The 144,179-nt window shown below is 39.8% G+C and overlaps 4 protein-coding genes across 5 annotated transcripts in view; 3 read left to right on the forward strand and 1 right to left on the reverse strand.

Moving 5' to 3' along the window:
* The first annotated feature begins 33,250 nt into the window (after window positions 1-33,250).
* Window positions 33,251-58,666, forward strand: LOC103175260 (guanine nucleotide-binding protein G(I)/G(S)/G(O) subunit gamma-2). The gene is made up of 3 exons (XM_007888179.2): window positions 33,251-33,724; window positions 53,864-53,979; window positions 56,687-58,666. The coding sequence occupies exons 2-3, from the start codon at window positions 53,893-53,895 to the stop codon at window positions 56,813-56,815; spliced, it is 216 nt and encodes a 71-aa protein (XP_007886370.1). The 5' UTR covers window positions 33,251-33,724; window positions 53,864-53,892; the 3' UTR covers window positions 56,816-58,666.
* Window positions 58,667-62,635: 3,969 nt separating this feature from the next.
* rtraf (RNA transcription, translation and transport factor) lies at window positions 62,636-69,926 on the forward strand. Its single transcript, XM_007888173.2, has 8 exons — window positions 62,636-62,762; window positions 64,415-64,539; window positions 65,193-65,292; window positions 66,442-66,519; window positions 67,050-67,138; window positions 68,180-68,248; window positions 68,580-68,628; window positions 69,543-69,926. The coding sequence occupies exons 1-8, from the start codon at window positions 62,702-62,704 to the stop codon at window positions 69,695-69,697; spliced, it is 726 nt and encodes a 241-aa protein (XP_007886364.1). The 5' UTR covers window positions 62,636-62,701; the 3' UTR covers window positions 69,698-69,926.
* On the reverse strand, window positions 69,921-100,904 carry nid2a (nidogen 2a (osteonidogen)). Its single transcript, XM_042337956.1, is given in 27 exon segments — window positions 69,921-72,886; window positions 73,372-73,484; window positions 74,117-74,240; window positions 74,456-74,613; window positions 75,090-75,261; window positions 76,804-76,933; window positions 77,852-78,021; window positions 79,067-79,276; window positions 79,955-80,191; window positions 80,929-80,964; window positions 80,967-81,164; window positions 81,755-81,991; window positions 82,577-82,822; window positions 84,246-84,491; window positions 84,768-85,013; window positions 85,689-85,934; window positions 87,344-87,463; window positions 89,241-89,372; window positions 90,235-90,378; window positions 92,316-92,543; window positions 93,009-93,209; window positions 95,639-95,890; window positions 96,012-96,161; window positions 96,658-97,763; window positions 98,387-98,625; window positions 99,359-99,661; window positions 100,649-100,904. Coding segments are annotated over 27 exon segments (5,856 nt in total). The 5' UTR covers window positions 100,850-100,904; the 3' UTR covers window positions 69,921-72,875.
* Window positions 100,905-125,209: 24,305 nt separating this feature from the next.
* Window positions 125,210-144,179, forward strand: part of LOC103175256 (prostaglandin D2 receptor) — a 24,698-nt gene continuing 5,728 nt past the window's right edge. The window contains exons 1-2 of one of the 2 annotated variants that reach the window (XM_007888172.2): window positions 125,210-126,015; window positions 133,323-134,818. In XM_007888172.2, the coding sequence (XP_007886363.1) occupies window positions 125,224-126,015; window positions 133,323-133,532 (1,002 nt within the window). In that variant the 5' untranslated portion in view covers window positions 125,210-125,223 and the 3' untranslated portion in view covers window positions 133,533-134,818. Of the gene's footprint in view, window positions 126,016-133,322; window positions 134,819-144,179 lie in introns of those variants that run through there. The other variant, XM_042338349.1, reaches the window with a different exon arrangement.

Consider the following 144,179-nt stretch of genomic DNA (forward strand, 5'->3'; position numbering starts at 1 on the left):
AAATCTTTTACATTTCGTTAACAACAGGTAATATTTTCATTGTCTCTGAAGCAGAAATGGACTTTTAGGAGAGATTAAATTTGCGAGACACACTTGCTTGATCATCACGTAATTAACATTTCCATTCTGATACACAGCCTTTTGCAATCCATTATCAATTGCCATATTTTAACATTTAGCAGCGTTTTCTGCAACTGGAATAGTTTCTTAAAATATTTTTTGATATGAAATATGTTTTTATTGGTATTTTTATATAACTGATATTTTTACATGAAATTATATTAAACAAGTAGATGTCAAAATGCAGTGCAACGTTGAGCAGTATTATGACAATCCTTAGCTATCATAAAACAGTATTATAAACTGATACATCAAAGATAGTTCAATGGGATTCTAATTGTAAGGGAAAACTGTTGTTGAGGAATGTGGGTTGACTCTATGGAGATTCAGGATTATTGACCTCCATTCTCTCGCCTCTGTGTGAAGATTTCTAACATCTCTGCAGGACTCGAGGGTGCAATTGTCACTTCACATAAAATTTCCGATGAGGTTCTTAACGTAATTCTGTCTGTTTCTGTAAGGCTAAACCTCTTCACTGATTCTGCCACTAATACATGAATCATTGGGCCACTGTTTACAGAGTGTTTGCCTCACTGGGTAGTTATGGATGGGATTTCAAACCTCTTCTCTGGATGACCTTAAGCCCTTCTGTTAAGGTCACTGACTAACCAGTGCGAGACTTCACAGCTGTGAATTGAAAATAACCAGTGACTGCTATCATCTTCTTGCTCAAAATGTCCAGATGTTAGATCAAACCTGTAGCTGCGGTTTAAATACTCACCTTATAATTTAAGGTTAACTTCCTGTTTGATCAGTTCTTCAAACTCCCCTAACATTCTCCTATCATCAATGAGCTTATGGTGTGATAACGCTGACAATAATAGCACAAAGGTATGGCAACTAACCGAGTGTCCTTTTAGACAGAGGCCATTAGCAGGCGCACTGGCAAAAATCCACATAACTTTACTTGGTTATGGAATCAATACAATGCTGCTCAGTGAATGTGTGGACTTGCCTTGTATGAAGAACGTTGGAGGCGCTTGTCATGAATCCAGATTTGAACCCGAATGGTGAACATTGCCATTCACAGTGGTGTGTTACCTTTTTGGAAATGTGGCACAGGTTCAACATGAACTGCGGGATTCTCGCTCAAGATACAGGCGAGGTGGGGGAAGGGGTCAAGATTGAAATTCAACCTGTTTTAATGGCGATGAGGTGGTTAATAGAAAATGCTGCGGCAGAAAAAATCCAGCATCTCCACAAGCTATCCAAGATTATAGTAAAAAATTGGCTTTAGTCTTTAGCGTGCATGTTAGAGAATACAGAATTATGTATATAGAGAACTGCCAAAATTCTGTACTAGTTCTGCATGTCGGAGGAATGCACCAGAATCAAGTAACAATTTGAAATAGAAGCTTAAACAGCTGTCATTAGGTATCACATAAGCAAATCCCCACCAGACCAGTTCTTGCTGTTTAGTTAACATGTACATTTTGTTTTCTGTGCGGGCATAAATCATATACAGTAAATGCCTAGCTCCATCTGACAGAATTCTACAAATGGGCATCGAGTGTAATGCAAGTTAATTGTTCGACAAAACAAACCCACATAACTGAACAGTCTGTACAGAATCTTAAACGGGAAGTATTATTGTTTCACTGTTCTCTTGTCTTAACTGATAATTACCAATGCATCCGAAACAAAATCGGATATAGCAACAACCGCTGTCATAAGATCCTTTGAAAGAACCTTTTTCAAAACGTATGGTTTCAGGACTGTTGGGTTTTGTCCTAGCTGCCAGTTGCTAATGATGTGTCACTTTGTCAGTGAAAGATGGGCCCTCGCACCATTTTGGGCGCTTCTTGTGCTCTTGGGAAAACTCTGGTAAAAAGATCAGAAATTGCAGTACTTGTGTGTTATCTATTGGCACTCCAGATCAATTAAGGCATCTGGGAGAATTCCATAAAACAAAGTCTGATCCCTTGCAGATTAACAAACAAAATTAAATAAAATTCGACGGATTGTTTCTGGTATAAATAGACTTGCATTTGGGATTTATGAGATGTGGAAAGTGCGCCAGTTATGACTCATTCCATGCTAATCCACAACTAATTGAAGCTGCAAGTAGGTTATGGCAATAGGATGGGCCACTGTAGGGAGAGGTTTTCTGTTACATCGGTCTCCAGGTGCATCCTCTTTAAATTCCTCCTGGGGAAGATTTATTATGTTTAGAACATGTTTTTTTTTAGCCAATAAGCTGGTTAGTCTTACAAAAAAAAAGCCACATCCCTTTCAGTTATATATTTAGTCTTGTTTTTTTGTTAATTATTTTCATGGGCTTTATATAAATTGGACCTAATAATTTGGATTTTGTTTTGTCCAGCAAATTTTATAACATTTGGACTGTAGTGAAACATTGAAATGGTTATTTATTCCAAAACTAGGATTTATTCATCAGTTTTTTATTAAAAAAATGGACAACAGTATATTAAACATTGTAACATTTTATATCCTTTAAAATGATGATTGCACAAACTGTAAATAATCCTTTCTGTGAAAGGAGCTTCTTTCTGCCAGGATATGTAAGATAAGAGAAGATTGTGCTTCCTGTAATTGAATTCTTTTGCAAAAATGAAGTCCAGTATGTGCCTTCAAGGTACAAATGCCAAAATATAATAAAAGTTAATTTTGTTTGCATTCGTCTTTATTCTCTGTGTTATTGGGTGGGCTCAATACAACCATTGGAGATGTATTTATGCCTGGACCTGAAAATCACAGCTGAGCCCTGAAGCTGCTTGATGCTTCAATCAGTTGTATTGACTTGATCAGTCCCCAAAGGAGCACTAAGGAAGAACTGCTATAGGGTGTTCCCTGCCCCAGTGTCACCTCTTGACAGCTTATCATCGAGTGATATTGATGGTGGTAGCCTAGAAGGCTGTAGTTCAGACTGTACCATCCATCTGCCCAATGTAAAAAAAGAATAAAACAAATGACCTAATATCAGGCAGACTTTTACACTTTAGAAATTCTTATAAGTGGAAGTTCTTGAAAGCTTCAGTGTTAGGACTAGATAAACGAGCTCTTGATCTGTATCCTCATTCATCAATCTTATAGATTTCTTCTTCCAACTAGCATTTTCAGTGAGAGAGAATGCAACGATGGGTGTATTCTAACAACGTTTTCTGGCCCACAGCTTTCCTAACATAACAAGCCAAACTGGTAATAACTTATTAATCCACAATGACTGATCATTCGAGTGACTCCAAACCTGCAGAGGAGGTATGTTTGAAGTTACAATTGAAAGCTCCCTGTGTAGAGTACATTGGAATGCTTGTGATCAGAGAACCTCATCAATAACACCCAGCAACATGTTTTAGCCGGCAATCTTTACCCTTGTTAGGTTTTAAAGGGAATGTTCCTTTTCTTAAAGAGAGCAAGATACCCTTTAATTGCTTTTGAATGTGAATTATTAAACTGTCTAATAATTAAAGTGTAAGTGATTTTTAATTCTGGTGTAAATAAAACAGCTCGAATGATGTCTTACAATAGTATCTATCAATACTTTACTATTTGTAACTGGAGCTGCTTCATCTCCAAGCACTTTCTAATCAAGGTTCATTCTATGCAGTTGCCTGGGACTAGCTGGCAGTTCTATTGTGCATTTTAAAACAGCTTCTCACTAAGGGAGCAGCACGTATAGTGCATACTCTTATGTGCACTTGTCAAATAAAATGAGCCCAAAATAGAAAATACAGTAAATCCTCACCTCGAGCTAAAATGTTGAGCAATTTCAGTTCTGGAAAATGACACTTTCAGCAATGAGTGTTACCATTGCATCAGGTGCTGCCCAGAGTATTTCAATGGAGAGTTAAAGATCCCTGTACACCATCCAACCCTAATGTGTATTAATCCCTAACTCAGAAGAGAAGACCTTCTATACCAGTAACAGCATTCTTACTTCCTGCTCCAGTCATCCCTGTGGCAAGAACAAGACTCATAATTAGCTTTATGCTGTGAGTCTGGGTTGAGACTGCTCAAGAGTTTGCTGAACAGCCATCCCATGAAATACCAGCTCGGATTTAATTGCAGGTTGCTGGAGTGACAAGCCAGAACATTGACCTTGTGTATCACTCTGAATCCTGATTTGCCTATTCAATTATTGAAAAGCAACAGCTGCCAGCTGTCACAATGTGAAATTAGTTCTTATACAGCAACCAAATAAAGAAAAAGGTGAAGAACATTCACCAGGCGATTTGAGGCAATGTTTCCGTAGTTACCCATGAAAATCAATTATTTGGGGGATTTAAAACGGTCGCAATTTGGAATGTTAACTAAGGGCAATTTTCACTGTTGCTGTATCCAAACAATGAACAGGACTTTTAACGAGATGGCTTGATATAAACAGAAGTTGTTTAATAATATGTTGATCACTAAATCCAAAGGTTGACCTCTCTGTGTGGTTTGGAATGTGTTGACAGTTGTACGTTAGTCAACATGTGGGGATGAACAAGACCTGACTTGCCTGAATGTGGCAATGATGCTGTTGTCATTTTTTTTAAAAAGTGCTTTCAAGTACTGTATGAGTTTTAACTTCCAGTTTGATGCTCAGATTTAATCGCAAATGGTGTTCACCTTGAAGCAAATAATTCGAAGAGAAAGCTCCTTGTTTCTTCCATCATTGGTGCGTGCCATTACTTGTAATTCTTTCACCAACAGTTTTCACTTATACTCTCAAGTGGCCTCTTGCCAGTTTGAGAGCTCAGGTGTATCAACATTCTTTTGGACTTCAGGGCCAGTTTCACTTCATGCTCAGTAAAGTGGACAGAATGGAAGCCATGGTTGAAAAAGCCAGTTAATGTTTCATATTTTCTACTCTTCGTGCAAGTGCAGAAGAAACCCTACTAAAGTCCTGGCCTGGATTCTGACCCAGGCTCCATTGAAAATTTTCCCCTTCAACCCATATGTGAAGGTTCCAAATCAACTGGGTTTGAACCAATCTCAAACAACGCCTTACTTAGCGTATCCTCAATTTGGCAGAAATCAGAATGGCAGCATAACTCGGAATGAAATGAATAATGTGGGAAATGAAAACATTCACACTTGTGTGGTAAAGATACGTACATCTCCAGAGGTTAAGATTGAGACGCATTGGATCTTAAGGCAAAGTGGGGAGAGATTTATTTTGCTTCTAGCTTGTGACCTGGGAGTGTTTGATGTTGAATGCTAGGTGTCAAAAACAGAAGAGCATTCCTCAACACTGACATCTCTCACCTCAATAAATACATAATTCAACAAAAATAACCTTTTTTCCTGCTTTTGAAATGGGAAAGAGTGCATTGTGTCTCAGATACAAAAACATAAAAAAAACAAGTACACATCATTTATTGGGTACAAGTTACACCAATAGATCTTGTATGCAAATATACACCTAGAAATACAAAAAAGAAAAGAACTTTGACTCTGTTGTAGAGAACTTTGAAAGACAATTGTAATATAATACTTTAATGAGAATAACATATATCATGTGTATGATATATGTGAATAACATGTGGAGTCCTGTAGCTCAGTGGTTAGAGCACTCGTCTTGCAAGCGAGATATCTAGGTTCAATTCCAGGCAGGGCGAAACCTTGGGCAAGTTTCCTTATTCCACACGCCTAATAATAATCCCTCCGAAAAACAATAATAAATGGGTCATTTTCTATCCACGACTGTTTGTGGGACACTGCTGTGCTAATTGGCTGCCGCGTTTCGCCAACAAATATACAATCAATTCACTTTACAGTCTATTCTGTGAAGCGCTTTGAGGATCGATAAGACGTGAAAAGCGCTATATCAAATGCAAGGATTATTATATTATTATTATATTATATCACAGCAATAAGAGAAGAGGAGTACAGAAGGTGGTCAGGGCTTTACAAATGAAAGCTGTCACTTTGATATTTGAGGAATGAGAAAAATCCAGCCCAGAACATGTCTGTCTTTTAACTTTTGCCAGTTGTCTGTGATCTCCTAAGGCCCACCATGCTGAGTCCTGTTTTTGTAATTCCATTCTCCCCTTTCCAGTACAAACTCTTTTTATTAACTCTTACTTCATGATTTGCGTCAACAACCCAGTGACATAATCCCACCACCAATTAAATCTCCACATCTCATTTAGAGTGTAAACTGGAGGATTGATCCGACATCAAGTTGTTATACTCTACATTAGAAAATATGGTTGGAGAAAAGGCCTATTTCCGCAGACCAAACTTAACCCTGTAATGCTCGACACTCCCATTCTGATTCCTGGGGAAACGTTCTACGTAACTGCTTACTTCAGAATCTCCAGAATCCATCTCCACAACTCTATTATTCAATCCCCGCCTGTTCCTTTCACAAACAATATGAAAGAAAAGTGGGGGGATACAATTTGTTCAAAAGTAGCACAGTTTAATCGCACCAAACCAATTCTTTGTCGGATAAACCCTGTGGTTTTCATCATCTTAGCCAGTTTACTGCATCATTCCAGTTACAATGTATCACAGGGAAGCACAATTCATAATATACTACAGCCATATTCAACAATATGAGACCATTTAATCTTGCACGTCACATTGCGTCTTTCTGGTGTCCATACATTGTGCTGCAGATCGGATTGTTTACATATGATCAGAATTAATTACAGTAATGACTAATTAGAGTCATTACAGACTTAAGTTAAAAATTGGAATAAACAGGCACTTTAATCACCAGTATATTACTGTTCAGATCAAAATGTATGGAAAAGTTGAATCTACCAGACCCAGTGGGTGGAATGAGTGTAGCCAATTCCAGTTTATAGCCTGTTTGAAGAATCCTAGAAGCAGCCACTGGGTGTGAATAGCAACTCTTCCGGCTATTTAGAAACAGACAATTGCGAAGGAAATTACTTCTTCAATTTATTCAAATTTCAACCTATTGAAATTACAAGTTAAAACAGGGACTGTTTCAATTTATAAGAGGTGGCATAGTTTTAACAGATTGTTCCAATTTCCTGGTTACTTTATTCCTATTACTGTATCCAGTTTGGGAATCCATAGGTTGCGATAACCTTTGTTTGTCTGTTCAAGTTAACAATAGGAACTTATCCAGCAATCTTCAGAACAGAGGGTGGCTTGCGTCATTCACATTCACTTATTTGGTTCAATACAAATCATCATATTATCATGATATGGAAAATGAATAGAAAGTACAATGCACCCTCACTTTAAATGGTTGAACGTTAATGAGAAGCAAAGGTACAAAACCTTATTCAGCGTTTCCATTGTTGCAAGATGTGCCTGTATAATGACCATAAGGGTCTTGTTAAAGAAAGTGCAACTTACAATAAATGAGACGGTTTTAAAACGAATGCTGACACAGCTTTTTGATTAAGGCCCAGGTAGTAAATTAATTTAAACATCAGTAATACCACAGCAATTGGCGGTCCTGGCACTCCCAAAAGCGTTCCATTTCAGTATTAACCTTGATATCCTTTAGATGCACAGAAATTTGAAAAGACTAGCAAATGCTGAGAGGCAATATTGATTTGATTCTTGTGATATGAACAGCCAGCTAGCGTGTGTAATTGAAGAGAAGATAGCACAATGGTAAAAGAGATTAAGATGTCTTTAATCCCATTAAACCCCCCCCCTAATCCAACACAGATTGATGGACGCCACAAATTAACTCCTTTTCAGAACTTGAACATAATGGCAGGAGGAATATTACTATCAGCTGTTATTCATTGCCCAGTATATAATAAGCATGAAATGAGAAAATTCTGCAATCATTTCATCACAGAAACCAACATAGTATATTCTGCTTTGAGATGTCTCAACGACATGATATGGCTCTACATCAAATGCAAGGATTATTCTTGTTATTACATCTATCTAGTAAAGGCAATTGACATTTGTAGGAGCAAAATGCCTATGGAGAAAGGAGACCAGGTTGGATCGTGAAAGAGGCGGGGTGGATGAAATAGTCTGGTGTTTCACTTGGTTACATGACTTCCTTCTGAAGACAACTGGGTGATAAGGGATCCACTAATAATAATAATTCTTGCATTTGATATAGCACGTTTCATGTCGGGAGGACGTCCCAAAGCGCTTCACAGAACACACTGTAAAGTGAATTGACTGTATATTTGTGGGCGAACCGGCAGCCAATTGCGCACAGCAATGTCCCACAAACAGTCATAGATTGAAAATGACCAATTTATTATTGTTTTTTTTGGAGGGATTATTATTAGGCGTGTGGAGTAAGGAAACTTGCCCAAGGTTTCGCCCTGTGCCTGGAATTGAACTCAGGTCTCTCGCTTGCAAAGCGAGTGCTCTAACCACTGAGCTACAGGACTCCACAAAAGGTGTGGTCTGCGAAAGCAGCAGGCTCAATAGGGCTTTTCTTGATCCCGTATTCTTAATTTCTGTTCTATTACTTGTCTTATTGAAACAACAACTTATATTTATATAGCGCCCCTCACACAAGGTAGAGTCCCAGAGAGTGTGAAACTATGATAGAACTAGCATTCAAAAAACTAATCAGCGTAGTGCAGTGATTTAGTCACACAGCAGTTCCAGTAAGATTGCAGGCAGAGAGCTGATGTAGCGCTTTTGTATAAGAGCATTTTAGGCTTGGCAGAAGGCCGTTATACTACCAGCTCCCATTTGCTCTCATCTGGAACTGAGTCCCACAAAGGAAAAGGCTGACAACCAACACTGATTGAGTTTGGAAGATTTTAAAGACTCTGGGGTACAGCTGGCTTTCTGGTAACATTAACTGTGATCCAATAGAGAGAGAATCTTTCAGTTTAAAAGCTGACTTTGCATCGAGACTGCCGTCAGATTGGAGTTATATTCCAACCAAGTGCTTTGATTGAAACCGCTTTCTCTTGGAGATGGTTTTTGTGGGCTTTGCTCAAAGCCAATTTTGTCTGTTTCAAATCTAGCTCCACTGTGGTACATTGTGGTTTAGAAACTGCTTTGAAGCAACATAAATTCTGCAGTGTAACTGCAATATTCACTCCAGTGCAGAATCTTCTACTAAAACTGGGCTTTCCTCGAAATGGGGCTGTCCTGTACCTGACCGGGGATTGCTTAATCCTGTCACTATTTGTTTAGACATTCCTTAACCTGCTAGAAGGGCGTAAAGGATCACTGCGGAAAAAAAAGCTTACTGCATGCTGTAACACATCAAATATATACCTTGCATTCCATGTGTAAACTCTTATATCATGACTTTGTGCCTGATAATTTATCAGTGATGAACTGTTTCTTTGAGATTGGTACATTTTTATGCTGATCAACTGTATTAAAAAAACGCTGTAAAAAATAATTAGTTTTCTATTTGCTTTTGTATATTCTGTAACTTAGCTGTCTTTAGTGCCTATGCACCAGGATCCTTGTTTGATGAAGGTTCAGTATGAAACAGCCAGTAAGTGTCTTGTAGGGAGTGGGTGGGGGGTGGAGTTCCAGTTGCAGATCATTTTGATTTTCTACACCTCTGTTTGCTGATACTGACAAACACTTTAAACTGTGAGTAATCAGCGCTGTTACATCGATTTGGTTGAATAAACAGTTTTGGGTTTAAAACTGGTGTAGCTGCCACTGTTAACCTTCACGGTCTCACCCCTTCCTACCCCTTCTAATCAACCTGTCCGCTCCCTCTGCTCAGCAGGCTCTGGTCCAGCCTGCCCCACGCTCAGCCTCTCTGCCTCCAACCTCTGAAACTCCATCCCACATTCCCTTTGCCTCACTCTTTCCCTTGCCTGCTTCAAGGTACATCTCAAGATCTTCATCTTTGACTGTGCCTTTGGCCACCCTCCTACACTCTCTGCCCTCCATCATCCCAAGCCCCCCACCACCGGCTCTGGTACAAATCTCTGACTGTCCAGAACCTTGAGACTTCCTCCCGACATGGAAGGCGCTGTGTAAATGTAATATTGTATTGTGAGAGTAGCAAACACCATACCATTGGAACTGACCCCTCATCGTTCTGGAGGCTGAGCTGGGAAATGCACAACACAATGTGTATTGATGTTTCATGAGTGAGATCTTCAGCAGCTTGATCTAGATTTAACAATTAGGCAGACACCTTGAAGGTAAAATCCCAGGTGGGCTGGATAGCCATTAGGAGTGTTCACATTATGCTAACAACATGTGAAAATGCATGCACGCAGGATGATTAAAGTCCTCTTTGATCAAAAGATAATTTCAACAAGAGCAGGTAGGTGCCAGGCTTTCAGCTTGTATTTTCTGGAGACTTCCAGTCTGATTCCTCCTCCTCCTCCTGGTTACAATGTCTGGCTAATCCTTTGCAGGTAGGTTTTCGTGGGAGATTTTGTCATCAGGTAGCAGTGATGCACATTGTCAGCTTCTCAGCTTCCTCCTCATCTGACTCCACAATGGCTTGCTGCTGTTTGCAGCTTGAGTGCTTTAAACCCACAAAGAGGTTTCACATGTTGTTGGCAAAAGTTGAACACTCTGAACTGGTGATCCTCTGGATGGAAATAAAGGCAACTGTTAACATACCAATGTGGAGATGCTTGCACTTTGGACTTTTTATTAATGTTCCTTTAATTTGAAGACCATTTTAAAGCTGCCCAGTGTGATTTAAGCACATCTTTATAGATAATTGGATGGGGTGATAATTGAAAGATTTGTATGTATACAATAGTGGCAATTTTGAAATGTTTCTGTTTATTTTTAATCAGAATTTTCTAGCTTTGCACGGCTTATACTCTCTAAGCCGTTTGCACAGACATGAAGATTTTGGTGAGAATCAGTGATTTTTGGAGCGGTATTTCGATTCCAGCCAAATTTGGAGATTTGTGACTGAAGCTAATCTTTGTCCTTGGCAGCCTTTCGTGGTACATCTCAGCTCTTTTCTGGAATCAGTCACTGGCATCTCGTTTGCTGTTTGAGACTTCATTAACTACTGACCTATTTCTGCTCATATACTTTTGTATGGGCGGAAATAGCTCAGTTAGTTAATGAAGTCTCAAAACAGACTACAAAGTGTATTAGGGAAAGAGGCATATTTCTTGAAGCCAAATCCAGCTTTGTGCTTTTACAACCAGATGCTGTTTCTATAAAGGATGCTTATCTCACTCAAGACGTACTGTGGTATTCCAGAGCTTACCACCAGCTGAAATAAAGCCAGATAAAACTTTGTAAGACTCCAGGGCCTGGCTTCAAGGTTACTGACACTTAATATGTGATGGTCAGAAACTGGATCTGTTGTGATAATTTGCGATGGAGATTGTGACCAGTGAATTGCAACTCTCAAATCAGCGCTCAGTCATCAATGAACCATTGTGCAAAAAAAATTACTTCTTAGTGGCTGTCTTAAAATTGCTTTTCTCAGCCCTGCACCTGTGTTTCTTATGCACCTTGCCTTGCACCTTGCACCTCTTTATCATGTTGCCTTGGCACATCTAACACTGGATCTTAGACTAGATGCAATTCTCTGCATTGCCTCTTGGCCTGGATATCGCCCTTATGACCAGAACTGTATACAATTTTTGCAAACATCACTACATGAGATTAAAAAATATATATTTTTCAGAAAGAACAAAACTGCTTATGCCCTCAGGGGCTAAACTAAAAACAGCCAGTGCATGTTGCTTTCAAGGCTTGTCTCAAGACCCTCCTCTTCGATCACCCTCCTACCCCTCGTCTCCCTGCCCTCCACCCTTCCTGATCCCATGCTCCAGCTGAAGTCCAAACCCATGACCGTCCAACACCTTGGGGTGTGCTCCCGATGCAAAAGGGGCTATATAAATGTAATTCGTTGTTAAATGTAAAATGGACAGTTATGAAAAGAAAACGAAACCAATAGATTGTCTGGACTAATTCTTTTTCCACTGAATCCATCTTCCCTAGGTTTAAAAATTAATCGTGTGGTCCATGGATCTGAAGTGACTCATCTTTTCCTTGTCACAGAAGGAACATAAATGTTTGAGTGTGTGAGTTTGAAACATTTCCAAGCAAAGCAGTCATGCTCTCAATCTGTATCCCTTTCTTTTACAATGAATTTCCTTAACTGTGCATGAGGACGCTAAAAGTGGTCTGTCACTCCAAATTTGTGTTATAAATGAACTTGGCTCTGAGAATCTAACTTTTAGAAGTACATTTATTCGAATTTACAACCTTAGCCTTTTTTGAGATAAGTGTAGGCAGCAACAGATAGAGTAGCCCTTTGTTTGAGTTGAACAGCACATTCTCATTTATTCCCATTATGCAAATATCCCAAGCACAACAGACTATTTGTCTGGAATACTCGGGGATTTATGAAAGAATTGGTTGGAAACTCTTAGTCCTTAGAAGTACAGTGGACAAAGAAAGCAGTGTGAACGCTCTAATTGAAACATTCTAAGAGTTGGTGTGCACACGGGAATAGTAAGAGTTTCTAATAACTGTAATAAATCTCTCCTGAAAGTTTCATGTAATCTACACTTATTCTACATGAACGTAAAACTCCTCAACAAGATTCCTTCATTCTCCCAACAACTGGTGGAAAATGATTTGTCGCTGTGTTTGCTGAGATGCACGGGGCCATGTATCAACTGCACAGCTGCAGTTCCTGCTTCTCTATTGTACATTCACCCCAAATTATATTTACTGTGTAATATCGATAAGCCATCAGAAATTAGTCACCAGAAAGGATATTTGGACCTAGTTCAATCTGAAATAATTGACCAAGCATGTAGTTTATACGATACTTAACAGAACACTTTACAGTCAGTTTCAAACCCACCAGTTAAGTATGACAGAGTAAGAGCGAATGGCAGAGTAAAGGTGCCTCTACTCTGCAAGTATACTGGGGTTCTTCTATTTGTGAGTAAACGCGGCAACCAATTTGTATACAACAATGTGTCACAAACTGCCATGAAGTGAACAGCCAATTTTATTTGAGGGATTGTTGGCCAGGACACTGGGAGAAATTCCCTTCTCTTTTCAAACTACCTGTTCAGGTAAATGTTAAAGATCCCATGGTACTCTTCGAAAAGAGAAAGGAAGCGAAACCTCAGTTTATTGTCCTATCTGAAGGATGGCACCTCCGACAACGCAACATACTGCCAGAACTGCATTGCACTGTCAGCTTAGACTATATGATTTCAAGTCCAGATGTGGGGCGTGAACCCACAACCTTCCTCTTCTGATTCCGAGGCTCTACTGAGCCAGGATGACATCCATTGCCATCCTTCTCAGTCCGGCATGACAAACAAACTGATCAAACCAACGTTAACTGAACGATTTCGTACTGGAAAGATGCACCAATCAGCTCTGAATGTTTCAGTTAGAGGACGAGAAAGCTCACTGAGAATTTGCATCAGATATATTGTCACCAAGGCTCTCACCATTAAGTCACCTTTTCATTGAAAATTAAGACTATCTTTGTGACAATTAGCTTTGACCACTTAGTTACTCGCTCCTGGGACTCGTTTACAGCATTGTGACGCTGTAACTATCGCACTTGTGAAGTCTGACTGGCTCCACCATCACCCACAAGGTCTTGACTGTTAACAGGTTTACAAGCAGGTGTTACCTATTATATCCAGGTGAATATATTTAAGCATACAGTTCAAAATGGAATGCAGATGAAATGACAGCAGGCTTCCATGATTTGATATGAAAGAGTAAGGTGAAGTAACAGCATGTCGGATCACTCCAGCAGATGCCTTTTATATGCTGCCAAGCACCTGAAAGTTTTTAAGTTAAATGGAATTGTTCTTTCTTCGGGTTCCTTGCCCTGCAGAAGATGCTGACCTAGCAAGGCAACCGTGCCGCATCGATCTGGAATCAATTATTCAGCGGTTGTCAATTCTGCTCAGCACAGCAACTTGTAACCCCGAATAACAGCAAGGTTCCATCGCAATATGTGAAAACTAAAATTTCTATAGCACTGCAGTCCACTTACAATGTTTCTAAAACAATTGTCTTCACCGCTTTGTGTGAGCCCCAGGAGCTGCACTATTCTTAAGGGCATACTGAGCACGGAGATGAGGAAAATTGAGATGATTTGTTGCTGGGTTGCTGCCTCTTTCTAGTTCAAGCGACTAGCTTCTGGGTGATGTGCAAGCGTGGCACAAGTTGACTCACCTTCAAATTCACTTGCAGCCTTACTAATCGCTTGACAGAGATTAGGACATCACAGTGCCAGGATTCATGGCTGATTCAATACTGTACAAATCTATTCGACAGGCAAATGAAGGCACCCAGAATACGATATGAAATATTGTAACAATGAAACTTTGTACAGTACAACAACAACAAGATTACATTTGTATAGCGCCTTTCACGTCGGGAGGACGTCCCAAGGCGCTGGACAGAGTACAGCATTTCAGACCCGAGCAGAGGTCGGGGGGGGGGAGAAGAGAGGGGAGGGGAAGGGGGGTGGCCGTTGGCATGGTCGAAGAGGAGGGTCTTGAGGCGGGACCTGAAAGAGGCTAAGGATGGGGTAAGGCGGAATGACTGGGGGATGGAATTCTAGAGGTTGGCTCTCCCGCCAATGGTGGGGCGGATGGGTTGGGGGATGTGGAGCAGGCCGGAGCCGGCTGAGCGGAGGGAGCGGGCGGGTTGGTAGGGGGTTAGGCGGTCGCAGAGGTAGGGTGGGGCGAGGCCATGGAGAGCTTTGTAGGTGAGGACCAGGATCTTGAACTGGATCCTCTGAAGGATAGGGAGCCAGTGGAGTCGGGCGAGAGTGGGAGAGATGGGATCACGGAGTTTGGTACGAGAGAGGACACGGGCTGCAGAGTTCTGGATTATCTGCAGCCTGTGGAGGGAGGAATTGGGAAGGCCGACAAGCAGGACGTTTTCATAGTTATACTAAAAGTGGGCCCGAATCTTCTTCCTATAAAAATCTGTTGACACAAAAGACCAATTATACATGGGCTAATACATCAGACCATTAAACCATTTGTATCCGGTTTAATCGACACAGTCAATTTGGTGTGTGATATGGTGTCCACAGGCACAGGCAGAAATTCAAGGTGGGGTTAAATCAGAAAAACTGAGAATAAATATTCTAGCTAGTGACTCCTAAGCCAAATTGGATTTTGGAACTAAATGAAAGCATTCCAGTCCCTTGGTGATATTAATCAATTTCATGCGGTGGAAAGTGAAAAAGAAGGCGAGCTTTGACATTGTTTCAATTAACGGCCCATATTTTTGAATTCGCTGCGAACAACAGCACTTTTGTTGTTAACAGGTGCCTTGTTGTTTTGAATCCGCATTCTTTTTGATTATTTTCATGTACAATGAATGAAGTTTCAGGATTGCACGTAAACATAACAGGATCAATCAGCAATCTCCATTGGGTATCTCACTGAAACCTCTCACATCCTTATTCTGTGAACAAGTGGAGGCTGTTAAAAATGGGCCCCATGAAGGGAACTCAGACAAACTAGATTTGGAAGGATCTTCCGTTCAAACAGCCAAACGCTGAATTGTGCAGTCTCCTCTTCCCAAGCCTCTTTTCAGGATTGCTCAGTTAAAGTCGCTTAAAGTGAAATTACATATAGAGACAGACTTCTCAGTCTCCATATCAGTTGACATGAAGAACATTTACAAGCAATCAGAGAAAACCAATACATGTATATAGGACTTTTGTTTAACTGCACATTGTTGGGTAAAATTGGCAGTGTTTCAAAACCTTTCGATGTGATAAATTTTGCCCCTGTATTTCACATGCTATCACAACCCTTATTTATTACAATGCACAGTAGAGGCAGCACAACCCAAGGATAAAATGCTTTATATAACCCCGGTCCAACATTAAAATCTGCTGGCTGGGCTGCCTGATATCAGACACACCTGTGATCTGCCCTGGGAATCACAAGGAATGCACGTCCTGGCTGTACTCATAAATTATTTGAGTCCGAGGCATTAAAACCAAAGTGAAGAAAGAAATCTTTAGGGGTATTTTTTGTTGTATAGTCAATGTAAGTTATTTCGCCCACAAAATACGTGCACACACCAAATTTATAGTATATCCTGTGAAGTGCTTTGAGACATCTTGATGATGTGATAAAGTACTCTATCAAATGCAAGGATTATAATTATTAGAAGGATCCTTGTGCCCTTCCTCCACTTGATGGTCTTCATCCATTTACACTGGAAAGGGAAAGGAAAAAAGGAGAGTGACTGTGTCACCAGTTACATTGCAAACTGCCAGTTGACTCTCTGGAGTTATACAAGATCTGGAATGATATCTATCAGTAGGAAATCCTGGAGGTTGAACATTATAAACAGTTATTATTTTTTATTATGGGTGGGTTGCAGCGAGTAGAGGTAAAGATGTAGAGATGAAATTAGCAGCAGTTTTATAATGAATTTGATGTGATTGCTATTGCATCAAATGGTTACGAAACGCCACGCAGTGTAAACTATTTCAACTGGTTGCAACATCTGGGAACTTGAGGAGTGTTCTTCCTACCAATGCCATGTAGCGACATGTGTGAATCCAGTACCATAAAAATTCCAATTCCAAGTATGGTTGCTTTAACATGTTTTTGTGAAACTAGTACAACAGTGAATACGTGAAAGTGACTCATTCTCTCGTGACTACTACATGACGACTAGTTACGCTGGTGGTTTTAGTCAACCTGCCGTCAGACTTGACCTATGCACTAGCTACACATGAAGCTGTTGATCCTTCAATGTATCGGTTTCACCGATAACATTTTCCTGTAACTAATGATCCAAAAACATTGCCTCAGCCTGAAATATATTGCGTCTGGAAACTCAAGTTTCCACACTCCTGGAGGCTGTACTGAATTAAAAGTTGGCAGCTTGTAAGGAAGTGTAATGAGTCTAGGATGGAATGCAGGTGGGCGTGGAGGGAAAGAGATCATATAAAGATTATGTCCAATCCTATTTTTCTAACTTGCTCCCCTCTAGCATGTATCTGCCTCTTTGCTCCTGGTCTGGCCTCCTCTTGCTGAGGTGCTTGCACTCAAGTGGCCCTTGTTCATGTGGAAGCTTTGTCAGTGACAGTTGGCAGGTCAGTGGACATCTCAGCCAAGCCTGACCTCTCCCCACAAACATACAATACAACCAGCAGTGGGTTCCAGGGAGGGTCAAGTGGCAGAACCTTGGGTCCCTAACCCTAGGAAGGGCAAGTCTAATTTAGCCTTCCCATGCAACCCCAGCTGAGAATAGCAAACTCAGCACAGTCAAGGATTTGAATGGGCGAACTCAAAGTCTGTAAACTACAGCTCTATCCACTACATCATTGGGGCTGTCTCCTCTCTTACTTGTCTTACGTCTGTCCTTGTAGCCATTAATTGGTTGTGGAGTAAACCACTGTACAAACTTGACACCTGGATAATTTACAAGTCAATATCTCATTTCCATTAGAATAAGTTATAATAAATTAGAATAAGTGATGAACTTATCTCAAGCACTATAATCTGTGAAGTGCTTTGAGACGTCTTGATGACATGATAAGGCGCTATGTCAAATGCAAGGATTATTATTATTATTTATTATAGCATAGCTTATCCACCAACCATTGTGTCACTGCAGCACCTCTGTACACCCTCCGAAAAGCTCCTGATACACAGTTATGCTTATGTTTTCATGGCACTTTGTTTTGCAATGTGATGGTAAAACAAAAGATTAATTGTTTACCCTACAGATAGTGTAAAAGTTTCTAAAACTCAGAATCCAAGGAACAATCCATTGTTGAGTATTCAGGCACATCTACTGAAATGAGTTACATGCTCCCATGTTGCAGTTTTTTTTAAATTGCGGCAATTTTTCCTATAATTATAAACTTGCTTTGACTAAAGCCATTTGTGATTTCTGTAGGGGCGGTGTGCAAACCACTGATCATTTAGAAAAAGAATTTGCTATCTGAGCTGTTTATATCGTAGACTAAACAAATAGGGGCTGGAATGAGCAGTGATCAGACAGTAAAATCGCATGTCTCAAAAGTAAATTCCACATTGACTTAAACTTTAAGATTAAGTGACACTCATATGGTTTCAGATGAAATCGTGTACACATTGGGCTTCGTCAGAATAGTCTTTTTGTGGTTATTTGCTGGGTGTGTAATTATAGGCAAAGACAGTCCTAACCCAGGGCCCATCAGCCTTTTAATTGTGTTCAGCCTCAGATGCCTGATCTCAGTTGGTGTTCTCTGGGGAAGCGGTAAGTGGTGCCTGTCCTGAGGGATGGAGAGACTTACATTGCTTTGACCTGTGGGCTGGACACAGCTGCACCGACAGGATCCGGAGAAGCTTACTTTATAATCTTGGGGAGTGTTATTTACAGAGTGTGGGGGGCAGGTGCCTTACATGTGGGCATGCGGAATGTAAGCACAGAGAAATGGATGAAACAGGAAAATGTTATCTGTTGAATCTAGGCCATTTGGAACCTAGCTGGGAAATGCATATTAAAATTCATAACTTCTCCAAAGAACTTTCTCGGTTGAAAAGAAATGAAGTTCCCTTCGACTGCGAAACCAAACGAGATGAAACACAATAAACTGAGGAAGACATTTTACAATATAATTTACATTTATATAGGCCCTTTCACATTTTGGCACCAAACTCGACTGCTCCCCTTACATTGTGTTCTTACCACATTAGCCTTATTCAGCTTCTAATGATTCATTGCAAATATACAAGTTTTGTGAGTGGCTTTCCATGGTGTTTGGCAATGAATGTCAGGTTGAGGTGTTCCAGGCCACTTGGTATGCTAGTGACTAGTTGCAACATGTACAGTGTTTGGGCCCTGAGCTCTTTAAAGGAACATTGTTTTCATGAAAATGAGTTTACCAAACCTTTCCCCTCCTATCCCCCACTTTGTTCATGAATGATGCAGTAGCACAAATAATGTTGAGGATCACCAAGGATTCATCAGTTGGAAATTGGTGCAATTGTACTGGAAATTGAACCAGCCCTTTCTGGTATTTATCAGCCTGTGGTAGGGAATAGTTTGCCAAATATTAGGCTCCTGAAGGTAATGTACCTTTAACCATCACTGTGGATTCCAATAAAAATGAAGAAACAGAGTTACAGCCTCTCTGCACAGCATCACTTTCTGCTAAGCTGTATCACAACTAGGGGGCGGTAAATTTCCTGCATCTGAATTGATATTGAGTAATAATTATTAACATCAAATCTGTTATGAAATGATGGAATTTCAGTTGACAATTTTCAGCTCTAAATTTTCACCTCTGCATCTTTGGGACGTTGCTTTGGTCTATGGAAGCCTCTTAAAAAGATTTTGTTTCCATCTCTGTTTCATAATGTTTGTTACAAGCTTCCAGCCAAGAAATATTTGCTCTCTCATTTGTCAAACTTTGGTCTTTATGTTTGCTTTTGAGTCTGGAAAGGTTTGAACGAGTTCTTCCGTGCAGTGAAGTGCTTTTACTTTTACAACAAAATTAATTGAAAACAAAGAACTGTGCCTAAGGACGTATGTAGGAATTTATGAGCCAGGCCCCAAAAGCATTGAACCCATTTGTTCTTGAGCAGAATGGCTGGCATCAGAGTGTAAATGTTTATGAAATGTTAAGTAACTCCAATCCATGCTGTCGGGGTACAGTAAATTCAAATTCAATTTCACCAGACTATGAAAAATAACAATTCTGTTTGATGAGCTGAAACCTGATGGCTTGATTTTTCAAAAAAAATTACAACAATCTTGTTATTTGGGATTATTGAGTGACCAAATTATTTTTATTTTTTAAAATATGCCTCCAGAGAGCAGTGGAGGGAAGCATTTATTTTGATGAATATTTTTGCTAAATATCGTTCCAAAGTAGTACAGGAATTAGTTAAAAAAAAGTTCATTGATGCCAATTGTGCTTTCTTCAAGATGGAAAAAAGAGTTCCGTTGTACAGTTACAAATCTACGGGGGAGGATTGAGTTGAATCTAATCTGAGTACTAGGAATGGAACATTTTCTCCCTTATTGTACTTATTAGTAGCAAACAGAGGTCATATTTATTCCAAAATCTGAATAAAATCTGACCTTCATTTGACAGTATATATAAGCTTACACATTCTTAGTTCAACAAATCTGCTGATGTAACTCACTTTGCAGGAAAAACAAACTCTTTTGCTGAACTGAGCTTCCCCTCCCAATGGCCTAGCCTGGCACAGGAGTCGGCTGCATAGTTCAGAGACTTTGAGCAACAACAACTTGCATTTATATAGTGCCCTTCACACCGGACCGCGTCTCGGAGCGCTTGACTCAGGTTCAAATCCCTGCTGATCTCAATTTGCTGATCTCACCCAGGGCAGCAGTTAGGACACTGCTATAGGCAACAGCTGCAGCAGCACTTGTGGAATAAGCTGTGCTATATTTGATGCCTGTGTAAATTCACAATATGAACCTATAATCGCATCCTATGCTAACTGATGTATTCCCCACCATCACTTTATCTCATACCTTGGCTTTCGCTGCCTTATTTCAATCCCTACCTCGCTTTATGTAAAAACGCATTGCTATGTGTGATTGAAAGTCTGTGCTGAGCGCATCCAGCACATGTGAATCTGCACAAATTGAATGGTTTATTAAACACAGTTGCACAGCTGCTTGGTGGTAATAAGTGGGACAGTTCTGTGGAATCTGCCCATGTGGATTTAATTACCAAACCTAGATTGTGTTGCTGAGTCTTGGTGTGAATAAAGCAAAACCACCAGATCAGATAGAGTTCTTGGTACATTGTCCTCACAAATTGTTTGAACACAATCTCAAATGATTATATTGGTGTTATAATTCCACTTTCCCACTAGTTATCTCTTCATGGCGAGGAATGGAGTTCTCTGAATGAGATGCCATCCACTGTCAATAGAGCTGGATTGAAGCTGCTAATTCTATATAGGCATTGTATGGCCATTATCGAGGAGACTTTCATCTCATAAACTGGGCTGGATTCATATGCAGATCACACAAGTGAAAGATCATGATTATGGTTTACTGTAATAGTCACTTTCACCTCTAGGATCATAAGAAAATGGCCATTAACACATTTTGATAAATACAGTTTTTTTTTGTGATACACTGATTCTTGCACAGATTACCCTTTATATTTCACAATCTTGTCGATGAGTTGATGGAGGTGTGGGAAACTTGGGCTCTTTGTAGCTGGATAGATGGTCTCGAAAACAAATGTACTTCCAAGGAAGCTTCACTGCAATGATAGTTTGGAATGTGCTGTAACGTTGTCACATCAATTCTGAAGGTTTTAGGAAGAAATGCTTAAAGAAGAAGTCTCATCAACAATCCTCCTTTTAAAATTGAATCTCTTAAATAATGTTAGTTTCTTATCTACTACTCTTGATGTTCTGCGGACTTTCAAAGCAGGGGATAGAGTAAAGATCCACTGAGCCAGGGAATGAATGAATATGTAGTTGAAGTAATGAGAAGACTTGGCAGGTCAGTTGGAAAACAAAACTGCGTCAGAGTCTGGGAGAAACGCAGACTGAAAATAATTGTGAAAGTAAAACTTTTCAATATTAAAAAGCTGTTTTCGTGGTACGGATTCAAAAAGCAAAACTTGTCATGACGTTTAAACACTGGACAAATTCACTTTTAAATATTTTCCAAACATCAGCGCAGTGGGGGAACCAGTACAGGAAAAATCAACCATATATTTTGTCCTTTGACAAATTATAACAACACCCACTGCATATTTCCCTGCTTTATTATACCTTAGTTTCCATTAAATGGCTCAACATACTGTCTATGATTCATTATGACAAATTACCCTGGGATAAGGTGGCAACTGTGTGGTATTGTCATATAGATACACCGCCCCAAATAGGCTTTGTACTCAATGACAGAACCCGAGGAATTGAAGACAATAATTAGAACAGTTTTAAACAAAATATTTGCTTTTGTGGTCTAATAAGGAATCTTATCACATGAACGTATCTCCTCCCTGACTCTAAATCTGTCAATGTTGACCTACAAGTGCTTTCTGCTCTAACATAAGCAGCTTCTGGAGGGCAGGTATTACTGGTCAATGGGAAATTCGAATAACTCCTTTCTTAAGCAATACCGTGAATTAGACCCCAGTCTTTTCTACACTACAAAGCACGACAAAGAACACTGTTGCAATATAAAGTAGGAAGAAATGTTTACAATTAAATATACAGGGTAAGGGTCTAGGTGAAAAAAAAATCTCTCATTGCGTGTTTGTGAGTCCCTAAAGCTTAATTGAGATTGAATTATGTGAACTTATGTGAGTTGTTTGAACTAAATTTACTCCGAAGAAGAAACGTTTTTTGTTTAACTGCATGTACTGTGTGTGTTTGTGCATGTGTGTGCATTATCAGAAGCTGCATACATGCATTTTAAACACAGTATACAAGCTTACTTCAAATATGTATGTATGTACATACATAGCCAGACAAAGGGTTTAGTGTACAATGGTCTGGATGATCAGCGAGGTGACGTTGCGGAGATGTGGGCAGGTAGAACTACAAGGAGCGCAGCCAGAAATCTGGTGAACATTTGGAGTAATGTGTCTTTGAATTGATTCCAGGCTAAAGCCAGAGGTGGATTTGTTTGAAGTTACAAGTGTCTGTACACAACCAGTTAGAGGTCGGAATTTACCAACATTTTAAGTCTGCCTTATAATAGCCCTATAAAAAATAAGAGACAGTTGCTGGTTAACACAGGTGAACAGCTTGATACTCAATACTCTCCCACACGCCAGTCTCATTGGAGCAGTTTTAATTTTGGAGTCGAGGAAATACAATAAGGATCAGGAAAAGAGAACCTAAGGTCTCAGGCATGACTTGGTAAAGGTTTATACCTGAAATAATATCTTGTTACTTTGTATTTCATGTAACATAACCCAACCTCTCTTGTCTAAATATGCCCAGTACTGTTTCACGTTGCTGCAAGTTGAACTTGCATGTTTCAGGTCAATGTCCAATTTCAACTAGAAAGTGCAACTACTAAATGTCAGTGTGCATTTGTTCTGGTACTGATCAAAGCAGTCTCTAATACAAAGCTTCCTCTCTCTCTTAATTGAAATGTTGGTCGGATGTTTAAGGCACAGGTAAAGTATTCATAAGAATCCTAAAATAATCCTTGCATTTTTTGATATTAAGGTTTTCACAAATGCAGATGGAGGAATCTAGGTAATATACATTTGTCTTTGTAAAATACAGACTCAGTATAGTCAGGAAATGAAACCACCTTAGATAGATATCCAAATAAGTGTTAGGGAGATGTGTCTGCTGCTTTCTATTATTCTTTACATTACATCAACTTGCATCTCAGAGGTGAGATTCTTTTTATCCTTGAACCTCGGGGAACCTACAAAGGAGATGAAAGGGCCTAGGTTGTTTTTAATGTGCAATGAAGCCAAAGAGTCAATCCCTCTATTACCAACTGCTCCATCGAATTTCTCCATTTCTTGGTCATGTGGATGTCTGTTAGGCCCATCCAAGTGTTCATGATTATCATTCTCACCATTAAGAGTTCTTCTTGAAGTCTGTTATGGTTGAGAATAAAGATAGGGAATTTTAGACTATACTCTCTCATCGGTGTTCCCAAGAGAAACCACAGCAATAATCCAAATCCAGAAGTCTCCAAGGTGCCTCAATAAGAGGAGGAGGGACTCAGTCCAGATTTTGTTATTAAAAGACAAAGCAACATAGTCTAAAAAATTGACAGGAAACATTTTGTTTTTTAAAAAAAAACTCTTGAACATATTTAGATAACCCGAATGAAGCAAAGTTCAAACCTGGTTTCAGTAAATAGAGATCAAGTTTAAAATATGCATATTTTCACATGTGCCACAATGCCTGAACATTAATGTGCTCCTAAAAGAGCTTAGCAAATTTAAGATGTATTTGGACATCAATATCATTTGATAAAGTATCATGCAGTAAACTTGTGGAAAAGATTGTGGCTTGTAAAGATCGCAAATTGCTAGGTAAATTGGCCGACATAATGAAAACCAAATGGAAGTTGTAAAAGACTTTATTTTCATGAAGAGAAGCAGTGGCTAGTGGGACTCAGCAGGCCTTTTACTTTTTGATCTTTGATAATGTCAAGGAAGAATGATCAATAAAAAGAGCTTCAAACAATGTAATAATTGCAACCAAAACATTAATTATAACTGCACAGTGGGGACAAATAGAGATGGTTTGCATCTCAACCCTAATGCAGATTCCTTACTGTAACTGTCAGTGATGTTATATCATTGTTTCTATTCCCTAAAATGACAATTTAAGGCATTTTTACAGGAGCATATGTTCAGTATCGGTTTGGGTGCTCCTCTCTGCTATTGCATTCGAGCACAACATCAAGTTTTTTTTATTATTTATGCAGCTGTTAGGCAGGAAGAAACCTGTGATGGACAAACAAAGCCCAAATGGTGTGATAATTTAACATTGAGAACATGTGTTCAATAAAAATGCCAAAGAAGCTGTATATAGAGTTGATAGTATTAAGGTTTCTCAGATAATTAACATTATAAACGACCTATAGTATTTCTATTCATCACTAACTGTCCTAGAAAACCTTTCACTGTAGTACAGCACAGTACAACAAAATACCTAGGAGGCAGAATACTTGACAGTAAAAACTTGAATAATAACTCAAATGGTACTGGCTCAGTTAAACAATTAATAAAACTACAGTAGTTTCATATTTAGATAGTCTTTGGCTTAGTACTCAAATTGTAAAACTGAAATGTCCAAAAAATCCCAAATACATAAAAAACACAACTCAACTTTAACAATTCCTCTTGTTTTGAATTTTCATAACTATAGAATGATCTTTGGACCTGGCTCCCCATGAAATACATAATGTATGTTTTTCATTTTTATTTGGAACAGCATTTTATTACACCATGCCTTTAGGGGTAAGAATTGGCTATTTAAGCGGATTTAATACACTGTGGGTTTTAAAAGGGCCTATTTAAAAGTAATGAAGAGTTTATGCTTCATTACTCTATTTCATCAAATTTCAGAAAATTGTTGCAGTCCAAAAGATACCTTTATTATAAAAAGTTTCCTGTGCAAAGCAGCCCAATAGGGCCCAGTAATGTTCCACAAACAGTCATGAAACAAAATGAAATGCAAAATACTGCAGATGCTGGAAATCTGACGAAGGGTCGTGGACCCGAAACGTTGACTCACTTTCCTTTCTCCGTAGATGTTGCCTGACCTGCTGAGTGTTCCCAGCGACTTCTGTTCATGAAACAAAATAACTTATTTTATACGGGAGACTATTGTCCAGGACAACTGTGAGAAACTCCCTTCTCTTTTTAACTAGTGTCGTACGATCTTTAATGTCCACCTGAACAGTGAAACATATCACCTGAAGGACAACCTATCCAACAATGCAGTATTCCCTCAGCACTGCGTTCGGAAGTCAGCTTAGACTACGTGGGGATTGAAACCTCAACCTTCTGGGTCAGAGGTGAGAATGCTACTGACTGACCGGCCTGACATTTATAGTTGTTTTATCTGAACAAATATATCTCATTTAATAAGTTAATCACAATATCTTGATCCATCAACAAAACATTGTAGTCACACAGTGAATGGTAGTTTGGTGGAGTTTCTCTCTCGGAACTCGGAGCCAACCACACATTGGAGGTTAGTTTGCTGCCTCCCAGCACTTGAAGATGATGTTGTCTCCCTCTTGTGGCAGAAGAGGAACACGACAAACATATTAATATTGCATTGCATCATTCTAAGGATAGTTTCCAAATAATGCATGAAGCATAAATTAGACAGAGTAGTAACAGCTGTGCTAGCTTTCAATTTACAGCCATTTTAACATGAATAGCCAATTATCTCCATCATTCCTCTTCTGAAGGTGTTACTGACCATTGCTGCAGGCCAGGTTCACGAGCACTGGCAGGGCACAGAACAAGGGTCCATTCTTTGCCCTTAGACCCTGAGGACTGCCAGACTATCCAACACTGGGCACCAAAACTGAGCCAGATGTTTTCACCCAAAGTGCACAGAGGCCCACTTTACAGCTGGCAATCACTGGGCCAGAGTGGTAACGTGGAACTGTAGTCCAAGTACAAGAAGACGAGTTAGAAAAGTACAGGGGTGACAAGATGTAGTCTTTATAAAATACTAATGGTAGCTGAAACGAGCAGAGCAAAAGTCAATTTAGAAACATTGATACAACCTCACTGACGGCAGGTTGTAGTACAGCAGTTGGAAACAAATAATTTACTATGGTGTTGAAAATCTTTGCAATAAAACTGAAGTTCTTAAAACCACTGTCGTACGATACATTTCAGGTGTAAGTCTCTTTCCCACTGCTTACACTTCTCAAACATTTGAACAGTCCTTCCATTTGACATAATGCTTTAATTGTATTAAAACGACTGAAAGCTCTTCACAGTATTTTCTGTAAAGGGGCCTTTGTTCTAACCTTGTTAAGTGCAGCATGCGGAAGACAAAGTGAATAGGTAGGTTAGGGTAAGAGTGCCTCATTTTCAGTGCATTGCAAAAGTGACCAATTTGCTTTGAACCAATAGTTTTTCCAGTGAGTTACAAAAGCCACTTTTCAGTCCAGTCAATTGCATATACATCTGGCATTGGATTGTCCATGGTGAGACTGTGCCACCCACTGGGATACCAAGGAACATACAGGAATGTAGGGGGGTACTTAAAAAGGTTCACAATGCAAATGATTTAATCTGATGTATTGTTGATTTGAAACTAGTTAGCAAAAACATCAAATTACATCTACATAAACTTGTGACAAGGTTTCAAATACAAGAATTGTTTTATTTATGCTATATTTTTGTTGTCATGTGCCGTATAAACAAACTTAAAAACAAAGATCTTGAAATAGAAACACCGTTTCAAGTCAACCAGTAAATCTATTTTATTAGTAAAAATAATTAGTAAAATATATTATTAATTAATGTTTTTAATCAAGGTCCTGTTTGTTTTGCTATTTTATGTAAACGAGCAGAACTACAAAATCTCTCCACATTAACTAAGTGTGTTATCATTTTTCAAATAGTGCTCTGATACGTCTTCCAGTATGTAAAGTAAATGATTGATAGCACTTTACATTTTAGGCCAAAAAAGCAGTAATGAAGAAGAATTTGTGCATGCATCATTTTTTTGGAAATATCTTGTCTTATCTTGAGATAATGCCAAGAACTAAAAAGGACCCTCATGTGCTATGACCTAGATTATCGACCATGTTTTCTCATGCAGTTTTTATTGAATTTTTTTTAGGAGATGGAAGAAAATCCCAGGTTGCATATGTCACTCTGAATGAAGCTCTACTCTGTAGAGCAGCGATGGAGCCTAACCAAGTATAGCGACAAGAGCTTACTCTGCCATTTTGTTCAATCATAACATTTTTAATCCGATCTTTCTGCTGTTCCTATTGCCTTAGTAACCTCACTTCTGAAGTATTTCTCTAGGTTTCTTTTACACGGCTTAATTGATTCTGAATGTATAAATGATCTATTGACATTGCATTCTTCATTCTCACCCAAAGGCATTTAACATTAATTCAAAGTAAAATGTGTCTCTTGAGGCTGGATGTTGAATTCAAATTATAGCATTAAAAGACAACTTGGCACTGCAATGAACCAGAAGAGGAGTGCTGGTGTTATCGTGAGGATGTCGTGTGGAACCTTGTTTTGCCTCCTCCTCTGAAATATTTGAAAACAATTTTACCCCACAGCACAGTGTATTTGTAAACCAAAGAAGAAAGGTTTGCCAATGTTTCTTGAAGAGCTATGCTTGACTTCCGTTCAGATACATCAGGGTATTATCAAATTGCTGTGTGTATATACAAATGTATTAATAAGGACGTGTGGGAATAGTTGTCAAGATTCATTTGCTTATTGTGTATCCTTTAGGTGAGATGAGATGTATTCAACGGTTTCATGTGGTTACCAGCTGTTGGGAACTCCACTATGATTAAACATAGAACATAATCTTAAAACATTATGTAGTCTGGGATAAAACAATGAAATCTTTGTGCTTGACATTACCAAGGTACTTAATAATACCGCTATATCAAAGTTGTATACTACATTTTATATTGCAACAATCTATATAGACTTCCATCTGAAGCAATAGATCCTTTTCCAGTGTGAGTGCATTGTTCCAGCAAAACATTTGCTCCTTTTGCTTTGGTGAATTTAACAAAACTAATGTGATTTCAAGACAAAATGCATCTACAGAGGCTAGTATTAATCCAGCATCATCCCCTAGAAAATATAACTTTTAAGTTCATGCACAGATTACATTTTGTCTAAATGAAATGGTTAGATTGATTTCTGGTTCTTGTGCAATTCTTTTGTTTTCCCTGAACTGGTTCCAATACACAACACTAAAACTGAATATATTGGGTAATAAATGCTTCAAACGTTGTTTATAAGTGGTGGGTTATATTGGATTGAAATGGGATTCAAGTTGTAAAGAACATTGACTGTTCAGATGCCACTGATGGAGAAGAGAGGGCATTAGAGCAAAGATCTGTGTGTCTGTGTGTTCCAATGTAAACACGAAGAGCAGTTCAGTTGGGGTGTGGTCGAATTAGAAGCCGAAATGAAAAAAGTGTAAATGCTAGACATTTCTTCCCCATCCCCCTATCTCCACTCCCCTCCTATGCTGCAGGGATCATCAAAAGCAGAGCTGCAGTGGAGCTTTTGGATGTAAAGGGGAAGAGAAGCATAGGGGAAGCAGGGTATTTAGAAATGAAGAGTTTTCAATATTTTTGTATGTTAATATTTATGATAATGAAGCCATTGGTGAGAAGAGTCATTACTTCATACATTAAACCTCACATAAGTTGTATTAATTGGGACCATACATTTAATATGACATGTGCAAAGTATGAGTTATTTGAAATGTATTAATAATAGGAAATTCAATGGGACTTGGGCAGATGTATGACTTGAGTGATTTTACGATATATACCAATTAAACTTGTGTGAGTTTTATTGTAATTAGTATTTGAGTTTTAGTATTTGTGAATTAGGAAATGAAAACATTACTAGGCCATAGGACATATTTCTCAGGGATAAGATTTAGGTTATGAGGAAACACTCACAGAATAGGGCATGTTTTCATTGAAGAAAAAGCAAGAGAAGGCACATAGGTGGAGAAATTTCGCCTAAGAGTAGATTTACTCTATGTATTTATTTTAAAAGTATTCCAAATTGGAAAATTGTTGAATTAAGTCTTAACATTGAAGTTACGTTTCTGTATTTCTTAAAAGCGGTTACAGAAAACCAGCTTCAAAATTCTGACCGTATTGAAGAATTTGTCAAATTCTGAATGCTCTGAAATACAGTACTACATAAAAGAGTAAAGCTAGATCAAGATAGAATTTCTCCTCAGAGCTATGCTTAGTGTTTAGGGTCCTTAAAACACTGAAAGATATAGATTGTACAGATGTAAATATGAGAGGTATAGATGTAAATGATTAAATGTTCCAGTGGGTGTTAGTTTTAGAGTTCTGGGAATGTAGAGTTGTTATCTGTGGAATGTAACTCGCTAGTTTTATGTGATGCGGGTTGTGATGTTGAATTGATATCTCACAGCTTTGAGACCTTTATCACACAGGAAGTTTGCTTGTGCGTTTTAAATCATCTAGTAAATAAATCAAATGGACAGAGAGTTGGTTCCATTATCTACGATAGGACATAGAGGATTGTACACATGTAGTCAATTGGAAGAAAGGAATGGGATTGATGGGATAAATGGGATTTTCTTGTTCCATTTTTATTCCGACGCATAAACTACTGTCAGCTGTAACTTTCTTCTCTCTGCCTCTATAGATATAATCTCACCGTTTTCATGTTTCAGTGCTATAACAGCTCATGGGAACACACTATGATTATTGTTGTTGTCTCATGTCTCTGAGTGCCAAGTACACAACGCAGGTTAAGCATTGGCCCATTTATCCAAGCTGTGTAGGCCTCATAAAAAAAAGTTTATATGCCCCAAAATAAACACAATATGCTCTCTGAGTGCCCTAATTTTCAGCTAAGAAAAAAACAAGAAACTGTAAAACGGAAGCATTATAGAGATGATTGTCAAATGTTTTCCAATGCTACTGAGCTATTTGTGGCTCTAATATGTTCCAAATTGGTCCTGATTCATATATTCTCCCTTGGTGAAACTAGAAATTGAGTAAAACCAAATCTACAAGAGGCCAGTGATATTTTAGAATGGGGGAAAATAGGATTAATAAGCACCATTTTCAATTCTCATGTGACCCCACTGCAAACTATTTTAGGATCCGTACCTTATAATAATTTTTAAACTTGTTGTGCAGGGCCATTTTGTGTGATGATAGATTTTTGTTTTAGCCTCACATAATAATCTTCCCGGGAGACATCCCTAGTGGGCCAGTGGGATAGGCTGAGGTACAAATAAAAGTTCTGCTCTATAATTGACTGTGTTTACTTGTGTGAGAGTGGTGCAGGTTTGCTCATCCCACAATAAGTCAGAGATATGGAACTCACTGAAAACTGTCACAACTACAGTATCTTGAATATAATGGCTTTATGACGTCTTAATTTTGATGTGCTTCTTAAGTGGATGTTAACCTTTTTTCAATGGTACGACATTGCGTTTTTGGTACAATTGCAGCTGAAAAAAAATTCATCGTTAGCAGTAATGCAGTTTAACCATCTTAAGTATCAGGAAATTATTCACTTAACCTTATGAGCTCAGTGTTGTTTCTACTGCCGATAGCTAATGGAAAATTGAGTCAAAGAAAGAAAAATAACTAAGAGACCATGCTTCAGGTGGGCACTGGGAGAAAAGTCTTAAAACAGTACCAATGCCACTTTTCTTCTACCAAGTCTTTGTGGATCTTAGGCAGCCAATGTGGACAGAGCTATCATTAGAAAAGGAAGGTTCATAATAAGTTGGCTCTCCAATTGCCGTTATTTGGCATCAGTGGGAAACCTCTGACCATTGGAGAATCACCTTCTGTGTCGAGATAGCTCTTGACCTCTTAGGGCGGAGTGCTGACCCTGTTTCACAAGGTGACTGTCAGGTTGGAGCTGCCGTGAGCTACAAGTGATTGTGTCAGGGTACTCCGCCACGCAAGGGGTATTGCTGACCATTCCACTAACCCCTTTGCCCATTTTTATGACACTCTTTCTTGTTCACACAGTGCCTCAGGGCTCTCTGTGTCTGTTGCTCTACTCCCTCTCCTCTTGGGGTCTATCCATCTCTGCTTCATTCTTCATCCTTCTGAGGATGATGAAAGTCTCTGGCTGGTCTGGGAGATCTCAGCCCTCCACAAGCAGGGCAACTCTTGTCACTGAAGCCTACACTGATAGACAGGCTACCAATTGCATCGTAGCTTGTGTCAGATCTGCCTACTTCAGCTAATGTGCCCAGAGCAGGGAAGTGCCACAAATTTTGAATGGAGACTGCCTGCTGCTTTATCTTAACGCAGTGAATCCATGTGATCCCTCTCAGTTAAGCTGCTCAACTTATCCATGACCTCCCAATCAGTTGGTTGGTCTTGTGCCAATAATAAAGATCCATTGAAATCTACAACACAGTAAGAGGCCGTTCAACTCATTACATCAGCGGCTGTGTTCAACGAAGGCAGATGTTCTATTCCCAACTCCCTGCTCTTTCCTAAACCAGTCAACACCCTCACTCCGTGATTTTAAAAAAATTAAAGATGGTCATTTTGTTGCTACAAATAGTGGTCTTACCACCATGTGAATGGCACTATATAAATGCAAATCGTTGTTGTTATCTTAAGCGTAAACACAGGTGTTCTAGTGAAAAAAACCTGGGTAGCAAATCTCTCTGAGTTACTGGATTTCATCTGGAGTCACACTGCGTAATACTATTGCCATCACTGGAGTAGACACGGCTAAAATGAGTCAGGGTTCCTGCTTCTTACTGTTATTCAGTGATCCCTGCTGGACACAGCATGTGTTGGATCTTGGGCGAGGACAGGATCAGGCTCACTGGTGATGCCCTCCTGTGGCTGAATAGCCTTCATGGCTCAATGTAAAGCATTCGCACATGAATAAAGATAGATCTGATCCAGCAGGAGGTATGACCTGCAGTGGAGAACGGGAGAAAGTTTTATATATAGAGAGAGAGAGAGAAAGAGAGAGAGAAAAAGAAAGTTTGTACTCTAGATGACTGTAGCAGAAATGGTTGAAGGGGCGCAATTATATACATGTGATGAACAAAAGGTCGAAAGATGGTTTAGGCAATGAATGATTTTGAAATTTGAATCGCGCTTGTAATACAATGAATCCTGATCACTTGAGCCTGGTTTTTACTTGTCACGATCACTTAAGTCACCATGCTATCAATATCCCAGCCGCATATAAATATGTATTTATACATACATATGCCTAACTCGCCACTCTGGATAACTCGTTCCTGAGACGTTTTCCTTTGGAGGGTTAAGTTGTCAGGAGATTATTGGAATTGTAGAAATGACTTAAGAGCAGAAAAGCGGATTAACGGAAACCCGAATAATCAACAACTTTAGTAATTCTTGTTCAGGACACTGCTGGAAAAAATCTGATGTGTTATTTCCATTCAAGTGGATTATACAGGTAAATAGAAAGAGCTTGTATCACCTGGAAGACAGCGGCAAGCAGAAACCAACACAAAAATCCTCTATTATTGTGTACTAAGTACTAAGATTGAGATGTCAATGAATGAAGTATCCAATAAATAGCAAAAATGTATTTAGTGAAAAGTCTTGCGAAATTGTGCCTTTCTGACTACCAGTCCTGCCTTGGCTTTCCCTGATGCACAAATCCATAACTGTGTGCACGGAGTACAGGCGAAAGGAATGAAATATTTTATTGAGGAGGATTAGGGTTTGATTACTGTCTTCCCTCTCTGCTGAGCAAAGTCAGTATTGCTGCATTTACATGAACAACACAGGAAATCAGTCATTCACAGTTGCTATGGCAGCACTGGGGAAATCCATTTTATTGCAGTCCAATGTGTCCCTCACAGGAACATTGCAAAAAAAAACCCTTTGTGATAATGGCCCCAGATTCTGTGCAAATGGGAGGGGAGTGGGGGAGACACAGCTCTGCTCATGGTCTTAAATGTAGCAGCATATGCTGTTCAGGCTGGACAAGGCAGCCCTGAGCAGGGAAACAGCCCCCTTTCTACCCCACAACAACTGGGAGGAATAAAGTCACACACAATCTTTGGGTTATGTTTGCAGAAGGGGGGTGAGGGTGGGGTGGGGGGGGGAGGAAGCATGCTCTCTGATATATTTTTTTTAATCTTTGGTTTAATATGCCAGGGAGGCAGTACAGCATAAGATTCAAACTCCCTGATTGATGAATTCCTGAATGCTTTTTGTGAGCAAGTGAGCTCAGAGCATTCATTGCTGGTGAAGCAAGTCAGTGGCTCTGCAGAGAGGGTGCAACAAAAAATAATCTGCCCAGGGCAAGGCTGGAGAGGAAAGGGGGAAACAAGAGATTGGTGGGGGTGGGGGTGGGTGAAAGACTCAGAGTAAGGGAAGTTGCAACAGCTAGAAAGAGGAGGAAGTGGGAGAGCTGCTGTTTCCTGTAGACAGAATGATGATTGAAGACAAAGCTGGGTGTGGACTGGTATCTCAGAGCTGCTGCTTATACAGCTGCTGAGCTTGGATTCTCCTGCACATTCAACCTATTTTAAGAAGAGAAGAGGGAATATCTGTCCTCAGCCCACTGAACAAGGTAAATTTGCCTCTTTTTTTTCTTTCCTCCTCTCCTATTTTTAATCTTCCAGTGAAGAATTTAATAGAGTGTAGTTTTTTTTTGGCCAAAACACACTTGGGTGTGCAGTCAGTGCTGTTATGGGGGTATACAGTGGTTAAGGCTGTGTACCTGGTATTTATTGGTCAGAACGTGCCAATGTGAACATTGTTAACATGTTCAGATTGCACTGTGATATGTTGATCATCACCTTTTGTGTGATGGTTGTTAGGAAGGGGCTGTGTTTTTAATCAGAAAGCTTGTAGAAGATGTGGAAATGTCTCTTAGCTTACCTTGAATGGGGGGGGGGGGGGACTAAAATACTATTTCATTCAATTAATTTTGTTTAGATTGGCAGTGTTTACAGTTGTTCTGAATCCTTTGTTTGTTTTAAAATAAAAAGCCCTCAAAAAACACATTGTAACAAGCTTTCTTTTCAGATAACCACAGAAACCACAAACAAACCCCGGTGACTTAAGCTGTAAAAAAAACCCCATCATATTCACTCACATTCTTGCAAAATTCATTGCGTCTTAAAAAAAATTGTTTTTAAAAGTTTTGCTAAATCAATAAAGAAACAAATGCCGTCGCAATAGCTTTGTGTGAAGGTACGGTGTAGCACTACATAGAATTTTTAAAAATGGATATCTCTTTCTTAAGCTGTTGAGACTACTACAAAGAGAGCAGTACAGAATCAGCACCTAAACACTGAGGGGGTGATTTTGTTTGTAATGTAAGAGCATCTGTGCAGAGCAATCCATCAGACAGATAAGGCGTTGATATTATTGCCAGTAATAGCATTTAATTGGTAATTATCAATGCTATTTTTGAATGTTGTGTTGTCACATGACTTATTTACAGAATAGTACCTCCATTTTACTGGAGAAAATGTTAAGAAGGAATTTCTGAATGAGACCATTTCAAAAATTTCAGGTTAAGCCCGTCAACGAAATTACTGAATGCTGCAATGGTACTTTTTGCATCGTGGAAGAATATAACGTGTAACACATTAACTTAATTTTGAGCTCCCTACAGTTTTTGATATCGAATAGGAAGATCAGATCACCTGCCTGGATATTCGCATCCAATCACAAGGATGTATCTTCATAGAGTATGGATTAGTTCTGTTGCACATCTAGTGTTTTGCATCTTACCCCAAAAAATCTTTTCAGCCAAACACTAAGTACCGTATCACAAGATGAAAACAATACTGTACTTAGTATGAAAACAGACCCGCTTTCTGTGCGTTCATTCACAAGTTGCATTAATTGTTGTGCAATTTGAGGTTTCATTAATCAATTCTATACCTGGCTTAATATGTCCAGGGGGATTGTAAGTGTCGCACAATTGGGAAATTCTACACAGCAGTCTCTGAAAGCTCACATCCCTATGGGGTTTCTGTCTGCCCCTCCCAACCAGAGAGCGAGAGCTGTTGTGCTCTCAGCCCCAGCAATGCAGACACTTGCGAGTCAAATTTCAGCTTGGCCTAAACATTACCTGCTAATATATCAGACTGTTATGTGAAAACATTACTGGAATCCAATAAGCGTTAATTTCGATATCATTTGTATCGGGCAGTAAGTTTTGACTGCTGTCAATAGTCATTTTTCTTGCGCGCAGAATTGTTAATAGGATTAGATTAGTGATATTCGACACTGGACATTGATTTAATCTTTTGTGCCATACTTGCCTGATTTATGAATCTGCAGTGTTAATTAAACTATAGTAAACTATAGTGTGCTCAATTGAAACAGCATATTGTGATAGAGGAAACAACTGTATTGTGGAATACAGTGTTTCATTATCACAAAGAGACTCAGTTTGCCAGAGGTACCGATTGCAAAGGCCCACAACAATAGACCTCAGTTTGCAACAATGGGTCATTTTGTATTGATAAATAAATCAACAACAGCAGCAGTTGAAGGGATCACAGTAGTCCATTGAGAGAAGGAGTGAAGATGTAGTGTGTGCATTGGGTGATGTGCAGAGACTGGCAGAGACAGGCGAAAGCAGCACCAATATTACTCATTCTTTCATTGCCAGTATTCTCAATTGTAATATTTAGTGGTAAGCAGGTTTGCAGACATTGCAGGGCGTAGGGTAGATCGACTACCATGTTACAGCATTGTTGCGACAGCATTACAAATCAAAACCAATTTGTGAACCCATTATGATATGAATAAAAAGTACTGTTTTACCTAGATGAAGAAACCTCTGTAGCACAAATACATATTTGTGGTGGCAAAATGACAAACTCTGTGCACTAATACCTATACGTGTAGGAACTGCATAATAGACTGAAAGGCTGCAAGTAAACAGCTGTATATGACATAGAGCCAATGAGTGGCAACTCCCTGAAATGCTGCTTGGCATATTTTCTTCTTTTCTATTCCAGGAGTTTCATTAATTGCTGTTATTGTGTTTACCGGATCACCTCTCAGAGACTGTTAACTTGTGGCATCTAATGCACAACATGATCTACTCAGAAAGCCAGTCTGATTTATTTTACAATACACTGACGGGAAACTAGAACAGTTTTCAATCTGCAGCTTTAGCTTTTATTCAAAGGTTCTCATTTGCATGAAAAGTGCCTGACCTTTTTGAAGGACAAATGTTACAGTTAACGTGGTTCCCCAATTTATGGTATTACTGATGTATTAAGATATAGTTTTAATGATCTGTGTGATAGAAAAATCAAAATGTAGGCTGCCAATACTGCGATTTCACTATCTTAAACAGATAGTGCAAGTCTGAAGGACTCAAGTGTACATAGAAACCCATTCATAGTATCTATGAAGATTTGTGCAAATTCTCTACTTTGAGGAGCTGGAAATTCTGTTTTATTGTGTTGTCTTGTCTTTAAAGTAAATCTATAGCAGTGAGTTGAAGGCCTTGTTGGAAAGGTTTCTAACTTTTGCAGTTGCTCTACAGAAACTTGCATATATGAGAGAGAAGGGAATAGAATAGTGTGTGTGTGTGGTGGGGGGGCGTGCGGGGGGGAGGAGGTTAGGATTGATGAAGCTCATGTGAAGTAAAAATACCAACATGAAGTAGTTGGGACGAGTAGCTTTTTTGGAGCTTTTCAATTCTAGGTAAACTGCTCGAAGAGGATCTGAGGAAATCTATTTGGGAAAATCTTAGTACTCATTACTAAATACCCATCAGTTATTGACTCACCACTAAACTGAGTGCTCTGAGTAATATGAGTTCTGAGACAATATCCTGTTTTATATTAGTTCATGCTTACCCAAATCAAGTGCAGATTTTATTGTAATCTGTTTTAATAATAATACTCCTTGCATTTGACATAGTGCCCTATCATGTCGTTGAGACATCTTGAAGCCTTGCACTTTATACCGTAAAATGAATTGACCATACTTTGTGGGCAAAACACTTTCTCGTCCCTTTGAGGCAAGAGGTTCTTTCAAAGTTGCTCCGTAGCCAAGTACACAAGTTCATAGTCTTAATTTTCCTCTCCATTCCCTGCGCAGAAAGCACCAAGTTTATAATTCTGCTGGCCGATAAAGTTATCTGATACGGCACTTTAGTGAGTTTCCAATAAATTGATCACCAGCTATAGATATAGGTAAAGATTTCACTCCCATCTCTACTTAGTTGCGCGATGCTGGTTACTGAGGTGAGATCATCAATTTGGTACCTGGCCATCATGAGTGTCATTAAATTACAAGCATCATCATGATGTTGGTGCAAGAACCATTTTAGATGCTGGAAAACAGCTTTTTTCCACACCAATTGTTTTGCACAAATTATTCCATATCCCATTCACACACACATGTACTGCTCCATCAGTGGTCTCTGGATAGAAGTGGTAACCCTGGCTTAGGTTCCTGACCTTGCCTGGGGTGCTGAGGCTAATTGTATGGACCCTAATGTATTTGATAGTAGAATTTATTAACAAGGAGAAAAATAACTTGCGTCAGGTGTCTATGTATTGAAGCCAATAGCTGTTTCATTGAGAATAGCTGAGCAGTTTTCTCATTATTTTATATTATCACTGCTGCTAAGAGTAATGTGGTTAGGCCGCACCTAGTAGAAGAAAGTAGTGTGCAAAAGCACACAACTTCAGATGAAATATAAGTTCTCAGTTACAGGGATAATGTACCTGACGAGGATATGAACCTTTTAACAACATTGGAATCAAATGCAGAGGAAAATACTCCAGTTCTAAGGTCACCTTTCTCTTCTGCATCTCTTCTTAATTTTTTTGTGTCACTGTACTTTGTAAGAATCATTTTTTCTCTTTTTATTGTACATTGCTATGTTTTACAAAAATTCTGCATTGTTGTTGTATATTGACTAGCTCGTGGCAATCATTTGTGAGCTTTACGTTTTATTCAATGTCATATTTTCCAGGCAAAAATCAGCCGAATCAATAAGTGCTGCTGTTGATAAATTGATCAATGATTTATTAGTCTCTAATGCACATACCTGTATATCTCAGCGTACAACACTGTGAAGGTTATCCTGGTATGTCACACTGTGACTTCACCAAGTGCACTTTGGTGAAATCACTGTTCAACACTGTGATATCTCCAAGTGTAGTATTCTGGTCAACTTCCAAGTACAACGTGCTGATGTCCCCATGTCCATCACAGAGATACATACACTTATCTATTTTAATGTAACAGAAGCATTGTCATCATTTTGCATGAGTGGCCCGTTTTGGTATTCTGCTGAAAACCTACAGGACTTTACATCAGAAGGTCACTTCCCTGGCAAATGAAAGGGTTGAATAATCTACAATAAACCTTAATAGATCTCATGAGTTCTCTGGAATGCGCTGTATCATGACTATGAGATGTTCAGCCGGGGTCCCGTCTTCCTTTTCAGGTGGACGTTAAAGATCCCATGGCACTATTCGAAAAGAGAAGCAGGTTTCTCTCAGTGTCCTGGCAAAACCCCCCACAAAACAATTGGTTCCTCACTCTATGGTTGTTTATGGGACATTGCTGTTAACGTAGGCTATGAGTCTCCAATCTCAATGCTGAGCTTGAACTGATAATCTTCCAAACTACAACTGCTAGCAGTAATCAGAACTTCAGGTGGTTACAAAGTAGTTTTGATAAAAAGTAACATCTGTTTTGATTAAATTACTATGAAAATTGTGATATTAGAATGGAACATATAGGGGAATTTTTCATTTTCTTATAATAGCTGAGAACATCCAGTGGAAATGTTATTTTTCAGCAAAACTGATCCTTGTCATTTAATGAAACTGTATGTTTTAGTTACTAAACTGCCTCTTCCTGCTACCTTTGAGTAAAGCTTAAGCAGCCATTATGTTGTTTGGTGATGCTCTGATGGGAAATGGTGGAGATGACATGCAACTGAAATGACAAAATGCAGGAAAGTTCATTATCTGCAAAAACAATCGAAATGCTGAATGTGTGCATAAGTTTTTAAGGAAAAATAAGCGACCGTAACTGCATAAATTATTCAAGTTTTACTTTTCCAGTTTCTGAAAACTGAGATCACAGTTTAGTTACAGAATTGTCTTGGAGCCACACACTCCCTTGCCAACTGAGTGCCTTTTTCTCTGATATATGGGAGGCAGTTATCGAGTCACGTGGAACAAAGTGTAAATATTATAAACCAGAGTAGGTAACCTGAATTAATGTTATCCTAATTCTTTGAGCATCATACCCAGGTAGATTGCACTATGACCTCAGCTGTAGTCTTGTGTTCTATTTCCATACAATATATCTAGATGACTTTGACAATGTTATGCATCATGGAACTCTGAAGAGTAATGGTCACACATTCGATGGTTTACTTAGCAAACAGAACCAAAGACAAATACTGTAAAATAGAGAAAGCATAATGTAAACTTTACATGTTTACTGATGTGAAATTAATACATTTATTATCAGTTTTTGGATGCCCATATTCAATGGGGATCATAAATACATATTGACTTGATTTTCCAACTTGTGGTTTGTAAACTGCACTTCCTGTCACTGATAGGAACAATAGGATTTCACCCCAATAATGCCTTTGTCAATTGGATAAACTATTCCGCAGTAAGGTTTACCATAAAGGATATTGATCACTTCTGATTTGATGGAGAATTTGATTGCCCTGTACACTGCCCTGACCCACAGCTATCTTGAAACACTTAGTTGTTGTAGCTAGTTTGTAATTTAGTGTATCTGCTCCTGCAAGTCTGATGTAAAGGTTATGACAAAGCACACAAATTAAAAATGCCATTGCTCTACTTACTATATGAATGAGATTTAATGGAATGAATTGGTCTTTAGTACAAGAATGATAAAACATATTAGTGACTGTAGTGCCTGGGTCTCTGAATGACTCAACTTAAATGTAAAACTATACCTTTTGCTTTTGAAGCAAATAAAATCGTGGGAAGTTTATTCCATCTTTTGTAATAACTCTTTTAATTATAAATTTGGTGTTCAAGCTGATGGATATTATTCCTGGGGAAAACGTATTTTCCAATCTTCCATCTGTAAGTAGCTTCCAGCACTTCCCAGATCAGGTGTGATATGAAATGTCTCCATTCTGCCCCCAATAACATAGCTCAACTTCATTTTTATATGAGTGTGTGCTGTGTTAAGGCGCTATCCCCAATGCAAGGATTGTATGATTATCTGTTCAGGGCCTGTCCCCTGCTGTTCATGCTTTTCAGAAATAATTTGGAGAGCATTTCTTATAACAGTAAAAAAAATCTGCTTAGTTGTAAGCTAGCTGTATGGCATCAGTCTGTCAAAACCATTCTATCAAAAAGTTCTCCAGAGGGTCTTTCTTAGTCATCCTCGATATAGTCCTTGTGACCATGGTTGAACCTAAGGTTACATAACACTACAAATTCTTGGAATCCGACTTCATACTTCCAGAAAATGTGCACAGGTTAGTTATCAGAAACGGGAAATCCCACACAATTTTTCACCTATCTCGGGATTCTGCTCCCAGTTGTAGTTCCAAACTTCTTAAAATGATATAAAAATCCATATATCCCAGTCACCCCACTCTCTAAGTTTGACTCTGGTGATACATAAGCCTGCAAGAAGGAGTACAAAAAGCTGTACTTTCCTTAGTATAATTGTCGTGCAGTGGAATACTGTCTTCTCTTACATATCGAAAGCTTTTGGAGAGAACTCCTAAAGTGTCTCCAGTTGGTAAGAGGTTGGAGGCTTCAGTAAATGCTATTTGACTTCCTTCTGTCAAGGGTCGTTCCAGACCTCACTTACATTCTTCAATTGTATTTGTTTCAAATGGCAATGTTCTGAATGTAATAATCTTCCAACAACTTACTTCTTACTGGCACCAGACAATCACCTTTGCTGTCTGAATGAATTGAGGATTTAACATTTCTACAAATATACTTATGCATTTCAGCTGCAGATCTCAAGCTGCATAAAACTTAGCGTATCTCAATTTCATGACAATAACCGATGAACGACCCTAAGTGAAGTTGCTATCTCGTCTCATAATTAACCAATAAAAGATCCACAATATTAATTCAGAAATAATAAAATGATGTTAACCAAATTTTAATTGAATGTGAGTAATTGATAGGAATATTGATGTACCTTGGAGTACTAACCCTAACCAGAGAATTTTCTTTCCAGGTCCTATGTTCACTGGGAAACAGTATAGATATATGAAGTTGAAATTTCCCTGCTATACAATCTACAACAAATTGATCACACAAACCATTGCTTATGTGCAAGGAAAAATCAGGGTTCTTATGAGATGAATCATATGAAGTGACAGCTAGCATAAATTGGTATCAGCAGGAATCAAATGCATGAAAAACCTCTTTGAATTGAAATGAACTTTAACTCCCAGAATTTTCTCTCGCTGCTGTCCAACTTTTCTTCCACTGCATGAAGCCATCCCTCTCTCTCTGCACCTACAGTCATGTCATGCGTGCTTAAGGTTATGGTGTTTTTAAAAATATGGATAAAATATGAGAATACTATTAATCATCAGTTTGAACTTTCAAACCATAACTTCTTCGAAAAAAATTAAGTTAACATCTGGCAAAACCCTGCAGCCTGAATGAAGACCTCTTACCATGGAGCTGATTACTCAACTTGTCCTACGTGAGGTGAATTTGTACTTTCTTTGGCGCTGCACAGGGGAGAGTTTTTGTTGGAATAGCCTGTCTAACTGCCCTCTCAGCTGAAAGAAGTTATTTGGCAGAGCGAGAGAGAGACAGACAGACAGAGAGAGAGAGAGAGAGCTCTTGAGGGAATATGAGAAAAATGCCTGTGAACTGTCTGGTGCAGATTACGAGTTGAATGTCATGATGTTGATGGATGACGCTAGGCTGAGTTCAAAGACAATTTTCTGGGTGAAAATCAAATAATTCCATTGCTGGTTTATTGCGTATCGTGTAAAAGTTTCTAAATGGGTCAAGATATTGAATTTCAACAACCTTTATAGATTTTACACTGTACCATAATCCTAATGAAACATGGAAAATTGCGTTTAATAGTAAAAGTGCAGACAGAATTTCCAAGTTTAGAATCCTAGCATAACTCCTGATACTCTAATTAATGGTTGGTATTATATATAAATAGAAAATAATCTGCTGCTTGCATTAGACATCAAGCAATTTAATTGTGGTTCACTTAATGATACATTTTATTCCTAAGTGACAGACTTAGTAGTGATCTCTGCATGAATTTAAAGGCAGACTTCATGCAAAAGATGATTACATAGATGGAATAATGCTGGAATAATGCCCAGTTTTTTCATATTTAATGATACTAATCATCGTTTATACATGAAATACTCCATCTATTCAGAATTGGAATTCCACCACATTGGTGGAAATCCAACTGCAATGTACCATCAGTTTGAATGGGTTAACCACTGTATTTGCCTATGGAAATCTGTGATGCATGAGCTATCCTTTGTACCCCTCTGCAACAAATTCAGGATACATTTTTCGAAAAGATGCGAAACATATCCCCCTGTTAAAATACCATTGTTAGTGAAGCAGAGTTGTATACATTCTTAGTTAGAAGATAAATTTCAAAGTATAGGTGAACTTGCTCCTTTTTTTAAAAACAAAATTCCTCTCAGAAGGCATATTTATTTATGATAGTGGACAGCCCCACAGGCACTGACAGACCGACCTTGGGTACCTCACTCGTGTGATCAATCTTCATGTGTGAGTCTAAACATTGCATATTGGCAGCACACTTATGTGGGAGCATTTCAGTTGTGTTGTGCAAGCATTTCAGCAAAGACCGATTTCTTTCCTAAACATAGACACATGATCTTCAACTTTTGTAACTCATTCTTTGCCAGAAACCTTGGGGCTATGGAGTTCGTAACTTGTCTCTTCTCTGTCCCCACCTTCCCTCTCACTCTCTGGTATTACATAGGCAGATGCAGGAAAACAGTGTGCGTATCAGCAGTGTCAATGAGTTCTTTTTCACTTGTGGAATGAGTCCTGGCCTATTCCCAGCCATACGTTTTTATGCATTATTGCTACAACAGTTGTGCAACCTTCAAGCTAACCAGGTCGAAAAGTTGAATCTGCCTCAATTCAGGTTGCTTAACTGAAGCAGTATCAGGGTAAGCTTTGAGACCAGTTATTGATTTACAGAGTTACAAAACAGGAGGCAACCCAAATGTACATAGCCAGTACTGATAGTGATAGCACTATACATACAATGAACAGATCAAGGCTGATCCTTCTTGACTCGATTGCTTAATGAAAAGGAACCTTCAGTAATTAATAAGTTAGTGGTTTTCAAATCCTCCTGGGGATTAGAAAAATGGAAACACAGAACAATTTAAGAAGTCAGGGTCTCACTGGAGGATAGGATTCAGGGATAATTAAAACGCTTGCTTTTTAACATATATTTTGATTTTAATCAGCAGCTTCTAGTTATATGTTATGAACATGACATTTGTAGCGTGGTAATTTGTATCACCAATTATGTCATCACAAATAAGTTTAAAAAATGTTTTTCTATATTTCTTCAAAGACTATTATTCATAAACTTTTAACCTCCGTTTAATGATGAAAAGGTTCAAGGGATCTCAGATTAGTGCAATAAGATGATAGGTAATATCATGGGGATCAACCTTCAAGGCGATAAACTCTTTATTAAATGGCTTTGGTGAGTGTGGATGAGTGTATAGTAAGTTCTATGAATATTGTAAGTACACCAACATTCGCGATTAGTTTAGCATTTGTGGTGTCCTTAGGAACAGAAGATAATTGCCTTTTTTTTAGAGAAGCCAGAGAGTCTTCTTGGTAGGATGGGGAATGGCATCAGGAATGTTATGACCATACTGAAAGGACCTTACAACTTTACAATATGCCTTCAATGAAGAAAAACATTTCGTCTGTAAGGCCTTGAGACGTCCTCCTGATGTGAAAGGCGCTATACAAATGTAATTTTGTTGTTGTTGCAATTTGCTGTGGTGACTTACCAGCCACTCAGTAACGTTAGTGTGGAAAGGAATCCTGGACATTATCCTAGAGTCACTGATCCCATTACGCCTTGGCCTTACTGAAACACAACTGAATGAGTTGAGCTCTAGGACAGGAGGAATGATGACTGAAGAGATAGGCCTTATGATGGACATTCCAATGGCTTTTTTAAAAGTTAGGTCTTAAGACGCATTAAATTGTTACTTCATATTTTTGTCGTTCAATCAATTTAATATATATGTTTCTTTACTTTCAAAATGATTGGGTGGATCTGGGGCTACATTCTACCTTGATATTAATGAAGTCCCAAAAGGAAGACTTGAAATTTCAGACTCTGGATTTATTTCCTCTTTTCTAGTTTCATTTTCCCTGTTTGTTTGAGGCTGATGTTCCAATGCACTCACCCTCCATTGGCCATGATGTGAATTCCTCTCTCTAAAACTGGTGAGCAGCATGTACGAAATGCTGCGTTACTTGAAACCCACTTCTCTATTTGAGTGCAAAAAACGTCAACCGCAGGGATTAATCGGAATATGAATAATTTATTTGCTCAGATTAAGCCAGTTTGTTTTGAGTAGATAATAAACTTTAAAATATCGATTATATTCCCTGCCATAACTACATTCAGTGGCTCCATTGGCTGCATGACAGCAGTGATTGCTCCCGTTGCCACGACTTAATACAAAATACCGGACAAAAAAGAATGATTGTTGCTATCCTGGAGGTTGGTACTGCACTATCGTATCGCCTGGGGTAGTTCATTACAGGTGGTATCCAAAGAGGGAACTAGAGTTATCTCTGAGACAGGATGAGAAATTGAATGTACAAAAATCTTCTTCAGCGCCTAATGGAAATGTATTTTTAAAGAAGTCATTGGGTTAGCAAATGTGAACAGTGGAAGTAGGCTCAGACAGTACTCAGTGTTGACGATAGACATCATATTCTGTTGGCGGGGGCGGGGGTAGAGGTGGACGGGAGGAGAGGGCAATTGTTTCTTCATGCCTCTTGGTGTGCAGTTCTTCCCTGATTCTACATTGACGTACACATGAAATTGTATTGTGTTACCTGGAGGCACTCGTTCTGTATTTCATCTAATAGATGTCAAACCTGTGCAACTAGTGATGGCTACCATTGAATGTCAGACAGTGTTTCAACCTAGGATCTTGAACAAGGGAGGTTAGCATTCTGTCACGGTAGCTGCCAGGCTGATATTAATAACCGTGTGATGTTTCAATTCCCTCCACTGGATTTTAGAAACCAAACCACCGATTGTTCTCCTCCAATTGTTTCCCTGCCCTCTTATTTCCTGAAAATGTTTAATTCCTCCAGGGTCGCCTTGCCAATAATAATAATAATCCTTGCATTTGATATTGCGCCTTATCATGTCTGAGGCGTTTCAAAGCGCTTCACAGACTGTAAAGTGCATTGACTGTATATTTTTGTGGGCGAAACGCGGCAGTCAATTGTGCACTGCAGTGTCCTACAAATAGTCGTGGACTGAAGTGACGAATGTATTATTTGTTTTTGAAGGAATTATTACCACCGGAAAAGCGATCCGCCAATCGACTAACAACCGGATTCCAACTTACTGCTAGGTAAACAGAGGCATGTGGAGTAAGGAAAATTGCCCAACATTTCGCCCTGCCGGGCATTGAACCCAGGTCTCTCGCTTGTGAGGCGAGTTCTCTAACCACTGAGCTACAGGACTCCACGATGTGACCATTGTTCACGTATAGATAACATTTTTATAGTGCCTTATCAGGCAAGAAAGTCTCAAAGTACATTACATACCTACTGTCAAGTTTACTGTCTGTTATGTTTAAGCAAACACAGCAGCCATTTGCATCATCCAGTTGCTACAAACAGCCACCATTTTGTCTGGAGAATTGTTGGCTGGTACAAAGAGAGAAACTCCCTTTTCATTTTGAATAATCTCACATGATCTTTATCATCCTCTGGAACATGCAAGGAAGGCCAGTCAAGTGGGGTGTTGGAAAATTTGAGTTTGGTCTGACAGAGGTGTGAATGAAGATTTCGTCTGCGTAGAGTGGGGCAGTGAGAGGCGGGCAATGTTGCACAGATGGAAGAAAGCAGATTAGGTCAGGCCCGGATGAAAGATTTGCAGAAGAGTTGAGGGTTGAACAAACACAGTTTCCGTATAGGCTCCATGAGTTGGAGCGATCATCCTCAGCGCCTGAGGAAATAGCCTCAGTTTTGCTGGCATTGAGTTGAAACAACTTATAACTCATCCAGGAGTTGCCCTCCATGATGGTCCTGGAGTAGGATAAGGATTTAGCCAAAGAGAGAGGGCAATAATGAAGACCTGGTGATCTAGATATGAGCTGCATGCATTCTGATAGAGGGGTTTTGGACTTCAATGATTGGAGGCGAGAATTTCAGAGATAGAAAGCAGTAACCCTACAAGTAATACACTTGTAGCATTGCAAACAATCAATCACCTATAATTGATTAATCCCTCCACCGATCGTCTTATTCTTTATGTTCTATTCATGATCTCACAGGCTTATGTGACATCCTGCTCGCATGGTGGGCTTGTGTGGCTCTCTGAAGTAACATTGTCATGAATAGATCTCAGTAGTTGCCTTCCTGAACATGCTGTTATTGTCAGCAGGATTCACTTGATGCAGTAGCCATGTACACAGGCTATTTAGTGCACTGTCCAACTAATGAAAATGACATAGTGCTTGAACACACATAAATAGCAGGGATAAGATTAGCTGCTATCATACAGGAATATGTGATGTGAGAGACACCGCAAGACAGTTTTAAACAACCACATTGATACATGGGATTCAAATTATTTTCTGTGTCTCGAGGCATCGTAATATGTGTCAAACTGCCTCACAAGACTGTCTGACACAACTTAAATTGTATAGCAGGTTTTGATAATTGGATTGGGAGGGGCTATTCTTATCTCTTTGCTTATTTGTCAAAAGGTCTGCATTTCGATTCACTTGTTCTCAGCAAAGCTTGTAAAAGAACCTTCAGGGAGAAAGATACTAATTACTCACAGAGACTGCATAAGATGCCAAATTATACATGTTGTTTTGTCGTTCCTTTTGTTTCTACCTGGAAATATTTTCCATTTTTTTCATACTAAACCACGACTCTTATCCTCTGTGTGCGCTTTTAACTGGTCGTTTCAGGCCCAAGCTCCCTTACCCCTCTCCCCCAACCTCGCTCTCCTCTCTCTATTCCTGAATCTCCCTCCTTCGTTAGCTATTATGCCCCTTCTCCTTAATTTCCCCACTTTTCACTATTCGTAGATCTGTCTGGACCTCACCGAAACATCATCGGTCCCTCCCTCTCCTCAGCCAAATACTCCTCATTTAGAATTAACCTGGAGAGCAAATATAACACCAAGCTCCTTTTCTCCACCAACCAACCATTTCCTCTGTCCACCCTCTCACTTACCCTCCATCCTCACCTCCAACTTATAATATGAAGAGGTCATGGACTTTTTGTTGTCCAGAATCAACAGTCGTCTCAGTTTCCTCCACTTCCCCAACTCCCCTCTGCCCATCCTTCCCTATTGCCTCCACACCTTTAACCCTATCTCCTCCTCATCTTTCTCCTCCTTCACGGCCCATGTGAAATCCACCACCTGCTCCCTTGACCAAATTCCAAAACCGCTCCTGTCCAACCCGCTTGTCACTCTGTAGCCAATGTCATCCACATCTTCCTATCCTGTGGCCTGGGTATCTCTTCCTTTCAAAATTCCTGTCATTACTTCCCTTCTCAAAATGCCTCCCAAGATCCGCCAGACTTTCTAGTTATCACCTCTTCATCACCTATCCCCCCTTCCTGCCCAAGGTGCTAGAACTATCGTCATCAGCATTGGCACCTCTCATGACTAATCAGCAGAAGATTTGCTTGTGTAAGACAGTATAGGGCAGAACTGATTCTGCCTGCATTCCTTCTACTGTAAAAGCCATTTGCTGCTTTCCCAGATAGAACTCCCAAGAACTGATGAAATATGATGATTGAGACCCGTTAGCTTGAATACTCAGGCAGTGATATCAATGGCAAGCCGCGTGATTTTAGCTTGTTAGCAGTTATCCCAGAACGCACTCTAGGGTCCCCAAGGCTCGGCTGTTGCCAACTTGTGCCTAATACTTTCCAGAATTAGGTAAGCAAGATGCTTCCCTCCAGGAAGAGAATGCACGTTTCGTTCCAGTAACCATCTCTGGCATTTCCATGTATCGGTGGAATGCATGGAATTCTCAGTTTGGTTTGGATTAAGCATGATGAAAGTCCACATGTATCAGACTCCTGGCTGACCAAATAAATGAGTGAAAAGGCAAGTGAGCCTGTATCATTTTGCACTGATCTCTCACACACCAGCAATGTAGTTGATACAACCATGGTTTTGTAATTGCATAACTGAACAATGTGTTGGCAAACAAAGAGACACATATTTTGTACTTGTGTCAATACCCTTATAAGCTTGCAACGACTGCAGGAAGTTGCTTAAGTTTAACAGAGACCTTAAACTGGAAAGGGTGCGCAGATTCTGAATGCTGCTCAGGAGATTCAGCACAGGGATAGGTAATTTCAATGTACATGCTTCGTAACGGAGATCGACTCATCTGTTATTTGGGCTCATATTCAATGTAAACAGCTCTGACTCCACGCAAACTCTCATTCCAGAAGTTTTAAAATGCTTTGCACAGAAGTCATGATTTACCACTTTGTAAACGTTTCCCATCTATATGTAGTTTCTATACCCTGCGAACAACACCCTTGTGAGCTGTACGACGATCAGACCAGCTGCATTATTGAAATACAACACATTTTGCGACCTATTGTTTTACAGTATGAAACCTACTTTTCCTGGACTGTGTCAGAAACTGCCAAGTATATGATCAGTGAATCCGCAGCCTTTGCTGGGTTATTTCTGTGTCCCTTAGGTTGCTTGTCAAGCTTCATCTGTATAGCTTCGCATTACATGCAGTCTTCTTCATCCGATCCACAGAATCGTAACCCAATAGTAAAATATTTTGGGGATTTTTGTATGAGTGAAAGATGGGCTGGAACACATCTACTGCACCAGAACTTAAAGCGTAGCATCCATTTTTTAAGCGCTCAGTAACTCAGAAACTGCAAGCACTGAGAAACAATAAAGTTGTGCAGTGTTTGTCAGTCTCTCTCTATCACCCTCACCCTCCCCCATTTCCCCAACAAAATCTAAGGCAGGTGTGGACTTCAACTGTACATGAGTAGAACCAGATGAAAAATAACATTTAAAAAGTCCCATTAACTTCCTTGAGAAATAGAAACTGACTTGGAGGTTTCCTGTATCTCTGTCCTCCATGGGTATAAGCCAGTCAGTCGCTTTAGTGTCAGTCTTATCAGGTTTCAACATATATAAAAAAATATTGGGAGTACTTTTTATTCTGCACCACTTCCATTGTCTGTGATTGAATACTGCACAAATATCTTTACCTAAAAAGGGGCACAACAGCTCCTTGGAATCCTGAGGTTGTGACAGCTCCACCAATGCGGGGTTGATTTGTGTACATAAAACCAGGCCAAGAGCTGCCTGGTGACATGGGCAAGGCTACAGTTCTCTTATTTCAAGTTGTCTGTGTTCAAACCAGATGCCAAGGATGTAATTTTGAAACGTCTAAATAAACAACAAAAGCCTTCAAATTACACCAACCAAATCACCCCTAGTATTTTGTCCTTTGTTTGAATATAGCACTAAGTAATGCTTTTTTAAAAAAAAAAATCAGATAATCTGTCTGGAATAGCCAAGGTTGAAAATGTACCAATTGGAAGGTATTTTATCTGCTAAAGATCAGGGGTGTGTATTACTGTTAATTAATGAGTATGGAAAGAATGGTGCAAAAAATTCATCAATATTGAAACCTGCAGGTAAACCCCTGTGAGTCACACTGACCCGCACCAAGGTCTGGGGAGGTGATCGGGTGGGTCAGAGCAGAGGTTTGACGTGCACCGAATTTTCCAGCGGGATTAAGATATTTGTGGATCCTGTGCACACATCCTGTTACAGTTCTCCTACACTTTAGACCCTAGTGTCTATAGGCACACATTTAAGACCCAAGGCCCATTCCCAAGGCCTATTGGGACTCTAGTCTTAAATGAAAGCTGCGGAGAAAGAGCAAGGCAAGTCAAAACACTGAAACTGAGCAATGATCCAGTCTCTGCTTAAAGTGGTGATGCTGCCACATTATTGGTAGTTTGTGGACTGGCTCATTTACTGCAAAAGCTATCTCTGAAAACCTTGTTAGGAAGCAATTAGTGCCAGAAGAGTCCTAAGTGTTTCATCATGACGTTGCACACAAGTGCAACAAGGCACCGTTATTTTTAGGGCTCCAAGACGCCACCCCAGGTAAATGCAAGTTGTTGTGGTGGTGAAGTTCACAGCATTGCATTGTGGTTTTTTTTAACAGGTGAAAGCAAAGATTGTCAGATCTATTTTTCTGAAGAGAGTTCCCCATTAAAAAACATTTAATTCAAGGAACTTGCAAGCTCTGGTTCAAATACAGTGTCTGTGCTGTTCACTGTCAGATCCTCCATTTGCACCTAGTTGCATAGAGCAGAATAAGCCATGGGAGGACAGAGAGAGGTGTTTTACACTGGGGCCAAATAAAACAAAAATGATCACCTAAATTTAACAATCCTGCATTTCATTGCCCTGCCTGCAGTTAACTGTTGCTTATTTTCTTCCCCCTTTTCACATGTTTTATGTCCCCCGGGCATTTGGCCTCTTGTCTGTTTGTGTAAGAAAGTTTCTCGAACCAGGATCACAGAGGAAAGCCTTCAAGCAGCAAGATGTGGCAGCAAAACTGGACACTTGGGTAGAAAAGTTTGCTTCTTTGTACAGCAAATGTGGCAGATATTTTGTAAAGAAAAAAAAGTCTGCTTCTGATTAATGGAACAGTTTAAAATATACCAACCAATAGAACAGATTGTGGTGTTATAATGTGTGGTTCGCAGATGCATTTCAGTTTGTACAAACTGGAATAACAGGATGAAATATTAACTGGAGATCAGTTCGTAAGTAATTGAGAATCTTAAGTCAATCCAATTCAGATCAGCCGGTTTTCTCTGAATTTCCCAGTTTGGATCAGTAACTTTGGGCTACACTGGCTGGTCAGTGCCAAGTTTTATGAATACAGATTAAAACTACGGAAACTGTGCTGCACAAAGTTGGAGAAAGAAGATTCAGAATTCTGGAAAGCAGAGCTCTTTTGAGTCCACTTTCCATTTCAGATTCGGTGAGGCATGCTCCAGATCTGATTGCAATTTGGAATGAGCTAACCGTGCTTCGAATCTACATTCTGATTGAGATTCACTCAGCTATGTGACTCTTGAGTGTTGATTCCATTTTAAATCTGGTCTTAAGTTTTTTTCTGAGTCCTTCTTCGATTCCTTTTTATTGTGAAAATAATGAACTTCACAACCAAAACTTTTAACAGCTTGTATACGTACATATTCATTTGTGGTAGAATTATTGCGAAAGTAGTAGTTGATTAAACTCAGAATTTTTTTTTAAAAAGATCTTTTCTCGGGGTTTCTAAAGGCATGTAGAACAAATGGGCAGATCATTACTGGGAAGTGGCTGAGCCCAGTGCTTTCAGTATTAACAAATCAGCAGGAAAATACCATACATGGAAATCCTTCTGCTTTAAACAGTTGAAGTAAACACAGGACTTGCAGGAGACTTGCAACATTTCCAGAAAGTTTGAACCAAAGGTACTGAAACTTTTGAGCTGAGCATGTGGAAACCTCACAGTGTGGATTAAGCACAGTAAAAGGCACAGTTGACTTTCATCAACTGTGTACTTTCATCAACTTGACAGTTTGTGTTTTTTTTACCAGTTCTTAAATATTTGAGACACTTAAGTGAAATGCTTATCGAATTTGGAATAAACCGTAAGGTCAGATTGTTGTCTTTAGTGCACTATTTTCCTTCAATGCATCTGTATATTTTTTTAAAATAATGGATCCCATTAATCTCATGGGCTAGTTTGTGGTGTGTCTGGGTGCTGGAGGCGGGTGTCAGTGTGGATGCTGATAACCAGTGTACTCCATGTCATTGAAGCGTGATGACCTTCACGTTGAAGGATTAACAGTGGTGTTGCCTTACCGCACGTTTTATTGAGAATAATTCATGTTTGAGTTAGTAAATGGAGGATTCGATGGTTGATATATATCTATTTAAACAGTAAGATTTCTAAGCGATATAGGAGAGTTGTTAAACCCTATAAAGGCCGCTTTTACCATAACAAGTTCTTGTAATAAGGAGGTTTTATGGCTACCGCCGCCAGCCCTAAACTATCAAACTGTTAGTATTTCTACGGCACCTGTGAGATAAACAGGAAAACCTCAACATCCTGTTCTCTGTAAATGTGCACATTGCTCTTGACAGGATAGCAGTTTCGCTGTGATGATTGTCAGTTTCCATTCAACCAGTCTTGTTTGTCTAATTTTATTTCTTCGCTTATTAGCAATTCACAGTCCTTGGTTCTTGTCTGTCTTGAGATGTCCCTTAACACAGTTGCAGTCTATCAAGCTTAATCTGTAAACGGCCTCGACCAAGGTTTTGTTGTTAAGCCAGCTGCTTTTAATGTTCTACAGCATTTCTAGAATAACCAGTAATTAAATACAAATGCTGAATGTGCTGATTTTGCAAAATATCCGCATTGAGATGCTGGAAATTGTAGATTTCAAGTTTTGCCTCTTTTAGTGCATCTAGTGTCAGCATCAAGCACTCCTAGGTTAGAGGAAAGGTAATATAATTCACCCGCTGTTGTACCCCACACTGACGGATGGAATGTTCTTATGGAATGTTGGTATCCATTTCATTGCGGTCTTATTCCAAATAGCCATCAGAATACGTCTTCTGTTTTACATTGGCAAATAATCTTAGTTAGAGATCATGGATTTCCAGAGCATGGTAATATCTGCCAGAATTTCATTGGGTTATTGGGAAGGAGATAGTGTGGTAAAAGTAACAATGCAATTGTTTCCCTGTGGTCAAAGAGTCAGAAGGGAACAAACACAAGAAAACAGTACTATGAATGCTCAGATCAGTTAAGGAGACTTAACTAAAAGCTTTCATACTCTGCCCATGGCTCAGATTGTTGTAAGCCACTACCTTGTGAGAAGCGGAGCCATATTGAGCTCAGGCAGACCCGAGGCTGCGTTGAGTTCGCTGATCTCTGGGACTTAGTTGGAACATTACAGTTGGACTTGGTTTCCCTGAACTCAGGAAGTAGAAAATCACCCAAAGTTCCCACTCCTGTTCGCTATCCAATGATGTCCCCCATAGTTTAATAGTCTGCCAACGTTCAGTCCCTGGCTCATACACTAGGGCACTTGGGCAAGGAATCAGAGGGCAGCTGATGTCTATGGAATCAACATGAACACCTTCAGGAAAGAAGGGAAGAGAATTTGAGAAAGGGAGGTGGATCTGAGGTAATTCAAGATAGATTTGGAGGTATAAATGTGTAAGACAATCAACATCAAATTACATTTGCATAGCACCTTTCACATCAGAAGAACGTCCCAAGGCGTCCCTAATGGGAAAGGTGGATTTGAATGGATGAGCATCGTGACCCTGTTTCATATTTATTGCATTAATGTGTATTGACATATTTATCAAGTAACCTTTGTGCTTTGATTTCTAGTGTAAACGAAAATCACAACTAGAAGTCCAATGGCAAGCAACAACACTGCAAGCATAGCACAAGCTAGGAAAATGGTTGAACAGCTGAAAATGGAAGCCAATATCGATAGAATAAAGGTGAGAAAACTACTGCTACAGCGCTGCCTTCCATTCATATAAATTTAGTTTTTAAACTGTCCTTCCCAGATCATTTAAAGAATTATTTTTTTCCATTTGCAAATTACAAAGGTCCAATTATGTACTGAGTGTATACTGTACAATAATGAGAACAATGACTAACTTTGCTGGTATTTCTGCTGATCTGCTGACAAAATTTGCAAATAATCCACCCACATCTTTCTCCGTATGAACTTTCCAGCAATGAACTTCTCCATTCAGTAGAATTGCTGACTGTTCAAAGGCATGAATTGACAAATGTCTGAATGATACCAGTGTCTGATAAAATCATGTGTATGAGGGATTTGAATTTTCAAAGCAAACATGAGCACAGATAGAAAATATAAATACGAGACAACATTGAACCACAATGAATCTCCCAAACTATTCCATAGCAAGTAGTGTAGGAATATAAAAATTATAGAGAAATATAAATTTTACTGTATTAATTGACGAGCACATAATTCACTGATTCAAGTGGACAAAAGTTACGGATCTTTTGCGCAAATGAAACAAATCCAGTAATAAATAGGTGAATGCCAGTATAGTAATGTCCTGTTTGTTATGAAAACAAATCATGAATCAGAAACATTTTAAGAATCTTGTCGCAACATTTTTAAATTTTTTGTTTATATTAAAAAAAGGTGGAGAAGCATGACCATTGGTGATTTACACTGTAATGATGAGGTTTGAGAAACAGTTCTGCTTTTTGTCTTTCTGATATTAGTGTGTAGCTGGCTATTCCATTCTATGAAATGGATTTGGCCTATGGGCAGTCACACTGCAATGTGCACGTGACATTAGAAGTGCTATTTATACATGTGTGAAGTAATTTTTTTTAGGTTTAAAAACATTGTAAATTATTCATATTTTCAGAGCTTGATGGTAAAAATTGGTTATTTTGGGGCAATGGTGATTTGCTCCCAGGAACACATGATAGGCTGTAGTCACCAGGCAAAATTATATATTTTTTTAAATACCCACATCAGGAAAGGTTGCCCAATGTAGTTTAAACTTATTTTTGGATGTTCAGTGCTCTGAGATGCTACCCTCCGTGAAAGGTTCTATATATATGTATATATATATATACTTGCAACTTGTGGTTCTAGCACATGACTCTTACACACATAATATTTGTGAAGCAAATTCTCCCTTCATACTGGTTAGCACACTGAAATTTTTTAAAAAGTTTGTGTGCAATTTTTAATGTCAATTCATTTTTTCTGTTAAGGCAAATCCACCTGATCTTAGCCTGCCAGTCCAATTTGTCTTAAAATCTTAAGATTGCACTGAATTGTGGAAAATTATTCAATTGAGTCTCAGTTTGGATGACAGTTTTCCATAGTTCTTAAAAAGAAGTGTGTTCAAATTGAGACATTTTTCTCAATTCTGTGCCATATGTATTTTTACAAAATTAACTAAAGTTACAACTGGAGAATCACCATTTTATTTTAGAAATACAGTATTGCCAAGGAAGGAAACCACTAGCTACAGCACAAGCAGAAAGAGGAAGCACAGCAATTTAAAGTGGTCTGGGTTGAGTTTTTATGTTTTTACTGTGAGGACGATGAGTTTGAAAAGAGAACTTGTTTTTCAAATGTTACATGTGTAAGAGGTAAGAGTCGCACGTTAGGCCAACCCATGCCACGTCAAGATGCGTCCTCCGCCCCCCCCCCCAGCCATTTGCTGAAGTCTTACGTAAGACTGTGTTTGACTGGTGGTGTTTTTCCAGATTTTTCACAAAATATTCAATCAAGAAAATTTATTTTGTTGGCCGACCAAAAAAGGTTGTCCACCACTGTATTAGGACATTCCCAAAAAAGTTTGAAACAACACTGTCCAATTTTTCCGGTTGTGAGTTTTTACAAAGTACTTACTTAATTGTAAAGTAATTCCCTCCCCCCCCCCACCCCTGAATTTGGCTTTCTGAGTTGCACATGGAGCATGGATAGGAACCTCCTAACTTCATATGTATATACAGCCTTCAGCAGGTGGATGAGAGCTTAAAACATCTTTGTCTCCCTGCAAGGAATCAACTAGACTCTGCCCTATGACGGCCTCAATACCACAGTGTATTCCAGGCACAACTGCAGGCACCATTTTTAAGCCTACTCAATTCATCTTCTATTGACCATAGCCTTAATAAATCTGATTCAGAAGCTGAACGGTGCTGATGGAGTGGACTGGAGAGATTTAATGTGGTTGTAGCAGTTCATGTGTCTAGTTACATTTAAATCCTTCCAAAATAAAGTAATCTAATAATAATTATGCATTTCCCAAGCTTATAACCAGTATATCTGGTTGATACAATGCAGATATTTTCTGAATAAGCAGGTGTCAAATATAACTTTTAGTAAGCTTAACTCCACATAAAATCAAGGGCTCTGAACCTGATCACTTCATGTGCTCCACAGTTAATATCTAGGTCTATTTTGAAGAGTCACAAGGAGATATGTTATATTTTAGGCTGAATTTTGGATGCATTCCAATTTAGTTAAATTTATATCCTTATTTCATATACTTGTAGCTTGTTGACATTTTCTGGGACAAAATTAGAATCTGATACTGCTTGACTACTCTTCCTTCTGCGGTGGCAAATTAAAATCGTCGCCTCCTAACGCAACTGCATGGAACAAACACTAACCAGACTTGTACCTTTGCATTTCAGGTGTCCAAAGCAGCTTCAGATTTGATGGTGTACTGTGAAGCTCACTCTAAGGAAGATCCTCTACTGACACCGGTTCCAGCATCAGAAAATCCCTTCAGAGAGAAGAAGTTCTTCTGTGCTATTCTGTAAAGGGCAGATGGGCCTGAAAAGCAGGCTGTTTCGAACAGTGATGTAGAATTTTACCAATGTGGACACATTCCTGTCTGCAGAATTTTTAACAAAGCCTGGAAGCTACAGGGATTGTGCATGTCTAAGGATCTTGTCACCTTATCGGGAATGGAAGCAGAAGAACTACATCATGAAAACAGAGATTTTAAAACAGCTTAGAACGAAACAGTGTAGAGATAATGTGTCACATTTTTGCTCTTGCAAAGGGCATAAGTTATGTTTGATAGTTTGATGTGTGAAGTATGACAGTTGTTCTAAGCAAGGTAAATAACTGAGGAGTTGTATAATTTTGTTGGAATGATAATCGTTGTTCTTCAATATAATTTTTATTTAAGTTAAATGGACAAGTATTGAAACAAGGTAGATTACTGTGGTGTTGTACCTTAACATTTGGTTATGTGCTTTTTGCATTAGAGTAGCACAATGAAATGCTGGACTTTGCTTTGAGAGCTGAACTGCGAGGAAAGGAAATGTTACTAATAAGCATCTGGCTAATGATACGTCATTTGCGAATCACAAAAAGCTGCCAGATTGTGTAATTTCTTAGATTCTTATTAGTGCTTGTCTAACATTTTGTGTTTAGTAGCTTACAATTTCAGCTAGTATTAGTAATTCATGTGCTGTGATTAGTGATACTCATACTTGTTACACAAGAAGCAAACTGCATGAAAACATTCCAACCCATTGTCCTTTTATGAGTTATTTTGAAATTGTGTGATGTAAATATACAAACGTTAAGATTTTCATTTCAGATCCTAACTGCTGATGAAGCACAGCCTATTTCTTGAAGGTCATGTTCTCTTACTAATGCTTGTGAACACTATAAGATATAATATCTGTCATTTATTAAATCATTCTTAAGATGTTTACATCACCTTAAATATTGTAAAAAAATAATGTTTTATTGGAAACAAAACCTGCATGCAAACAAGAGTACATAGACATACATGGCAGCGTTTGAAAAGCTTTGATCACCGGTTTTTGGCAAATATCTTTGTATACAAAGTACTGCAAATACAACACAACTGCTAAAGGCGTTTCTCTTAGTTCATTGGATTTTAGATGGAAAAAATAATCATTTAGGAACTCTTTAAAAAAAATCTCTTGATGCAATAGTTGTGTGTATCTTTTTTATCCAACTGAAACAGCAGAAAGGGTTATTAATTAGCCAGTGTAATACGCAGATGGGCAAGCAGGTCTCAACTTCCCGGGATGGTCAGACGATTTTACCTCAGGCTATTTCACCGTCTTTTAACGAACCCTTTTGATATTTTCAGATGTGTATTTTTACTCTATTGATAATTTTATTAGATCTGCATGTGCTACCCACTGCCACTACACTGCCAAACAAGCCCTCTGCTTCATTTTCGATCCCGTAGACAGCAGTGATTTTACCATCGCATTGGCACACGCCAGCACAAAAAGGGGTGGGGTTACCGTCAAACAAAGCAAAATACAATTGCATTGAAAAACATTTGCCATTATTCACTTTATAAAATGAGAAAGATTGACATGTATGACTATGGATTGTTGAGTCTTAACTTTTCCGTAAACCTGTGTTCATGGCAGCAGTGAGTGGTAGTGGCTATGAGTCCGCCAGGAATGCTTTATATATGATAGCAAGAATAAAAGGGATGTGTGAATTTTCTTAAACTGAGTACATTGTAGAAATGTGTATCGTATTTCTGGTTGTACACCCTTGTCAGCTTTGAATAGGGAAACCTGGAACGAAGTATTGATGTCATGCACATTTTCATGCCATGTAAACAGTGTATCAGTTTTAAATAAAACCTTCAAACTGTTTCAATTGTAGATATCTTAAACCGCCTAGTATTGTACACGGTGTGCTTCTCTAATAAATCTGTCTAGAAATTACTGTGTGAATATTAAAAGATGATGATATCCTTTGCAACATTTGGCGCTACCATGGTAATACACTTGCAAGACAACCCGTTTGCAGATTCCCAGCCTGGTCACAATAAATCTGCGGGTGCACTATGTGTGTGATGATGACATTTGCCGGTTAATTTAGCTCATGTGTGGTGCAGAGGCACATTGGTGACGACGATTTTATCATTCATCCGGTTTCCCACCACTCCCAGCAGTCTGCAAATCCCAGCCAACGGGGTCCCAAGGCACCCAACGTGCTGAAAACACAGCCACTAGTCCACAAGGATATCCTATCGCCCATCGGATCTCAAACACGCCCAAGAGATCTCAAAATAACACAATAGACTACAAGGTTTAATTTGTCATATCTCAGAATTTTAGATGGCTGGGAGTATTATAGACTAATCTGTTGTAGGTCAGAATTCTTGACAGACACAATGCTGGTTTGAATGTTTTAGAGCCTGCAGTATATTTAGCATGGAAACAGAAAGAGGCATCCAGTATTTCACGCATTTCATACATTTTTAGGATTTCTTGCCGGAAGAACACAAACACAGTATAACAAGCTATACTTTTGAACTGCTTTGAGGGCTCCAGCTGGAAAACGTGCCATCTGGTGGTGAACTAAACAATGAAAAGAGTCTTCCTGACCTTTTCAGACTTGAGTACAGTATTCTGTTTAAACATAAAAGATATTTAAAAAGTTAACAACTATTACATGTACTAAACATTAAACAGCTGCTGAAAGTGTAATTGTTCAGCCTTGTACTTTAAAACTAAATGGCTGAGCAACACAATTTCATGTAATAGAATTGGCACAGATAATATATTATTCCGTCTAATTTGGGATTTTGATTTATAATTAATGAACAGCCACAAAGGTAGTTTCTCTCCTTGATCTTTTTATGTTCCAACCTTTATAAACTCCATATTGTAAAGTCCCTAAGTAGCTTCTCAGTCTGTCTGTAAGCTTTTTCCTACAAATTGGCAACAGTGACATCAGAATTTGGAATAAATGCTTCTGGCTGTAAGAATACTAAGGAGAAAGAGAGTACAATGACTGAAGCATGCTGTATATTACGAAACGCCAGACTTTGAAACACCAGGGGTGAAATATAAAAATAAAAAAGTATAGCTATCCTACTGAGCTCAAAACTCAAACAACTTTACAATTGACCATGGTGGATTTTTTCTGTAGGTTAACAATTCTAACTTGTTATTACTTAAGCTTGAGGAACAGTCTGATGAATGGGTCATGCATCGATTCAGAGAAAACATTCAGCGTACAAAGACTGAACTGAGCAAAATTCTCCACGACTGGGCCCCATTTCTGGGCAATTGCCAATTTCCGTCACATACATTAGCAACCTGCCTCCATGCTCCCTTTCTTCTCCCCCACCCCACAAACATAAAAAAAGTATTTCTTTAATAAAATAAAGAAACAAAGTGGGAGGATGTTCAGATATTTAGTGAAAATACACAGCTCAATTGTTGTTGAGAAATAACTTTTTTACTAGCCCACAGTTGCCTTAGGAAGATAGACTAGTGGATTTTCTAAATGCCTTCTTCATCCTACATTTTAATAATTTATCAATACAGCCATTGTTAGATATATCAAGTGTCAAACTGGGCTTTGTTTCACTGGGCACTGCAGAGCTTCACAAATCCAGCAACCTACTCCATAGAACGAAGCTATGGAACATAATTTAAAATAATGCTTGGTAGAAAGGTTACTACCTTCTTACCAATTTAAGGGTGAGGGAAAAGTTTGGTATTAATCCAAATATTTAAAAAGTGTTATCTGAGCATTTAAAAGGAACTATCCTGAAGCAATTCAACAGGATGTAAAACTTTCCTGCCTGTATGAGGTTTTGATATTCATCTTACTATAAATCATGTGAAGTGCTTTTGAGATATCTCTCAATGTGAAAAGTATTTTATCAAAGGCAAGGATTAATATATTACTTAATTTCAAATCTATTATGTTGTACCGTTCATGAGGTAAAAATACTATAATTTGGTAATGATATAAAATGGGTGCAACGGTTTGCTGCATTCTTTTGAGTTTTGGTCCTGTAAGCAATGTAAGTGCCTGTTAAACCATTGTGTAGTGTGAGTTTAGATGAGTTGTACAAACAAATGTTCAGAGGAAAATAATTCCAATGATGACAATGTAATCCCATCTTCATAGCATATATATAAAAACATTCTAACTATACTGTATTTAGAATTAGTGCCAGAAGTTAAAAATAGGAATTGGTGGATATCTTAACAATCATGCAGAATATATTTGTTGCCCAACTACAGATGTTGTGGTTTATATCTTACAAGTCTTCCTTAATACTCAATATGCCCAAAATATCATAATCTCCACGAACACATGTTAGCTCTTTCCGACAACATGAACTTCTAGGAATTTAGGGAATAAATAAGTATGGTTGCTGTCCTTTACCCACCCTTATTCTTGTATTGTTCGTGCTTTATCTATTTCTGAACCGTGTAAGCTTTGATCAGTTGCAATAAAAAGCAAACACTTTACTGACACAATAAATAATTCAGTAAAATAACACAACTTGATGGATGGACTTGGCTAAAATACCTCAATAGATTAGTGAGGTGTGAACAGACCATTTCGGACTGTAACGTGACGGTTTGGCCCAAAGCTGGCCTGAGGTGCTGATTGCTTCGAAGCTATTTCCGCCAGAGATTCACAGTATTTCAGCTAGTCTTTAATTTCCAAAGGGCACTGGGATCTTTAACATCTACCTGAGCAGACAGATGGATTCTCGGCTTAACAACTCATCCGATGGACGGCACATCGAACAACGCTTTGGATGGAGTGTCAGCCTAGACTAGTGTGAGGAGTTCAGAGCCCTGATGTGGGGCTTCGAACCCACAGCGTTCTGACTTAGAGGGGAGAATGCTATCAACTGAGCCTAAACACATGGGAAAGAAAATCGATGCATGTCCACACACACCGGCAACACTGACAGGTTATGAGCACGTGCGAAGGGAGCAGTGTGCCACGTGTTGACAAGGTGGTCCAACCTTTTGGCTGCTGAGGGCCGGACGATGCCAGGTTTGAAAAATGCCCGGCGGTGGGGGGCCGCAGAAGCAATACTTTTGTGTTTCCCCTCCAGAAACATAACCCGTGAGAATCATGTGGCAATCCCACGTTCTATATTGTGTAACCGCACTATTACGTAGGCCTCACTCTATTTTATGTGGAGTCCTGTAGCTCAGTGGTTAGAGCATTCGCTTTGCAAGTGAGAGACCTGAGTTCAATTCCAGGCAGCGGGAAACCTTGGGCAAGTTTCCTTACTCCACACAGAGCCTAATAATAATCCCTCCAAAAAAAAAACAATAATAAATTGGTCATTTTCAATCCATGACGGTTTGTGGGGCATTGCTGTGCGCAATTGGCTGCCGCGTTCGCCCACAAATATACAGTCAATTCACTTGACAGTGTGTTCTGTGAAGCGCTTTGGGACGTCCTCCCGACGTGAAAAGCGCTCTATCGAATGCGAGGATTATTATTATTATTATTCTAGTGACAATTAAAACCTTGAATAGGCACGTACGTAAAAATCCATACACATCTGAAAACCGAAGTACGCTTTTAATAGCTCACGTGCCACGTGAATGGGTCCAAATGGTATCCATTCAAGTGGCAATGATACAGTGCGTGACATGGGGGAGGGGGCGGGGCGAGAGGAGTGTCAATCACGGGCGTGATGCGTCGCCCCGACGCGATGACGGCAACGCGTCGCCCCGACGCGATGACGGCACCGCGTGGCCCCGGCGTCACGCGACGGAGCGGCTCGGACTTACCGGCTGTGCTGACGGCGGCTCCGCGTTGCTTCCCTCACTCGCCCGACCACCCACCCGCCCCACCCCTCCCCCCCTTCCCCCCCCCTCACCCTCGGCACCGCACACGCCCAACCACCGCGAGCTATCATGTTCCGGAGGAAACTAACGGCTTTAGAGTATCATAATAGCAGCGCGTTTGACTGTAAAGGTACGGAAGGAGAGGAGAAGCGGCGGCGGCGGTGGTGGGGTTGTGGTTTCAGGCCGTGTTGGCACCGGTCGGTTTAGGCCCCAGTGTGGGGAGGGGAGGAGATGCTGCAGCAGCGTTGTGTGGGTCCAGCCAACACCCTGTCTGGAGGGGGTGGGGGGGCAGCTCTTTCATCCCTCATGTTATGCAGTCCCCCCCCCCCCCCCCCCCCACGTGCCTGTGAATCATTTGAGTTGTTAACGAACGCAAACAATGGCGATTGATAATGATCTTTGCATTTTGATATAATAGGAACCCAGGAAATGCCAAAACAGACCCCGAGGTCCATCCAGTTCGCCTTCCACCACCCTATCCCGGCAGTCCCCCCGCCTGCACGTGTCACCGCCTGAACTGCTCGAATGCTGTATCCCCAAGTATTGTTGCCTAAAAGAAATCTTAGCTGATTTGCATTTGAAATCACGAATACTTTCTGGCCCAGCGTCTCCCAAGAGGGACTGTTGCGTAGATTTAATGCGTGTTCAGCTGTATACCGCCTTTCATCTCAGGTGGTCATCTCACAGTGGTTTACAGAGTTGTCTCGGACACCTAAGCTTGGGATGGGGGCAGTTGACAAAGTTGGGGGAGGAAAGGTGACCAATAGTGCATTCAAACAGAAAGGTCTTAAGGAAAATAAGTAAATATTCTACAAATTTTCCCATATATACAGAATAATTCCAATAAAACATTAAGTCCCAAGTATTTTATCGTTGATCAATGTAAATGTAACTTTGAGCTCATAGTTTGTGCTGAGTGAGAGAGTGTTGGAGTTGCTATCCTTTGGATGGGATGTTTGAGTTGCCATCTGCCTATTCAGATGATTTCCAAGAGAAGCGAGTTTGTCCTAGTGCCCTAGCCAACAACTTCCAAGTAAAATTGGTTATTCACTTTATGGCTGTTTGTGGGACATTGCTGTGCACAAATTGGTTGCTGCTGTCGCCTACAAATTCATAGCCCTACCACTTTACAGTGAAACCATGTGAAGTACTTTGAGGCATTTTGACAATGTGATGAAGCATTATATCAAATGCAAGAATTATTCATCTCTTCTCGCTCAGCTGTAAATCTTCACTAAAAGTAAACATTATCAACATATGAAGTGGTTGTATTGCAAAACTACAATACAAATAATGGTTATTGATATTTTAATGAGTTACTTTTGCTAGTGACATTAACTTTAAATTTGTTTTTGTTTCTTTGGATTCTCAATGCTGAAACTAGTAGTCTCACCTTAACATTATTTACGAGCATAATTGATTTATTTTGATTTATTTTCTTAATGTGAGAATGGTACTTGTTTTCTGTAATTCTGGATATGTTGGCCACAATGTATTTTTAACCTCTAACTAGCTTGTTGTTTCAGGTCCAGGGAGTGCTGGGAGGTCAGAATTGTTGTCAGATGAGAGCTCTTGGGAATAGGTGTATTCAAAAAAAGAAAGCAATTTATCCTGATGTTCTGGACAACTATTTTCCACATTAGTTGCCCTCACAGACAGTGACTACACTTGACAGACACTTTACCTGTGATGCGCTTTGAGACACTGATATCATGAGGTGCAATAAAAATTCAAAAATTTACTGAGGTTAACTGTTCGTCCTTCCTTCCTTCCTTCCTTCAGATGACATGGAATTTAAAAATGTAATTGTCTGGCTTGAAGATCAGAAGATAAGACATTATAAGATTGAAGAGAGAACCAATCTAAGAAATATACACAGTCTTGAATGGCCAAAATACTTTGCGAAGGTGAGCACTGCTTTGGAGAGAGAAGTTTGTGTTAAATATCTGTGTTTCTTCAAAAATCATCCAGTTTGTTGATGTGATATGTTTAGCAATGATTGGAGTCATCACCATTTCATACTCCATTATAGAGATGTAAATGGATTTGAGTGCAACTGATAGTGATTTCAGATTCCAAGATTGATATGTGAAATGTCGCAGAACTGATTTAGTGTTTATCTTGTAATGTAACCAGCTGCTGAGAGGTGTGTAATCGACAGTGGTTGGAATAAAGCTTTTCTTTTGCATCTTATAAATACTTATTGAGCACTGAACTTATAGCCATATGTCTTGACAAGTGAATTTGTCCTTTAAATTGGTGTGTAGACCTATGTCATTTTCAATTTATGTATAATAATATATAAAGTTATTACCACTACAATTTTAATTGTCAAAGTTGAATGGCATTATATATATATACATATTTATTTACAGGCTGACATTTCTGAATTATTTGGTAATCCACAATATCCATTTCGAAGTTTCAGGCACTATTGTAAATTTACTGTCCTATTTAAAATCAAAATGCAACCTTGATTTAGCTGACACTCTGTAGTGCTATTGAATTGCTGGTGATCTTCCAAGTTTAAAATTCAATTTTATGTGATATTTTATTTCAGTACCTCGCAGATGTAGCATGCCCATTCAAGGCTGAAGAAAAGCAGGAAAGTGTTGACTGGCTTCTGGGCTTGGCTGTGAGACTTGAATATTCAGATAATGGTATGTATTTTCTTCTACCACTTATTAAATATTGCTGATTATTTGTAATGTCCACAAAGGATAGAAACTAACCTTTAGACCTACTTGAATTGTGCGCTTTCTGTAGGAATTGTTTTACGACTGGTGTTCAATTCCTGTGTGTCAGCCTGGCTCAGTTGGTAGCACTCCAGCCACTAAGACAGAAGGTATATGTTCAAGGTCCACATTGGGACTTGAATTCATATAGACTATGCTGATACTCCAATTGCAGTGCGAGGTGTGTGCGGCATTGTCACAGGTCCCGTCCTTCAAATAAAACATTGAGGCAACAAAGTCGATAGCTGAAAGTAGAGACTTGAATTATGAGAAGAGGCTACAGAAACTGGGATATTCACATTGAGCAATCCAGCTTTTTCTTGCTGCTAATTCCCAATTCTGTCAATATCCTATGATGGTGCTGGTTATTGGTATCTGAGTTAATCCACAATTAACAACCAGAGAGAGCCTCTGACTGTTCATGATCTGAGTAAGTTGACTACAGTGTTCCAGTAAGTATATAGAACTGTGAGTTATCAAAGGTAATAATATTCCTTCCATTTGATATAACGCCTTTCACATTGGGAGGATGTCTCAAAGCAATTTAAAGGATTTATGGAAAAGTGATGGTGTATTTATAGGCAAATGCAACAGATGATTTTCTTCACACAGACAGAATGTGGACTTACTACCACAAGGAGGAGTTGAGGCGAACATTATAGATGCATATAAGGGGAAGTTTCTGTGCTGTATATTCTATGTAATTCTATGTAATAGATACTTGAAAAAGAGAAATTTAAGTCTATGGGTTAAGAGTGGGCGAGTGGGACTAGTTAGGGTAAGAGCGGGGGAGAAGGACTACTTGAGGTAAGAGCAGGGGAGTGGGACTAGTTGGGATAAGAGCGGGGGGAATGGCACTAGTTCCAAAGAGCTAGCACAGGCACGATGGGCCGAATGGCCTCCTTCTGTGCTGTAAGATTCTATGAAATGATTTGCGCAATAGCAATACCCTACAACTATCCGTGAAGTGATTGGCCAATTTTTATTTAAGTTGATATCTTTTTGATTTTATAGACATAGTTAAACTTGTTGCATATGTAGTGAATCATTTTGAATCCTTTTCCTCCCCCACAGTGGATAAATACAAGAATTGTACTGCAGCCAGTGTAAAAATTGCTCCAAAAGGTACAGATCCGCTTGTTAATTTGGATGGTAAGTGTTGAATTATTCCCTAAATGAGTAGGATATTTACCAAAGGACAGCTTATCTTAAGAGTAATGAGATGGTTAGTCACTTGGCCAAGTCTAGAGTAACTTAAGCTGCATATACGTGGTACACAATCCTATTTTAAGATGTGCTGTAGGCAATTTAACATTTATTGCAGCAACTCTTGCTTTGTTAATTCTGGTATAATCGACACAAAGCTAGAAGCTCAGTGTGCAAAATAAAAATTGTGAGTTTTGCTGAAATTTGTAGTACTTGCACATTGCATTGTCTTAGCCATACTTGTCAGAGCTAAATTTCTGAATTGCAAGAGAAGCAGACTGCCTGAAGAGGGTGCTATGTGCAAACATTATATGCACAGCGTTAAGATTGTGCCTCATTCCTTATGTAGTTTTTTTCAAACACGACTGTCTTTCAATTGTAGGTTTTTCAGTTGTGCTAGTGGGCTGATCAGTAAATGGAAGATTCTTTTGTTTTTTCTGTTCATCTACAAAACTTCAGCTATTTCTCTCTTATAGCTAACAATCCTGACTTTAAAGCTGGTGTAATGGCATTGGCCAACCTTTTACAAATCCAGCGCCATGATGACTATATGGTAATGTTGAAGGTATGTATTGGAATTAGGGATATTATACTGTGAGGTTTTAGTAATTTGAATAAAACAGTTCAGATTGTATATCATCGTATATCCTACTGGTGAGGAATTATTTTAACAAAAGATATGTATTAACACTTATAATAATCCTTGCATTTGACATACCATTTATCACGTTTTTCAGACATCTCAAAGCACCTCACAGAATATACTCTAAAGTGAAATGACTGTATATTTTGTGGGTGAAATTTCCTAAGATACACTTTCTAAGATACATATCAATACATTTGATCAATATACTTTATATGTAAATTGATATATTTATCTAATTAAGTTGCACTTTTGCTTTATTACTTGTACATCCATTTCTATCACTATTTACGAATTTACTGCAGTTAGAAATGTATTTTTGTGACTTTGACGATTGTAAGCCTTTCTAAAAGTCTGAGCGTAGCTTCACTCTCACAGCCTAGAGGGTAAAATTCTCACCTGATGTGGCATTAACCTACGTAGATCAAAAGGTCATAGGTTCAGTTCCTGGTCTCTGCTGAGTTATCTGATCTCAACCAAGATAGATGTTAAAGCACTATATTTGGCCTTTGTGCCCCTGGGCTTGGGAGGGGGAAATCAGTCATGGTTCCTGCACCTTCTTGCTAACCAGTGTGACCACTGCTAGAGGCAGCATGTGTCGATACCAGATGAAAATAAGGTAATGCTTTCTCCCTCTTCCCTTACAAAAATACCTTGTTTTACTTTTTCAAACACGATTATATTCACCAAAACAGAATCACTACACTTTGCAGTGTATCCAGTGAAGCATTTTGGGACATCCTCCCAATGCGAACGGCACTTTGGCTTCTGTCATGAAAGAAATTGGTGCAACCGATTCCTTGTTTTAATCCTAAATTATTAATTTTAAGCAAATGATATGACGTTAATTTTGTCACTCTACCCAAAACTTTCTTAGTTAGATTACAGCTGAACTGTAACCTGTCTATTCTCAAATGAGGTTTTCTCTTTCGGCCCCTTGACACGTTTTTAATTTGGTTTCAGGCGATTCGTATTTTGGTACAAGAACGTTTAAGTCAAGACGCCATTGCGAAGTCAAACCGGTCAAAGGAGGTAAAACCATATTTCCAATATCTGTTCTGAGCCAAGATTCATAATATTCTTTTGTTTCAAGTTTTATTCAGCATCATGAATACAATTAAATGAATGCGGTGAATCTTGCTGACTGAAAACTTGAATGTGTGTAACTATTTGTGTGTTTTCAAGGGTTTAAATATATGGCATTGTTTAACTGGCTTTTGGAATACCAATGCACTTTTTTCACCATGGAAGTTTTGATAAAATGGTGTTTACAATGTTTAATGTAACTCTGAGATCAATATTTTCAAGTCTTTAAAACAGAAATTTTATTTGTCAGTGTCTTTATTGCACCCTTGTTTTTCAGGGTTTAACTGTGTCCTTAGAAAAACATTTTCTTGGCTTTGATACTGGAGGTAAGCAACATTTATCATTAGTGGGATTGACCCCTAATTATAGTTTGTGAACATGTAGAAACTTAAATAGAGTAAATCACTCTCCCAGCCAGCTGTTACTGCTTGTTGTAACACAATTAAGGGGTTCTGTGATGTCAATCTGCAAGACAAGACTGAACTTCATGAAGTTATTGGAACCTTGAGATTGGATTACAGCAAACTGCAAGAACATATTAGAGCCTTGAGAATAGGCTGTGGCATTGCACAATCTACTTGTGCACGCAAGACTGAATACCTTTTGAGAAATTTCAGGTTAATTTTTTCTGTTTCTATTAAGTTTAGCTATTCATGGTTAAATTTGCTGATTCAAATGTGGGTCAAGTCTTGCCATCTATTATGTCAGCTCTCTCTGGGATAGATGTAAGCAAATTGTATTTCCTACCAACCTGCCTGCCCCCTCCTCTCAGCGGGCTCCGGCCTGCTTCACGTCCCCTGCCTTGCCTACCCCACCGCCTTCAGCCACTCTGCCCCCACCCTCTGGAACTCCATCCCGCAGTCCCTCCGCCTTGCCCCCTCCCTTCCCTGTTTCAAGACCCGTCTCAAGACTTTCCTCTTTGACCATGCCTTCGATCACCCTCCTTCCCCCCCCCACTGCCCTCCACCCTCCCCGACCTGCAGCTCGGGTCCAAAACAACAATTGTCCAGCGGCTTGGGACATCCTCCCACTGTGAAAGGCGCTATACAAATGTAATTTTATATTGTATTGTATTGCCTTTTCCATTTACGATATCAAGCTAGTTAGATATATTTTTGAGAGACAACTCATTTTCATTGTCTAGGTAGTAAACTACTTTGAATTTCAGCATATTAATGTACATGACACATCTATGGTAGTTGTAATATTTTCTGATGATCATATGGTGTGTTGTTGATAGATGCCACCTTGAATGAGGCTGCAACAATTCTGCGGTTGCTGCACATAGAGGAGTTACGAGACCTACAAACCAAGATTAATGAAGCCATCGTAGCTGTCCAGTCAATAATAGCTGATCCCAAAACAGATCACAGGCTGGGAAAAGTTGGAAGATAATCAACAGATGGAAATAGTTCACCATTTGTATAGCCTTTACAGTTTTTTTTTCTTTGAGATGTGAAAGGAGATGAATTGTATTGACCTGGATAATTAAATTCAACTGACATGAATGTGATAAATTTTTCAATAAAATTGATCCACTGTTAAATTAACTAATGAAATAAAAAAGTAAGTTTGTTTTAAGCATTATTAAATTGGAACAAAGCACAACAATGTGTGGTTACAAGAGTATTGTGTTTCATTAGACACTTCTAAGGTGTCATACAGTATTTTGTACAATGAATCTGACAGCAAAAGTATATAATTAACATTTGTTACATGACAATTTTACAATTTAAATTGGACAGCAAGGAAAAACTTTACATGGATTAACGCAACAATTTTTCATAAATGAAATAATATTCAAATACAAAATGACCATTACAAATACTCAATGAAATGCATTACTGTACATAAATCAGAGATTACAGTTGGCCAACAATTAACGGTGTAAGCTAAATGTTAGAAAAAGGATAACAATACTGTATAGATTATTGAATCATACCATTGGAAAATCCCACATTTTAATTTGCAAAGACATTCACAAACTGAACTTGAGTGAGGATACCATTATGGGTTCATGTGCTGTTGGTACCACTTGAAAATGAAACAGTTTAGATCAGAAATATAATAATCTCAAAAGAGCCTAACATTGTATACTGTTTAAATCTAATAGAGAGGCCTTTTACCTTTACCACCTCCAAGAGTATGTCCATGTTCCTAGTTACAGGGGGAAGGTTGTGACATTTCCTAAATGTTATACTGGGAAGTATTTGAAGCGTAGCTGGTCTTCATCCACTTGTAACCTTAAATTATGCTTCAAAAATACTAATTACAGGCAGTCTAAGATGAAACGTTTTGTGTAATGCTCCTTTGTGTGACATGAATAGAGATTGCTGCCCATGACTCAGTTTTTCATGCTTGTGGTTGCCAAATTGGAACCGAATGATGTCAGAGTATGCTATACCAGAAGGGGAGCGCAATAGAAAAGGCACTGAAATATTAGTTTTACCGTTGTCTTTCACAGCACTTGAGTATTAAGTGATACAATTATTTACATGTTTGGAATCTAGAATTCTGAAAATGACATTTAGATTTTCAGTTAATCAGTTCCATATTTCTGGGATCTGAGAATATGTGGATTGACTGCTTTCTGTTGTCCTATTTTATAGATTAGTTCAATTTTTTTTCCCCTATTGACAGTTCTTAACCACATAGAATGTCTATTTTAATCATTCATATTTAAAATTCAATATGCTACACCTAGGCATTCTGCAGGCCGTAAGATAAATGCTTCAGTTTAGTAGGAGTGAACTTTTTACACCGATACTTGTTATTAAGAGCAAGCGTGAAACAATTGAAACTCAATTTCTTACCTCCCCTGTTTATCGAGTGCTTGCTACGAGATTTTAGAATCCTTACAGATATACAGGCTGAAAACACCACTGGTCAGAAGTTCAGTAAGCAATCTGTTCTTGCAGGTGGAGAATTATCAAGAGATAAAACGGTTGTATAATGCATTGTAGCCATTTGGTTACATTTGCTATAACTTTATGTAGTTCAATAATATCTATCTAAAGTACTGTAACCAGTATTAAATAAATCTACTCATTATTTCAGCATACCTGACATTTTTTAGCCTATTTAGGCACTTTTAAAGAAAAATATGAAGGATCTATTGAGTCCGTATAACAGCACCTTTGCAACAATTAGAAAATGTTTTTTTGCGGCTTCCCTGATGGTTTAGTGGGTAAAAGTAATGCACAGTGTCTCTTGTCAGGCCTTGTGATATGCAGCTGTAAAATTGCATCCCTGGTTTGTACTATTAGCCAATTTCAGCCTAAATGCCAATGGACTCATGTTGCCCCTGAACGATTTTTGAATCACGTGTGTGAAGAGCCATTTGGGCAAGGTAGCTTGTGAAACAGTACCCCAATTTTATCTGGAGGATTTAGAAGGGCAGAGAATATTAAAATCATGCTGGTGCCCGAATGCTTTACATACCACAAGATTAATTTCACATTTCTGAAACTGAACATAAGGGAACCTTGTTACGAGCTTGGTCGACAGTCTCAGCAGCCACGATACAAATACGTTGTGAAAAATAGCTGAATTCTACATTGTCAGGTCAGCGCTGACATCACTTCTATCACACTGTGCTCTTATAAGTAGGAAACATTACTCTCTTGCAGTGCCTAGAATGTGACCTTGTCTTTGGTCTATCCCATTGATAACTAATCTCAGAATTCAAAACTATTCTCAAAGGGTGAAAAATAAATCACCATTGTAAACTTGCTGTTACAATATAATGTATAGGTCTTTAATAGATAATAGGTTTTTAATAATTAAAATTGATATTATAGCTGATCCCTGTTACTCCACGTAGGATCCCAGCTGAATTTGGTCAACAGGGAACTGACTATTCAAACCTAAAAATTCAAGTTCTTTCCATAAGGTCAAATTTCCTATGGATTTCTATTATTGGAACAGAATGAATCTCTACCAGTACTGTTTTAAGATATAATATTTTGCAGTTGAACAGTAACACTTTTGGTAACAAATCTATTGTGTGGTTTTTGTACTTTTGAAAGAGGCTTATTGGTGTGCAACGTAAAATCAGTATTAAATGGAATGATTCCTCCTGTAAATTGAGGCGGTGAAGATGTGAGGAAGTGGTTGTTTTGATTTTTTTATAAAAATCTTTCAGAAATCTTGCCATTTTTCCCTATTGAAGTTATATCATAATATGTTGGTTTCTCCCACTGCAACGATAACCTTCTGTGGGCCCCCCACAGAGATAGTTCCTAGCTTTAATCCTTAAGATTTGTTTTCAGAATTGAAGGGACTACATTATCTAAAATACAAGGACAGTACAGTATTGGGGGGAGGGGAGTGGAAAGGTAATGAGGTATACAAAATCTTCCAAAAGTAGAGTTACAATAACATATGTAACTCATTTTAAAAGCTGGTAAATGTTCTGTTTACTTCCCTGCTGAATTAATGATAATTATATGGAAAGTTTTTTGGGGTGGGGGGGAGATATACACATCAGTCTGTCTGCAACACTCTGCTCTGGACAGGAATATCCTCTTCCTCCAGATGTAACGGGCACCCAATAGTTGTTACCAGCAGAGTATTATTTTCTTCCTGCCAGAAGGGAGGGAAAATGTTATTCAGAAAATCATGGAGCACCGTGATTAAAGGAGTACACACTTAAACATTTTTGGAAGTCACCAATTTAAATCAACACTTAACTTATTGCACTCGATAACAGTTTTAGATGTCTGAAAACATTTTTAGAGGATGACAAGTTACATGAAGCATCAACCCCTTATTATGTTGCAATAAATTAGGCTTTAGGAGAATGAAATGCAGCTTGTGCAGTTGGTGAATCATGGCCTTGACATACAATCATGGATGCTGGGATGTTGCTGGAAACAGTGCCTTTACAGAATGAGTTGTGGCACTTTCTATCTATGATGAGAGGATACCTGGATGAAATAACAGATTCAACTGTGTTACACTATACAATGGGGCATTCTGGAGAGGTGGGAGGAAGTGAAAGTGGAGGCCTAGTATTTTTTACGTGCATAAGATGCTATTTTCCAACAAGAGACTTCAAGGCTCCTTACCATGTGGACAACTAGGGTAGGCCACAGTTATTCCATACAGGTGCGATCGTTGATCTGGTAGGAACTCGTCAGTAGTCTGGCCGTTAGCTTTATTTACAACAATAACCCCATCTCTGCAAAGGAAGACAAATTGGAGTTACATGAGAACTCGGTTTTCCTTCTGGTTTATCTGCCACTTGTAGCTGACGTGTACTCCGTACCACTAATACATTAGAATATTCTCACAAGAGGATTCAGGGCAGAGATCATTACTGGAGGTCTATTGAAAATAATCCACAGATTACAAGGAAATCTAAATCCAGTATATTTAGAGACTTGTATTCCATCAGACATATATTCAGCCTTTTAAATGGTTCTCAAAAGCCCAAATGCGTAGGTTAAATTATTTGATCTATTATATTCAGCATCAACGTACTACAGTATAATACTTCAATTTGGTTGTATGCTTTATCGTGGCAAAATGTCCCAACTGAGCCCTGATTTAGGAGTTATTTTAAAATCTGAGTAAGTTTATGTAGGCAAACGCAGCAGCTAATCTTTGTCAGAATCTTTCCACAAACAACAATCTGATGAGTTACTGATTCAACTATTTTAATTAATACGGATGAGGCTAGAACACAGGGCAAACTCCCGGTTCTTCTTTGAAATACAGTAGTGCAATGGAATCTTTTAATGTCCACAGGCAGATGGGACTTTGGTTTAGCATACATTTAAATGAACAGCTCCATCAAAGTTTCATTCTTACCTTCTCCAGTCTGTGTAGTAGAAGTGGTTTGAATAGGCAACAATACTAAAGGGGTAATTTAGGCCAAGCTGTACCACATGTCTTCCTGTGCCATCTGGAAATATGCACTCCAGGTTTTTTGTTCCTTTTGATCCCAGTCGCCAATAAAATCGAACATATTGAGATAAGTGTTAGTAATCTGGGACACATATCACAAGCAGGATTCTTCACTCCCATTTATTTTTAAACCTTCAAAGTCTTTTAAATCGTAATTTAAATTTCATTGCAATATCTGCCAGTTTTGACGATTTTTGAAATCTATAGATTCTGTTTCAAAAATACTTATCTTATGAAACGTACCAGCATCAGCCCAACACAGTTGTAAGGAGAAAGGGTCAAAAGTCAACCCATTGGGCAATCCAATGTCATCTTTAACCAAGACCCTTCTATTAGTTCCATCTATGTAAGAAGTCTCAATTTTAGGAGCTTCGCGATTCCAGTCTGTCCAGTAAAGGTTGCTGCAGGGAAAGAATAGGGTAAGAATTAAAACAATGTTCCAGTATCTAATCTGAAGTAACAACAGCCTGTCATTTAGCTTTTACAGAGCAGCCCATTATCTTTTGAGGTGATCTTAAAAGGAAACATTCGCAAGCCCCAGGCTTATTTCAATTCGAGTGGAACCTGGTGGCTTGGAGTGCATTCTACCCAAAACAATTTAGCACAATGTGAATTCCCCCAACCTTTTAACAATGCAAATAGCAGAAAGTTCAACCATAAAGTCTGGTACCAACATCTGTACAAGATCTCCAATAGCACTTAATTTCAATTGGTGTCATATGTTGAGAAAATCCTGCTATTCATTTGCCAACAACAAAAACTCTATAATTGTACCATCAACTAAACAAAAAACATATTTTTGGGAAGAAAACAACTCTTTACAATCTTCTATTTGACAGAACTCTGAGGAGAAATTAAAATATGCATGTCAACACACCCACTGAGAGAATCCACCACTATTGCTCTGGGGTTCACCAGATCAGTATCAAAGAGAACCCGTCGATGAGTGCCATCCACCTTTGCAACTTCTATTTTATCTGATCCGCTGTCAGTCCAGAACATGAGTCTGCGGAGGTAGTCTATGGTCAGCCCTTCAGGACTAGTCAGTCCTAAAGCAGAAAGAACGCAAGTGATGAGAAAAGGCCATTTAGCTAATGCAGTGCTTGGTGATTACCCGGTGAGGGCACAATAGAAATGCAAGTTGTTCTTGAATCAATCTCTAGTATATTAGTTCTGGCATCCGGGACATCTGATTGCATTTGGAATATCTTCCAATAGTTTTGCTTCTATTATTCTGGTTCAAAGATTGTAAACCATTACTAACGCGGATATAGTTCTAAACTTGCTTTTTGTTTCCTGTTTGTATCCTCTGGTCCTATGCACTTGGCGAATTTTGAAACAATAATCTAGATTTACCTCTTCTGTACAATTGCATATATTGTACTTCACTAAATCCAGCTGCCCCTTAAATGGCCTCTTTGCAGATGAGGTTTCTCTAATCTTTTTTCATCATCATTCCTTTTAACTTAGTTGCTATTTTCCAAATGTTTCTAATGTGCTTCTGGTATGGGGGCAAAAGCTAAACACAGCATTCTAGGCTTTATCTAACCAGGTCATTCTAAAAGCTTTAGCATAACTAGAAGTACAAAGAGGAGATATCAGTCAGTCACTCACTCACTGTACAACCTACAATTTAGAGCAAATGGTATTTGGCCTTGCAGCTGCAATTTAGGTGCCAATTGATTTTTCCTGAGAAACTTTAGAATTAAAAGCTCTACTGATGCCTTTACCCATTAGGCCATAAAGGCACGAGAAGGTCACAGGTTTTGTTCCCAGTTTGTGCTGAGTTCCTCATTCAAAATGGGAGCACTGACTGAGTATTTAACTATGGGAGGCATCACAGAAGAACCAATCCTTTCCTCACTCAACATTTACACATGTGGAAGGTAATGCACACACAAGATTGTGTCCCTTCGTAGGTCATTGGAGATCAGTGAGGAGTGGAAACACTGAATGTCAGCACAAACCAGGGATCTAACCTATGACATTGCTGATCTCTACATCTCAGGATCTCACCATATCTCCCGTATTTCATATGTCTCGTTTACCTGCTCAGCCACCAGGGAATCTCTGAGTTGTGTTTGTTTTGGATTTTAAAATGATAGCACATGACGATTGAAGACATTATATCTGTACACAAATAAAATCATCCTCAACAGATACAAAATAGACTTTAAAAATCAAGTGCTTGTCTCATTTTCTAGGAAAACACAGGGCTGAAATTGATTTTTTCTACTTTTACTCTTATGTAAAAACAGCTAATTTTGCACAGCCTCATAGTCTTCCACCAACAAAACATTTTAGTGATACCCTAGCAATAATAGTAACCCTTATAACTATCCTAGCATTTGATATAGCACCTTATCATACCTTTGTGACGTCTCAAAGCGCTTCACAGAATACTCTATACAGCGTAGTGACTGTCTACTTTATGGGTAAAACGCAGCAGCCAATTTATATAACATAATAATGTAAGTTTCTTTAACAAAATGTTTACACAGAGATATTTGAGGCAGTTCAATTGATTTTGATTGATGTAAAAGCACACCATTTGAAAGGAAATTCTAAAAGGAATTTTTATTACAACTTGCCTGAATTAATCATAATCTCTGGCTCAGCGCCAATTTCCAAACTAATTCGGTTAATGGTCCGACCAGCGACATCAGTCCAGTAAACCATCTTTTCCCGACAATCGTAATCGATTCCAATAACAATGGAACCCTTGGAAGAGGAAAGAAAGACCCAGTAGAAAAAAATAATCATTCAGCACAGCACTAAGGACTTCCCACAACAGAATCCAATGTAGACAAGCTTGGAGACTTGTCTAACAACCAGAGAACTTCACAGGATTGAAGTTACTGACTTGTTTGAAAGGATTTGCATCATTTGTAGCTTGCTTAAGCTACCTGTCTTGTTGGGCATAAATCCCAAATCTCCAGATATAAAGGTAACATGCTGGATCACATACTAAATAATTCAAAACAGCAGTTGGCAAAAACAAAAAAAAACACCATTCGATCACTGTAGAGGTAAGGATTTAAAGTGCTAAAAAGGAAAAGAAAATAGTTTTTGAGGGGAAACAAAACATGTAAAAATGTAGCATGAATTGAGTTGCCTTCAAATCAATGGTTTCTGGGATTTCTATGCAATTGATACACATAAGCTGGCTCACAGAATATAGTGTTACACCGGTTTTATGTATAGACCAAATGTGGCAATGATTTAGTGAGTGTTTAAAAAGAAGCTCTGGTGCCAATTTTTCTGTGTGATCATGCACGTTCACAACATCTGCAGTTGCATTCGATTCGTTTGTAGGGCCAAATGAATGCGCTCAATTTTCCATTCTCAGCTTGACTAATCTTCCCACACTTTTCACTGTAACCAAGAAACCATGGCACTTCCTTTGTGGTCACAGTGGTTTTCACCTCTGGACTGTGGACAGATCTTGCACAGAACAGGTCTGGTGAACTCGAGTCAAGTCTGTGCTTGGATTGTATGAGGAATTAATCTGATTTCAACTTTGAGCTAATCACACATGTGTTGAATAAATGTCCTTGCCCTACCTTTCCCTCCCCTTTTCCAAGTACTAAACAGTTTGGGGTATTCCGGAGGAGAAAGTTATAAAAGAAGGTACATTACATGGAGAGCTAACAAGCTCTTGGCTCCTTCTGTGTTTAGCTGAGTACCATTCAGGGGCAGGTACCCAATGTGCTGTCCCTGAGCATATAAAAGGAAGGTACCCGTAGATGGAGTGGTCACAAGAGACGATGGAGTGGGCTGTACAGTGGGAGGTGCAACCGTTGGTATACCTGGCAAATTCAAGAAAAGAAATGAGAAGCACATTAGAACCATATTTCACTCACAAAGTACACAGTTAATTTGCTTTACAGTATACTCTGTGAAGCGCTTTGAGATGTCTCGGAGTCGTACTAAGATCACTATATCAAATGCAAGGATTATTATTATTTATTACTGTTATAGGTATCATCCTTGCATTTTATACATTAGAAATGCTACAGACGATTACATAATTGCATTTTCATCAAAAGTACAACTAATAAAATTAATGCTCAATAAATATAAGACACAGCATCGAAAGACAGAGCTTTGCTACCAAATTCTTTAACACAGCATTTTTCAGGTACTGAAAATATACTGACCCTTCATTCAATATTCTTATTTTCTAAGAACATATTTAATAAGAAATTATTCGGGTAGTGGGTAAGGGTGGAGGTGGAATTAGATATTGAATGTGATTCTCACCCAGTCGTATCAATGAAGGATTATAAAAATGTACTGCTTTATTTTTAAAAATAGCAATTAATTGCTGGTTAAACCGGGATATCTACAAAGCGACATACTGTGCTGTCTCTGAGACTTTCCGGACTTGGGGGCATTTGATCACGGCCTCGAGTGAGCGGAAAGCTTTAGATCTGTTTAGATGTACATACATATTTATACCCATGGCATTGGTCTCAGCAGAGAGAGCAATTGGGGGCAAGAAAATTATTCCCATTGATGTTGGTTTACACTGAGATGCACGTACAACCCTGCCCAAATTCAGTCATCAAAGTGCAACGTAAATAAAATCAAATTACTGGAGGGCATGCCCTGTTTAAATACTTACAATATGAACTACCATCATAGCTACATCAAAAGCTCCAGCCATCTCCCATTCGGAGTTCTGATCTATCCAATCATTTCCCAATCATTTGTTCCCTAATAGCAATTTTGCAGGTAGGTGACCCCCCTCCCCTCCTCCATCGCACTGCATTATAGCAAATTTATTTTCTTCTTTGAGTTTCTGTTAAATAAAAACTAATTTCACTACCAGAATGAAAAAAAGGTTCTCACATGCTGGAAGAATGCCAGTCTGGGTTCCGGTTCCTTGAATTTCTCGACCATCTTTATCCACACACCAACACACACGGTTTCCACGGCACTGCATGGGACTAAAGTTCCCATACTCGTCACATTGGGGGACGTACTGATCAGCTGATGTCCCGCTAGTTTCCGACATCTGTCTCCATCGCTCACACAGAGTCTGTGGGCGTGTTGTAGGTTCTGAAATCCATTTTAATGTGCCACGTTGAATAGAATTTCCTCACTTTGAATTATAATATTGCTTAACGAGATTATAGATTGAACTAATAAAAATAGTATATAGCCCCAATTTCCAATTCCAACTGCGGGACTAATGGAAATTAGGGGAGCAGCGTTATGAGTTAGATTTGTTTGCACTAGTCATATAAAGCACCTCCTAAGTGGTTTTAATAGGAAACGCAATGGAACATGGCTGCTTGTTTAACTTCAGTGAATGTACGATTTATAAACATAAGACTAATGCAAGTTTTACTGTATATCCAGTATTCAATTAATCAATCTATATTCTTAAATGTAAATGCTTTGGGATTTCTAAATTCTTGTCACTAACCTATTCATTCAATCAGTTGAATTTCACTGTATTATAAATTAATCACACAGCAAATATTTGCATTTAAATCTTTTTTAAAAAAGATAATAATCACAGAATTTAATTTGTAGGAGCAGCTGATTCAAGAAAACTGTTCTCTTTGGCTATGGTCAAGTCCATAGAGTGCTTTGCCTTTACACTGCCCTGGTTGCATTTTAAAAAGATTTGTTTCTGTTTCTTGGCACAGCAGCAGGAAGATCAGTAAGAGAATAATGTTGTATTCCAGGTTAAAATCATTCCTTCCCAAAAAGGAAACCATTGTGACTGACCTGGAAGCCCACACCGTGGTTGATCTGTTCCAGGGAAGCTTCTGGTTCCAGGGATTTCTTGTCCCCTTTCATTCACACACCAGCACTGGCCAATACTGCCGTGACATTGAAGTGGCCTGAATTTGCCGTCTTCATCACACTCAGGAGCATAAAATCCAACAGAAGGTCGAGCTCCATATAGGCTGTATTCTGCATTCACTCTGTCTCGCTGGTCCTCACATGCAGTCTTTGGACGTTCTGTTGGTGCAAATCAAAGGCAAGTTTGACAACTGCTCGCTCTCTCTCCAGATAAATGTAAGCAAGAATGGGGAATACTAATGTCCACCAGCTTTCATTCCACTAATTATTTCACACAAACTGACCATGTTACATCTAATCTATGATGTATAAGGTATCAGTACTACAAAATAAAAAAATAAAAATCAGACTTACTGCACTTTACAGTATATTCTGTGAAGCGCTTTGAGACGTCTCCATGACGTGATAAGGCGCTATATCAAATGCAAAGATTATTATTATTAGCTTATTTTTAAAATACAAATCTCTCCACGCCAATATATTTACTGTTGTACTGTACTGTACCACACTTCTTTCACATATATCAAAATATTACAATAACCTGAGTGTCTTTTCAGCATCACTCTCAATAATCTTATATAAAATATAATAAGCTTCATATATATTATTACAAAGAAAGTAGGACCAGCTGACTCGAGAAAACTGCTGTCTTTGTCCATGGTCAAGTCTATAGAGCGCTTTGCATTTGCAGTGCCATGTTTGCATTTTAAAAAGATTTGTTTCTATTTCTCAGCCCTTCAAAAGCACACTATTGTTTTTAAAAATGTGCTTGTTGTACATTACTGAACTCCTTTTAGAAACAAATTCCACAAAGCAGCAGGAAGATCAGTAAGAGAATAATGTCACACTCCAAGTTAAAATCATTCCTTCCCAAAAAGGAAACCATTGTGACTGACCTGGAAGCCCACACCGTGGTTGATCAGTTCCAGGGAGGTTCTGGTTCCAGGGATTTCCTGTCCCCTTTCATTCACACACCAGCACTGGCCAATACTGCCATGACATTGAAGTGGCCTGAATTTACCGTCTTCATCACACTCAGGAGCATAAAATCCAACAGACGGTCGAGCTCCATATAGGCTGTATTCTGCATTCACTTTGTCTCGCTGGTCCTCACATGCAGTCTTCGGTCGTTCTGTTGGTGCAAATCAAAGGCAAGTTTGACAGCTGCTCTCTGTCTCTTTCTAGATAAATGTAAGCAAGAATGGGGAATACTAATGTCCAACACCTTTCATTCCACTAATTATTTCACAAAAACTGCCAATATTACATCAATTAACCCACCTATATTCCTAAATTACGCATGTAAATGATTTGGGATTTCTATTTAAAAAAAACTGAACTACTCATTCTGTTATCCGATATTCAATTAACCAAATTTCACTGTATTTAGCCAAACAACTGACATATAAATATTTTTAAAAAAGATAAAATCACAGAACTTCATTAGTAAGACCAGCTGATTCAAGAAAACTGTTCTCTTTGTCCATGGTGAAGTCTAGAGCGCTTTGCATTTGCAGTGCCATGTTTGCATTTTAAAAAGAGTTGTTTCTATTTCTCAGCCCTTCAAAAGCACACTATTGTTTTTAAAAATGTGCTTGTTGTACATTACTGAACTCCTTTTACAAACAAATTCCACAAAGCAGCAGGAAGATCAGTAAGAGAATAATGTCACACTCCAAGTTAAAATCATTCCTTCCCAAAAAGGAAACCATTGTGACTGACCTGGAAGCCCACACCGTGGTTGATCAGTTCCAGGGAGGTTTCTGGTTCCAGGGATTTCCTGTCCCCTTTCATTCACACACCAGCACTGGCCAATACTGCCATGACATTGAAGTGGCCTGAATTTACCGTCTTCATCACACTCAGGAGCATAAAATCCAACAGACGGTCGAGCTCCATATAGGCTGTATTCTGCATTCACTTTGTCTCGCTGGTCCTCACATGCAGTCTTCGGTCGTTCTGTTGGTGCAAATCAAAGGCAAGTTTGACAGCTGCTCTCTGTCTCTTTCTAGATAAATGTAAGCAAGAATGGGGAATACTAATGTCCAACACCTTTCATTCCACTAATTATTTCACAAAAACTGCCAATATTACATCAATTAACCCACCTATATTCCTAAATTACGCATGTAAATGATTTGGGATTTCTATTTAAAAAAAACTGAACTACTCATTCTGTTATCCGATATTCAATTAACCAAATTTCACTGTATTTAGCCAAATAACTGACATATAAATATTTTAAAAAAGATAAAATCACAGAACTTCATTAGTAAGACCAGCTGATTCAAGAAAACTGTTCTCTTTGTCCATGGTCAAGTCTATAGAGCGCTTTGCAATTACACTGCCCTGGTCTCATTTTAAAAAGACTTGTTTCTGTTTCTCCACTAAAAAGCAAATTATTTTTAAAAATGTGATTGTTGTACGTTAATGAACCTCTTTTAAAGCCAAATGGCACAAAGCAGCATGAAGATCAGTAAGAGAATAATTTGATACTTCAAGTTAAAATCATTTCTTCCCAAATAGGAAACCATTGTGACTGACCTGGAAGCCCACACTGTGGTTGATCAGTTCCGGGGAAGGTTCTGGATCCAGGGATTTCCTGTCCCCTTTCATTCACACACCAGCACTGGCCAATACTGCCATGACATTGAAGTGGCCTGAATTCGCCTTCTTCATCACACTCAGGAGCATAGAATCCAACAGAAGGTCGAGCTCCATGTGGGCTGTATTCTGCATTCACTTTGTCTCGCTGGTACTCACATGCAGTCTTTGGACGTTCTGTTGGTACTAATCAAAGATAAGTTTGACAGATTCTCTATAACAGATTTACAAAAAAATACAGCATTGAAACAGGCAACTCAGCCCAATCACACGAGGCTCCACCCATTCCATTACTCTATTCCATATCCTTCTATTCGCCTTTCCCTCATATGAAGGTCTAGCTTCCTCTTGATTGTATCTACAGTGATAATAAAATATTCCTTGTATTCGTTTAGTGCTTTATCATGTTATAGAGATGTCTCAAAGCGCTTCACAGGATTTATTGTGAATTGGTGCCACTGTGTACTTGCAGATGAAATATAAAAATTTCATACCAAAGATAGTAAGTTTATAGGAAAGAAGGTTTAATATCACAATTAAATACTTATGTGAATATGTGAATTGGGTATTTTGCAAATAGAGTGTCATAGTATTTGTTTCCAGGAAAAGTAGTTTAATCTATAAATAAAAGCTGTTGGAAACCAGTGTAAAAGTGGCAATTCTTTGGCTGCAATTTTTAAAAGTTTACTGTAAACAATTTTTTTTAAAAAGGATTGTTTCTGGACAACTGATTTTGGAAGTAGATTTTAAAAAAACGCACGATGCAGAACAAACATGTTTAAAATCATATGGAAATGCTGAAAACTACGATGATTTCTGGTCATGTTTCTATGACAAAATATACCCAGAAAATATTTGAAAACATTCCTTCAATCTTTTAATTCTCTGTGCTATTTCACTCTGTATCAGTTTACATTCCAGCTACGGTTAAGGTCAGCATTTTTCTTCATGGACAATTTAAAGCTGTCTTTCTGCTCATAAACCCAGCTTATTTGTCATGAACATTGTGTGGAATATCAGACATAATAAACCTGCAGGTAACTTTACTAACAGTTCCAAATCAGGTTTCTAAACAGATTTCTCTAAACATTACATATTATCTATTCAGCTCATCAGTCTTAGGCCTTTCTCCAACCCATTACTCATACTACATACAAAAAAATCTTGATTTGTCTATGGGACATTACCTCCTAGCCCCTATATTAAATCCTTGTCCTTTCAGATTCAAATCAAATGTTGGTATTCAATGGAAATCTATGCTTTGGCACCAAAGCTAAGCTGTTTATTGACTGTCCTGGCAGCTCAGACTGTGGTTGATTGGAACCAGAAAAACACCTGAATTAGAAATCTCCTGTTCTCATGAGTCTGCACCCTATCAAACAAGTTGTCTTCTTCATGACATTGCAGGGGCAGATCGGGACCAAAATGACACTCTGGTGCATGGAGCTGAAAGCTGCATTAATTTAAACACGAGTTTGGGTTGCAGCTCCACACCATCCAAAGATATACTTGAACGTATGAGCCAGTCGAGGACTGATCTAGGCTCAGTTTCAATGTTCCTGCATTTAAATGGGTTATGGATCAGTACTTGCCAAAAATATTGACTGACCTAATGGCCCACACTGTGGTGGAACAGATCCAGACAGTGATTTGGTTCCAGGAATTTCCCGGCCCCAATCGTCAACACACCAACACTGGCCTGTGCTGCTGTGACATTGCAGTGGAATGTAGTTGCCTTCATCATCACATTGGGTAACATAGCTTCCAAAGTGTGGCCGAGATCCATGGGGGCCGAACTCCGTTGACGTGCTCTCTCGTTGCATCTCACAAGCCGTCTTGGGACGTTCTGTTGGTGCTGATCAAAACAATTTGGTTTTCAAATTATTGCAAAGTAACAGCAGCGAGGGCATTCTGACTTTACACACCATCAGCTTTCCATCAGTCAAATCACTCACGTTAAGCCATTAATACATCTTCTTATACTTTTGTGTGAAGACAACAAAGAAAGTAATCAGAGATCTCTAGCTGGCCACACTTTATACATAAAATAAAGATTCTTGGAACAATTTGTACTGCTCCATTACCATACCAGCCTTGGTAACCTTCCAAAATCAAAACTACATTGACCGACCTGGCAGCCCACAGCGTGGCTGATCCATTCCAGATGGCTTTCTGGTTCCGGGAACTTCCCGTCCCCACTTGTCCACACACCAGCACTGGTTCCTGTTGGTGTGGCACTGCACAGGCCTGAAGTTGCCGTGTTCATCACACTGGGGAATGTGGATGGTGAAATGCGGTCGATCTCCACGTGAGCTGTACTCAGCTTGCAGTCTTTCCCGCTGATGCTCACAAGCAGTCATTTCATGGTCGGGAGTAACTAAGCAAACAAAAAGGAATGTAGACAATTTTACAAATGACAGCAGAATAAAAGCAAAGGCAGAAACTTGGCGTAAGCTCAACTTTTCCACTGATTCAAAGTACATGGAGGGCAATGGAACATGCAAGGGTCAATCATATAAATTTTGGGGCCCTCCTACTAAAGGGTGATCAATAACTTGAGGGCAAAATATAGGAAAAGTGTCCAGTCCCTAACATTGGTACCCCTCATCTAAATTGCATGACATCTGCCACACAGAATGATCAAAAAGGTAGACAATGTTACCTACCTTGGCATTTCAATCTGCATTGAATAGTCCTGTTGAATAATTCAGATTGTTAAACAGGAAATGTCTTAAAACATTTGCCACTTTAAGACCACTGTGAGGCACATAATACACATTAGTTCCTCTGCCTAAGAAACTAATAAAGGAATAAACAAAGGAATATTACTATAACTAAATGAAAGTGTTTGGAAAGAAATGCTGATTGACAAAAGACTTGATGTAAAGAAGGCAAAGTGAACAATTATACAATGAGGACAGGGCGTGTGATGCACACGCAATTTGAAATGTTTTGAAGTGGCAATGTCCCATTGATGTTATCTATAACAGTTTCAGGTATTTGACTGAATGTTAAGGGTAGGGAATATTGAATTAAGACCATACTGACTGACCTGGGAGCCCACACTGTGGAGCATTACTTCCAGGATATGTTCTCGTTCCATCAATCTCCCGTCCCCACGTATCCACACACCAACACTGGCCTTCACTCTGGTGGCACTGCTGTGGCCTGAACTTTCCTGCGTCATCACACTGTGGGACATAATTTCCCGAGTATGGTCTCGATCCACGTGGGCTGAACTGTGTTTGCACTCGTTCCCGCTCCTGCTCACATGCAGTCTTTGGACGGCCTGCTGATTCTAACAGAGGACACTGTTTAGATCATCCATTTAACATTAAACACAGGCTGTGCATTTGATCCTTAAGCCACTTCAGATTAAATGTATCTATAAAATGGTATTATAATGGTAAGTTTCTATATTGAATGCAAAGATTCTTATCACATCACCCAAACGTCTCAAAGCACTACACTGCAAAGTGTAGTGACTGTGTATTCCAGAAACATTTAAGCTGAATATACATCTAACTAAGAAGCCAAATGCCCACATTTACACAATAACCGCATTTTATTTAGAAAACATTCTTTATGGAGGTCAACACTGCATAAGCACATTGGAATTTTTCAAATCACATTAAATCCAGATAAAATATGTGAGTCACTTAATATGAGAAAGAGCAGGGAATGCAGATGCAGCATTGATGGGAAAGTTAGATTACTTACATCTGTCAAATGAGATTACTAAGATTAAAGACAATTTGTTCAATCTTTGAAGGGTTCTATAATCAAGATTTCTTTTAGTTTCAAGGTATTACAGAGACGTTAGTATAACATTTAAAAATGTAATGCTAACTGAAAGAACTTGCATTATTATGGGGCTTTATAATGTTGAAACAAACTTTTCAAGTCACTTCACAAGTAATTAAGCAACGCTGAACTCTTTTGGTCATTAAAGGAATGAGCCATTCGAGCCAGTAAAGACCCACTAACAACCATGAGTTGAGTGACCGATTTATCTGTAGGATTGTTGGCCAGGATACCAGAAAGTACTCCCTTCTCTTCAAGTCATGTCATAAGATCATTAATATAGGAGGAGAATAGGAAGTTGGGGGCTTGTGTGGAGTATAATCACCAGCACGGATTAGTTGGGCCAAGTGGCCTGTTTCCATGCTGTATCACTCTTTGCAATTCTGACTGATTTGTCTGAACAGGGAAATGGAGATCTCAGTTTTTCTCCAAAAGACAGCGAGGTGATCCCCCAGTACCACAATGAAATGTCAGCCTCGAGACTATAAGCTCAAGTTCTGACATGAAGTTTGAAGCCACAATTTTCTGTCACAGAGGAGTCGCTACACTCCTGGGATTTCTGCAGCTGCAGAGCTCAGGAGCAGTCACAGTCACAGCAACAGCCATCAAATTAAACTAACTTCAATCACTCTGAAAGGCCTGTTGCCTGGCCGTACAGGGCATATTCTGGGATCAGCTTCGTAAGAAACCAAATCAACGTAGCAGGTCTCCTCGTGACCAACAATTAGATATAAAAATGAGAATCTCTCTATATGTGTATGTATGAGAGCCGATGAAATGTACATTTCACAGAAATTGCTCCACTCAACCTCTTTAATCCGATAAAACAAAGCATTCCAGGAAATCCCACTGTTCATTTACAGGAAACCGAGCTACTATAAACATTATGTTCTGGATTCTTACCAGGCCTGCACTGTAAACCATCTCCTTCATAGCCAGGGTTACATTGACAGACGAAGGAGCCTGGGATATTGTAGCAAGTAGCAGCTGGGTGACATCTGCCTTCAGCACATTTATCAACAACTGTAACCAAGGCAGCACAGGCACATAATCAGTTTTGTTTAACCTCCCATTTTCCTCTCCTCCCATAAATGAGTGATTCGTGGTGGAATCCAATTCCGTGAGTGACAGCAGTAGGACTCTGCAGCTCAATCAAGTGGTCATTCAATACACGGACGTTGGACATTGAACAATCTTAGGCATAAAATTCATCTCAGTTGAACCTCCATCTTGTCCTCATAGAATATCACATAGAGTCATAGAATATTACAGCACAGCAGGAGGCCATTCAGCCCATCTTGCCTGTGCCGATCCATTGTATCCACTTTCTAGCAAGGAAGTTGGGGGATGGCAATGGATAGCGATCATCAAAAGATCTTTTATCAATCCTTGTGCCTCCATTCTTCAAGAGATAAATCCGTGGTAGGGGGCTGATTGGATGAAAACGTTCTGCATTGTTAAGTCTCTGATAATTTTCTCTGATAATTTTCAAACTGGTGTTTATTCATGTGTTACTGTCATTTCACATTCCCAAAGGAGATTAGTCCTGGTGTTATCTTAGTAATTTTTGCTTATCTTAGAAACTTGCATTACTATTTCCTCACTGTGGACCCTTTTTCTAATGCACTGTGTGTAAACATCACAGCTCAGTATACTAATTGGTGGGAACTCAAATAAAAGGTTGAAAGAGAGCCCTCAATGAACATTTCACTGTGAAGTTAACAAACACCTCCCCCGTAAAACAGAATCTATTTGCATTCTGAATTTAACATGTCTTTTTTGTTGGAATTACTTCAGCTGTTCCTTAATGGCAAGTCAGCATTTATGCTGTAGTAAAAAGATGTTTAGGTTCATGTTGATTTCTTCAAACTAAAAGGTTTGGGGTTAATCAACACGAGGGAGGCAGTTCTTGTCATGTCTGTTGCGTCGCTAACAGCTGTAACTAATTTTGGCAAAATACACATGTCATCTTTAATCCTCAGAGGACTAAAGGTTTTTATTTTGGGGGGAAGAGGGTAAAGGATCTTCCGTTACATTTGCTTTCTACAATGACAACAAGCTCTAACATAATGGTGATTACAGGGCACATTTTGAGATAAGGCTCAAACATGTCCTTGGAGGGATACGTTGAAACAATTCATGTGCAACCTTTTATCCTGAGGTCACAAATAAGATCACGGTTAGACACAATGCCAACAAATCCCTGCCTGTATCTCTTCCTGTAGTCAGTGAGTTGTCAAACTCAACCAAGCTTCCAAAGCAAAGAAGCTTATCCTCTGGGGAGCTCATCTGTAAAATGCGGTAACGATCTGTGAAAGCTATTTTCAGTCAATTTGCTACCATCATTATGTCATACAGAGACAGCCAGACAATGGCTATCATGTTGGGGTAGGGATCATTGCCCAGATTGCAAGGCAGGAGTTATAAAATACCCGAGAAAACGTGCAGCTTTTAAAACAGAAAGTAAAGTAAGATTTCAAATAGTAAACTTCAGGGGTACTCAATTTGGTCAGATGACTTTTGGAGCAGGGATGTTTGCCGAGGTTAGACTGATTAGACTGATGCTGGTTTAATAATAGTAATAATCATAATAGTACTTATACTTGATTTGATACAGCGCTTTATCATTTCATTAAGACTCAAAGCGCTTTGCAGGATATACTGTAAAGTGTATCGTATGGACAAATCGCAGCAGCCAATTGCGCACAGCAAAAGATTTGACCGTGAGATTTGCAAATGGTTAGACGCACAATAGAATTAACTTTTCCCAAATGGAAAACAAGTCACTTGGAAGACTTACGAACACACGTGCGTCCGTCCTCTGCAAACTGGTAGCCGTGGTGGCACTCACATCTGTACAATCCTGGGAGATTGAGACAGGTAGCATGGCTTCCGCATCTGTAGTGACCACCATCAGCACATTCATCAATGTCTGAGATGGAAACAAGAATCTGGTTACCATAGAATTCCCCATGGAGGTGAGCAAGTCAACAAGTCGGCAGGTTTGCAAGTCAGAGAGTTAAGACCTACAAAGGCGTGTAATGTAAGGGTACAGTTGATCCACACAGCTTTAAATACTTAGAAAGCACAATTTGGACAAAGCAGGTCCAAACATTTTTTTTTCTTTTTGAAGAATGTCTTGGCTTAGTCTGAGCCCCAACAAGCATTTTAATTACCAGTTTGTGTAGGAGTTTCAAAATGGTCCAGTTTTGTGCGACAAACGAACTGGCAAAACAAATGAATCGCATCAAGAATAAATGAAAGACTGATTCTTCAAAAGGATCTGAAAAATAGCTTAATAGTTAGGGTATGTGCCAAGACGTTACATTAATGTGCGCCATAGCAATAAAATCAAATGCACAGCAGTCTACCAGAAGTGATGCAGTGCAAAAGATTCTGTCACATCAACGTCAGAGGTAAAAAATAATCAGGGCATAAAACTGCTGCAAATAGGTTTAAACCTGTTTTTTGTTTGATAAAGAGTGCACATTGTTGTGGACATGTTAGTAGTCAAATAATAATCCTTGCATTTTCTTTGATTTACTGTTTCACTGATTCTAACACCTAAAATATCTGAAAAATAGAAGTTCTGTTCTCATCTAGTCTCTCATTATTCACAATTTCTTTGAGTGTTGCCACTTCCAATTCTTGTTTTCTTATCTAGGTTCCAATAGGTTACTTTTGTAATCCCATAGTTGTTTTCCCCTTGGGAAGGGGCAGGTAAACTCTATCTTTAAATCTTGTCGCATGTCTCCTCGCCAACTGAGAACAAAAATGCTGTAGTATTTACCCACCAGTGCAAACTTTGCCATCTCCTTGGTAGCCCTCTGCACATCTGCAAATGTAGGCTTGTTCAGATCCTGGGAAACATTGAGCACTGACGTCACAATCATGGCTTCCATCATAACATGGATTCACATGTTCAGGCTTCAAATCATCTGTCAATGACACATAGAAAAGGATTAAGAATTTCATTTTAAATGTTTTTCTTGAAGAGGAAATTTAAGATTTAAGAAAGTGGGTTTCATTCCATAAAACCATTTATAGGATTATCATAAAACAAAAGGAATATCTATGTGGATTCACAGAGACGGGACACTGAAGTCATTCGACCACCAATCTGCAGAGCTAGTAAAACAGGCAGATTATAGTTAATGACCTGGAACTCATTAAAGAAGCTGATGCCATAGATTATGTTATATTGGCAGGAATAATGGCAACAAAGAATATTCAGTTGCCATGGGCAAAATCAAGTTTTTCAGCCTCCATGCCTTATGATGAGATGGCAGTCCATAATACCACTCACATACCCTAAGACTATTAATCATCAACAAGACAGCTCCTTCCTATCCTTCTCAATCTATCTCCTACGGGGAAAAAACTTCTGTGGAAATATTCGTGGGTCGGCAAATGTAATAACAATAAAATAAAGCGCTGAAACTTTATCCATTCCCACATCTTCAGATCTGGCATCTTTCCTTCGATAGACAACATTCCTTATTATAACTGCACACGATCAAAGTAATGCAACCTAGCAGCGAATCAGAGAATATTCAAAATTAAAAGGTTCAACAGAGTCTATAATTTTCATTTATCCTGACACTAACTTGCATTCATATTTGACCCTATTTAAATATGTTAATCTGAACTATATGTCTATGAATCACAGAAGAACAACCACTTCAAGAAATTAATAATGAAACATCAGAGTCCATTAAACTCTTGCAGAGCAATTGATACCAGGTTAGGAGAAGTCTCCTAAATGTTTCCCATCTAGGGAAATGTCCTCAGTCACAGCAAGACACGTCTTTGAGGTTTGTTTGTCAGCATAATAAACAGGAGTTTGAAATGTACCACTCTCCCAACCATACAGGGTTCAATGTTTTGGCCATTTCTGACTAAACAGCAATTAAAATGCAAATTCAACACTCTGCTCACTTGAGTTTCTTCTTATTGTTTATAAAACGAAAATACTGTAGAAATGCTCTGTGCAGCGGAATGAAAGTCATTAATTTCAAAACTACCAAGTGGCGGAAATTTGCTGTCAAAGAGATGAAGACAGTAACTCCTTGCTAAATAGCTCGCTACCGAGAAATATAGTAATCACTAAAACACAAAGGAAGTGGGTTATATGGCTCTTTATCGTACAAAATTTTTAAATTGTGTTTCCGTACCATGCATTTAACGCTTTTTCCTTTTCTCTACACAACGGTCTTCAGTGGAAAAGCTTTGTGCATTTTGGAAGCTCATTATCATTCTCATGATCTGTTTCACCCAGACACTTTATGGCATCCATTAAATCATTTGACTTCCTGACCTCAGGCCTGTGGCCAATTTATTCACTTACTCACAGTAAAAGAGCTTTGTTAAGATCAGACATGTATGAAGTCTCTTTCTTTCCCCTTTCAGAATGACCTTGGTGTTAGGTCATTTTTCCAATGCTCTCCCCCTTGCCTACTGCCTTTATGAATGTCTGTTTATTGCTCAACATTTGAGCAAATACTTTCTATACATGAAGGAACAATAGGGAGGCAGGGGGTGGAAAGCTTGCAAACAGTTGTTCAATATGTGTTACTGATGAGAAGAAATGAAATGCATTGTTCAAGGTTCTGCTGAACAATGTTTCTGCCCCAGCAGGTGCAAGCAGCTGTGTTGTTCAACTTGCATTCCTTGCATTGACTGCTGACTCCTCAAATCCAACAGCATGGGACCATATTTTTTTAAAATGTCAGCTGTCAGTTTAAATGTCAGTTTATTACTGCCTATCCAAAGCTTCATCATTCAAAGTACACAAATGCATTACATAAAAATTCCTAGCAGTATTCCAGTGTAGATCGGTAATAAAAGAAATAAAGGAGAATGATGAGTTATTTACCTTCGACAGAGCCAATCTCGTTAGTCATTGCATATCTAACCGCTTTCTCCTTCTGATCATATAGCACAAAAACACGAGCAACGTTCAGTTGCTGAGTGGTCGGAAAAGTCCTCAATGAATGTTCGCAGTCATGGTAGGTGATATTCTGTCTCAAATCATATCTGAGTGTCTGTGTCTCACCATCACTGGAAAGAACAGAATACTCTCTGTTGGCTTTAGATGTTATAACTGTGAAGAGGAAGTTTGGAGAAATGAGAAGCATCTGTCCCATTTTGAGGAGTAAAGAAAATTATGAATCAAACTAAGACAATGACAAACACATTACAAACAGCCTTCTACGTTCTGTGCTTTTATTTGGGCCTCATTAGCAATGTGTCAGCCTATCCACAGGGCTCTTACACACAGGCATAAAATGTAAAATTATTTTATTCAAGCTAATTTTTAATATTCACAAGGGTTTGCTTTACATTGTAACTTCTTAGAACCCTTACTGGTAAAATGCCAGCTAGCTATTTGAAACTAAATATAATTTAGCGTATAAGCACAGGTAAACGATCAAACTGTGCCATGCCCACGACCTTAAAGTCGACAACAGGGTAAACTCAAAATCTTTAGGGAACACAAAAACAATCGTCTGAATATTTCTGACCAGATCGTTCAGCTTATTCAACAAAGGCAATGGTCTTCCCATACCTGAGTTGGAGCGATGGTAGACTTCCCTATATGGCTGGATCTGAACTGAAGCACCACGGGGAATAACAGGGAGTTGGCCCTCAATCTCCATGATAACACTCAGGTAGCTCTGTGTATCCAGACCCTGAGCGACTTGTATTATATTTAACCTCTCATTGCCTGGATAGAAAGTGATGTCGACATTCCGGATGAATTTAGCTCCTACAAAACACAAATAGATAGCTTCAGCAAATTACTTATAATTAAGCAGAGTGAAATTCCATTGATCGATAAAGTTACCAATCTTGTTAGGGTGTGCTTATAATGGGGAAATATATCATAAATATAGACCGTTTGGTCTCTTTCTGTGTTGAGTTAGCTCCTCTCAGCCAGGTTGCTAGCAATTATCATTATAATGATACCCCGTAATGCTAAGGTTGATAACTTTACTGACCAGTAGAAATGTGTACTAGATTAGTTACCTTTTTTTGGAAAAGAAACACTTCCTCTCTTCCTCCCTTCCCTCCTGTACCACTTATTCGTGCCAGAGTAGTATCATGTGTTTTTACTAAAGTCCTTTACCATGCTCGAGTGGTCTTTCTTCAAGCATATTTCAACCATGCCTACCACACAGCTAACCCACAACTTGTTCTCACCCAACACTGGATGCACTCATCTCTGTTCGTATCAGTGCAAACCCCGTAGAATGGACACAATAACCATTGGTTGAGTTTGCAATTAAAAAAAATCTGATTCTCTTCCGCAAAGATGTAAATGCAAAGAAGACCACTGTTAGAATTTGTAGAACATTTTTAAAATTTTTACTTATGATAGATAGTACAGAATATACACACACAAACAGATATAGGCGAGTTCACATATCTGTGTGTGTGAGTCACTCCTTTTCATTCCTGACTATTAAGCCACTCATTCAAATCCTCACTAACTCTTTTCACACACTGTATTTTAAACTGTCAGCCCAGACATCCCAGTACACAAACGCAGTATAACTATCACGCTGGGTTTCAGTCTGCCATCCATTCAGTGGCGCATCTTGATTAAGTGAAAATTTGATTTGACACTGTTTCCCCATTGTTTTTGCCACCCTTTGATGTCTGTAAATAGTTTGGGAATCCTTCCTCCCCGGATATCTGCTCTGCTTCTTCACATTCCAATATCCCAAAACATTTGCACTTCCAAAAAGGGCTCTACTGAATAGTGATCAAGAATCCTGGTTAATTATCCCCTTCCCTGTTTCAAGGGCACTGAAAACCTCCTCTGGAAACCTGAGTGAGAGGGGTTAACTCAGCACAGAAAAGGGGCCCAGTGATGTTCCTTTTGGATCCAAGACCCAACCATACAGTGTATCAAAAATATGGAATAATAATAATAATAATCCTTGCATTTGATATAGCGCTTTTCACGTCGGGAGGACGTCCCAAAGCGCTTCACAGAACACACTGTAAAGTGAATTGACTGTATATTTGTGGGCAAACGCGGCAGCCAATTGCGCACAGCAATGTCCCACAAACAGTCGTAGATTGAAAATGACCAATTTATTATTGTTTTTTGTTGTTTGGAGGGATTATTATTAGACGTGTGGAGTAAGGAAACTTGCCCAAGGTTTCGCCCTGACGGGAATTGAACTCAGGTCTCTCACTTGCAAAGCGAGTGCTCTAACCACTGAGCCACAGGACTCCAAATACTGAATACTGGAGTAACAGAATAGAAAGGAAAATAAAGAAAAACAATGAGTTTTCTTCCCAATGTTGGTATTCAACATTTTGGTTAATTTAACTTTTTCTTAAAACATAATTTTATTTTCAGGGCCATGACAAGTTCCAAGAACACAACTTAGTAAGGAGAACCTAACAGAAAGGAAGTCTGGGCAGCTAGTAAACTGGTGGGCTTCCATACTAATTCAACACTGTTGATTCACCTATAACCTCACTAACAACATCCTTAGAATGGACAAAACTCCACTAACAATGGGGTTTGTTTTGAACTTTTCATTGTGTTTCAGGCAAACTGAACCAGTCATCCAAATAGTTCCACATACAGAGTAAATCCTAGATACAAGCCAATATAAAGAGAGTCGTATACCTAGTGTATTATCCCTCTCACTCAGATGATTGTGAAAGTGGACTGTACTTGCTCTGTAGCAGCGACAGTGTCAGGAAACCTTCTGTGTTCACGAGCTCTTGCGAAAGGAAACAGATCCCATAAAAGAAGTGCTAGACTCGATTGAATTTGGCTTTACATAAACATGTTCATTAAAAACAAGATTGAACCCATTACTTTAGTTGCTGCAAAGTGATGAACTTTTTTGGGAGTCGGATGTTTTCTGGCATTGGTTTGACCAACTAATACTCTATATGACACTAACCATACATTTATCAATGGTAGAAGTCTCACATCCACATTTTATAAACTATTGTTATCCAAAGTAACAGAATTTTTCCAAATATTACAAGCAAATTCAAGCCAAATTACTTTTATTCAAAAGTACCTGATCTGTGTCGCAATCAGAATGAACACCTCCATATCTAAAGCAATTTCTGTACACAAAATACAGGGATTCCTGTACCTAAAAGTGATAAAGATTTTTTGTATAACTTTCTGTATAAATTAAGCAACATAAATGATCTTACCTGCCACACTGAAACCATTTTTGAAGCCTGGTTGCTGCAGTGCAAAGAGCCACCCAAAAAGACCTCCAATTGCTGACAATGGTTGCAGTGCCCAACCAACTGACTCAGGGATATGACTGATTGCCGTGTAGGCTCGCCCATCACTTACAACCACGTAGGCGTGCAGGTCGGCATTACGAATCTCCACAGGTGTGCGGCTGGCTCCAACCACTAATTTCCCATTTACTTTTCCATTCACACGCTGCGTGGTACCTGCAGAGATATTAATAAAAGAATTGTTTCAATGTATGGCTGCCAATTGTTAAGGAGTTACTAGGTACAAAGAAACATTAAAATGAAGTTCTAAAGTGTAATGAAATATTTTAATGACTACCTTCTACCAGACATTGCCGTCCATTTCCATAGTAACCAGAATGACAGTGGCAGCAGAATCCACTTGAGTAATCTGCACAATAGGCATATTGGGAACATTGACCCTGGTTTCTTTCACAAGTTTCTCGAGCATCAGTACTGTAAGTGAAAACTGAAATACAAAGAATGCCTTTGTTAGTTTTATTTTTGGTCAGTAAGAATTCTGACACATGCCATTCTTATCCTTCGCAAGCCTCATTGATCCTCATCAGCTACTCAATGGGCATCAAAACCCTAATACCCAACCACTTTGCAAAATAGAATAAAATGTTACAATAAATTAGTTACTCTTATTTATTCTCTACCATCACTATTGCAAACCTCTTTACTAAGATGTTCTTCTCCATGTTTCATCATTTTTCAAACACTGCAGTTTGGTTGCTGGTATAAATTGGCTTAACGCACATCATGATTTTAATTGACATACACACAACCACGACACATTCACTTAAGATTAGCCTAAAAGTTCCGATGTTGGAAATACAAACAAGAATCTCAGTACACTTGTGCGCTAGTCTGTGTTTCCACCAATAGCACAGAATTATACGGGGCACAATTCTAGGAACCTTCTAACCACAACTTTTTAACCAATTTTTCTATCCACTTACCACCGGTGCCCAATTCTTCTTCTTCTTCCACGCTGACCACATGTCTATTAGATGCAGCTGGTAATGGATTTCCAGGCAAAGGTTCCGCCTCAGGGTATCTCTCAGATTGTCTCTCAGATTGCCTCTCAGGGTGCCTCTCAGGGTGCCTCTCAGGTTGCCTCTCAGGGTATCGGTATCTCTCAGGGTGTGCTGCCCCAGGGTTGGGGTATCTCTCAGGGTGTGCTGCCCCAGGGTTGGGGTATCTCTCAGGGTGTGTTGCCGCAGGGTTGGGGTATCTTTCAGGGTGTGTTGCCCCTGGGTTGGGGTATCTCTCAGGGTGTGTTGCCCCAGGGTTGGGGTATCTCTCAGGGTGTGTTGCCGCAGGGTTGGGGTATCTCTCAGGGTGTGTTGCCCCAGGGTTGGGGTATCTCTCAGGGTGTGTTGCCCCTGGGTTGGGGTATCTCTCAGGGTGTGTTGCCCTGGGGTTGGGGTATCTCTCAGGGTGTGTTGCCCCAGGGTTGGGGTATCTCTCAGGGTGTGTTGCCCCAGGGTTGGGGTATCTCTCAGGGTGTGTTGCCCCAGGGTTGGGGTATCTCTCAGGGTGTGTTGCCTCAGGGTTGGGATATCTCTCAGGGTGTGTTTCCCCAGGGTTGGGGTATCTCGCAGGATATGATTGTCTGGTATCAGCTTCTGAGTATCGCTGAGGATTTGATGAACCAGCCTCTTGGTACCTCTCAGGATACAATGGTAAACCCCTGGCCTCAGGATAGGATGACACCACTCCTGCCTCTGGGTAACCTTCAGGATGTGGTGGAATAATGCCTGCATCTGGATACGGTGGTTGTTCTGGAATATTATGAACCCTTTCCCGTGGATCAGTGGGTGCTAAAGGTGAGAAATCAAACGTTTCATCGTCGTCTTCATCAAATTCTTCATCGTAATCGTCAACCTCGGGGTAATCAGGTTCAGGTATATGAAGTTTCACTGGGCCATTTAAGGTACTGTCTAATGTCACAATATTCTCTCGTGAAGGTTTTTCTCCAGCTTGCGCTTGCATTACATTGTTGAACTGGGAAGCTCCACCAATGTGGAAAATCCATACTCCTCGAGTACCTGAATTACCCATCCTTCAGGGATCAAAATACAACAGGTTTAGAGTCTATTTTACTGTGCCTGTCTGAATGATATGCATTATATTATATATATAAACAAAATGTTACAAACATTGGCGCTGGTTTTCTTTACTTTCTTTTAAATCCTGAAATATTTTGTTGTTTGGTTTCCAACATTGATTTCCTGATCTGCCATTCAAAGAAATATTAATTCAACACACACAGACTTTATCAATTATTTAGGCTATCACAAGCTCTCACATTTCTGGAAGTTACAGAGCCCTCAGTTTTATGGATCTTTAAAACTGGGTATTCGTGGACATGTAGAGACCAAGGAGGTTAAATATTCTGCATTTCTTACTGCATGTAATAGAGTTGGCTGGCAACATTCATACAGAAAGACATGCCAAGCAAATGGTTCAAATTTCAGTAAACAAAATCTGGCTAGCAATTTAATTGTTTGCTGCTCAATAATGAAAGAGGCGACACTGGACAAAGCTGAGAACGAAATAACTAGGTCTGCAAAAAAGGGTCTGTGTGTTGGACACAGGACACAGCTTGAGATATCATCCACATGATTTAATGTACATCATAGCCAACATATTCTTTTGAATTGTACAAATACCCTTCATACTCACTGATAAAGATTCTTCACACTTTGCTCATTGCTTGTTAGACTGTAATAAGGCTCATCTCTCTTCCATTGTATGTACTCAGTTTCTCCTCTGCTGAAGCCCACCCGAGCAGGTAGTTCTATTTGAACGTTGTAGGATTCCTTGGGACGAGTTCCAAAGAACTGCAGCCCATCTTCTGGGTATAGAAAGATTGCATAGGTGTTTGACTCATCAAATGCCAACACTGCCTGAAAGGTATTGAACTAGAAGAGAGAAATATGCACAAATCCCATTTAGTTGTATGAGACGGACAACCTTAAGACATCTCAGAAAAGTGATTCCCTTTAAATATACAACCTAAATAGTAAACTGCACAATGCACACGTGGAACCAGTATTAAATCTAAAACTACTGTCCTATTGAGTAACATTTGTACAGTAACTGAGAACATCTGTGTGTTGGGGGGATGGCAGGTTCTCAAAAAAGCTAACAATCATATTTAAAGTTACTGATCTTGTAAACATACATTCAAAAGCAACAGCAACATGCCTATTAAGTTTTTGTCAAATTTAATGCCAGATTCCATGCTGGTTTAGTGATGGCCCACTATGGTTACCCTTTAGCAGTTCAGCTCAGCAAGGAGACACAACATTGTCTGACTAAGGTTCCCATTGGGAGACGGGTGGAAGCAGAAAGTGTCGCTTCTTTTGAGAGCAAATCGGATAAGATTTCTATTAGGAAATAATATCTTGGGATACAATATATAGCTTTGGGACACAGTGTGTCAAGCAGCTGCCGGGATGGAGAGGGCGAACTGATTGGACCTGAGTCTCGCCTAGTGATGTTGTACTTTCCATCAGGAAAGCTCTGCCAGTCAATGGTGCCATGCCACCCAACCCAGTGAGGAGCCGACACATCTCCTCCAGCTGCCACCTCCTCCCGTGCCAGCCCTGGGTGACGATGACATTTGCCACCTTTTTTCTCATCCCTTCTTACCCTGTTGGAGGAGGGAGACGAGCGCGTCACTTCCTCGTAAGGCGCCACGTTCTCCCAAGTGGCGATGAAAGCGTCGCTGGGGCTGAAAGAGCTGCGAGGGAACCCTCTCCTGATCTCCCGAGCAGCGCGATGGAGGATGTCAGGAGAATCGTCCGCCCTGTAAAATATCCGCCCTCGGCCACGACTTGTGTCAATGTCTGATAAGTACGCCGCTATGACAGGGAAATCGGTGGGGAATCCGTCATCCACATACTGTGTCTCCATGGGAAAGTCCTGGGTGGAGATGATCCCATTCGTTCCAACCTGAGGATGCAAGGATCACAACAGTAGCTATCATCCCCAACCAATGGATAATAATAATATAATAATAATCCTTGCATTTGATATAGCGCTTTTCACGTCGGGAGGACGTCCCAAAGCGCTTCACAGAATATACTGTAAAGTGAATTGACTGTATATTTGTGGGTGAACGAGGCAGCCAATTGCGCACAGCAATGTCCCACAAACAGTCATGGATTGAAAATGACCAATTTATTATTGTTTTGGGTTTTGGAGGGATTATTATTAGGCTCTGTGTGGAGTAAGGAAACTTGCCCAAGGTTACAACGATTCAAAGCTGGTCTTCTCCCCCCACCCCCCCCCAAAAAAATCCCCACCTCAATGAAAGGAATTAACACCCCCCACCCCACCCCCCCCAAAAAAAAGCAAGATTTCATTTCGATTCAGATGCGATTTTAGTGCAGTTCTGAGCAATTAAGACTCGATCACCTTCAAATATTTTTTATATTTTTTTTAAAAAAAGGAAATTCTGGATTTTGTCTCTTGAGACTTGAAAACTTTGGGGATGGGGCGGATTTCAACCCTCAGGGGCTCTCTCTCTCTCTCTCTCTCTCCTGTCAAGTGCCTTGAAAAAGCTCATCCATCGACCAAAACATTATATAAAACCACTGGAGCGATTTTCAAATGAATGCAACGAACACAGAACCGGTCCATCTCATTCCAATATCTGAACCAGGCTATAAATTTTTTTTTAATTTTTTTTAAATAAATACATTTTAAGATAAAATTCTCAGCAAACAAATCACATCACTGTATTTGGATCTGGGCTTTAAGTCACCGGAAAAAAAAACAAAAAACATCCACTCCCAGTTATGGACTTGCAACCGTAATAAGAGACAACAGTTCCCAGGTCCCAGTTTGGGAAAGAGGAGGAGGAGGAGGAAAAAAAAAAGACAAGAAATCTAAAATCAAACACAGCAGTAAAATGAAATATTGGAAGATGCAACTTACATAAAGGCTACGGAACTGAGTGTCATAAAACATAAGTGGCCTTTTGAGCTTCACAACTTGAGATGTCTCATCATCGCCTTCCCCCAGGATCAGGTCCCCTCTGTGTGGACCAAAGGGGAAAAGATCTTCTCTCTGGAGTGCATGGACCGAGCTGAGGATGCAATGGAGTTTTAGCAGTAAAACAAAGCCCCTGTCTGGCATCCTCTGCACTCAACTGATGCTCGTTTTCCCCCCAAATGAATATGAGACAGAAAGCGGTTTGTGTCCGAGCTCTGCAAAAAGGGTTTTATAGCTGTGCTGATGCTGGAAAGTTAACCCCGGAACTTCCCTGGAATTACAGCCAATAGTTCCCCCTGAACTGCCTCAATCCCGACCTCTCACTGGTCGTCTCTGATCCTGACTGACAGCCCTTGGACTGTACTCCCCACATCAGTTAAACATCTGGTTCCCATTATAAACTTTGTCCAGTTTCTCTTGGAACTTTTTTTTCTTTTTTTGATTTTCCTTTTAAATGCTCGAGACGTAAAGAAAGTGCCTGGCAAAAAAAAAAAAAAACTATAGCTGGAGATGTTATTTTTTTTTTTTGGATGGGGAGTGGGAAGTCCTGGCATGAACTTGTAGGAAAAGCACCAACAATCTCAGCATTGAGTGTTTTTTTTTTTTTTTACATTGCACCATGAGCTGGTGATGTGGGTTTGGTGACTGGTTATATTTCAGAAGCCAGGGATTTTCGTGTCCATTGACACGTAGCAAGTAAAGGCAGCATCTTATTAAAAAAAAGTGGACCTACAGAGTTTGAGGCACTCGAAGGTGTCAGATATCAATTTTTTTTGGTATCGGTTGTTCCCCTCGAATGTTTAATTTGATGTGACTTATAAAGGGAGACTTTGCCAAACGTGTGTGGTGGTGGTGGTGGGGGGGGGGGGGGGTCAACTAACGGTCAAATGATAAATGTCTGTACTCCCAAGACGGTTGTCTTGAACGGCAACTGAATGGTTTAGCTTCTGTATCGTCATTTTTTTTAGGGCGGTTACGATCTCAAAGTTTCCTCACAGGATGTTTTGAAATCTTATCTTCTTCCCGAGCCTTCTCCAAGAGCTACCTATTGAAAGGTGGCTCTCAATCAGATTATAATCCCAAATGTTCATCGCCCAACCGACTGCTGATGAACCATATAATAGTTTGAAACAATGGATGATTGGTAAAATTCACTGTTCAAATAGGAAATAAATCAGACCCACTTCAAACAACAACTTGGATTTATATAGCTCCCTTCACGCACGATAAATGTCTTGGAGCACTGCACAGTAGCAGGCTGGACACCAAGTAAGCTCTAAGAGTAAGTCCTTAAGTGGGATTTAAAGATAGATAAATATACTTCAAGATGTAATCATATTTCTAGATCAGAATTCAAGATTTGAAACATACTGACAAGTGACATGTCTCTGAATAAGAAAGTGCATGAATTGGTCCACAATAAGGCTTATTGTTGTTGTATATAATATAGTTTGGTGAAATCTTATTTCAGGTTTGTTTAAGTATTGTGGAATATGTAATGATTTGAGGTCAGCAGGATCCACTTCAAGTTAGTACAAATGACACAAATAAGCCCACATGCAGATGTTTGTCCCTTTTTTATGGTAAGAAGTAGTCTGAAATATTCTCGATTAATTATCCTAAACTGCCCTTCGATTAATTGTCCTCACAATTTCAATGTCAAAAGCAATACAAAAGTAAGTTTAGTGACAGCTGAATTGGATAATGCAAAGGGTGTGGGGTGGCATTCGGCTGCATAAAATGGAAAGGGTAGGATACAAATTAAGTAATTGCATTTTCCCCCAAAAAACATCTATTACATGATAGCAGTGATAATAATAATAATAATAATAATAATAATAATAAAAATAATAATAATAATAATCCTTGCATTTGATATAGTGCTTTTCACGTCTTCTAGACGTCCCAAAGCGCTTCACAGAATATACTGTAAAGTGAATTGACTGTATATTTGTGGGCGAACGCGGCAGCCAATTGCGCACAGAAATGTCCCACAAACAGTCGTGGATTGAAAATGACCAATTTGTTATTGTTTTGTTTCTTGGAGGGATTATTATTAGGCTCTGTGTGGAGTAAGGAAACTTGCCCAAGGTTTCGCCCTCTGCCTGGAATTGAACTCAGGTCTCTCACTTGCAAAGCAAGTGCTCTAACCACTGAGCTACAGGACTCCACGTACAGAACTACAGCTACAGTGATCAAGATACATCATTTAAAAAAGAAGACAAAGAAAGAATGTGCAACAGTTGTGTATTGTGGATTATAATGATTGTTGAGGGAATTATTATGACAGGAGTTTGTACTGTTTTCCTGGCCAGCAATCCTCCAGATAAAACTGGTTTTCACTTCATGGCTATCTGTGGAACATTACTGTACACAAATTATTTGCCTACAAATACATGGTCACTACACTTTACAGTAAAATCTTATCAAGCACTTTCAGAAGTTTTCATGATCACAAATACAAGGATTATTATTATTGTCAGCATGTCTTATACAGTGTCTGAAATTATGTTTTGTAGAGAGTGGAAAGTCAAAAATATTTGGATAAACAGAGAAGATGTTGTATGGTTGCAAATGTTGAAAATTGAATCCTGTACTTTTTCCATTTGGAGATTGACAAAGGTTGTCATTTATAAAGATTTTGAGCACTCATCAACTTGCATTTTTTAGCTGATGTTTCATGTTTCATTATCATGCTGAAGTGGATTCTAACAATCTTTAAATAGAGACTTGATCCTGCAAACTACTATCTCTGGTAAAAGTAAATACTTTCTACAATATGACAGCTTGCTGAGAAGCAAATTACGAGGACTTCAGCCTCTTGTTACTGACCTACAAATAATGTAAGAGACATCCTGGATTACCACTGGCTTCTGTCCTTACAACTTTTTTCTGTTCCTTAATGCGTAACTGAAAGCAATGTCAGAGGCACTGTCAGCTCCTCTCGAGGAGGAGACAGAGTTTCAACTCAGGGTAACTTTGGCTGCACCAGATGGACGTTCAGTTGTTTCAAAGGTGTGGGCTGAATAAAAATCCAGGGTAGAGCCATTAGCTTGAGATAGAGATGCAATCGGAGAGGTTGTATCATGAGCCCAACTAAGTGAGAAGCCATTCTTTGATAATTCACACAAAGATCCCCCTCTAATATTCTAATATTCATCAGTTTTGTAACAACCAAGGAGTTAAATCAGGATTAGCTGGCCTGATATCCACATCCAGATGTTTCATTCTGATTGACTTATTCTCTTGTTAAGCGTGATATCCTCATATTACATCTGGTTTGTTGTTAATTGTACAACTGATCAATTATTGTATTACTACTAATAAATAGCAGATCTTCCTAATAGACCTTAAATCCATTGCAAATGTACTTCAGGTCATTTGCCCCAAATTAGGATGCCAACAACCTGAGATTATCCTTCAACCTGGGAACAGCTGATACGAAGTATTTTGAGATGTCTTGACGGCACAATAATGCACTATTCCAAATGCAAGAATTAATATTATTATAAATGCAGTATTCATTACTTGGTGTGTTAATTGACTTTATTAATGCTTTGCCTCTGGATGGAAATGGTGTGGGCTCAAGTGCCATATATGAGGAACATATGATCATTTCTGTTACTGATAACCCAAGCTAAAGTAAGGAGCATGGAAATGTTTGAAAGGTAGTCCACTGGATAAAATGTTAAACCAAGATCAGAGTGTTTATGCCCTGATGGGTAAACACATCATATGGCAGTAGCTGGAAAAGAATGGGTTAATCCCAGTCCATGTCCTGCCAAGGAAACTCTCCTATTACAATGCTCGTGCCAAAGTGTAAATGAAAAATGCAAAAATACAGTGAATTTAGGAACAGATGTTGGATATGCATCTTAACTCTGCCAAATCTGATGGCCATTTGGAATGTTAAACATTCTGAGTTCTCCCATACCCCTGATCTCACCCAGGACTGCAAACCACCTTTGACCCTTGATTGAAACTAACAGAATTTCAGAGTCCTGGTCAAAAGCATTCACACAAAGGCTCCACTCCAGAAACACATGCACCTAATAACTGATGTTGCCTCCCCAGATCACTCCTATCTCCTAAAGCTGTCTATATAGGTTTCTAGTGCGTTGCACCCTATTGTACACAAACCGTGACAAGAAATCATGATGACATATCTCTTACTGCTGACGAGACCCAACACTTTTTACATCTCCACAAGAAGCATTCTCCAAATGTGATGCATTCCCAGGCTTGCTGTGGCAGCGTCCAGTCCCACATTTCAGTCTGTTCCCACCACATTAGGGCCAGCAGTGAATATTCAGCTGCTACTCCTGAAAACAAGAATTCACCATTGTTTTTCAGGCATACGGTTTACAAATAATTATTCCCTACCCCTTTCGGGAATTGCCAACTAATCTGCACTTATTGCTACATATCCCTCATATTGCATACTGTCATTCCAAATTTGGAGTCCTTGACAGAGTAATATAGGTACACCTTGAATTTTTGAGTCGCAGGAGGCTGCTAACACTAATTGTACCCAGTTACACTTAAATTTAAGGAATTCCTTTGAGATGAGATGGGTATCTTGCAATTGAGTTACATGGTATCTCATTCTGAACAGCTTCTACATGTTCTTCTCAAAGTGGCAAATTCCTTTCGCATTCCAACTGACTAGTTTGAATGAAACTAATTTAACTAGACATAGGCTTAGATAGCTTGTATCTGGAGGGCCGAAGTGGACTATAGCCTCAGGGCGTGACTTAACTTGCTGTGGCTAAGATTTTTCTCGGAAGCCTCTAAAGAACATTTATTTAGTGGCCTTCACGTAGAGCAATGTTTCATAGCGCTTTACAGAGGTAATGCCAAATACTGAGGAAAGAGGGTGGGGAAAGAGGAAGGAGGGTTGACTATAGGCACAGTTAAAGAAATAAGTTTTCAGATGGCTTTCTAGGTCCATGGATGATAAGCAGAGCGGAAGAGCAGAAGAGTGAGAGTGAAGAAGATCACAGAGATATGAGAGGTGCAAGGAGATGATTTGTAAGTCACAGTGAGGATCTTGAAGTCACTCCGCTGGGAGCCAGGGAAGCCTGGTAAAAGTGGAAACATATAAACCTCTAATGTCACATTATTTAATAAAACAAACACAGAGATTTGTATAAATTAAAATCTGTTCCTTCCTATCTCCATAAACAATTTGAATTAACTTCCCCAAAATCCTAACCCCCGCCAACAAGACAAAAATGTACAAATAAAATAGTCCAAACATAAAGCTCAGAAAAGTTTAGGTCTAAACACTTCCTGGAGCAGTGACTTACAAACCAGCACGACAGTCGCTTATAAACAAGGTTTATCCATGTGCATAAGGTATTGGAAGTTTATCTCTGACCTTCAGATACAATGGGCTATCGGTGGAGGCAGGCACAGTCAATGAAACAAGCAATCCTGCTCTTCTCTTCATTCTCCTCTGTATCTAAAGAATAGCTGACTTATAGAATGCCAGGGATGGGGATGTAAAATATCTCACCACCAGCAAATAACTTCTGGCTGGAAGTTTAAACATTGCAACCTACATTTCAAACATGCCCTATCCTACAAAATACCCAATCACTATACTTCATACTACATCTCTCCAAAATGTTATCCTATGTGAAGGGCGCTTTATAAATGGAAGTTGCCATTGTTGTAAATCCTGTGAAGCATTTTGAGATGTCCTTCTGACATGAAAGGTGCTATAATAACCTTAAACTTCCAATTAACAAAAAAAACAACTCTTACACAAGATTTTACATTCAGAGTATCGCTGAAATGCAAGATTTCTACCTCAGCCATGGAAGCCATCATTCAAGAGGAAATGATGTCTAGAAAATGGTTGTCCCCTCATTTAGCTTTGAAGATTATGGTGATATGAGTAAATGGTCAGTTCGTTAACCAGTTGCAAGGACTGGTGGAAGCCTAATCCATGTTGTCAGTGTTATCTCTAGGTCTATAACTCGTCCCAATGAAAACACTGACTACTGTTTGCTATTGAATACTAAACCTTCTGTCAGATAGAGTTCAGGCAAGCATTAATAACAGAGGAAATCCTTTGTAAGAGATGAACACTATGCTTGCTGATGGTGGAGTGGATAGGGTGGGGCACATGAAGTAGATCAACGTTCATTGAACAAAGGGAGTTGGTCGGTAGGGTTGTAGGAGGTTACAGAAGTATAGTGGGACAAGACTGTGGAGGCATTTGAATATGAGGATGAGAATCTTGATTCTGATCTGCTGGGGGATGGGGAGCGAGTGGAGACAAGCAACGATGGAGGTGATACACTGGAATCTGGAAGATCCTTTCACGGGGTGATCATGACACAGTACTGATCATGACGATAAGTTACAAACTTGATTAGGATCTAAGTGAATGAACTTTGATTCTTTGTTGCCAAAGGTTTGCTCTTTGGATGTGGTAATCATTTTGAGTATCTGAAGAGTGGAGATTAACAGCTTAGAGGATAATTTTCTAAACACTGCATGAATTTTCTACAGGACAGCAGTGTTACACCAGTTGTTGGCCATTTGTAAAACACTGGATTGTAATATACACAAATTTGACAGATTACGGTCTCCCCTGAGACCACTATAGACAATATAAGCAGTTTTTCCCTTCCCAGAATGAACTGCATCTGGCATTGTTTAGCTCTGTGATTCATGGGTTGTTTTTGCAGCTGCACGCTATAAAAGAAGCTGTCCACATGTAAGATACTGGATGGAATTTGTAATATATTCATGAAATGTTGTCCTGACCTTTAGTGCTGGTCTCCATGTTCTTCTGTCATGATTCGTGTAGAAGATGCTACATCTCATAATCAATTAGGACAAACTAGGTAGGTACAAACTCTGCCCATTGGATATTATATTGAATTCAATGATCAACATAAAAGTCAACTTTGCAAGCAAAGCACAATGCACCTCAACACTTCTATACATTTCTCCATGTGACCCTCTGCTATTTGTACTACTGAAAGAAGTCACAGCATTTGAGCAGATTCTGTCGATGATAATTTATGATAAACAGCTCGGGAGACTAGATATTGTCTCTTATGTAAAGAACGACAGATATCTCGGGATCTACAGTACTAAAAGGCCACAGAGTTTTTAAAGTGTTCAGATGACATCATAGAGCAAAACTCTTGAGGTTTATGATTCTTTGTTGCCAAAGGTCTGATCTCAGGACGTGATCGTTTCAGTTGAACAACAGTAACTTTCATTTACATAGCAACTTTCACATAGGATAACAGCTCAAAATGCTTAACGCTCGTGCGGACAGACACTGTGCAATGAGGGGAGATGGGGGAAGGGGGAGATATCCTCTGGGGAGCTTTTAAAATGGCAGCAGAGGGCTATAGTGGAGACAGATAGCGAGGGAGGTAATACAGAGTGGTATAGTGAAGGAGCTCCAGAGGCGATAGTTATGGAATCACAAAGCTTGGCCACCAATGGTGGTACGGTAGGATGGGCAACACAGAGCAAGCTCACGTTAGCTGAGCAGAGGTCACGAGCAGAGGAGTGTGGTTACTCAACTGCTTCAAACACTCAGCCACCTATTTGCTATGCTCTCGTGTGCAGAGCAAGATTAAAAACTCTAGTCAGGATGAAGGAAAAATTTTGGACGCACAGATGGCAACAGATGATAAACACAGAAAAAATGTATATACCGTAGGACCTCAACTGAAGTGCTATGAACCTTTATTTCAGTTTTTATTAAAGATATACAGTGTCTTGTTTGTATTATACTGCACAGCATGAATGGCTCTTTGTTCGAATCAGCAGTATTAACAAAATTGTGCTTGGAATTTGCCTTTTTTGCCAAAATGTTTCTCTGCTTTCCTGACGGCACTGACGCTTGCTGGAGCGTGTCTTTAACAGTGTCAGCGGCTCCTGGGTACCTTGCCCTGGTGACCACACTGCAGTGAGCCAACATTATGTGTGTTGTCAGACTACTTGACTTGGAGTCCTGTAGCTCAGTGGTGAGAGCACTCACCTTGCAAGCGAAACACCTGGGTTCAATTCCAGGCAGGGCGTAAACCTTGAGCAAGTTTCCTTACTCCACACTCCTAATAATAATCCCTCCAAAAACAAAACGGTAATAAATTGGTCATTTTCAATCCACGACTGTTTGTGGGACCCTGCTGTGCGCAATTGGCTGCCACGTTTCGCCCACAAATATACAGTCAAATTCATTTTACAGCATATTCCGTGAAGTGCTTTGAATCCTCTAGAAGACATGAAAAGTGCTATATCAAATGCAAGGATTATTATTATTATTATTAATGGGGCACATTGGATGGAGCCTAATCCTGTTCTTACCCGACGTGCACAATTACATACATTCCAGCAGGAATCACTAGAAAGCAATCAAGGAGCTGGAACCCGAGCCCTGAGGGTGCTGAGCACAATTGCATCCCTCAGCCCACAACTGTCTCACCAACTAGGATAAGCAAACTTTGCACAGACTGGGAATCAAGCCTGTAGACTTCTCTGCTATATGGGGCAGCGTATTTGATAATTCTTCCATTCGATCATGCTTGCTCCTATAAACAACAAGACAATTTAAAGAGTTTCACAGGTAATTGCTGTCAAGTGTAGTGACTGTTTATTTGCAGGCAAACGTGGAACACAACACGTACCAAAAGAAAGCGTGTGTGACTAGGTTAATTGAGGATTGTTAATCAGGACACCTGAGAATCTCCCTTCTCTTTTCAACTAATGTTATGGGATCTTTACAACAACAATAAAATTACATTTGTATAGCGCCTTTCACATCGGGAGAATGTCCCAAGGCACCCATCTGCACAAGGGACAAATGGACCAACCCTTGGTTTAATGTGTCATATGAAGAATAGCACCTCTGATAATGGAGCATTCCCATTTACTGCACATAATGTCAAGCCCAGCAAGTCTTGAACCCATAACGTTTGAATCTGGAGAAGAGAATCTTACCAACTGAGCCAAGATGATACCTTATTTGCCCGTTATGCCCTTGAACAAGCTGGTTGACGCAGTTCGTAATCAGCAGATTAAGAGGATATCACAAAGGTTCAGAGTAACCTAAACATTTTGAATCTGTTAGAGCAAGTAAACTGCTATGGGCTGATACTTTTTTTAAAACCAGATCTCCACCCTTTTCATCCTCTCGATTCTACTGCCTGTGGGTGGGCAAGTATTCAATCTGACCATGTAATTTTCATTGGCTGACTTTCAGAGTTCTCCGACATTATTATAACCATATAAGTATTAAACCCAGGCAAGAATTTGGAATGGGTGGAAGAAAGATTTTAGAAGTGCTATTATTAAGGTCACTATGTCCCCAGATTAAGTTTGAAATTGAAGGTCATGAGTGTTCACAGACAGTATTACTTGAATTAGAAGAGTTCTGGAAAATATGGAAGGAAGTTAATAGTAAAATAAATTATGCAGAAAATCTGTTAATGTCACAACTAATACAACATAACTTCATCATGTGAAAGATATTGTCCATAGTACATGTGTCTGTACTCAGCATCATTGCTGAGCTAAATTGATAGTGAGAAAGACAATAGCTGGTGATGTCTTTGCAGGCGTAAGTGACCGTATGCTAAATTGAATGATTATCATGGATCACTTGTATATCTAATATGGAAAAAAAGATCTACTGCTCTGTTAACTGTTATGTACTTGGCCAATACTAATGTAGAGATTAATCGAAGACTTCCAGAGTGAAAAACCCCCCATTGTTTCAAGGCTAATCACTCTTGTGCTTATTTTAGTTTTGCACATCTTAAGCAGGAAATGTTAAATCGCTTCAAAGGTAAAGCATCACCTTGTGAATTGTGACTTATTTTAGTTTTGCACATCTTAAGCAGGAAATGTTAAATCGCTTCAAAGGTAAAGCATGACCTTGTGAATTGTGACTTCTCTTAAAGTGTAGGAAACTCATGCTGATCTATATAGGTGAGAAGGGAAGCTATTTCTATTGATAGAGATCATTCTGGTGAATAAATATTACAGAACAAATTAGTTGTGGATTGATCCCAACCACTGTATTGAGCAGGAAAAAGCAGCAGTGTGACAGGTGTGAACCAACAATATATAATGTACATGTGAGAGGCTCCCCAAACCAAACTTGAGCTTTAAGGTTAAACTGTATCAAAAGGTTAGATTGGTACAAAACTGCTCTTTAAAGACTGAGTAATATAATACTGAGAGCACATAAGAAATGAAGCCCAAAGATTTGATGTTTCACAATGCTCTTTTAATTACCTTCCCCCCCCTCCTCAAAGCACTTATTGATTTGTTACTGTTACATTTAAAGCTATATTTCTGACTGTACATATACAAACTTTAAGCCAAATGTTAAACAATTTGATTTAAGTGTAACTTACTAGTCACTTACTAATAATCATGCAAATTTCTCTTCTAGATATTGAGAATTTCAAAATAGAGATTAGCGTTCTTTTTAAAATAGATTATGCTCACTCAAATGAATGGTAGGATGAGATTGGAACATTTTAACAGATAGCAAAAATAGAGAGCTTTAAATTAGCTGAACTGCAATGCGTTTAAATGGATTAAACTTCTACCCTCGTAGTACTACTTGCACTTTTGCCCCCTTGTGGAAGGACATTTGAATTGTAAGGGTACTTTCTGCACAGCTTGATCAATGCTTTGTAAATAGCAAAGGAGACAATTTCTAATGTAATCATCATTGCAAATTATGGACTGAGATTCCTTCTGTGGCTAATTTTAACAACATCCTCAAGGCAAACAGGCAAAATGTTATGAGATCATGCTAACAGTCTTCTTGGAAACTGAGTGGGGAGGAGACGAGTTTATTAAAGTTTATTTATCCTTATTAAAGATTATTACGTCTTATTAAAATTGATTAAAAAGGAAATCACTCAGTATTATGCAAGGAATCTAATTACACCACAAATGTGCATTTTCACACCAAGAGTAGAACAGTTGAAGTTTATGTGATTTAATTTGCATTAAACAGGTCTTGCAGTTTTCTTTTATAATCTGATAATGCTTGAATGTTACACATAATCATAAACCTCATATCATAATCCTTACATTTAATATAATGTCTTTCACACCAGAAGGACATCTCAAAGCAAAGCAGTGTGTAGTGACTGTGTATTTTGTAGGTGAAATTTGAGGGATTGTTGGTTAGGACACTGGGTGAAACTTCCTTCTTTTTGACATTGAAATTATGAGATTGTCTTATTGCTGACAAGTCAATCACATAAGTCATAATAATAATTGCATTTGACATAGCACTGTTAACAATGAAGTGTCTGAAAAGGCTTCAGAAGGAGCTGGTATGAAATAACTGTCAATTTTTCTAAGCAGTTGCCACAGCCAACAGATTCACACGTGTGTTACAAGGAAGATTGGCCAAATGGCCTCCTTTGTCCTGGATTTTCTATGATTATATAGTTATATAGTTATATATAGTAACTATAGTTATATAATTATATGTATGCTGAACAAAATCAGTGTGTAATTCATAACTATTGCCACTGGAAGGCAGTATAAACACATGTTGTAGGACATTCAATTCTGAACGAGAGTTTGGAACTGGGACTTGGAATCTGTGTATATAATGTATTGTATTCCTCTCCCTCACTGTGCTTCGGTTTCCTCGCAGTCTTTCTCAACAGCATTCAATTAATCTTCACTTAAAAGTTGACAGTTAATAGATTATAGTGGAACTTGAGCATGTCATTGCTAAACTAAGTGGTTCCTAACTTTATTATATTGTTTAATTGCATCCAGTCTGGTACAGCACCACTACAAGTTGCATTCTTATGGCGTCTTTGATACAAAAATGTCTTGCAGGGTTTTGTAAAATAAGATGAATTAGAAACAAATTGAATGTTGTTATGTAAGCATTCACTGTTATTGGGATTATCTAAGCTTCCTATCATATCTGAAGAACCATTTGGTCTTAGTTTGTTTGTAAATTGCTTTAAGTTTGTCAGTATCTAGAGAAAGTTGAAATGTTAGTACATTTTCTTTTCCCATTATAATTCATTCCTGCTGCAGGAATGGCCAATCCATTGTAATCCATTGTTTGCTTCCATAGTGGTGTAAGATGTATAACTTTCACACACAGGTTACTGTTGTTTTTCAACATCAGCGCACAATAAAGTATAGGCTTGCTGGCATTTTAACCAGTAAAAGTTGGTATTTGTCTATTTTCCCAATTATCTCCAAAAGAAGGGAATTTCTCTCAACAAAATGCAATACAATACAAAATTGCATTTGTATAGCACCTTTCACGTCGGGAAGAATCCCAAGGCGCTGGACAGTCAGGGATTTGGACCCGAGCAGGGGAGTTGCAATCAGAGAGAGTGGAAGGCAGGTAGGGAGGGTAGCCGTAGGTACGGTCAAAGAGGAGGGTCTTGAGACATGCCTTGAAGGAGGCAAGGGAGGGAGCGAGACTAAGGGACTGTGGGATGGAGTTCCAAAGGCTGACACTCCAGTGCAGTTCTGTGTGGCGTTGTCCTTCAGATAAGATGTTAAACTGAAGCCTCATCTGTCTGTTTAGGTGGATGTTAAAGATCCGAAGGCACGATTTGAAAAGTGAAAGAAGTTTCTCTTATCCTAGCCAACAATCCTCCAAATAAAATTGGTCATTCATTTAATGACTGTTTGTGGAACATTGTTGTGCACAAATTGGCTGCTGTGTTTGTCTATAAAATACAGTCTTATACTTTACATTATATCCTGTGAAGTACTTTGAGATATCCTCCCAATGTGAAAGGTGCTATATCGAATGTAAGGACCATTATAGGATTGGAAAAATAATTGAAAAATTAAATTTCTTGACAGGAGAAGCCAGTAGCAATTAATAAAATGATTAATCACAGATTTCATGCTTGTAAAAAGAAAACAATCTAATGCAACAACAACAAAATTACATTTGTAAAGTGCCTTTCAAGTCAGGAGGGCGTCCCAAAGCGATGGACAGACAGAGTTACGGACCCGAGCTTGAGGTTGGGGTGAGAAGGGACGGAGGGCAGTGGGGGAAGCAGAGAGATCGAAAGCACGGTCGAAGTGGAGGGTCTTGAGATGGGTCTTGAAGGTGGCGATGGAGGTGGCGAGACAGAGGGACTGCGTGATGGAGTTCCAGAGGGTGGGGACAGAGTGGTGGAAGGCCCGCCCGCCAATAGTAGGAGGAGCGAGGTATGGAATGTGAAGCAGGCCGGAGCCCACTAAGCGGATGGAACAAATAGGATGGTAGGGGGTTAGGAGGTCGCAGAGGTAGGGGGAGAGCAAGACCATGGAGGGCTTTGAGGGTGAGGACCATGATCTTGAACTGTATCCTCTGTGTGATGGGAAGCAAGTGGAGTTGGGCAAAGATGGGGATGATAGGCTCGCTGAGCCTAGTGCGGGAGAGGACACAGCTGCAGAGTTCTGGATGATCTGCAGCCTGTGGAGGGAGGAGTTGGGGAGACCGACAAGCATAGTCGAGCCTCGATGTAATGAAGGCATATATGAGGGTTTCGGCGGTCTGCGGTGTGAAACAGTAGCAGAGCCGGGTGATGTTGCGGAGGTGGGGGGAGGCAGAGCAGGTCATGGTGCAGATGTGGGGTAGAAAGGATAGTTGAGGGTCAAACAAGACCCCATGGCTCCAGACTGGCTTTACAAGGTGGAGTGTGCAACCATGGATGGTGATGCTGTCAGCGCCTGAGGTAAGGAGGCGCTGACGGGAGCCAATCAGGAGAGCCTCGGTCTTGTTGACGTTCAACTGAAGAAAGTTAGCTCACATCAAGGACGATGTCCAACAGACATTCTGTCAGCACACCGTCTCGTGCGGCATTCCTCAGGGCTCTGTCCTCGGTCCCCTCCTGTTCACTCTCTACATGCTCCCCCTTGGTGACATCATCTGCAGACATGGGGTAAATTTCCACACGTATGCGGAAGACACCCAACTCTATCTCTCTGCCTCCACCCTCAACTCCAGGACTACTGACGTCCTGACCAACTACCTGTCCGACATCAAGTCCTGGACGAGGGATAACTTTCTCCAGCTGAACGTCAGCAAGACTGAGGTCCTCCTGATTGGCTCGCGCCAACGCCTCTGCACCTCGGGCGCTGGCAGGTTCTGCGTCCACGGCTGCACACTCAGCCTCACTAAGCCAGTCAGGAACCTGGGTGTCTTGTTTGACCCTGAACTGTCCTTTCTTCCCCCACATCCTTTCTCCCCCACACTGCCTACTACCACCTCCGCAACATTGCCAGACTCCGCCACTGCCTCACCCCTCAGGCTGCCGAAACCCTCACCCACACATTCGTCACATCAAGGCTCGATTATGGAAATTCCCTCCCCATTGGCCTTCCCAACTCTTCCCTTCACAAGCTGCAGATCATCCAAAACTCTGCAGCTCGTGTACTCTCGCGCATCAGACTCCATGACCCCATCACTCCCACCCTTGCCCGACTCCACTGGCTCTCCATCCCCCAGAGGATCGAATTCAAGATCCTCATCCTCACTTTCAAGGCCATCCATGGCCTTGCCCCCTCCTACCTCTCTGACCTGCTGACTCCCAACCAACCTGCCCACTCCCTCTATTCAGGTGGCTCCAGCCTGCTCCATGTCTCCTGCTCGAAACCCCCATGGCCGGGTTTTCAGCCTCTCTGCCCCCTCACTCTGGAACTCCATCCCACAGTCCCTTCACCTCGCTTCCTCCCTTGCCTCCTTCAAGGTCGGTCTCAAGACTCTCCTCTTCTATCGTACCTTCGGTCACTCTCCCACCTCTTTGCCTTCCCTCACCCCTACCCCACCTCTCCCCCATGCTCGGGTCCTGACCCCTGACTGTCCAGCGCCTTGGGACGTCCTCCTGACGTGAAAGGCACTCTATAAATGTAATTTTGTTGTTGTTGTTGTTGAACCAGTCAAGGACAGCGCAGTGGAGGTTGAGGTGAGGGGAGAGGTGGTGGATGAGGATAGAGTGGTCTACGGTGTCGAAAGCAGCAGAGAGGTCGAGTAAGACGAGGAAGCAGAGGGAGCCTTGGTTGCAGATGGACAGAATGTCATTTGTCACTTTGATCACAGCTGTGTCTGTGCTGCGGGCGGCACAGAAACCCGATTGGAGGGGTTCAAGAAGGGAGTGGTGGGAGAGGAAGGAGCAAAGCTGAGAAGCAACAATTCACTCCAGGACCTTGGAGAGGAAGGGGAGATTGGAGTTAGGGCAGTAGTTAGTGAGTGGAGAAGGGTCCAGGGAAGATTTTTTAAGGATAGGAATGATGCCAGCAGCTTTGCTTATCGGCTGAGTAATAGAATCCTATGATGAATGAAATACTGTGGGATCTCTATGAAAGGAATGCAAGCAGTTACGTTCATCAAGAATGCAAAGTTCTCTGGGGATTCTTCGATTACTTAACAAAGAATTGCACAATACCTAATAGTCGGCAAAAACTTTGTTTTTTTGGAAGGCAAATCATACAGATAGTTCCCAAGGAATTGAGCACTTGGAAACATTCTAAATCCATTATATTTCTGAATTCACTGATATTTTGTTTTTCTATTTTCTCTCTCTTTTACCAGCGACATGTACATTTCACTGGTCAAGATTTAAAAATACACTGCGTGGGGACTCACAGTTGCAAAAAGAATGTCTAATGGTTTCCCAATACAGAGCTCTTGTCAGCTATTGAAAGGCGCTATACAAATCTAATTTGTTGTTTTTATTACCAGGAGGAAATGCAGAGTGGCTTCTCAACATATTTCATACAGTAAGACTGCATTATCAACCAAATACTCCATTAGTGCACCAACATACGAAGGGCTATCCCAGGTTTTTGTCTCCACTATCCACACCTGAAGTCCACTGTTTTGTCTTTATAACTATTTTGTTGTTTCATTAAAAACAATAAGACATGTAGAACTGCATCTAAACATATCCACAGATTTTACAGTAATATTAATAGATACGAATGTGAGATCTTATGAATAATATAAGGCTGCAAAAGAATTTTACAAATAGTAAATGTTACATTGATATCAACAGACAATGTTATATCATCCAAACAATAACCAATATATGGTGAGTTGCAACAATGAACTTGTTTCTTCCTATGATGTATTGAAAATTTTCATTAGATTGCTATTATGATATGAGGTTTATGATTATGTGTAACATTCAAGCCTTATCAGATTATAAAAGAAAACTGCAAGACCCGTTTAATGCAACTTAAATTATATAAACCTCAACTGTTCTACTTTTGGTGTGAGAATGCACATTTGTGGTGTAATTAGGTTCCTTGTATAATACTGAGTGATTTTGTTTTTAAGCAATTTTAATAAGACATATTAATCTTCACTTAAATTCCCCAACACAAAAAAGACTAAGTGGAAGCAGACCATCGTGGAATTATGAAAGCAGATGGAATGAAAAATTTGAATGTGGAGGCGTCAGTGGTAACTGACAATTTGATGATATCAAGAACATCTTGAATTGGGTAAACTCTTAAGCTTAAACTTATTATGATTAAATCTTAAATTAAAATGTAACCTTCTATACTTCTGCAGATTTTCCAGTAAAATAGAATGCTTGTGGGAATATTACGGGTCTCTATTCCAGTTCCAATGAGGTTCAACAAAAGACAGTTTAAGATCTCTGTGCAGTAACTTTGCAGCTTTTGTGGATGTTGCAGGTTCATTTTTACAGGTAACCTGTTCATTGAGCTTAACAGTACAAAATTAACACTGATAAATAATTATATTAATAACAATCCTTGCATTTGATATCACGTCTTCTAGATATCTCAAAGCGCTTTACAGAATATACTATAAAGTGAAACAAAAACAGAGAGAGCTGGGAAAACTCAGCAGGTCAGGCACCATCTTTGGAGAAAGGAAAGTGACGAAGGGTCGTAGACCCAAAACGTTTACTCACTTTCCTTTCTCCACAGATGCTGCCTGATCTGCTGAGTTTTCCTAGTTCTCTCTGCTTTTGTTTCAGATTTCCAGCATCTGCAGTATTTTGTGTTTTGATACTATAAAGTGAATTGACTGTATGTTTGTGGGTGGAACTCGGCAGCCAATTGCGCACAGCAGAATCCCACAAACAGTCGTGGATTCAGTGACCAAAATTATTTTTTTTTGAGGTATTATTATCCCTGGAAAAGCGATCCGCCAATCGACTAACAACCGGGTTCCTACTTACTGCTAGGTAAAGAGAGGCCTGTGGAGTAAGGAAACTTGCCCAACATTTCACCCTGCCTGGAATAGAACCCAGGTCTCTCGCTTGCGAGGCGAGTGCTCTAACCTCTGGGCTACAGGACTCAACTGTAGCTCATCAACTCCTGTAGAAATCATCAATTCGTATTTATAGTCATTGAATTGTTTCTCTTTGTCCTGTCTATCTCCTGTGCAATGGTTCACACTGCCTGCCCACAACTTAAACAACTGACCTGGTCTCCAACCGGACAAGCACCCAGCCTCTGACTCTTCCAGCCCAGGCCACCCCTCCCTTGCCTCCTCCAGTGAGACACGAGGTCTTGACTGCGCACTTTGTGCAGAACATTTCAGGTTACTGCCGTTTGACCATCAGACTAGAATTGTAATGCAGTTCTCTCGGTGCATCATGAACAGTACATAGCTTTAATATGATTTATAAGGGTCTAAACTCAAAAAATCTTAAGTGACATAGTACTTTCAGTTTTTAAGTTTGAGATGCAACTTCCTTTTCTGATTTGAAGAGAGAAAAACAGTGGAAGATTAAAAAAATCTAAACGATAGCTAATAGTACGAACGTAGACAAATGTTCACTTGGCTGGATCATTCACTGTTCTGTATCTCAGCTCCATTGGATGAACGGATTTCTCCATCTACTTCCTCAATATCTGGATAGAGATGTGTCTTGTTTTTCTCTTCTGGGAACTTTGCAATACATTTTGCTGGTTTGAGAGGAGTTTGTTGACGCTAACAACAACAACAGCAAGATTACATTTGTATAGCGCCTTTCATGTCGGGAGGACGTCCCAAGGTGCAAGACAGAGTACAGCATTTCAGACCTGAGCTGGGGTCGGGGGGGGGGGGGGGGGGGAGGCGAAGGGGAGTGGCTGATGGCATGGTCGAAGAGGAGGGTCTTGAGGCGGGATTTGAAGGAGGCTAAGGAGGGGGTGAGGCGGAGTGACTGGGGGATGGAGTTCCAGAGGTTGGGGGTAGAGTGGCTGAAGGCTCTCCCACCAATGGTGGGGTGGGTGGGTTGGGGGACGTGGAGCAGACCGGAGCCGGCTGAGAGGAGGGAACGGGCAGGTAATGGTAGGGGGTTAGGAGGTCGCAGAGGTAGGGTGGGGCGATGCCATGGAGGGCTTTGTATGTGAGGACCAGAATCTTGAACTGGATCCTCTGAAGGATAGGGAGCCAATGGAGTCGGGCGAGAATGGGGGAGATGGGGTCACGGAGTTTAGTGCGGGAGAGGACACGGGCTGCAGAGTTCTGGATTATCTGCAGCCTGTGGAGGGAGGAGTTGGGAAGGCCGACAAGCAGGGCATTTGCATAGTCGAGCCTGGAGGTGATGAAGGCACGAACAAGAGTTTCAGCGGCCTGAGGGGTGAGTTAGTGGCGGAGTCGGGCGATATTATGGAGGTGAGGGAAGTCAGAGCGGGTCATGGATGGAATGTGGGGGAGAAAAGACAGTTGGGGGGTCGAACAAGACGCCGGTTTCCTGACTGGTGGTGAGTTGTAGTGTGCAACCATGGAGGTTGATGCTGCCAGAGCCTGAGGTGCTGAGGCGCTGGCGCGAGCCAATCAGGAGGGCCTCAGACTTGTTCACATTCAACTGTAGGAAATTTGCCCTCATCCAGGACTTGATGTCTGACAGACAGTCTGTCAGGACAGCAGTGGGTCTGGAGTTGAAGTGGAGGCAGAAAGATAGAGTTGGGTGTCATCCGCATACATGTGGAAGTTGACCCCATGTCTGCGGATGATGTTACCAAGGGGGAGCATGTAGATATTAAAGAGGAGAGGGCCAAGGATAGAGCCCTGGGGGACACCAGATGTGAGAGTGCAGGAGCTGGAGGAGAAACCGTTAGAGGCAACAAAGTGGAGATGATGAGAAAGATAGGAATCGAACCGGGCAAGGGCAGATCCGTGAAGATTGAGTAAAACGGAGAGGCGGTGTATGAGGATGGAGTGGTCGACAGTGTCGAAGATGGCAGAAAGGTCGAGGAGGACAAGGAGGCAGAGGGAGCCCTAATCACAGATGTTCAGAATGTCATTGTGACTTTGACCAGGGCTGTTCCGTGTGGAACTTCATTGCAGCTGTTAGTCCACTAAACATCCTGTGAGAGATTGTGTTTCCAAACAAACAGCAGTGTAGAAACAGTGAGCAGGATTTAAAAAAGTTCCAGGGGAGAAAGGAAATGAGAAGAGGATACCTTGTAATTTCCCAACACTTTTTCAGTAAATGTTGTGAAGAGCTTCAAGACGTCTCAATGATAGCCAGTATCAAGAAAGATGGAAGCTCTCAGAATCTAATAATAATAATCCTTGCATTTGATATAGCGCTTTTCACATATACTGTTAGATGACGTCTCAAAGCGCTTTACAGAATATACTGTAAAGTGAATTGACACTATATTTGGGGGCGAAAGGCAGCAGCCAATTGCACACAGCAGTGTCCCACAAATAGTCGTGGATTGAAATGACTAANTTTTTTTTGTCTTGAGAGATTATTATCAGGTATGTGGAGTAAGGAAACTTGCCCAAGGTTTCTTTCTGCTGGGAATTGAACCGAGGGCTCGCTCTTGCGAGGCGAGTACTCTAACAATTGAGCTACAGGACTCCTGAGCGTAAAAGATAAGCATCCTATACACACACTCCTATTTCCCTTTGTCAACACAAGCACTGATTATTCTTTTCATCCAGTGAGGATTTGAAAGAACACATAAAATGTATTGTATGTAAGTAGATAAAATATAGAAGAATCTATCAAAGAAAAAATGTGTGGCACAAGAAGGAAATGAAGCTTGTATGAAATGAGAGCCTTTTGATTTGATAGACTCTGATGTAGGGAGAGCGGAAATGTTAGGATAGGGCTGTGGATGCCGTCACAGAGGTGGAGAAAGAGCAAGAGAGACATCAGAGCAAAAGAGCCAAGGGGATCCCCTGAGTTAATGGATAATAATAATTCTTGCATTTGATATAGTAGCGCCTTATAGAGATGTCTCTTTGAGATGGCTCAAAGTGCTTCACAGAAAATACTGTCAAGTGAATTGACTATATTTTGTGGATAAAGTCAAAAGGATAACAACTACAGCAACAACTTGCATTTATATAGTGCCTACCTTGGAGCACTTATAATGATGATAATGTTATTTGATACCACCGCTTTCATGATGGGACCACGTCATAAAACGTTTCACAGGACGTTAAGTAAAGTGTAGTGACAATGTATTTTGTAGGCAACTACAGCTTATATATAACCATTACAGCATTGTGAAATCATTTTATTTGGGCCTAAGTAAACAAAGATCATTAAAAAAAACAGAAAAGAGAATGGATAATTGGATTTGTTTTTGTTCAAAGCACTTTATTCCCATTACTCTGGTCAACACCCTAGTGTGTCATTACTAAGTGTCAACACCCTAGTCAATTTCACCAGTCATTTCCATTGGACAAATGAAGGCAGTGGAATAGCTGTTAGTAAAGTGGATCAGTTCTATATCTGAACTTGCAGATTGGACTCCATAACTGCAGGTTGTCGCAAGAAATTCCTAACATTCCCCCAAACTGGATTCAACTAAAGATCTGAAATTTGTGATCTCACCTCCACTGCTATCTGGTTCTGAATTTGACTGGGGAACTCCAGTTTCAACCTTCCTTTGACCTTGGCTGAAGACTAGTTCTCAGTATTTCCCCTACCCCCAGTGTTCCTTACCAGCCCTTCAATAGTTTAACTGAGGTGCCTATTACAAATATGCGAAGGCTAAATTTAATTTATTTCCTTTTAATTATTAATTATTCGAGTGTAGAAACGTTACAAAATACATCGTGCAAGGTTGTTGCATTCACATTTCACTTCCTTCTAACAAAAAGTCAATAATCATTTGTAAATATGAACTGTTTGTAGTCACTCAGGCAGATTGCTGGGATACAATTTATCTTAATGGAATCACTGTACAATAAAGCTGAACAAAAACACCGACTTTCATCCCATTGAGCTGTTAACCTGATGAATTTTCTGTGCATTCGCTTTGGAGTGTTCCAAACTCAAGAGTATTGCTCCCCAGTTAATAATTGGCTCATTGCGGTACTCAACTTTAAATAGACATATAATACATGTATAACAGTCTGATTTCTGAGGTCACCAGGTGCTAAACGCTTGAGCTGGTTTTGACCGAAAAAACGTGCATTTCTTGAGAATAGAAAGAGAAATGGGGGCAAAACAGGGAGACAATCGCCTGTTGAATTATAGGCAGAACTGTGGAGTGATAAAGAATAAAGTAAATTTATGTCACATTTTTCTGTGACCCGAATGCTGCTGAGTCCAGTCCAGTAATATTTCATCTCAAATCTTGCAAATCACAAACGCTGAAAAGCGCGGTGTCAGATTCAAAGTTAAAAGCGTTAGCAGTTTGCAGCTTCTTTGGAAAATAAACATTTCCTCGTTTTGTTTGAAAGAACAATTAGCTTCTGTGAAAAAGCTGTCTTGTTGTGCAACTTCCCTTTACTTATTAATCCATTAGACCTGTGAGATGGCTCAATGAGATATTGCCAGGGGGGTGGGTGGGTGAGAGGGGAGGAGGCGGTGTTTTGAGTTCATACTCATGAAACATTAATTCCATTATGGAAATTGGATCCTGGGCATCTTCCTGGTGTTAACCCTAGAGTTAACCCCGCACCAGGCTTCGCGACCACATCACTCCCACCCTCGCTCGCCTCCACTGGCACCCCATCCCCCAGAGGATCGAATTCAAGATCCTCATCCTCACCTACAAGGCCATTCACGGACTTGCTCCCTCCTACCTCTCCGACCTACTATCCCGCTACTTACCTGCCCGTACCCTCTGTTCCTCTGGTTCCGGTCTGCTCCACATCCCTCGCCCTAACCGCCCTACCATCAGTGGCCAGGCCTTCAGCCTCTCAGCCCCTAGGCTCTGGAACTCCATCCCCCAGTGCCTTCGCCTTGCTTCCTCCCTTTCTTCCTTCAAGGCCGGTCTCAAGACCTTTCTCTTCGACCGTGCCTTCAGCTCCCTTCAATCCTCTCAACTCTCTACCCCCTCCTCGCTCCCTCCCTTCCCTCCCCTCACCCTGACCATTTCTCCCCTGCTCAGGTCCCAACCCAACTGTCCAGCACCTTGGGACAACCTCCCGATGTGAAAGGCGCTCTATAAATGAAATCTTGTTGTTGTTGTTGTTGTTGTAGAGGTAACATGCTTGGTAAATCCCTCCTTTTTCTCCCTTACGCATCGTGATTAGCAAGGAGTCACTTACAAAAAGCAAACACATGAACTCCTTCCTGCCTTTGCCTACAAAATAAACAGCAAATCTCCCTTAAGTACCTTTGAGACTTTTCAATGTTGGAAGAGCGAATCTTAAATGCAAGGATCGTTATTAATATTAACTAAATAATAATAATCCTTGCATTTGGTACAGTGACTTTCATGTTCGGAGGAGGTCGTAGGCAGCTCAATTGGGCACAAACAGCCATGACACCAGGAAAAACTCTTGAGACCGGTCTTGAAGGAGGCAATGGAGGAAGCGAAATGAAGGGACTGTGGCTGGAGTTCCAGAGTGTGGGGGCAGAGAGGCTGAAAGCCCGGCCACCGACGGTAGGGCGGGTCGGGCGGGAGACATGGAGCAACATGGATACATAACAACAAAGCACTTTGCGAACATATTACTCCAAATAAAGATTATTTCGTATTTTATACATTTAGTATTTTATATATTATTTCATATAAAGATGCCAAATGCAACCTGCTCAAAATGTGTCCTGTGCATAAATCCTGTATGCAAATAAAAGTACATTTCACCATTGCTTGGTTATGGTGAGTTGCTGAACCTGAAGCGTGTTATTCATTGAGCGAGAGCGCAAACAAGGGACCAACTCATATTATCCCTTATAAACCCTCTGGAAAAGCTGGAATGACACCAGGACTTGTCTTCCTAAACCAGTGCAACAAGATGCCTAGCTTTATTGGGCAGGACACTGATAATACTACTAATACTAATAATAAAGTGCTTCACATGATATACTGTCCTGTACTTCAGTGGTTAGAGCGCTCGCTTTGCAAGCGAGAGACCCGAGTTCAATTCCAGGCAGAGGGCGAAACCTTGGGCAAGTTTCCTTACTCCACACAGAGCCTAATAATAATCCCTCCAAAACCCCAAACAATAATAAAATTGGGTCATTTTCAATCTACGACGGATTGTGGAGCATTGCTGTGCGCAATCGGCTGCCGCGTTCGCCCACAAATATGCATTCAATTCACTTTACGGTGTGTTCTGTGAAGCGCTTCGGGACGTCCTCCCGACGTGAAAAGCGCTATATCAAATGCGAGGATTATTATTATTATTATTATCATTATTACTGTCCAGTGGACTGACCGTGTATCATGCGGGTGAACAGAATGACCAGAGTCCTGGTCCATACTGCAGTATAACAGGTTGCAGGTTTACAGACTAACCCAAAGGAACTCTTTGCTGATCGTGGGCTGTGACTGAGTGCCGGAGGGAGTGTTTGTGCCGCATATCCCTGACGCCCAAATAAAGTGCGTGAGATTTCAATCCCTCGAAATTCTGGGTCTGATTGGTAAATAAAACCACTGGGAAGAAAGACACGTGTTACCCGAGGCGGAGATCTGCAACTAAGCCAAAAAAAAATAAAATATATATATATACAGAGATATAGAGGTGGAAAGTTGTAACGCGGAGACTGCAGTTTGGATCGTCCCCGGGATTCGTTATTAGCGGAACCCCCTTTCGGAGAGCGCGGATTTTAGCGCTCGCGTTCCGTTGCGCTGTTTGAGGACAGTCCTGAGGGAAGAGAGTGAGTGAGAGGCTCACATTTTGAGCCACTTCTAAAGAGCAGCGCCTCGTCTGTCACCACTCAGTCTGAGCTCAGCCACTCGGTACCTCTGAGTCGCACAACTCCCAATCCGGAGAGAGAGAGGGGGAGAGGGGAGAGAGAGAGAGGGAGAGGGGGAGGGGGAGAGAGAGAGAGAGAGAGGGAGAGGGGAGAGAGAGAGAGAGAGGAGAGAGAGAGGGAGAGAGAGAGAGAGGAGACGCGGAGAGAGAGAGAGAGAGGAGACGGGGAGAGGGGAGAGAGAGAGAGAGAGGGAGAGAGGGGAGAGAGAGAGAGAGAGGAGAGGGGAGAGAGAGAGAGAGAGGAGAGGGGGAGAGAGAGAGAGAGGGAGAGAGAGGGAGAGGGAGAGAGAGAGGGGGGGAGAGAGAGAGGGGGGAGTGCAGTGCATTTTATTTTTGGGGGTGTGGGGGGGACGGGACGGTGGTGGGGGGGGGGGGGGGGGGGGTTTGTGAAGGGATGAACGACACGGTCTCGTGTGACAACGCCACGACCGTGGAGGAGGGGAAGACGGTGGTGGGCAGTGTGGTCCTGTTCGTGGCCGGAGTGGTCGGCAATGTCATAGCGCTGGGCATCCTGTACAAGCACAAGAGGCAATCCAAGCGCACGTCGGTCTTCTACGTGTTGGTGACCGGTCTGGTGGGCACCGACCTGTCCGGGAAGTGTCTGATCAGCCCCGTGGTCTTCGCTTCTTACGCCAGGAACCTGACCCTGAAGGCGCTCTCGCAGGACCACGACCTGTGCGCGTACTCCTCGATATCCATGTCGTTCTTCGGCTTGTGCTCCACGGCTCTGCTGCTGACCATGGCCCTGGAGTGCTGGTTGTCCATCAGCCACCCTTTCTTCTACCAGGAGCACATCACCAAGCGGCGGGTGGTCATGGTGTTCCCGGTGGTCTACGCCTCGTGCCTCCTGTTCTCTTTGCTGCCGGTGCTGGTGATGGGCAGCTACAAGCAGTACTGCCCAGGCACCTGGTGCTTCATCCACATGACCCCCGAGAAGGAGAGCGCCCGCTTCTACTCGGTGCTGTACGCCACGCTGCTGGGGGTCCTGATCGTGGCCGTGTTGGTCTGCAACTTGTCGGTGGGGGTCAACTTGGCCAAAATGTTCCGGAGGCAAAGGCGGCGCAGCACTACGACCCTCAGCTTCGGCGCCGGACACAAGCACTTGGCCCATTCCGAGGAGCTCGACCACCTGGTTCTGCTGGTGCTCATGACGGTGCTCTTCGTCGTGTGCTCTGCACCGCTCACGGTGAGCTCTTCTTTGCGAGGGCAACGTGACGAGCCGTCGTCGTGGTCCTCACCTTAATGATAATTAATAATAAGGAGTAATAATGATAATAAATCCTCGCATTGGATAGGGCGCTTTTCACGTCGGGGAGAGCGTCCCAACGCGCTTCGCAGAAGACGCTGGAAAAGTGAACTGACTGCATATTTGTGGGCGAACCCGGCAGCCGATTGCGCGCAGCAGTGTCCCACAAACAGTCGTAGATTGAAAATGACCCAATTTATTATTGTTTTTTGGTTTTGGAGGGATTATTATTAGGCTCTGTGTGGAGTAAGGAAACTTGCCCAAGGTTTCGCCCTGATCTGCCTGGAATTGAACTCAGGTCTCTCGCTTGCAAAGCGAGTGCTCTAACCACTGAGCTACAGGACTCCACAACAATAATAATAATCCTTGCATTTGGATAGAGCGCCTTAACAAGTTATAGTTTCGCCCTCAAAATATACACTGCAAATTCACTTTCCAGCGTATTTATTCCGTGAAGCGCTTTGAGACCCATCCGCCACGACGTGATGAGGCGCTGTTATCAAATGCGAGGATTATTATTGTTTTCGATGTTGTTGTTGTTATTATTATTTTTGTGCGAATGTGTTGCGTTGTTGCCGTGCTTGGGATGAGTCGTTAAATCGAGGTCCCATCTGCTGTTCAGGTGGAAGTTGAAGATCCCATTTGCACGACTGTATTCGAAAAGGGAAGGGGGTTTCGCCCAGTGTTCTGGCCAATAAATGGCCCGATTGAAATTAGCCACTTATTCCGTGGCTGTTTGTGGGATATTGCTGTGCACAAATTGACTGCCGCATTCGCTCACAAAGTACACAATCAATCCACTTTGCAAATGTATCCCGTGAAGCGATTCGAGACATCTTGATGACATGATAAAAGACACTATATCGAATGCAAGTATTATTATCATTACCAGTTCGAATACAAGGATTATTGTTGTTATTATTATAAATGGACACCCACTGCTCTTCCTATCTCGCTTAAGTGACGATCCTTCAAGTGCTATCTTATGCATTGGGTGTCATCAGACTACTTGAGGGCGGGGAGCAGCAGAGTTGAGCCCAATCCTGATATGCACACGGGTGCACTCTCCAGCAGGGAAATCTTGACAGAGATAAGAAGCTCAAAATCCCACATGGTCTTAGCTTTAAGAAGTTCTTTAATCTTAGAATTTAAGACGGTGCAAAATATTGGAATATTCTTCAGTTAAATTCTCATTTAGGAATCTGCTTCCTGCAGTCCATAAGAACTGTGGAAAAAAAACAGCTTCCAAATAAGATATTGAATTTTGTTCCAGATGCACAATTTTAAGACATTGGTCATAAAGCTAAGATCATATGAATTCTCAATTATTAGCATCTGTAAACTTGGCCAGCGCATGGGTGATGAAACCAATTGTAGCAGTCCTCCCATGGTTGTTTTCTTGCTCGGAACAGCTAACTCAATTTAGATTGGGGAATGAACTTTAGAACCTTTGTGATCTGTTCAGTTATGCAGTGGTCTGGGCAAAGCCTTTGGTAATTGAGTCATTGGAGAACTTTTAACACATTTATTTTTATTTTTTGCCAAGTAACTATACAATACAATTTACATTTATAGAGTGCCTTTCACATCCAGAGGAAGTCTAAGTTCTTCCTCAAAGTGAATATCATCAATGTTGGGAAATGAGGCAGCAGATAGTTGGTAATGATAACCAAAATATCCGGGTGAGGTACTTTACAACATAGCCAGTTGCAAGCCAATGCTACAGTTACATTGAATGCAGCATTGGAGAATGGTTTGATACAGCAACACTGAGTTGCACATCTGTTTTTTTGTACAAGACTGACGTCAACAGAACAAACTAGGCTTTGCATTCATCATTAAACACACCCACACAATCCCACTAGATTTACAGTGATTAGGAAACAATCCATTTGCACAGAGGGTAGTCAAAATGTGGAATCTCTGACTAAAACCAAGGAGATTTTAAACAATTTAAATTTTGAATTTATCGCTCCCTACCTCAAACCTCCTTCAACCCAGACACTCCTTTCACTCATCAAGTACTGTATATCCTTTGCCCTGTTAGCGCCACATTTGGAACGAGGGCTTTCAACCATTCCTTTACTTCATTCAAGCTCAGTCTCAAGATTTACCTCTTTGCCCACACTTTGTCATCTTTCCCCACTCCAACCTCCTAGTCTCCCACACTCTGCTCAGATGCCCAACTAGTAATGTCAAGCAACAATAACAACAACATGCATTTATATCATGCAGGGTAGGGTCCCTGGGTGCTTGACAATGGCAGAGCACAACACAGTCAATGTCAAGCACTTTGAGACTTCCTCTAGATGTGAAAGGCACTAAATAAATGTAAATTGTATTATACAGTTACTTGGCAAAAAATAAACATTAAACATATGGGGAGCAGGAGAATAGGATCAGATCAAATGGTTCAGATTTGGTGGGTCAAATTATTTATTACTGTAACGGTGGCATATTATTATTCTATGAACCAATGACTTTTTAATGCCGGTAGGAGGTTGGGTGTACTTATAGTTTTTTCTACTATGTTAATTTGAAAGCTCAAAAGGTTACTTTTAGATTCATATGACCATTGTGCTGACAGAGCAATGTAAGAATAAGTTCCACATCCAGATATCAATCTCAAAATGTTTTGATTGCAGTAAAACTGGATGGTTTGCATTGGACACGGTCAAAATATTTTCTGATTCATGCAGATCCTAAAAAATAACTTCTCTATAAAAGCTCCCTTTGTTGTACCTCGTGTTCCTTTAAACCAATCTCAAAAGAGGACAGTGGCAGGTTTATCCTATTAACCATGTCAAGGCAAATTTAGGTCCCAGAAGTAAATTGACAATATAATAATGCACTCCACCACAAAGTTCCCTTAATGGTTTTAACAATTCCAACACTTCTCTGTTGAAAGTTTCTTTGTAGGTTTCTTTGTCTGTGCTCCAGAATGTGAGAACAAGGGTTCTAAGTTCAGCAGTGAGTAACTCTGACTGCTAACACATTTTGTTTTATGCATCAGCTCACAAAATAATAAGCAAAATGATATGGGAACAGCAAGAACGCTGCTTGACAGAGAACATTCAAAAAAAATCTGGTGAATGCTCAAATAGATGGTCATTCTTCGCCCACAAAATATGCAGTCAATTCACTTTACAGTATATTCTGTGAAGCACTTTGAGACGACTTGAAGGCTTGATAAGGCGCTATATCAAATGCAAGGATTATTGTTATATTATGATTGATATTTATTCTGTTAATTTGGAAACTTTGTGTATTCTGTATGATTTTAAGACAAAACGGTTGTACATGCAAATACTAGGTAAATGTTTGGGATTCTGGAATACAGCCCTTCCCAAATTTCCCCTTCAAAAGCCAAGAGCACTGAGATCAATTCTATTATTTCTCATGATATCCAGGTCCATTTGACTCAGTTTCACTCTTATCAGTGTCTTTAGTAACTGAGACACCAGAGCAGCTGTGAAAATCTTCCTTTCCGATAATTATTTTGTGTACTCAGGGATAGATGAATTGATCAAAGGTTGTAAACTTAAGGTAACTAGAAATGTCTTTGTGGAATGATGTCTGGGGAAGGCACTGATTATGGTTGCAGAGTTATATTTACAAGATAAGCTTGGATATGAAGCCAGCCAGCCAGTCATGGACAACATTTGAATACTGAGCAGGGGACCTTTATGAAGACAAGCACGTAGGAGATTGAAGGACAACCACAACAACTTGCATTTATATAGCACCCCTCATGCAGTGCAGCGTCCCAGAGCGCTTGGACACTGACTGTGAACCCAGATGCCCGAGACTGTTAGCAACAGAGAGTGTGGTTTGTCTCTGTTTGGGCTGCTGAGGTTTTGCCACTTTTGCTAATAAGCCCATGTGCTTCGTGAACCAGGTGAGCGACCATATGTATCAGTATCTATCTCGCTCAGGTGGTCGGCAGCTGTAATATCAAAGGGTTCAGGCAGTCGCAAACCATGAGATTGAAGATCAAATGGATTGTTAGTATCTGAAACTTAACCTTACATAAAACATTCCTGTATTATGTTGGGTAACATAAAACATTCCTGTATTATGTTGGGTAACATAAAACGAGTTGCTGCCTTGCAGTGGTTTTTCATGACCTTTTGTTACAAGATATTTCTGTCGCAGTGTTTGTTAGGGCTGGATATCTTAAACCAGAAACTTCTCTATGCAAATTGAATTGATTCCTTTTATCCTTAATCTTCTTAGTGTGACTATTTATTGGAACAGGTTTGAAAATTTGCTAGCATAGGAAGCTTAAAGTCAGCTGATGTCTGGCACAAACTTGGTAAGCAAGAACAAAACAACAACAACAACAACAACAACAAGATTCCATTTATAAAGCGCCTTTCACGTCAGGAGGACGTCCCAAGGCGCTGCACAGTTGGGTCATGACCCGAGCAGGGGGGAAATGGTCAGGGTGAGGGGAGGGAAGGGAGGGAGCGAGGAGGGGGGACATATTTAACATATTAAACATATTTAATTCCACTGAATTCTCAAATAAATTATAAATGGGACCCGATAAGTAGTACCCTTATACCACAAATGTACTTGAACTCTTTTTGGTGGGTTCTCATCCCTTTAGCTCTCAAGCTCAGCTCCAATGCCAAGCCAGAATTGTTAAGCGCTTTGATATGTCTTGCTGACGTGTAAATAAGTGTAAATTGAATTGTACGAGGCTGAAACCTTACAGTACTTCTAAAAGGTTTGTAGTTAGTGTTCCACAAACAATCTATAAACAGCTTCATTATCAGGTTCAAATTAATTAACTCAGCCAAGAAAAGATGACTAAGTGATGCCAAGTTTGAACATGCAGTTTCGGACATCCCACCATTAAGATAATACTGATACATTATAAGAAGCTCATTGTGGAGATAAGAATGATTGTGGCACCTTGAATTTGATGGTATATCGAGAGATTCACAGATTTGAACTCATTGGCATTGCAAAAAGAAACACTAAGATCATTAAACCACTGGTCTAATTCATAGATAATAATTAATTAATAATTAATTAATAATTAATTAATAATTAAGTCATAGATAAAATATCAGAAAGGAAATTCTGTAACCAATCCAATGTGACTGAGGTCAGCATTGCCATTTCATTGTCTGAATGGTCGTTTAGGCATATATCAGATCAGCAAAGGTCTCAAAGCATTTCTGACTAGTATGCTGGCACTTTTGTGGCAACAGCAGCGGATTTCACCTCTAGTATCCTTCCACTCCAGCAGCTTTCATTGCCTAACCAGCTTGTGCACCAATAATCACAATCTTATAACCTGACGTTGACTGAATGACATTTCAGATGCCTCAGGTAAAATTCTTTCTTATTGCTATCATATGTATGCTTGTCTGAACAGGTTCGTTTTTTCTCTGATTTCAAAGTTTCATGTGAACTAAAAAGAATAGGATTTCTATTCACCATTGCAGCAATGAACAGAATAAAATGCAATTCCAGATTAATTTGGCAAACAGCCTATCAATAGGAGCAAGTGCTAAAGTTACACTTTTACAACTAGTGCCAAATGGCCATAAAGGGACCGAGAATTCATACATCAGTGTAACCTCACCGGCCAACCTGGCACAGCTTTCAGTTGTTTTATTCCTTCCTTAAGATACCCGCCTTCTTCTGAGAAACATTTGTAATTAATATGTAATGAATAGAATGCACAGCACAGGAGTCAATTCATGACTGATAAATGTGTTGTTTGCATATGCATTGATCTAGTTTGGCAGCTTATTTTTCAGTCCACAGTACTGCACTGGGTATGAACTAAACTTTCTATACATCTCCATAAATGCATGGATTATTATACACGATTTCATAGTTTACTTCCTCACACAGTGACTTAATGTATTTAAAATTAATGCCAATATGGAAAAACTGCTCAATGCAGAGCACGAAGGCTGTGCTCAAAGGCATTGGCAGATTAGATAATAAACACCACAACAAAACTAAGTTTTACTTCCTCTCCCGCCTCCATCATACCCGCTTTTAAGATGTTGTTCTTTGCTTTGATTCTGCTTTTTCCAGCAGTCATTTATTGATGGTTTCCGGTCTCATCGATTTGCCCTTTTCCTCATTCTCTCTGGGCTGCACTGTGTGTTGCACCCTGACCTTGGGGTCATCAAGCCATTCAGCAGTTAAGTCAACCAAAATGTAAGGAGAGCCAGTTTGCTTTGTGTATTTCACATTCTCAATAATTGCATTGGCAACTTTTTGGGTATTATCATTGCACAATAAATCTGTAACATTATCCTCAAAGAATCATGGAGACATTGAATGCTGAGAACTGCTCAGATTGTTTGGTGGCTGCCATTTCTTACCAGAAAAGGTGGTTGAGACCAGGAAACCTCTTGATGCTGTAATGGGAGGACAGTAGGGTGGGTATTCTGGAAGGATGAGATCACAGGGGCAGAAAGACCTTCTTTAACCCAACCTACCTTGTGATCTTGAAAAAACTATGATGTGATATTTGCTGATTCATCAGAGCAATAAGGGAACCAAACTTCGCCTACAAATGCAGCTGTTACACTTTACAATAACTCCTGTGAAATTGTGGAAGCTCTGAAATACTACATAAATACAGTAAATTATATTACTGTGGAAATGTTCCCCGAACATCTCTACTCGATGAACTGCATAACTACCCGGATGACAGCCAGAAATGGTAAAACGTTGCTCATTAATGTCGGGAATTTGGGGATGGTTTTATGAAGTTACTGCTGGTACGCTGGTCAGAAGATTTGAATCAATCAGTAAAATACAATCATTCTTCCGTGGCGAGCCAAATTCTAGTTTGATATTTGGGGAAAAGTGCCAATAATATCTTTATTGCCTGATTAAAGTCAAAGAGAAATGATAAATGACAAGATGGTGCATGTGACTGGATATGTTCTTGCTCTCCATGCTGCTCAACAAGTTTCGGCCAAGACAAAGAAGTGAAACTTTTAATCCAACTCTGATTCACTTGAAACACATTATCGGAAGTGTGATGCAGTCATGAGTTCAACTTTGCAACGTTGGTACCTTTTTTTAAACTGAAATTTCTAAAGAAATACTGAAAAGCAAAATACTGTATATCTTTTCAGAAAAGTAAAACTCCTTAATTCAGGTGAAGGATTGTTTCACCGGCTCATTCCAGTGTGGTTGGTGTATATAGCACGTTGCGCACTCGAAATGTATCCAAAAATGATTAGCATTTTTCCTCTTTACAGGTTCGTGCTTATATTGGTGCATTTGCTCCTGACAACAAGGACAGTGAAGACCTAGTAGCCCTGAGGCTTGCATCTGTGAATTCAATCGTTAACCCCTGGGTTTTCATCATATTCAGAACATCTGTAGTTCGGAAATTAGTTTCCGTTTGTTGCAATTATTTTTCAAATGCGAACACAGATTCTGTGCCTGAATTGAAGAGCAATATATGATTTGGACGGACTATTTGCACTCCATTCTTTTTCTGCTGCTTTGTTTGCGTCGAATACGCATGTAACTCACTGCATTTTACATTCAAATCAATCCAAAGTGTGTGCTATAAACGTCAGATCAGTGAGCTGCCAACCGAATTCAAAGATTTGATTCATTTCATCTCAGTTGTAGTCTTAAGAATGTAGTATAAGCTCCGACTGAATTATGCCTCTGCAAGGGTCACTTTTAATCTTTTATTTAAAGAAAAATGTTTTAATGGTTCGGCATGTTAGATAAGGTTTGAGCGCATTCCCGAGTTTTTAATAGCTTCGAAACAACCAAACTACATTGCTCAATGGAGCTCTGGGCACGCACTTAGTAGCATCTTGTAGGTGCAAGGCTCTCTTTTGTTTACAGACATCCCAGATATGTAGCAATTATAAATTGGCTGTAAGTATAACTGGATCATTCAATAGTGGTGGAAGGTTCATCGCATGTTTGTAAATGACACCATAAGAGGTTAATGCTTAATTCAACAAATGAATGCTACTTGAAATCTAATAATGTTACACAAACCTTTTAAAAACAATAGTAAATGCCCGAAGCAACAAAAATAATTTGAAAGGTCTTAAAGTTACCAGTGGTATTTTTCTTGTCGCAACAGGAGCAGCAAAACTTTATTATGCACATTTATCCAAATGCATGGCAACCATTACCTGAAAGTTGAAAATCATGCAGTGGCGATTTTAGGTTTGCTACATATTACAATCTTAATTTAATAACACTGCTACCTGTTCGCATGCTCTTTAAAGATTCCATTGCATGTTATCTTTCAAAAAAGACTGCTGGGTTATTCATTTCTTCTCTAATCTGGGTCTCCTACTTGTTCTCCCCAGACATTGTGCTCTGTATTGTGCTCCCAAATATTGTGCTCAGGAAATTGTCCCATTTCAGAAATGAAAAGGACTTTTCCTCTCCCTCACCTGGCTACACTAACACTGAGATGAACTAACACATCTGAGTGGATTGACAGAGGATTGCATTTGATGTCTCAGTACAATAACCGCATGATAGCTACCAAATAAGTAAGCTTGTTAATCTGAAAATTTGCTAACCAGATTAACCTGAACATTCTCAAACTGAAATCTGATTTTATACCACAAACTGATTAATGTGGTGATGAGGAAGAATTTCTGTAAACTGTGACCAGAAACCAGAATGATTTCATTATAAACTAAACATAAAATACTGCGGCTGCTGGAAATCTGAAAACAGAAACAGAAGTCACTGGGAACACTCAGGAGGTCAGGCAACGTCTAAGGAGAAAGGAAAGTGAGCCAACATTTTGGGTCCACGACCCTTTATTATAAAGTGGTTGGAGTTTAGTTGGGGAGGGAGCAGAGTACTAATAAGTATCATTGATGAAGTATCAGAGATTATTTTCCAAGTTTTTTGACTGCAGCAGACATTATATATATTGAAATGTGGATGTTTTGCATAGGTAAATATAAGTTCCACAGTGTACACCAACATGTTTTAGTGTTTAATTCTCAATGGCTGTCACACTTAACATTACAAAACTGGTGTACAGAATCAATGTATGTTTGTGAATTTAAAAAATAAATAAACCTGGTTTGCACTTTAAAGAAATGTGTATGTGTGAATTGAAGTGTACACACTACAGAAGACATGTTGGTGCTTGCTCAACCCAGCACAACTGTTTCAAAAAAATGCATTTGTAATAGTTTTTGAATTGGGGAAGCAGCAGGTTAATGGGAAAGCTGTGCCCCTAGCTTTGATGTCAAGTTGGGGGAATGAAAGGTCACAGTAAATGTGATGGTCTTTTTAAATTAGTTCTTTATGTTCCCCTACAAAACTATGCACAGTTATTACACTTCACAGTACATCCTATGAAGTGCTTTGAGATATCTTTCTGATGTGAAAGGTGCAGTATTAAATGTAAGTTATTAGTAGCAGTAATATTTCCAGTGAATTCCCAAGCCTCCTCTTCATATAAAACCCTTCTTCGTATCAATACAAACTGTATTTCTGGACAAACAAGAAGCTTGTTTTATTTCCTTATACATCCTCATATCTGGTACTTAAAGCCTTTCCATTGTCAGCAATTTTCTACTTCCTAGGAATAGATTTCTAGTGACATACTAAGCAGCCAAGGGACCCGACTGCTTGTAGAGCATCGTGTTCAGGTGGTAGAACAGTCTTTAATACTAAGAGTTAGTATTAAAACAAAGTGGATTTTTTTTAAAACAAGTAGGAAACTTAAGAAAATTATTATTATTATGATTAACAGGCGGGAAAGATTCTTGATGGTTGTACCAGGTTGGTGTCTCAATGTCTGGGATACTACAAGAGGATTTTACGACTTAAAGGTGTCAAAGAAGGGAAAATTAAGTGTCAAGATGGATTTTTCACATTTGGTACCAGGAACCACAAAAAAATCCCAAATTATTGTGATTAAAACATGATAACCTCGGGAGGGTCTCCTGTGTGTGAAAAGATGACTGGATTACCTCTTCTGTGTTTCCAAAGCGGTCTTTGTCTATTGAGGCTCAGTAGGTTTTTAAAAGTATAAGATTTTTATGTTGTGTTAAAGTCCGTTTTAGCTCAGTAATTTTTAAAGTATTGCTTGCGTGTTAGAGTTTTTTATGTTTGCGTGGCTGTGCCACATTCGGGGAAAACCTGTTGTATACTATTACTTGTTTGAATAAATGAGAATAGTTTTAAGATAATTAAAATGGTGTGGGTAGTTCTTGAGCTTGCTCTGACTGGGATCATATCTTCAACAAAAATGAGAAGTGATCGTGACTTTCAGATTACACTCTGCAGCCCGTGTCCTCTCCCGCACCAAACTCCGTGACCCCATCTCCCCCACACTCGCCCAACTCCACTGGCTCCCTATTCTTCAGAGGATCCAGTTCAAGATCCTGGTCCTCACATACAAAGCCCTCCATGGCCTCGCCCCACCCTACCTCTGCGACCTCCTAATCCCCTACCAACCCGCCCGCTCCCTCCGCTCAGCCGGCTCTGGCCTGCTCCACGTCCCCCGACCCACCCATCCCACCATTGGCGGGAGAGCCTTCAGCCACTCTGCCCCCAACCTCTGGAATTCCATCCCCCAGTCACTCCACCTCACCCCCTCAGCCTCCTTCAAGTCCCGCCTCAAGACCCTCCTCTTCGACCATACCATCAGCCACCCCCCCTTCCCCTCCCCTCCCTTCCCTTATCCCCCCCAACCCCAGCTTGGGTCTGAAATGCAGTACTCTGTCCAGTGTTTTAGGATGTCCTCCCGACGTGAAAGGCACTATACAAATGTAATCTTCTTGTTGTTGAAAGGAACATGTAATTCACACAATAAGAAAGAGATTAAAGTAGGCTATTGAAAGGCTATTGAAATGGCTCTTTAATCTCAGAGAAATCCATCAGCCTGACAGCTTAATTGTTCATATTTATAATAGCACCTTTCACGTTGGGGGGTGGTGTCTCAAAGTGTTTCACAAAACTGGCTGCGATGCTTAAACCATATCTGTGCTGGATGCATACATCCGAATATGTTACTTCTGTTTAAATTCTATTCTGGTTTGAGGAATGAGGAACAAAATTTTGTGATATTCCTGATTGTACATTTGATCCACCCAACATTGTTTGTGCAATCCATCATAAAGATGTGCTTTAATGTGAATTTCTACCAATTTAGGAGATCCTTCAAAACTAATCAGCTGGTTACATTTTCATAGAATAACCTAAATTTTACTCATGGAAACAGACTAATTGACCCAACTGGTATTTATATGCCACATAAGTCTCCAATCCTAAACCCCTCTATTCCTTTCTTCCTTATTAGATCATGCCATAGATTAAGAGTTTTCAAACAAAAGTACAGAGAGTTCCATACATGTATAGTACCTCTTGATCTGGAATAACTGGTTCAATGGCATAAAACATGCAAGAAAGTATTTCATTGACTAAAAAGAGAAAGCTGCGGTTTAATGAATAATGAGAGGGATTAGATCAAATATCAAAAATAATTATAAAGCATTTCTCAGTTACAGCATGAATAATAAAAATAATGCTCGGTTTTGATATAGTTCCTTTCATTTTGGGGAGACATCTATAAGTGCTTTGCAAGATTTACTATAAAGTGTAGTAATTGTTTTCTAGGTTAATACGGTAGCCAGCTTTCACACAGAAGTGCCCCACAAACAGCCATGAATGCGACCAATTTTATAGGGGGATTGATTGGCCAGAACACCAGGAGAAATTCCCTTCTCTTTTCAAATAATGTCAAGGTATTTTTAACGTCCACCTGAAGATGAACAGACAGACAGGACCTCGGTTTAATGTCTCATCTGAAGGACAGCATCTTCAACAATGCAACATATTCTCAGCACTGCATTGGATTCTCAGTCTAGACTATGTGTCTTCAAAGTCCCAATGTGGGGCTTGAACCCCAACCTTCTGACTTGGCAACAAGACTGTTACCAACTGAGTCAGGCTGACAACAAATTCAACAAGAGAAATAGAAACACTATAGAAAAGTTGCTAAGATATGAGAGAAAATGAGCAAAACAACATGAAAGGTAGAACAAGACTTTCTATAAACACGTTAGTGGCAATAGAATAATGAAGGGCTGCTAAGAGTTAAAAGAGATAGTCACGTGGAGGTGAATAAGGAAATGGCAGGGATACCGAATAAATACTGGTTTGATTGTCCTATTAAGCTTGTTTCTTCTATAGAAGACACAAAATCTATCCAATGAAGTATTTCAATCCATTTCATGGGGCAAAAGTTAAAAAATAGAGAAAAAAGCAGAATATTTATCAATCACCATTTCTCCACTGCTCAAACAATGGCTCTCTTTCTATTATGAACATTTGCCTTCCCTCACTAGAATTTCAGCAACGTGGAGGGAGATCTTTGTGTCCCAGTATAAATATTGTTCATGAAAACATTTTGGAGGAATATTTATTACCTTGCTAATATTTGGCTGTGTATTTTGACCATATGTTGCTAACATCACAGATAATGTTTTATTTTAAAGCCGTGCTAATTGCAATCAACAACAACAACTTGGATTTATATAGCCAATCACCAAAAGTGAAAAAAAATTCCAGTTTGCAAATCAATAGCTGACATCTGTAACAAATACAACTTTTTTTTAGCAAATTGGCTTATTTTTTATCTAAACACAACCATTCCACGTGACTGTGAATTCAGTGAATTAAAACAGAGGTTCAAACTCATTTTTCACAGGGAAACTGAGCAATGGGAAGACCATTAATAAGCCTTACATTTGGTATAGCGCCTCATCACATCTTTGAGGAGTCTCAATATTCCATTACAGCAGTAGTACAAGTAAAAGCTAAATAAATATCAGCTGAAACTGATAGCATTCCAGCCACACCAGCCCAGCCTTTAATATGGAATCCTGTAGCTCAGTGGTTAGAGCACTTGCTTTACAAGTGAGAGACCTGAGTTCAATTCCAGTCAGGGCAAAACCTTGGGCAAGTTTCCTTTCTCCACACGTCTAATAATAATACCTCCAAAAACTAAAAAAAAAACAATAATAAATTAGTCATTTTCAATCTACGAATGTTTGTGGGACATTGCTGTGCGCAATTGGCTGCCGCATTCGCTCACAAATATACAGTCAATTCAATTTACAGTGTGTTCTGTGAAGCGCTTTGGGACGTCCTCCCGACGTGAAAAGCGCTATACCAAATGCAAGGATTATTATTATTATTATTAATAATATGCGTAATGCTCATTTTATGCTGTACTTTCCATGTCGATCATCATGAAAAAGAATAAACTTGAAATGAGACGTCTGAGAAAGGGAAGGTAAAGTTGTATAGTTCTAAATGGGACTGAGTATTCTGCATGGTACTCTGCACTCCTCTTTCTTTGCTTTGATTCAGAATATTCAATCCAAAGAAAAAAACAAAATTATTATCATTCACAATATGTTCATGAGATGACATGAATCATTTATTTGTGCTTCACTGCATTTGATATCCAGTAGAAAAATAGGAACAAGAGGAGCCTTTTCAACCAGTTTATTAGGTCTTATCAGATTTTAATTAGCTTTTACCACAATCCTTTATATCTCTACTATCCAGTTGAGCACTTTCTTCTCTCAATATCCTGTTTGAAATTACTATATAATGCTCATTTCTGATGCTTCTTGACACTTATTTTGATAGCCTCATTTCCTATTGAGGTAGCTTTTTGAGACAAGATCAATACCCTGACTTGTGGTTCTCAGGACACTTCTTCAACTTCAACTACACATTGTGCAAGAGGGAACATTGCCAGCAATAAATTAAGACAGGGTAATTCGATTGGCAGCCCATGGGCCGCCTTCCATTTCGCAATCCATCCAACTTGCAAACCATTTCTGCGTCCAGTACCCAGGGCTTCATTACCCGTGTGTCACCACACTCCACTCCCACCCCCCCACCCCATTGAACAGGCTGCTTGTCATCAATGCCTCAATCTCTGAACCCAGGTGCCCGATTTCTGTATCTGTAACCCCACTTCCCACTTCCGCAATCTGTGTCAGGTTCCTTGCCCCCTGTGCCAGGCTATCAAGACACCTAGCCAAGTGGAACCCAGCCGGGTCCTAGCACCTGATCTGTACTTGGTACCTTGCAATTCCGTAGACTCCATATGCTAAATGGATATCTTGAGTTTTGATTTTAATATATAAAAATTAACTTGATTCATATATTATTTCAATTTGAGATTATCATTACTTAGTTCATTTTTAGTGCTATTAAATTATGTGCATTTTAATCCACTTAATTATTTCTTTTTTCTTATTTCTAAAGTGAATTGACTGTATATTTGTGGGCGAACGCGACAGCCAATTGTGCACAGCAGTGTCCCACAAACAGTCGTAGATTGAAAATGACCAATATACTATTGTTTTGGGTTTTTTGGAGGGATTATTATTAAATTAAGTAACAATATAGTTACACAATTTTAAAAAAGTTCCGTACCATTTTTATGGGTTAAGTTTCTGGAGAGGAAAACCCAAAAAGATTGCTTAAGCAGCCCTGGGACATTAGCGTCTTGGGACATCCTCCTGTCATGGAAGATGCTGTACAAATGTAATTTTTTGTTGTTGTTTCTCAAATCCGGCAACTGGCTCTCAGCAGCCAAAAGTTGAACAACTCTAATCTATAACATTTGTAACCCTGATTAATCCAAGATCCGCATCAAATATTTCCCACAACTGAATGACACATTTACTGTTAAACTGCGCTCAGGATACAGTAAATCACATCACATTATTCACAGTATGATGCCTCAGTCCATGTTTTGCTTTTCTAGAGTCGTTACCAAAAAGTAAAATATTTTCCAGGATTGGTATCTCAGGCTCAGTATGTGATCCAAGACTTATTTGGATTTAAAATTTACATCATCTCAACCCTTGAGATGACATTTTTAAAAATAGTCTGCTGCTATAATACAAGTCTATTTCTTTTCTCGGTGTTGCTTTCCTACACAAAGATTTTTAAAAATGATTTACACATTTTTGTAAAATTAACCAATTTCTTTAACAAAAATGCTGCTTTATTTACTCGTTATAAAACTTAAATATAGTCACTGCTTTGTGAGACATTTAAGATTAATTATCTCTGCACTCTCAGGGGTCAATGAAAATTTGAATCAGCTTAAACTAAAACATAACTCGCATCAAAATTTGGCTGATTGGGAAGATTAAAAACCTTGGGTGTACAACAAAAACAACAAAATTACATTTATAGGGCGCCTTTCACATCGGGAGGACGTCCCAAGGCGCTGAACAGTCAGGGGTCAGGACCCGAACATGGGGGAGGGATGGGGTATGGTGAGGGAAGGCAGAGAGGTGGGAGGGCGACCGAAGGCACGATTGAAGAGGAGGGTACTTGATTATACTGTAAATCTATAAATCTAGCAGAACCTCAACCCACAGATAAGCTAGCTTGTTCAACTTGATAGAACAAGAGAACAAAGGTTTAGCGATGCAAAGGGAAACTTCAGGGCAAACACGAGGAAGGTTTTCTTTACGCAGAGGATAACTGACCATTGGAATGGGTTGGCAGGAAAATAAGTTGAGGTCAGGACTCTGGACATGTATAAAAATACAACTTGATGCTATGATGAGAGGATGCTGGAGTGGGTGTTCTGGTGGAATAAGATAATAACAACAAGATTTCATTTACAGAGTACCTTCCACGTCGGGAGGACGTCCCAAGGCGCTGGACAATTGGGTTGGGACCCGAGCAGGGGGGAAATGGTCAGGGTGAGTGGAGGGAAGGGACGGAGCGAGGAGGGTGTAGAGAGTCGAGAGAGGAGCTGAAGGTCGAAGAGAAAGGTCTTGAGACCGGCCTTGAAGGAGGAAAGGGAGGAGGCAAGGTGAAGGCACTGAGGGATGGAGTTCCAGAGCCTAGGGGCTGAGAGGCTGAAGGCTCGGCCGCCGATGGTAGGGCGGTTGGGGCGGGGGATGTGGAGCAGACCGGAGCCAGAGAAAGAACCAAAAGAATCAGAGGGGAGATGAAAATTTATTTTAAGCAGTGAGTTGTTACGATCTGGAATGCACTGGCTGAAAGGGTGATGGAAGCAGATTCAATAATAACTTTTAAAAGGGAATTGGATATTATTTGAAAAGAAAAAAAATGCAAGATTACGGGAAAAGAGCAGGGGAGTGGGACTAATTGGATAGCTCTTTCAAACCAAACCAGGCATGATGAGCCAAATGGCCTCCTTCTGCGCACGACGTGAAAGGTGCTTTACAAATGTAATTTTTAATTGTATTGTATGATTCTGTGATTACAAGAAAGGCTAAAGGACTATCTTCATCCAAACCAATCTTGTCATTGTAATCTGGTGATGGCTTTATGTTGTTGAGAGGCTGATTCCTTAACCTCCAATTACCACTAGAGGACGGAGAAGGAAAGAACTGCTGCAGATTTAATATTCTCCGCTTGGCTTTGGCGTCAGCCTCAAGTTTTGCTTTCAGTGTTAGAAATTGCGCAAGTCTTTCAAAGTACATGGGGAAAGAGTCCATCCGGGTCCAAGATCTTACAAAACATCAGCTTCATAGATTATAATAATAATAATAATCCTTGCATTTGATATAGCGCTTTTCACGTCTTCTAGACGTCTCAAAGCGCTTCACAGAATATGCTGTAAAGTGAATTGACCATATATTTGTGGGCGAAATGCAGCAGCCAATTTTGCACAGCAATGTCCCACAAACAGTCGTGGATTGAAAATCACCAATTTATTATTGTTTTTTGTTTTGGAGGGCTTATTATTAGGCGTGTGGAGTAAGGAAACTTGCTCAAGGTTTCGTCCTGCCTGAAATGGAACCCAGATATCTCGCTTGCAAAGTGAGTGCTCTAACCACTGAGCTACAGGACTCCACGTGAATTGACAAAATTTAATAGAATTCTTAAATACAGCTTAATAAGCAGTAAGTAGGAACCTGGTTATTAGTCGATTGGCTTTTCTGGGGATAATAATTCCTCATGAAAACAAAACAAACCAATAATAATTTGGTCACTTCAATCCACGACTGTTTGTGGGACACTGCTGTGTGCAATTGGCTGCCGCGTTTTGCCCACAAATATACAGTCTAGATACGTCTAGAAGACGTGAAAAGCGCTATATCAAATGCAAGGATTATTATTATATTATTATCACAAACAAATCCTTGAACCATCTCATTTGACATTTTAGAAAAACAACTATTATTCAAATAATTGTATCTGATATCATTTCAGTTTGCATTTGGGATTGATAGTGTTTAATTGGAGCATGCTTTCATTTAAAGCTTTTGTTAATTTTGTTTTTGGTCAATAGATGGATTAAATGTAAATATTTCAGCATGTTGGTGGAAATGGGGAGTACCACTCTTAACCTCTTGTAGGTGTTGTTGAGGGACAATAATATTTGGGCTTGAAAAAGTAAATGGGGCTAATTTAAGTAATTTAGGAGAATTAATTATTCCACTCAGGTTTCAAGGAGATAGTGAAGCCAAAATATTGACAAAGTCTCCAGGGCTATTGAAGAAGAGGTAGTGGCTTTTGACTAGATGTATAATACCCTTGAAGAATCTGTGTCTGAGGAACTGGAAACTTTTTTTTCCGTTTGAAGGACATGCACACAAAGATCTAGTGATTTGGCTGTTGTTTCTGTGTAATTATGGTTACATTGAGGGCACAAGATCTGAAAGAAGGTAAAATAATTCCAGAATGGCATATCAACAAAAGAGTGCCTGGATTAAGTGATAAATGAATCTGGAACAAAACTAGAGAGAGGGAGAGAAAGGATAGATGATTAACTGCAGCACGTGCAGATTGACAGATTGATTTGAGCGATGATAAGATAGCTACAAACTTAATTTTACTTAAGACCATTAGCTGCTAACTTGTTTAGATATGCATTGTACCATGCTATAATTTACTCAAAAGAAAAACAGAAATCGCTGGGAACACTCAACAGGTCAGGCAGCATCTATGGAGAAAGGAAAGCGAGTCAACGTTTGTATTTTGCATTTTGTTTATAATTTACTCAAGTCATTTTCGTCATCAGGAACCTTAAGCAAAAGAAAGGAAGCAGACAGTTTAGTAAATTACTTTGCCTAAAGATGTCTAAA

Source organism: Callorhinchus milii, unplaced genomic scaffold, assembly GCF_018977255.1.
Source record: "Callorhinchus milii isolate IMCB2004 unplaced genomic scaffold, IMCB_Cmil_1.0 Scaffold9, whole genome shotgun sequence".
Taxonomy (NCBI): domain Eukaryota; kingdom Metazoa; phylum Chordata; class Chondrichthyes; order Chimaeriformes; family Callorhinchidae; genus Callorhinchus; species Callorhinchus milii.

Excerpts from the sequence above, each read along its gene's own strand:
- LOC103175260 (XM_007888179.2), top strand. The coding sequence starts at position 53,893 with ATGGCAAGCAACAACACTGCAAGCATAGCACAAGCTAGGAAAATGGTT. Across the intron at positions 53,980-56,686 it reads CCAATATCGATAGAATAAAG|GTGTCCAAAGCAGCTTCAGA; the intron begins GTGAGAAAACTA and ends TTTGCATTTCAG.
- rtraf (XM_007888173.2), top strand. The coding sequence starts at position 62,702 with ATGTTCCGGAGGAAACTAACGGCTTTAGAGTATCATAATAGCAGCGCG. Across the intron at positions 67,139-68,179 it reads ACTATATGGTAATGTTGAAG|GCGATTCGTATTTTGGTACA; the intron begins GTATGTATTGGA and ends ATTTGGTTTCAG. Across the intron at positions 68,249-68,579 it reads AGTCAAACCGGTCAAAGGAG|GGTTTAACTGTGTCCTTAGA; the intron begins GTAAAACCATAT and ends CTTGTTTTTCAG.